The 144,179-nt window shown below is 43.5% G+C and overlaps 1 protein-coding gene across 1 annotated transcript; it reads right to left on the reverse strand.

Annotated features, from left to right (window-relative positions):
- Positions 1–6,284: 6,284 nt before the first annotated feature.
- Positions 6,285–108,912, reverse strand: dnah9 (dynein, axonemal, heavy chain 9). The gene is given in 79 exon segments (XM_078290633.1): positions 6,285–6,512; positions 8,312–8,447; positions 8,547–8,800; positions 11,385–11,567; positions 13,951–14,121; positions 17,036–17,227; positions 17,419–17,610; positions 20,113–20,340; positions 25,129–25,256; positions 26,889–27,037; positions 27,956–28,149; positions 30,117–30,239; positions 30,411–30,581; positions 32,295–32,435; positions 33,023–33,187; positions 41,376–41,580; positions 42,915–43,037; positions 43,677–43,912; positions 44,407–44,595; positions 45,470–45,589; positions 46,820–47,014; positions 47,520–47,750; positions 48,318–48,497; positions 49,328–49,408; positions 53,095–53,328; positions 53,568–53,729; positions 55,257–55,399; positions 56,822–56,945; positions 57,529–57,691; positions 60,000–60,196; positions 61,101–61,262; positions 65,004–65,243; positions 66,128–66,230; positions 66,938–67,103; positions 67,749–67,956; positions 68,240–68,413; positions 69,278–69,452; positions 70,130–70,277; positions 70,442–70,550; positions 70,935–71,062; positions 71,492–71,702; positions 73,215–73,502; positions 74,965–75,103; positions 77,073–77,230; positions 80,159–80,263; positions 81,435–81,591; positions 84,458–84,618; positions 84,907–85,146; positions 86,346–86,471; positions 87,000–87,152; positions 87,695–87,821; positions 87,938–88,068; positions 88,807–89,084; positions 89,841–89,973; positions 90,486–90,641; positions 91,540–91,699; positions 91,889–92,032; positions 92,560–92,726; positions 92,946–93,168; positions 94,169–94,330; positions 95,042–95,304; positions 97,506–97,702; positions 98,724–98,859; positions 99,065–99,306; positions 100,757–100,865; positions 101,619–101,765; positions 102,403–102,529; positions 104,236–104,304; positions 104,441–104,555; positions 105,158–105,308; positions 105,408–105,524; positions 106,000–106,167; positions 106,412–106,645; positions 106,869–107,080; positions 107,268–107,398; positions 107,811–107,969; positions 108,066–108,262; positions 108,491–108,852; positions 108,855–108,912. Coding segments are annotated over 79 exon segments (13,464 nt in total).
- Between the last annotated feature and the right edge of the window lie 35,267 nt (positions 108,913–144,179).

Below are 144,179 nucleotides of genomic sequence, written 5' to 3' on the forward strand. Positions count from 1 at the left end.
ACAGCACTTAACGACAGCACAAGACAATTGGTTGAGTTTAACGTCAGTGGGCGGAGCCAAAGAACCACAGTTTTTCTAAGTAATGCTAAGACTGAAACCCAGTGAAAAGGGCAAGGGGAGATGTAGCTAATATTATGATGCCTAGAGCTCTTACTACTAACTGAAAAAATATACTAAGTTATCTAGGTTAGCTAGTTAGCCTAGCTGACTCTCGAAGTTCAAACTAGCCATGCTAGCCTACAGCTATCTAGGTAAGCTAGTTAGCTAGCCTGCTGACCTTCCAACATCATGAATGCCATGGTCATGAATGAATAAAAAAAACATTGCCATACTTTTTTGTTTCCATTTTGAGTTCCTTCAAGTTTGCCAAAACCTGTGCTTTGAGTAAGTGTTTTTTTGGCTCCACCCATTAAGGTTTAACTCAACCAGTAAGATTATTTCTGCCTCCAGAGCAGCTCTGCCTCAGATAAATATTTGTATAACTACCACTCCAATCTGCAAACTGCAAAGGTCTAATTTAACAGAGCGGGTCATACACCTTATCTCAATATGTCCCAGCCAGACCCACATCTTTACCTGACAGGTTCACCATGATATATGGCACCAGTGTCGGCCAGGGCAGTACTTCAATTTGACATCTGAATTAATAACTGACTCTAATGCTGGTCAGTGCAATTTCAGACCTCCTTTAAATTCATGGAAATCCACGGGTGCGAACGACAATTCTCACAGCAAACAACAGGGCCTGCAATCGCACTCCTCCACAAACACAGAAAGAGACGGGGGGAGGGGAAGCGGAATAAGTTTGGGTTTCCAATTTACACTGATCCTCTAGCCCATCAGCATTTAAATGAAAATATGACTCTGCAATCAAAAAGAATCTATGGATGGGGAAAGCAGCTGAAGCGTGAGAGGTAAGATGGGCGAGATAGCGGCCGGGACAGCCACTGCAGCTCAAGCGGAGGGGAGGAGGAGGAAACCGGCCAAGAACAGGGCTTCCCATAAAATAATCAGCAGCTTTCAAACTGTCTTCCCACATCTCATATGGCACACGTTTGCCCGACAATACATTTCATTACCCATCTCCTCCAGCTTTAACGGGGACATGATCCAGGGGCAGAGGACGTCTTTTGTCGGTTAAAAATTTAGTTTGCACTGTCTGTACTTCTCCATTTGTCCTCTACTTTTCCCCGTCCCTGTTCTGCTGTCAGCGAGCATTGTCAGCCGGATTGTCAGGTTTGGATTTGAACTGGAACGAAATGTCTGAGTTTTAATCCTCAAAAAAACGTTCCCAATGACACTCAGAGGATGTGCTGTACCTAGAGCTTAAGAGATGGGGAATACACTTTAAGAGAGGAAGAGATACAACTAGTTCCATTCTGTATTTTATCTTCCTCATAGGAAACCACTCATTCAGGTGAATTTGTGCAAAAAAAAAGTACTGTCACTGCACAGTATATCCTACAAAATCATAATGCAAAGGTTAGGATTCAATTCCTACATATAACATCTTTATGCAGAAATGCAGATTCAATCTAATCGATGAATGAGGACCAGTTGGGTGCTTCAGAATGACATACTGATCACCTAATACCAAGACAGAATTTATGATTAACTGAACTGTAATATTAGCCTTGATCTGATACCTCAGATCAGAGATTAAAAATTCAAAAACAATGATCATAGTCACAAAAATTTCAGTTTTAAGTGCCTGATTAAAGGTGCATGGGCGTCATTTTCCTCACGACTCCTAGGAAACTCTACACATGCAGAAAGTGAAGACGGCACTATTCCCCTGACTATTTTCTGTCTGATTGCTAAAAAAAAAAAATTCCCCCAAATCACCGTCCATTCCAAGCTTATCTCACTCTCTGCAGGACCCAGCCCCACTTATTTGTGATAATCCACAGATTGTAGGCAGCTAACAGACATTTGTTTCACGACAGATGCCAGATTCAGATAAACATTTAATTAGCAACTCATCAGCTCTGTCACAGCTAATTATCCCAGGCTCCAGCCCCAGCCAAAACCGCTCCTCTCGCAGTCGGTCCGCGACGACAGCTGACTCCGGCTGCCTGCACTGCACCGGGACGCGCCGAGCCACAGGCTGCGTGTCGCCGAGACCCCGATATTGTACACGGATTGTGAGCGGCTAATCCGGCCTTTCTGTCACGGAAAGACTCCTCTGGGTCGGAGCAGCGAGGAGGCCGGGTTAGATGGAATTACAGCCGGAGACGGCATTGTGCTATTTATCAGCACTTTACACGCCTGTTGTGAAAATCAGTGCTAGTGAGGTGTCTGGGAGAGCGGCACTGTCGGCCGTCGGGACGGCACATTTCTCAGCCCGTATGTTCAGGAGGAATGTGGCGGCATTTTGGGGGACGAATGATTGGGTGTGAAGTTGTGCTTTGAAAGCATTCAAGTACAAATCTGCGACATTTTCATGTGAATAAATGTCAGTTTTTCTACTCGATTCAATTCAATTCAGTTCAAATGAGCTTTATTGGCATTAAATACTACAGTATCTGTTGACAAAGCAAAAAAGTGATGATCAATAGTGTTGCTCTCTATTGCCGATTGATACAACACAATAGTGATTTGACCTATAGCCAGTTCATGAAAGCTTTTCCATTTGCTGTTCTAAATGCCTGGTGTCTGGTAGGTCTTTCCTGGAAAAAATCTAGTGCATGTGACGTGCTGTGTTTTACATTTCTGGCAGCAACAACAGCAGTTTGTTTGGAATAAACAGAAGAAGAACTGGGTAGTGAGCATAAGCAGTGATAGCCTCCATGGCTGAACAGACAAAGAAAAGAGCTGTAGCCACCTACAGAAACTCAAACTGCATCAACAGAAAATCCAAGGAAGAAAATGCAAGGAAGAAGATGTCACAGTCCCACCCACACTGTTTGATTGACAGGTGATCTCTGGGATCTCTGGGAAGTGCAGTGCAGAAACACCACAGCAATGAGCGCTGAGCACCAAAGATGGAGACAAAATAAAACTTGAGCATTTTAAATAAAGGCAGAAATCACAATGGGCTAATTGTGTTGCCCTCCCATTGGAATATTATTTGAAGATTTTAATGGGTCTGTAAACTGTGAAGAATGATGTGATGGATGGCTGGATTTTGTCTCCTGTTCTGCATGCTGCATGTATACAGAACACACTGGTTACTGTGCACAACCCCCACAGTTATTACTGTTGTCTTTGAACCTTGCAATTACATTTCATTGAAATTAGTATTCTGCATGCTTACATATTATATACACCAAAGCATCTCTATAGCTTTCACATTAGTAGCTTCTCTGGACTGACCTGTAACCTAGCAACCGCCTGACGTCTCACACAGGAGATGATTAAAGGTACCTTCTTTTCCATTCTGAGCATGAACCCTTTGATAGATCCCCCCCACACACACACACACACAACTCTAGCATTCTCTCCTCAGTAGCATGCCAGGAGCACTCATATTACCTACAAATATGAAATATGAATCGCCACGCTGTTTTTTAGCCTTTCAAGACCGGTGTCCGGAGCCGCCATACGCCGCGGAGCACCCATCATTACGGCTTCGGAGAGCCGTAATGCATCTGGCTTTTCATGTCATGCCGGGACAGGCGGCTTCTGCAGGGGCCTTTCAGTTGGAGGACTCTTTGGTCCAAAGTGAGCCTCGGATTCTGGTTCATCTAAAGGGCCTACAACGCTCCCAGGGCCAGAGTAAATGACGCACGCGCCAGTACTAGCACCACGTCCTCTAATCGGATGAGTCAGTAATATTTCGGCACATCAAAATCATTCCGAAGCACCTCTGCTGCACTAGAAGGCAAATGATTTCTCCTGTGCATAGCCACACTCCGGCTGCATGGACACTGTGCATGTGCACCACATACAGACAAAATCTATTTTCATAATGCCACCTGAAGGTGTAATTTGGGAGTTCTACATAAATTGCCTCACCCTGCATTATTGCTTTCCTCCTACTATTTCCCCTCATCTGCTCCTCCTCCTCACGCCTCTCTGTCTCTGAGCGCATTGTTAAGGCTCTCCAATAACCAGATAAAGGAGACACCAGGGAGCCCGGGCTGAGAGAGCGAGAGCAGGAGAAGAGAGAGGGAGAGAGAGCATCTCACTCAGATGAGCAGCGCTGAAGCATCATAACTCGGACTGGATGGTGAAATGCATCCCTTTGTTTTTTCACTGGGCCATCCTACAATATATAGCCGGTATATAGTGTGTGCATGAGCATCTACATGGTGTTGAGGGATATATCTGCGAGACTCCACAATATGCTTTCTGAATTTGGAGGGTTCTTTTTTTTTTATATCTCAAATGGGGAGGAGGGGAGAAGAAAAGAGTAAAGCGGGAGAAGGAAAGAGAGTCGGAGAGAGGCAGTCCAAACCCTTGGAAGAGAAGAGGCAGCGCCGGGAGACTGGAGAGGCGAGATAGGGGGGGAATGACTGCATATTGGCACAAAATGTTCAAAAACCGGGATATATTGTAGAGTATTTGAAAATAAAACCAAATGTACAATCTGGAATGGCGAGATAAAGCATCTTTACTCTGGAAGTTTTCTGGAGGCAAGTGGCAACAGTATTTTTTCTTTTTTTGTCAGTTTGCTGTAAAAGTAGAAAAATATATATTTGCACAAACATGATTATAGTGATCAATCAAGACATGATTATGTTATTAGAGAACCTGTGTTTTCTACATACGGTAGTATAGGTAGTTTTGTATCTCAAAATGTCTAATCCAATAGCTGAATTTACTCATCCTTACAGCATAAGAAGGCTAATAATATTCACCCACCAACCACTAACACCTCCGCATAAAGTGACTCACAGTTGTACATACATTAATGCATTTTCCCCCCAAACACATAAGGATAATCATCATATTAATAATTCATATAGTTTAAACAAAGTCTACAGAGACTAGCCGTGAAAGATTTTAACAGTCTACAACTACTATAGGCTCAGAAACCAGCATTTAAAGCTGCACTCGGCAATTTTGCACATTGGTGACCTCAATGGCAGCGAGATGTAACAGTTGGAAATTTAGGGAATTCAAAGGACAATTCCGGTTATTTGGGCCTTATTTTCCTAGTTTTTGCTCACACACTTCTTTGTTTACTCTACTGGCTGCTGCGTTCATGTCATATCGGGAAAACAGGATTTTGTTGTTTCAGCTTGAAAAATGTTCTTTATGTTTTATTTGTTGGAACGCCCACATCCAAAATCATTAGAATTTATTAATTTAAAATCAACCGTAAACAAACTACAGCAGATATTTCTCGCTTTTCATAAGTACGGTTGATTGTATTAGTGTGAATATAACTGCTCACTGATTTTTATTTTTAATACCTGCCGCCATTGGTGGAGTCCCTGCTTTATTTAGTGCTTGTGCTGACACACTTCCACAATTTGTGATATCATGTTGGAGATATTGGAGCCTGCAGAAACTCCCACATATCCTATTTGTAATTACTAGGAGGCTGACATGAGTGACATGAGTCAGCAGTTCGTATTTCAGAAAATCCGGTATGCCTTGAATGTAGCATCAGAATACTTGAATGGTCTACTTGGCAACTTTTCTAATTGTAATACCACAATATATGCAAGTTTCAGGCAATGGATAATTGAAAATCAGATGTAGGCAGGTCCCATTGCAGTGTTATTGTAATGAAAAGACGTGTTTTAATTGCTTTTTGGGTTTGACTGTTGGAGACTGTGTTTGGCCTCTGGGTGTGTATTGGACAGCAGCGCTCCCGGCTACCTGGCGGTATGAAAACTGCAGTAAAGTAAGAGATGAAATATTGAACACAATAAATCATCACAGTGGCAAAGACTAGGAAAATAAGGCCCAGGTTGAAAATAACCAGAATTATCCTTTAATACCCAGAAATCATGTAAAGTGATGTCAGTAAACTGCACACAGCTCGCTCATGTTTACCAACCCGGCCGGTCTGTGATGCTTTATACCAAAGACACCAAAGAGATGAGAGAGGAAAATGATCTAACGTTGCTGAGTCCAGCTTTCTCTAGACGGAGCGCTCACTCACTGCTGTATTTTGCTTTCAAGTTTTGATTTGTCACTTTCTGTGAGCGGAGAAGATTTCCCACCAGTGTCCATACCTCACACCAGAATTTCATTTGGCCAGTGTCAATCTTCCTTCCTTTTCATGAATCTTGCCTAGTGCACCTTTAAAAGATCTGGCCCAAATGGGAATCTAACCCTCAACCCTGCTAGCACCATCACCATGTCACAATAAAGCATCTGAACCCCTGCTAGATCTGCAGAAGCAAAGCCACCCCAGCTAAAGTCCACTTGGAAGGGTTTTCTTTGGTCTTCAGGTTGAAGGTCCACACATAGGTGGGACCCCTTTGGCGCGTCTTGTAGACGGGACACTGATAGACGTTCCTTATCTCCTGCTTGTCCACAGGCATGGCCCTGATGAAGATGACAGGCACGGTCGGGGTGAGCTCCTTCAGGCGGGCGTCCACGATCATGCCGGTCTAGAAGAAAGAAAGGAGTAGGGGGAGAGGGAAGGAAGGGGGAGGGGGGGTGTGTGCGGAGGGATGACAAGCCAGTCAACCACAGACAAGAAACATTCCACAAAGCTGAGGGAAATTGTAAATCAGCTCGATGTGGAGCTAGAACACATCGTCCAGAAGTCGTCCAGAAACTGTACTCGCCACTCGAGGCTGTATTTTATATTGTACGTGTGTAAACAGAAGAGATGTTTGACTAATCCTGGCTGGCGCAGGCAATATAAAGACTTTTTGAGGTCCTTTCAGAGAACATAATATTGTGGTACCCTTGAAAAGTGGTGAAAGTCGGCAGAGTTTGAGCCGGAGTCAAGCTGCCCTGCCTTGGAGTACACACTCTATAAACACACTGAAACAGAGCGGTCTGTCTCATTATTAATCCTCCTACACTTAGTGCCTGACAAACAGAAGTTTCACCATGCATGCACAGTGACTTTCAGGAACGAATGTAAATCCTGATGACTTTGGAGAGCTCAGAGGACAAAGCCCTAATTGCATCGGCAATCGCCATAAAACTTTACTGTGCTCTTAAATACCGATCGCTTTGTGCCTATTTGGGTAAATACGAATAATGGGGATCCTAAAGAGGACCATGTGGTCTCATTGAAATGCGTGATAAATGAGTTAGTTGCACTGGGAATGACACCGTATACAAACGGTTACGAACGAAAGCTATTTTTATCGTTTAATCTTGCAACATATTGAGATAATGAAATGTATCAGTGTCGGGCATAGCTGGAGTATTCATCACCGTTAAGTAGTGTCCATCACATAAACACACAAACACTACCTTCCCCTCTGCAACGTCTGCATTTCTATCATAGCCAGTCAGCGCGCAAGGTGTATGATCGTATATCTCGCCGTCTTTGATGTCTGAAACCTCCCTGAATAAGAAGCAAAGCTCATTAATATAGATGAGTAGGTTTATCATAAATCTTTGACTTTTATTGCTGCACAGAGCTGTGTCCAGATGGAGCGCTGCTTACTCTCCTATTCACACTCTGCTACACCCAGCCACTGGCACAGAACTGGCCTTGGGGCTGAGAGGAGGACGTGAAGAGAAGAGAGGAGGAGGGAGGAGGAGGAGAGGGAGGGCAGGAGGAGGAGGAGAAGAGCGGCGAGGAGAGGAGAGTCGGGGAGTTGAGAGGAAGAGCTGCCTCCTCGCTCGCCGGGCCCCGTCTGTCCGCCTGTCTATTTGCCCGCGTCTCCAACTTTAATGAAGAAAAAAGGAACCACTCCTCCGAAGGGTGATTTAAGTGTTCAAGTGCGCACTCTGCACATTCCCTAATTAAGAAGTCTACAGGGATGCTCCTTGAAAGCTGGGTGCATATACAGTAGCGGTATGCATGTGGATAGATAGAGCCCTGGGAAGCGGAGTAATGCGCCGCGCTCCGAGAGGCGAACGCAAGCTGGATGCAAAGCAGAAAACGGAGCCACAAAGGGAACGCGGAATCCCCTTGGGGGCCAAAAACATCGAAGTTACTTTACTTGACTCATTTTGAAGATTAACTTTTGAGGTTATCTCGCTATAGGTCAACCTAATGTTACTGTGAAAGTCTATGATCCATCATAAGGCACTGCAGTGTGTACAGTACATGAATACTATTGGGTAAGAACTTCAATTCGAATGTCACGAATGATTTGCTTGTTTTGTGAGTGCGTCCCCTGCACTTTTCCCTGAGAATAGAGATGAAAAGCAGCCAACCATTGCCCACTGTCCTTGCTAAATAAAGAAATAATAATAATAGACATTCATTCACAGTCACCTGTGTGTCCCAGCGTGCACCTTCCATGTACAGCCCGTGTACGTAGGCCCCTTCGCGCGGCGGCGAAGTGAAGTCTTCTCGATTCTTCTTGGTAACGTCACACTGCAGACACATCCTGTCCAGAGGCCACTCGTTCCTGTCGACCACACACAGGAATATTTTACTGCATCGTACCGAACCGTTTCCTCGAGCTTTCAGTCCGCATTACCCTCACTCAAACCGATGCCAACAGTACCTCCGAGCCATAGCCTGCATGATCGCTGTGAGGAAGGACTGGGGGTTGAAGAAGCCGGCCAGCCACACCGCCGAAGGCAAGACGAAGTCTGTCGCCCAGGCCTCCAGCTCCTTGATCCTGGCCAGCAGGTCGGTGAACCACAGGGCCAGGCCGGACATGGAGGGGTAAGCCCGCTTGGTCCAACTATCCGGCACCAGGTCCAGGAAAATCGAGTTCTGAAGGTTTTCCATGTCGCTGGTCATGGTTAACTCTCCCTGAACGGTGGGGTCACAGAATAGATAACGTGAAACTTTTTCGGTGCTTTAATCACTCTGAATTTTCCAGAGTTTGCCTCACTTTGATGAACAGGCGGCATGTGGATATTAACAAAATCTGTTGTATAATTTGGCTTTCATCCTCTCTCTGATCAGCTGGATAATATCTATTTTAATTAGGAAGACTGGTCCCAATCTCGACAGATGCTCCGTCTTTTGTGTTTGTACATAAAAGTTCCTCGTCGGTTTGTGTGGATTTTCATTACAGGAAGGAGCGAGTTCGACGTGTCATTTCCTGTTTGCTTCGGCTGCTAAACATCGGAGGTGACACCTCCCAGCCGCTTAAGGTGTTGCACAGTAACAAGCCCTCAGAAACTACTGATGCATACATAAACATGAAGACGGGCCATGCCACGCCAGATAAGGAAATATGCTGTAAGATAGCCAAGAGAAGACGATGCTGAAGAGTAATGAGACAGTGGACAAGTGAATAAAGCAATGTGTTGTCCTTCACCCACTGATACTGTAGCTGATGTATTGCTGATGTATAGATACCCATATCTGACAGTCATAACCATTCTTTACGTGGGTGATAAGGTTCCACAGATTTATCTATAGTGTTGCGTTTACCGTGAACCTTTCACCTTCACAGCTCTGCTCAAAATAACACGGATTCCTCAGTTCAGCCAAGGCACAACTGACATACCATGGTGCTACGAGCAGCACCGTCTCACCATGGCTAACATTCTGATAGTTCCTATTTATTCCACTATAAAGAGGAAATATGATTCCATTTGCTGCTACAATAGTCTACATGGCTTTTAAATCACTGAGCCGATTTATTGAGGCTTGTAGTGTCGAGAGATCGAAGCCTCATAACTCCTGACAAACGGTTTTACACATTTTTTTTTTCCTTTTTCTCGTTTCTTTTTTTTTCTTTTTTCTTTTTTTGTTCACACACGACTCAGTCAGGCTCGATACACGGCGCACAGACGTCTCATTCCTTTCTAGCCCCTCTGTAAAGCCAGAACTCTGACTCATTCTTAAGACTGGGCTTCTGACAAACAACAGAAAAAAAAAACAAAAAAAAGGTTAAGTTATGCAGGAATACTAATGCAGCAGCCTGTCAGTGTCAACAGCAGCCAAGCCAACGGAGTGTGAATCATAGGTGTTGATGATAATTGAGGGTTTTGTGAGGGAATTCGAGGGACAGTTCACTCAAAGTTCATTTGTTTTACATTTTAGTCATTTAGCTGATGTTCTTATCCAGAGTGAATCATAATGAGTAAGCAGGTAGGGGTTCAGCGCCTTGCTTAAGGACACGTTGACGGGACACATGACTGCTGCCGGGATCAAACCTCCAGACTTCTGGGTTCCTGCATGGTTAGTCTCTACCTGCTAGGCCACTGGTTGTCAAGGTGGGTTCGGGGACACCCAGGGGTCTTTGAGGGGGGGTTCGAGGGAAAGGAATAGTTTAACCTCACTATAATTGAAAGGTGCTATGTGTAGAATTTTGTGTTTCTCAAAATTAAGACCACATTTCCCATAAACCCTGTTGCTTCCTGTTGCAAGTTGTGTATTACTTGCAAAGTAAAACAGTTTATGTTTTGTGTCATAAAGCAATCTCCCTTTGTGCCGTAAAGCAACCCTGCAAATTTTCTGCCAAATCTGACCCAGTATTACACAATGTAAAATACAGTGTAGAGGCTGCCAGTGTTCTTGGTGATGGTCTCATTTGTTTACAGTACTTGTACTAATGTCTCAAAATGAATGTGCTAATGATTTATTGATGTTATAATGTTACATGTAGCACATTTAATTCACTAGGTGATCCCAATAAAAGAATGTATAAAAATGACTTTTCTAATCATAGGTTTCAGTCTTTCCACTATTATCTCCTCATTTGCAGTGCAGACAGTTTTACAATTCAGTACTACAACAAAATCTGCCCATATGGGATTTGGTCCCCTGGGACAAAATCTTATCAAATGGGGATCCATGGCATGAAAAAGTTTGAGAACACCTGTTCATGATGATAACGATGATGTCAGATACACAGATACAGATACAGATGTGCTTTATCAATCCCCACGGGGAGAAATTGTGGGTGTCACCCTGCAGTCACATAAAAAAACATATAACATTAACAAAATAATGATAAATACAGACAGTTCAACAAAGCAGAAGAGATGAAAAATATATAAAAGCATACATAAAAGTCACTGTCATTATCATCCATTGGATGCAAACAGGCTACTAAGCAAGATTCCTGCCCTTGATATTCTGTACACCCTATCCGATAAATCCATAAATATATATAAAAGGGATTCCTTTCCACTATTCTGTAGTCCCTATCCAGTAAATCCATAAATGTATACAAAAGGGATACAGCCATCCATAAATATATACAAGCGTACATAAAAGTCACTATCATTATCATGCATTGGATGCAGACAGGCTGCTACCTTATCCTCAAAGCAAGAGTCCTGCACTCAGTATTCTGTATTCCCTAACCCTAACGCTACTCCTCGTCGATCAACCCTATACCACCACAACCATCATCATTATCATCATCATCACTCACCTTGAGTCCGAGGCTGAGCTCGCGCAGGGAGCGCCGGACCTCCTGCGTGAGGAGGTTCATGCGCTCGCACTCCTGCAGCGCCACCACCTGGTAGGGAGTCCTCTCCTCCGCCTTCCCCAGCAGCTCGGCCATGTTGAACTCCTCCGGGAGCTTCTCCATGATCTCCTCCAGCACCGCGCGCACCTGCCAGGAGTGTGGGAAGGAGTGCGTGAGTGAATGAGTGAGCGAACAGGGAAAGAGTGAGGTGTTTGTTCGAGTTCATTGAGGTTCATTAGTTAGGACAAGAAACTGGGAGGAAGGGGAGAAAACACTTCTGGAGATGAAAGAATCGCAGGAGATCGGGGGCTATCTGTGTCAGATAAACTCAGTACTGCCAACGCTGACAGCCTGAGAAACTGTTACAGTTCGGAAACAGACAGTTTCATAAATATTCATGAAGACATATTTTGCAACAGCAGCTCTTTGTTTTCAATAACAGTCTAATCCCTCCAGAAAATCAATGCTCACATCATATTTTTGTGGGTAAGTGATGAAAGCTAATGTCTGTGTCAACATTTTCCCAAGGCAACCGGCGTTAGAGATCAATCAAGGGATTAGGCATCGAACAAAGGATATGAGGTCATCATATCTATGGATTTTCAGTTCAAATATCTGATCTGGGTTTGGCAGCTACTAAGCAGGCGGAATACAAAGCGGGCCCTCGCTCGCGAGCTTCTGCGCGGCTGTCATCTGTTAAGACAGGAGTATCCAGGCTCTGGAGCCAGAAAGGTCACACATCATAATACATCCGGGAGCAGACGCACACACACACACACACACACACACACACACACACGCACACACACACACACACACACACACACACACACACACACACACAGACAACACACAGCGGCTGAGCTCTTTGATACCGGGCTTCTTGAAAGCCTGTAAGTGAATGCAACTTAATCTGCTATGATACAAACCGACCGAATTCACATACTGTGGGAATGTTGCCATGAATTTACTGGGCCATATCGCAAGAAACTGACACTGCTTTTTTAAGACAGTGCACTGAACACAATGTCATTAATTGGATTAATGTTGGTTTTATCCATGCTTAAAAGCCACCTCATCCCTTTACAGGCTTAAAACACAATGCATTGAAAGAACACAATGCATTGCAAAAACCATGGACACAAAGAAATGGGCCAAGGTTGATTTGACTTAAATCATTTCAAACATCAAGCCAAGGTGTCAAATCAAAATTAGAGGGAGGAAACACCCTAAAATACAACTATTATATATATCGAATTAACTGTAAAGATAAGTAACTTTCCATCAAAGCTACAACTCAGACAACCAAGACCCTATCTAAGAAAGTGACACTTTCTGCAAGCTGCTCCATTGAGAGCATGTGCAAGGCTGGGCAGGCTTTGCGGGCTGATAGAATATTTGTTTGAGCTTTAACACTCAGATAAGCTTTATTTCATAGCAGTGCCGAACCAGAAAATGCAGCAGAAAATGTCATCCCCGTAAAAATCACCCTGGGTACAGTCAGAGAGTCTAAACAGTTGGTCTGCAATTTATTTTCAATTCAGTGTGCAGTGGCTCCATAAAGTGTCACCTGTTGCCATCGTGCATTAAAGATTTGGCTCTCGGGTGTGTAGCTTTGGGACGGGGGTTGTCTTTGTGCACAGGCCTTTATCTGCTTGGGATATCTCCTATTAATAAATAAATATAATATAATAATAATAAATATTTTTTAATTGAAGCTGCTGATAGCTTTTATTTAATATTAAATATTTTCAATGTTGCATTTACATGCATGTTGAATCCCAGTGCAACCAATTCACAATCTTGGAGGGACACGGATCAAACAAACCTAACAAACCCAATAAATAGCACTGTATGATATGATGTGACTCCGTATATTAGGATTTGTTTGTTTGGTCTGGGCTCTTATTTTGAAATTTGGTCTTGGCGTGCTAGAGGCCACATGGATGCAGAGAAATACTGGACTTGGAGACAGAGTTTTCTGCTTCTATGTTCAAAGTTGATTTTAACAACAAAATCAAACTTTTGAGTGTCTATTTGTCACATCTATCTGTTTTGTATATGCTCCCAGAGGAAGACGTTGCAGCAGAACCAGATGCTTCTTGCCTCACAGTATGTGGGTGAGTGTTTGAATTGTTCATGTTTGTAGTCAAGATGCAAGTAAACACAAATGAATTGCAGAATTCCGATTTTTTTTTGTCAGGGTGGAAAAGCCCAAAATCATCATTTAGACCATAGGACACTATCAAAAAAAAACACAAAACACATTCATGCATATGTAGAATCCAATCAAAATGTCATTATCATTAGAATCAATTCAGGTTAAGGTCTTCCCATAGACAACCAGTGTAGTATTGACCTGTCATACAATAAATATGTAATCAAACAAACCGCATCATTTCCATCATATCAGAGGTGAATGATTTTTAATAAAATACTGGTCCGATATACATCATCCAACCCATATATTGCTCTAACCCTGGTATCTATATTGCATCTCCAGCTTCATCCTGTGAGTCATCCCCTTTACCTTCTCCTCGCGGGTCGTCCCGCCGCCCTCCCCAGCCCCTCCGTCTCGGGGCTGCATCTCCAGCACGGTGCGGAAGAGCTTCTCGGAGGTTTGCGTGAGGAAGCCGATCTCGGCGTTGGGATGAAGGCCGTACAGGTAGGGAGACTCCGCCGGAAGGGTGTCATCAATATACTGGAACAGGGGGGAGTACATACGGTCAGAACTGTTGTCATGTCAAACCTTTTTACTCAAATTTGAGGGAGTTCCATGTTTAAACTGAAGGATTGGATGTTTCTCTATGGGTTGAGGAAATTCTACGACTCTTGGGCTTATGAAACCCTTTCAAAACTTCAGCTGTTTTTCTTATTTCCGGAAACGTTGACATTTTAAATCCAAGGTTTTTGCCCCAAGGTGACAACATGTCAAACATCCATCCTTAGATCTAGATGATCTTAGATTAACAGTAAGAAGACAAGCAGTTATTTCCTGATAAAAGAGCAGAGGACAAGTTGTTTTTTTTTATGTTTTCACCACACTTTTTTTTCTAGTCAGGTGTATTCTTGCTGACAAAGGAGAAGAACGGAAGCATTTAAACGATGAGATAATTTTGGGTGGTATTCAAACACCTCGGGATCAATTGGGAGACCGTTAATGACCATAACAAGCGCGCCATTTTCCATCTGCTGGGCCATAATGAATATCAATATGCTTTTAAGTTGGAGCAGATGAAAGTCGAGGCTCAATTGAAAAAGAGTGCTTTTTGCGGGGCACTTACATTAAATAAAAAAGCTCTTCTAATCATAATGTCCTGATGAAAGTCTCGATGGAAAATATATTGGCTTTTAATACAGGAACACTTTTGTAGTCGGCTTCTTTGATCTCCTCTGTAGTCGCTGGCGAACTTTTGTTGATTGCGCACACCTATGTTGTTCAAAGAAGCATCAAAATGCTGATTCACCAAGTCCTCAGTGCCCATCCCACCCTCTCCTCTCCCTATTTACACTGTATACAGAGCAAGTTCGCTCCAGATGGCTGTGGGGGAGGCGGTGGCCTAACAGACCTCTGGGGACCCACAGGCCTTTACAGTCCCTGTTCTTCGGCCAAAATCTCAACCGCTCGACTCCCAGCTTGTGCTGTGCAGGCGGCGGTGGCCAAATCCGAAAAACGTTCCAGCCCTTCCTACCGGAGCGGCGATGACGGCCGGGACGTGCCCGGTGAGCAGCAGCACCCCCAGAGTGAGGAAAAAATGAAATACAAGTGGTCCTCCCCGCTGCCTCTGGTTCTCCCGGGGGATCCGGTGGGAGAAATCTGGACTGGTCTGCAAGCACCCGGCAGACATTTTTGTGAGCCAGCATTATTGATATAAATGTTGGCAGTTGGTTTTTTGTTTTTTTTTTGTTGTAAAAGGGACACCAGTGATGCCAGTTCCTGCTGTCATAACAAGAAGTGCCAACCCAGACCCCCCCCCCCCGCCCAAAAAAAACACTGTACCACATCCATCCAGATTCTGAACCAAAATGAACACAATATGCTTGGCTTAGCTTATTTATTCATTTTCCCCCCTAAGAGTGATAAATTATATATGAGCATTTACAGTATGCTTCAGCAGTTGACACAACAACCTGCCTCGTTTCTGATTTTGCCCTGTCAATCTCAAGGTTTATCTTAAATGATAGATAACATTACATGACTTGTATGAGGTAGACTGAGGTAAACCAGTAACCCGATAATACCTGGAGCCGTGTCTGAAGCCAAGTCAAACTTGATCATGTCAAGAGTTATTAAAGATGTTCTCACACATGGGAAGTGCAAAAGGCTGCTGTTGTTTGTTGTATGCTTATTGTATTTTAAAATGTGATATTGATAGGCTATACCTGCTTTTACAGAATCTATTCTTTAATACCATGTTGGAGTCCATGAGTCTAAAAATGGTGTGCTGTATGACTCATCCAGTACCCCTTGTTTTCCACTTTCATGACCTTTTATATTTGTACAACTGCATTTTTCTTTGTCTCAGTATGTTCTACGGATGTTATTTTTCATATCCTGCAAACATTCAGTAATTCAGGGGTTTTCAAACGTTTTCATGTCAAAGCCCTCCAAATAGACACATACACGGAAAATGATTTTGTCCCGGTAGTTTGGAGTTTTAGTAATAGAAATATTTCTTGGAAGCAGAGCTGCTTTCATGGCAGAACTAATCTCATTGGTTGAGTTAAACATCAACTGGCAGAGACAAAAAAAACAGTTTTTCTGGCTAAGTAACATTAAGCTGAAGCCCAGTGAAAAGGGCAATGGCTAAAAGAGGAGGTAGCTAATATTATGAATCCTAGCACTGTTGCTACTAAGTGAAAAAATGCAATGTAGCCATATGTTATCTAGGTTAGCCAGTTAGCCTAGCTGACATTCCAAGCTAGCCATATCTATCTAGGTAAGCTAGTTAGCTAGCATGCTGACCTTCCGAACAGTGCCACTCTTTCAGCTGCTCCTGGGCTTTCATTCTTCACCTTGCCCTGTTAACACTGAGTGGGCGAGTCACGGGATTAGGTTGGTGACATGAAAGCAGATGCTAGGAAGTAGTCAACAAGATAGTGTGTGAGCACAAAGTAGGCCAATGAGGGAGCATGGATGTATAGGAGAGGAGGTGAGGAGATAGGAAAGAGGGCTTAAACTTATTGAATGCCAAGATCACAAATGAATGAAAAAATAATTTCCTTTTACATTTTTTATTTGAACTAGAGTTCCTTCTTTGCCATTCAAGTTTGCCTTGAAGTTAGCCAACCTGCTTTGTCCCAGGAACCCATATGGGAAAATTTTTGCTGTTGTTGATTTAACATTGAATTGTATAACTCTGCACTGTATGTGGGAGATAATAGTGGTGAGAGAGGAACCTATTAAAAAGGTAATTCTTTTAGGTTTAAATATTCTCTAAATGGGATCATTTCTAGTAAATTCAATTATAGTTACTCATTTTACTGGGGACATGGAATCCCCTTCAAGGACCCCTGGGGTTATTTGCTGCTGAAATGACCCAGTTCCATTAAAGTTTCATATGATGTGGTGGCTGGGTCGGGCCTGATGCAAGCGGCAGTCTTCTCTGTCTCACCTGGTGGTAGCTGTTGTAGTCCATGTTTCCAGGCAGGGGGAAGCCAGGCGCTAGGTAGACCTCGCCCTCCATCATCTCGGGCCTGATAAACTCCTCCAGGTAGGTCCGACACAGACGGCGGTCCCAGTCGTCTGTGATGTGACCCCCGTACATGATCTCACCAAACAGGTAGCGCAGGTCATCATACGGCACCTGGGAATTAGGGATAGAAGGGACGTGGCATTGCCAGAAGGTGGCCGGTGTTTTTTTTTAAGCTAAGGTCGCACGCATTTAGATTTCCAATTAAGATTAGAAACGGTGGGCTTTGTAATCCTTTTTCAGGGGGGAAAGCAGACAATACGCACACATGTACGCACACACACACCCAAAGCCAAAACACACACCTTAGAATTGGCCTCCAGGTAGTTGAAGAGGACGTTGATCGAAATGGTCAGGTCCCCGGTGTTAAAGGGGTACGATCTGTTCCAGCCCTGAGGACCAAACTTCCTCCTCTCTGCCACCACCGCATGGAAGTAGCACAGGGCGAACAATATACTCTTAAACTCATTCTCCCGCGCGCACATTTCCAGAGTGTCCTGGAAGGGAAAGAACAGCAGAAACACAGACATTTAAGCAAAAAATAAATAAATTAAAAAAAATCACCTCCAATGAGTGTCAGCCAAGCTCTCGTCTCCCGAACTGTACAGCGACATTAAAGGCGCCACATCTGTGTGTTAGAGGTAAAAAGTTGTGGCAGGCCGGCTGTGATCTGTTTTATTTTGTCAAGTCCCCAGCGGTGCGGCGCACTAACAGACAGACAACGGGATGACTAGATGGCAATAAACCCAAAGATGAGATTCCCTTTTAATTGTCACAACTTGTCAGGCGCTTTCAGCCTCCGACCGTCTCGCAGGCTCATTATTCCAGGCAGGGAAATAAAAAAAACTGGACGTAAATGGCATTGTAATCTCTGGGGGGAAAGACGGTTAAATAAGCATGCCAATAACCCCTATGGAAATAGGGAGCCTAAATTCTCTTTATTCCAGCATGTGTCATGGTGAGTGCTGCGGTGAAGGCCCTTTCGCTTCCCCTACTGCAGTGCCCTAGGGAGCTGACTCCTCCAATGCACACACACACACACACACACACACACATAAAAACAGAGCAGTCAGACTTCTACACACACACACACACTCTCTCTCAGAGATTTAGTTAATATTCTGCACAGTACTCCTCTGCTCAACACAGCTGAAAGAGAAGCATAGCCTCCCTATTCACGACCTGTGGACTGGAGAGAAGGGACATGCACACAGATCACAGGCCGAAAGAGAGAGGAAGACACATAAACACACAGACACACACACACAAACACACTTCACTGTCCATGAGCTGCTAGTGGTCCAAGACCAGACCACCAGGGTATGCATGAGTGTGAACTGAAATTCCCTGAAATTCAGCAATAAACTGAAGTTTTGTGGCTTTGTGTGATCTGTAATTGGCATTCCACTACAGTAAACAGTATTGCTTTATTTTGATAGTCCACTGTTGACTCTCAACAATGTATCAATTCATATTCAGTGTATCAGCTGAAGAAAAGAAATAATTGTTTCAACAGACTATCCACTTCAGGTTATAAGACAGTAAGGCTATTGACTCACAAAACAATTCCATATGTAGGAATGTGTTTCTTCCTAGCTGATAGTCAACAGATACTCAGTTGATGAAGCATGCTGGTTAGCACTTGAGATGCCCCTTATAATCTATTAGTGGTTGATTGGAAACATGTTACTTGTCTGTTAAGACAAATCTTGACAGTCTAACATGTTGTAGAGTCAACAGTGGACTGTCAAAATAAAGTCTTACCCGGTAAACATTCATAAAAATGGCCATACATCAGATAAAGTAAATCCACCATAATCGACACATTACTTTTAGACCCTGAAACACACCAACACATATGATAGTAGCAAGTATTTACACTTTTCAGCAGGCAGGATATTCTTAAATCCATAATAGCCTATTTTGCAGTAGTTTTATACAACTGTTATCCCAGTAAAAACCCCACACCATGGTGCTAGTCCTCTGCTTTAGCCAATCCTGACTCATCCACAACCCATCTTATGGGGTCCTGGGGATGGGAATTGACATTGGGTCTGTATGCATCTCCCACTGAAAAGGTCAAGAGGAAAGAAACTGTCATTTCTCTGGCTTAGCGCTGGCTTTAGCCACGCGGGTGGGCTATTACAGAGCGTTAGCCTACCATTGATTAGCTTTCACTGAGTCTACATGACTGGAATACTCCCCACACTTACCTTAGTGGACCTCCCCGGACCCTGCGTACGGCGAGGCTCACAAAGCACGCTGCACTTATCAGGCAGATAGACATCGGCAAACTAAGGATCGTGGAAATGGACTGGGAGGAAGCTGAGCACTCAGGTAATGGTGTGGAGGAAGATGCATTGGCAGCGAAGCACGGAGGTAATGGTAAGGCTTAGATAGAGACGACGAACTGATAAGGTAAAGAACGGCTGGGAGAGGCCACTGCAGCGCACTGATCCATTCTAACTATGGGGGTTATATAACAGCCCTAAAGCTTGATATTGTGTAGCTGTTTCCCGATAGCGCTCACAAAAAAAGTAGTAAATAGACTATGTTGTGATCTTCGTCCTCGGATAATACCGGCTTCTCCCCCACTCCCCCGGCAGAATCAAACAACCCACGCTTTTGACGTTAGTGTGTATTATGTTCACACCTCTGTCCTCCGCGGGTCACAGGCAATTCTGGGGTGAGTGAAAGGTGACTCTCCCCATCTGCTGGCTGCTACAGCGCCGCAAATTGGCAACTCGATGAGACATCTACAGAGAAAATTGGCATGCAATATCTCAACTGCCGCTCATGGCAAACAAGAAAATGAGTCCTTTGAAAGGAATAATAGCATGTTTCAAAGTGAAGCTTCTGATGCCCTCAAATGCTTAAATTGGTGCATACAGGCCCACAAGTGCTTATGTGTGAACTGTATTGTGTGGGTGTACTGCAACAGTTAGATGACCTCCATGACTATCAACAGTTATGTAGTATTCATGTCCTAGGAGGGTTACCTGGTTGAAGTTGTCCAGGGCCTTGTGCAGGTTGGCGTGCATGCCGGTGGGCGGCTCGTTGGTGATCTTGATGGAGTTCTCCAGGATGCCCTGTGGGATGATGTGTCCCTCCGGGGTGGAGGAGGGCTCGGCACTGACGAACACCCGGAAGTTCTCGTGGCTTCCCTCCCCGTGCTGCTCCAGACGTTTCTCCAGGGTGCCCAGCCAGCGAGCCACCAAGTGGATGTTCTACAGGGAGAGGAACATCCCGAAAGAAACACAGGATCAGTAAGGACAGGGTTAAGAAAGACATGAGTTCTTGTTTGGGGACAGATGAGTTGTTGGGCAAAACTAACGGCCCCGCTCCACTACAGCCATCAGGCATCAGGCATTGCTATCGACCGTCAGCCATCAAAGGACTGATTCCTTTAAAAGCACTGAAAGATGCTCCACTGCTTGCGTTGTGTTCGCCAAGGTTCAATTCTCGATGGTGGTGCAAGCATTCTCCCTCATTGAAATAAAGAGAAATAAAGCTGATATTGGTTGTTTTCTGGTGTATCCATTCACAACGTCACACACCCTGTGGAGCAGGGAGAACGTCAGATGGCAACACGACGCAACATTGATAGTGGAGCTCAAGAGTAATACTCCACCCTCAGGTTAGAAAGTCTAATCTAAACCTATAGAGCAACGTTGATTGTTGGATATCTGTGAAAGTCTGGGTTTTAATGGCTTACACATTATAGCCTAATAAGGTACTTCACACTGGCATTGCCGGTATAACTTGCATTTGTAATGACAACGAGCAAAAGGGAGCAATTAAAATGTTGCATATTCTCCTCTCCTCACTGTGACTTTGATGTGGCACCAAATTAAATGGTACATAGCGCTTGAAACACATTTCTAGCTTGCTGACATTGTGAGTAAGCGACCGTTCTCCGGCACGACTTCAGCCCGACTTTTCTGCATATTCATCTCTCAGTACAGCTGGGGCAGCAGAGCTGACTTGTACCGTCGCACAAGCTTGGATGAGCTCAATTTTCCATCTCAACTGTCCTGACACTTACAGGATATCCTGTGAATGATAAGGAGTCAGCCAAGCCCCCCACATCCCACCATGCAGCACTGCCCATTCCCTAAATCTAATTACAGCACTAATAACTCCAGTCATTAATTCATAAGCCTCTTTACTTTCTCATTTCCCTTTGCTCTCCATATTTAATCTTCCTTATGATAGTTGAAGTTAGCTCTCTTTCCAAACGACAGGACACGACAGGGAAAATAACGTCAGCTTTTTGGGAGAGATGACAAAAAAAAAAGTTTGCGTTTGAGTGTTGTGCGAGAGGAGACCGGGAGGAGTTCGAAGCTGCGACGGGGAGAAGTTAGTTTGCCAGTTGACGCCTTAGAGAATAATGAATGGTATACAAATTAAAAGTCTAAATTCAAGCGCTTTTTCATCAGCCCAGAGTACAACCCTTCCTCTTGGCATGTAAATAGTTTGGCAATAAAGGGAGCAAACAGACGAAGTGAGAGACTGCCTCAGAACTTGTCACTGTAATGAAACCATTCATCCTCTGGCTGGGAGAAAGGAGACGGGGGAGGGACGGGGAGAGAGAGAGAGAGAGAGTCGGAGAGAGAGAAAGAGACCATCGGACTGACAAACAAACAAGACAGCAAGAGGAGCAGCTACTATTTTACGGCTTTTTAATTAACTTTCAGGTGCAACATTTTTTGTTCCCTCAACCTCGTCTTGATAAGGGCCTTCCAGCCCCTGCGATGACGACGCTGATACTACATCAAAGAGTCACCTATTTACATAATAATATAAAACTTGAATCTAAAATCCATTAGAAGACACCACTGGCAAGGTCTTTGATGCATTGCTATCAAACACAACCTGAGGGAAAGCACAATGGCACATCCAACTGCCTGTCACACGCACACTCGCACACACACATATATATACAGTACACGCATGCAGGTGCACACACGCGCAATCTTTCCTTCTCCATCACGCACACACAGGAACACACACACACCAGCACATTCATCAAGGAGCGGTCCTGAGGACAGCTGCACAGCTGGGCTCCAGCATTGAGGAGGCGGCCCTGCAGTGTGGAAGCAGCCAGACTCCACTCTGACGTAGGAACACAGCGAACAGGACAGAGGGACAAACAGGACTGCCGACACTCTGCAGGCACTGACAGCATGACAAACTATGCTGATTCTAAATATATAAATGTCAATGATAAATAAACAGATATGCAGTGTGTGTGTGTCTAAGTGTGTGTGTGGGTGTGCGTGTGTGTGTTATAGATTTTCAAGGCCTTTATTTTATATTTCATTTCACAGCGGCTATAAAAAGTAACTGGTGTTTCAAAGAGAAAAATTAACTATCCTCTTTCCATCACTATAAAAGTATAAAAGAAAGTGCACTATGAATTGGACAATAAAAAACTACTGAAAAAACAATATAATGATAGAAGGATGATAGTGTAAAATCGTTAAATATTAAAGTATAAAAATATGTCAGAAATTAATATGATATGCTATGATTCAATGCTCATTAGATCTTATTACTTCAGAAGGGTATAGTGTTCAAAATATTGATATTCTCAATGTAGCCGGAATTCTCTTGCTTTTTCCTTTTCATCATCACACGTTTCCAAGAGTTAGCTCTGCATCAATAGTTAAAATGAATCTTGTCCAACTCGCAATGTAGGACCACAAAAAGAGAGAGGCATACATTAATCATTTAACTTTCAAAAGACTACCGAAGCTATCTTGCTCTTCCTTACAAAGCGAAGTGAGGAGAGAAATTCAAGAAAATCGTCTCGCCTGGTTTCTCTCTCTGTCACGGGGGCTGCAAAATGGGGCGGCTTTAGCAAGTGAATGCACGCAGAGGCCCGGCTGGTTTAGGCCACTCGATTCCCAGAGTCTGGCCGATGTGGGATATTCAACTCCAATCTGCCCGATTGATTGCCTCTCCATCTCCCCCCTTAGCTCCCCCCCGCCCCCCTCCCTCCCGGTGGGCTGCTTTCAGTGTTTCTGCATCTCTGTCTCCCGGGCCCATCAGAACAGGAGCTGCTGTTCTGCAGTATAATTACCCTTCGCTGGAGGGGAACCCGCCATTGACCCAGGCCCCCCTCCGCTGATGGAGCCGGGGGCTCGGCTGTGGTGGGAAGAGGGAAGGTGGACTGTGAGAAAAGGGGGGGAGGGGAGGGGGGCGGCCGAGATGAGGAGAAGGTGCGGGGGGAGAGATAGCGGGCGAGTTGGGGAAGGTGGGATGGGAGGATTGATAAGAGAGTGAGGCGAGAAAATGATGAGACTAGAAACAGGGAGGGGGGGGGGGGGGGGAGTTTTCGAGGCAGGCAGGACGAGAGGGATAGAGGAGGGAAGATGGATACCGTTGGTAAAAAGGAGGAGAAAAAGGAGAATATGATACCCCCCCACCCCCCCCACCCCCCGGCCGGTGCCACGGGGGTGGCTCTCAGTGGGCAGACAAACAGACAGGCGATGATAAAGCGAGTGGGAGGTTGGTTGCCAGGGGGACGAGGCCTTTTTAAGCCTATCGATCGGGACTCTTATGCAAAGGTAATTAAACAACTGCTTGTCTGTGCTATCCAGGGTCTGGGGCAGGGAGCGATGGCGCCCCAATCCTTTTTTTTATTTTTTATTTTTTTACATCTACCAGCTGCGTGAATTAAAAGAAAAGGGTGTCCCTCAGTGCCCCGGTCTGCGGCTCATATCTGTCGATACTTCCCATTAGAATTCTACAAAGGTTTTCACTTAAAATGCAAACGCCAGCCTTGCCCTCCAGATAAGAGGAGAACAGACACCAAGGCTGTAGATATTGTACTGTATAATGCCGAGCTACTTTTTTCAGTTAGGGAATTTTCTGCAGAAAATTAAATTCACTTTTTCCGCGTGGACGAACGCGGGGAGGAAAGCAAACAGCCGATCAAATATGCAGTGGAAAAACAATGTGATCATAAACACCGTTCGCATCGCGCACACACACAAATAAAGGAAATGCCACCTGAAGGCACTCCTGAATAGAAAATCCTTAGCACAAATTAACCCTGTATTTGGTTGAGTCTACATTTGTAGACTCAACCAAATACAAATATTTGTATTTGTGTGTGTTTGTGTGTGCCTGCATCACACAGTAAAATCACAGTATCACAGTAAAGTGTCTGAAAGCCAATAAACTATATACATTTCTTATTACTATCTGAATTGTCCTTATGCAGTAAACCCCACCCATGTGGCAACAATTATGTGTGTGTGTGTGTGTGTGTGTGTGTGTAGGTGGGAGTGGGAGTTTGTATGCGTTGTTCACTGACATTTGAAAAGGCATGGAAGATGCTATGGACACAGGCTGCATGCTAAGGACTGGACAGTATAGTGAGGGATCTATCCTCTTTCCTCTTATCATCCTTGTATAGAAGATTTTTTAAAGCATTTTACTGTAGAAGAGCAGCTTGGCTAATATACAGGGTGAAATAAAAGGAAACTCTTACATGTGCATCTATATGATATGGGTTGTCAAGACATTAAAATGTAAACTAATTAGGGCTCACTGTGCTCTTCTGTGAGACTGTGGACTTGTAGGGATTTACTTCATGAGTGTAAAATACACCACAGTATTCCTTGTGCTCTCTATTAAATACCACAGTTAGATACTACTCCACATCAAGTCCCGCGCCCGCACAATTAGCACTGATCGCAAATTCCTAATTATCGACGAGACAAACGCATGAATAATGTCTTTGGACCACAAAGGCACACAAATGATCTTTGCGAATTGGATGCACCAAAATGCATATGGATTATGCATATGAATTACTGAACTTAAATATGCATGAACAGTGATGGTGCACTATTTCCTTGGCAGCGCAATTAAGTCTGTTTTGTGAATTTTGTGGATTTTTTTTCTGTTTTTTACTATGTTTAATGGCCGTGTCTACTGTGTGTGTACTGTATGTGCTTGTGTGTGTGTGTGTGTGTGTGTGTGTGTGTGTGTATGTAGGCTACCTGTAGTATCACCCAGTGGCCCTCCTTAGCTGCCAAGTCGAGAGCTTGTTCAGCTACGACCTCCTGACCCTGACCTAGAGAAACATTGTGGAAGTTCTTGTTGTCAAATGTGTAACCGAGCTTCCTTCCTGAAAGAAACAGACAAGCAAAATGTCAAACAAAATACTTTCTGGCAAGCTTGAATAGCAAAGAAGCATCTCTGGTCAAAGTATGTATTTTCATTCATGATCTTGAAAGATTAGCAGGCTAGCTTGCTAGCTTACCTACGCAGCTATAGGCTAGTATGGCTAGTTTGAACTTGGAAGGTCAGTTAGGCTAACTAGCCTGGCCTTTTTCACTGGGCTTTAGTCTAGGGTTACCTAGCAAGAAAAACTGTGGTACTTTGGCTCTGCCCATTGAGGTTTAATTCAACCAATGAGATTATTTCTGCCTCCAGAGCAACTCTCTGAAAAATGTTTGTAGAACTAAAACTCCAACCTGCAGCCCGGCAGACAGTGAGGTTTTATCTCAGGGACATTAGCCCCCTGCAAGAGCATACCAAATCCCATAATCATATCTAATGAAAATCTAATTGAGGCCTAATACAAATGATAAACCCGATAGTCACAGCTATAATGGAAAAGCAACTGGTTCAGAGTAATGCGGCTGCTGCTGCTCATCATCACCGCGCTCTCTCAGCGACTGGTTACTTTTTGCTTTGATGTGATTGACTACGCTCACAGCGAGGGTGTTGATAATCAATAATCACCCCCCTTACAGGCAGCTGCAGTGGGAGAGCGCTCACTCCTATTATATGATGAGAGGATGGAGGGTTTCACATAGGACTGAAGGCGTGTCTATGGAGCACAGCTCTAGGGCCTATTTAACGAAACGTTCCAGTCACATCTAAAAATGCTGTATGTAAGTGACAACACTCACACTATATTGTGACACTGAAATGAATCTATGGTATATTGTCATTGCAAATGAGTCATTGTCAGGCAGAAATAAGAAACCGGACGTCAAATAAAACAAAAACAGTAACACTGCATGAATCATCATGATGAATTACTCAAATGCAGAAATACAGCATTCGAGAGCAATGGGCTTTTGAAAATATGTGCGGACTCAGTAGCAGCTGAAACACTGGAAATCTCGGAAAAAAGATTCCTCTTTGTTCCAGAAAACTGATACAATCCCTTCAATCTGAATATTTCATAGAGCCGACATCAAATACCCACTGACTGAAATATTTGGCAACAGATGCAGAAGTGTCAAGCTGTGATGCCGCCCCGTTCCAGGTCAGTACAAAAGCTTTGGCTTTCAGCATAATTTTGGTCAAAAATCAAAACGGCGCATCCTGCTGCGATCCGCATTATTCATACAGGAATGTAAAGTAACTCTAAAACCAATGACATTTACTTTCTGCCGCCCCTAATACACCAGTGGTGCCGTCTCATATATTTGTGACCTTTAGTATAATCCCTTCAATCTCACCACACAGAGCCTGTTGTGCATTGGCAACAGCGGCTGATATCACAGCAGATCATTGCATGGCAGATGTGTTGGGGAGGACTGCTGTTCGGACTGATAATCTTATGGAGTAGGAATCAAACTGGCGTTCATGCATGCAGGTTAACCTGCACTTGACTTTAATGGGCTGTTTCTCTAAGATCCCACATGATCCTGTGATACAAGGAAATGACAGGAGAAAAGTACGCTATATGAAAGAGGCTGGGGTTTTTCTGGCTTATTAAAGATAAAGCATGTGACGGCATTACCATGTTTCTCCACATCCTTCAAAGGGTCAACGCCAGGAGAGAGGATGAAGAACATGGGCGTGGCCGGGCCCGACTCTTCAAAGGAGACGGCGAAGTCCAGCGATCTGCCAATCACGTACTTGCTGCCCAGTTTCTCCTCCACAAAGTCTCTGCGAGGGGAAGATGAGACTATGCTCTCCTCAATACTTTCTTTGTTATCTTTGACCGGCAACCTGGATAACTTTAGGATGTCTGAGGAGTGTCTTGTGTAGTACAGTGCATTAGATGGACAGCCAGCTTTAGAGAAACATTAACTCAAGGCACGGCTGTGTCGTCAGTGGCTCTCTTCAAACTGTCTGGATTAAATCCTTTGGCCTTTAAAACATCAAGATCTGCTGCTGTAGACTCAACCAAACCCTCCATTTTTATTTAAATACAGATATTAAACTTATTGTAAGTATTGGGTCTCAATGTGTTGCTTGTTTATAACTAAACTACTCTGCATTTAACAGCCTTGCTGACGCATACAGTAGCTCACATATGATTGAGGCAAATGTGCTTGTGATGGCTGATACAAAATACCAGTAGCTTAAAGCCTAATTTCAGAAGCTTTTCAACAGCACATGCAGCTGAACCATATCAGTAAATAGCTAATCAGATCTGACCCAGACCACATACAGGTGAATTACACAGGTCTACTTTTAAATTGAGTCAGCCTATTAGAAGCCTAAATATCCTCTCACAACACTCTGAGTCAAACAGCGCTTTTTAGCTTTTTGTCATACCATTTGTTATGATGACGCTCCTGGATAGAGGTTGAGAGCTTATTTGTTTTCCTAATTGAGACTACAGTCTGGTTTGATAAATGAGGCCCATTGATTGCAGCTGCAAAGCCGTGTAATTGCTGCTACTTCTGAGCAACAAAGACAAACATGGCGGCGAGCGCAGACGCCCCCGTCAAGCGAAAGTGGAAGCCAAAGGTTAACATGTATCACCTCTACCCTTTCGGTACAGCACAGGTCATTAAGGTGCTTCACTTGCCGGAAGAGGGCACGGGTCAAAGGGAAAGCTGGGGTTCGACCTCTCACCTGACGGCGTACGTCATGCGGTCAGGCCTCATGGCTCTCATCATGCACAGCCGCTGGAGCGACGTCTTGCTCTTCCACTCCTGCGGGAATTTCTCCTTCTCCGGACACTCGGACTCCACGAACTTCTTCCAGCGCTTGGCCGAGCCCTCAATGTCTCTGTCCAGGTTCCTGAACTCGTCCATGGAGCACAGGGACTGGCGGTTGGGGGGGTAGAAAACATCGATTTTGTACAGTCTCAGCCGGGAAAACTGCCTACCGGAATTGTTGGAATTTGTTATCAGTGAAGTTTTTGACCACTTCAGAAACTTTTCATAATGAACAACAAAAGGCGCTCGGCATTGTTTGCTGCCTAAAAAAAAAAAAAAATGCCACAAAGGGAGAAAAGTTGGGGGGAAAAAAAAGTGACAAATAAAAGGGACAGGAGTGCTTATCTGTCCTCACGCGTATATAAATGATGTTTATTCAAACAGAAAACGCTGAGTAAACACGATCTCTTTAATAATGGGACGGGGGGGTGGTTGGCGGGGGGGGGGTACTGAATATGCATCCGTTGCAGAAGCGGTAGGGGCTTCATTGTGGCGCCCCAACTGACAGACGCCTTATCTCATCTCTGGAGAACAGCGGTGTCACGCAGTGCAGTCTCAGGCAGGCATACACTCACACACACACACACACACACACAAATGTGCTCACTGTTTCTTCTATACAGTATGTACAGTGTCCAGAAAAAGGCCCACAGGAGACACATACAAGGTGTCATGGGAATATGTTGCAAAAACAGAGAAAGAGCTTCCCCCCAAACCCCCCCCAGAACAAATCACTGAAAGGAAATGAAACCGTATATAACCATAAAATCCCTCCTTTTTTTCCGCTATTGTGCGACCGCTCGCCGCCGGGGCGCGAGGCGGGCCGGCACGGCGAAGTAAGATGAAGTGGCGCGGCTCCGAGTCCTTCACTTCGACTCAGTTTGGTTAATTACCGCAGGCTGGTTGGCAGCCTCTCAGCCCCAGCCAGGGGAGAATACGCCGGGCCTCGTGGGATTCCTGCTCCCGCTAATATCATCAAGAGGGCCAGGCAATCAGAGGATCTTATCCTCCTTTAAAGCTCTCCAACTGATTATGCTTCCAGCCGCGATAAGAAATCGAGTGACAGAATTTGATTAGCGGGGGCCTTAAACGTCGAGGTTGAGTGCGGTCGGGGCGGGGGGGGAGAGGCCGACTCCGAACCTTCAGAGGGGGTTCGGGCTAAGTTAATATTCTAGGCGGTACAGATTGAAAAATTCATGAGCGCCGGAGCCTAAAAAACATGCTTGCCATTAGGGCTTCGTTTGCCGCTAAACCGATCTGACAAGAGGGGGAACCTCTGCCGCTTGATGTCCGCGGGTTCGCGCTGCCAGACGTCTGCTCTTTAAGCAGAACCCCGGGCCTGGAGAGTTCGTCCCGCTGCCCTCCGACGGTAAAACACACCGGGGTCACGGGGCGACGCGGGGCCCCCGGAGAACCTAGACGCTGTCGTACTTGGGGGTTGGGTGAAATAGAGAACACAGACTCTGATGACGCCGCTGGCTTTTTAGACATGTTTTCACTTTAATGGCGCGTTGTTGCCGGGAGACTCGGCCCCGCGCGTTACATTGTGCGAAGCCCCCGTCTACGCTGGGCTGGAACCAGCTAAGTGGTAAAATAACTTCGGGGAAATTGCGGATTTCAGTCATGCCTCTCATACATGACAGGCCAGTGGAAGAAAAAAAGAAAGTTTGCTTTGAAAGATGTAGCTGGGAATTTAATGTTTTACTGCTGGAAAATGTTTAGCGAGATTTTCGACACCTAGGGGCCTCCAGGACGGGATTTTAAGGACGGGACTAGTCTACCATTTAAGTCTTTGTGCAGCAAAACAGCAAAGATTTCTCTGTTTAATACATCTCAAGAGTATCAACTATAGCTCTGTCTTTTTGCCGGAGCGTCACATTTTGGGGGCTTTATTGATTTTGTATTGATTATTCATCTTTTGGCGAGGAAATCTGCACAGCGAATGAAAGTGGAGGAGAAATTTGATCTAGTGGAATCCATTTACATGTCAAAACACATCCGCATCTACTCCTCTACCTTGTCACTAAATTCCCTCGGTGGGAAGATGGCAGCTCCCTAACTTCCCATCTCATTACCTTGATCCCACCCCAGGAATGGTTAGACAGGAAATCCACTGGTGATGTCACACCTGGCTGGACCGGGTACCTCAGAAGGAAGTCCAGCTCCACGGGGTCTATCTCTTTATTCATCAGCAGGATCTGGGTACACAACAAACGGGAAGGGACTTTGAAATATATTTCCTGCGTTTCCTTTTCCGCTCGACTACATCCAAACAGGGCCACGGGACCCCGCGAGGATTCGATTCGATCCAAGCGTGTTCTCGAAAAACACAAACGGCGCTGAAGATGAAAGCGGCTCTGCTTTCCCACCTGGAAGACGAGCTGAGCGATGTACGTGAGCTTGTCACACTCGAACAGGCCTCTGGTGGTGTACTGGAAGACCGAGGAGGTGATGCTGTCAATTAGGTTGGACACCCGCTGCTTCAGAGCCTCGTCCGGCTCGGCCTTCAGAACCGCTTTCTGGAAGACCACACTGAACGCCTGGAGAGCCACAGAACCAGGCAGAACACCATCAACACTGACTCGGCATCTGACATCAAAAGGTTAGAACTGCAAGTGGAGATTCTTTTGAAACTGGGGGCACACCGATGAATCAGTTTGATGATTTTGGACTTCATTAAAAATCAGTGTCTTACACCTATGATGTGACAGATATGATGCAGTTTGTTGGATGAGATATTTATTGTAGAATTGTTAAAATTAATTGATTCTAATGCGGCATTATGATTGGAATCCATACAAGTATGCATGAATATGTTATTATCCTGGGTTTCAATGGAAAATGTTAGTGTCACATGATGGTCTATATGATGGTCTGGGGCAACACTGAATACTTGTAATCTTTTGGGATTTTTTGGCATGTGGACAAAAACTGGTCAAATGTAACGATGATGAAAGACTAAAGATTGGTCATTGATTATCAGCTATTAGTAGTTTCAATCCAAAAATATCAGGCTTTCCAAAACCCATATTGGTTGAATCCTAGTTGTAACACTCATCTAATTTAACTAAGTTCTGAATCAGTAACCCTTTTATAGTCCCTACTGTAAGTACTACCTACTATATTTACCAGGTAAATTCATAGGAAGAAAATTAAATCAGCAAGTACTTAAAGCTGTAACTAAGTTGGTAAATACTTACTCATAAACACATCTGTTCATCAGTTTGAGTGATTACAGTATAGCAGTCAGATTTGGGATGGTAAATCCCTAGGTTCAGAAACAGTAAAGTATTGCCTTACTTCCAAAAGAAATACACAATTAGACTTGGGCGATTGCTAATGTAAACCTTCAGTGCCTACAAGCTTGTACCTTGAATTGATGGGTAATAGAGAAAGTGTAGCCTCATTCCCTAGGAATGATTCCATTAAACTGGGTTATTGTGGTCCTAAGCCTGTGACAACTACAATGTAGTTTATTGAACCGATGAGTAATGCCTGAGGTGTGTTTAATAATTCAGGTGTGATTTCTATGTATTTACCTACTAAGCTACAGCCGTAAATACTTTCTAATTTATTACTCTTGACATTCATTTACCCATTAAATAGCTACTACTTAAGTAATTAATTTCATTTCATTAATTCATCTCTGTTTTTCCAACTATTTACTTACTTAATTATAGCTGTAATTACTTGGTAATTTACTTTTCTTACTGTATTTCCTGGTAAACACCTTACACTTAGCATGACTGTACCAGGAAGGACTCTTACAACACAAACTGCCAAGTACAAATAGCATAATTCTCATGATTTTCTAGCCTGAGCGCTCTAATGCCAATTCTATCAATTTAGCAGAGCCACACATAGCTCTCACCTGTGTGGCGCGAGCAACACATATTATAATGTATTTCATTTCATTCAGGAGGTCAAAGGTATATAGACTCTGAATGTGTTTTCATTTGATTATGTTGGGAAATAACGTGGGCTGGGGCAGCTACCTGCGGAGCCCGGTGTGATTGCAAACCATATCTCAGCCTGCCTCCTCTCAGCGCTCGCCGAGTGACAATATGAGAGACATTACGCTCTACATAACCACATTAGGGAGCCACAAACACAATAAAAGCGGGGCAAAGAGCATAAAACACGGTGAGCAAATGGAAGAGAGAGGAGAGGAACAGAGGAGCGGGGCGTAAAGAGGGGTCTCACTGGGGGCCCGTGAGGCGGGGAGAAACATGGCGGGTCAATAGAGAGGCTACCTTGAGAGAGAACTGGTACATGGGGTGGATTTTATTGAGGTCGTTCATTATGAAGTACAATAAGGAAGCCCGTGCCGCCGCTGGTCGGTAGTGCTCCCGAGCCTCATTGATTTTGGCCTCTGTCACCTTGGCTTCTTTTACCTACAGTAAAGACAGTGCAAACACAAATGAAATCACACACACACACACACACACACGTACACATGCACTTAGGATTCATCAATCAACTAATGATGAAATTGTGCACCCTCCAATAAAACACCCTCCACTGAAGAGCAGACGCAATTCCAATTTCACGGTTTAAGCCAAAATGTTCTCACACGGCGCGGAATGTGACAATAACGCGGCGGTTTTCGCCGGCAAGTGCCTGTGCAATTACGCTCGAGAATGAACATCTGCGGCGGCGGCGGCGCTCGTCTCGATCGCTGACAGAAGGCGCACTCACACATCATCGTACGGCACTTCCTCACAAGTGCCCCAAAGTATCAGAAGCATCAGTAATTCTCTTCTGCTCTCTTGGCAGCGAGCTAATATACCGTGAGTGAGCTGATCTGATTTGCTGACCGGAGGGGGAACGAGTCAAAAGAGAAACAAGGCAGGGGACATGGGAATGCGGCGGGGGAATACAGAGGTGAAGGAGGAATTTGATCACACACACACACACACACACACACACACGAGTACACCAAAGTAGCGATGATGGAAGAGAGAGGCGAAAGAGCGGGGACCTTCTCCTCGATCTCGGCGGCGGTGCGCTTGGTCGTCTCCAGGTTTTCCACCAGCTCCGTGTCGCCCAGGAAGTTCCCCGAGGCCGAGGACAAGCGGGACAGCAGGTTGTCCTCCAGCGTCTTCAGGGTGATCTTGAAGCCGTTCTGCTGCTTCGTCAGGTTGGACTGCGGGAACACACAAACACACACAGAGGAGAAGAACAGGTGAACTTCCACTCTAAATGACAGAATCTTTGATACACACAGGACTGTTTTTGGGGGCCTTATCGGGAAACTTTCACCACGAGGCAAATCCGACTGAATTGAAGTGATGGGAGACGTTCAAGGTGCGGGTCAGTGTGAGGACATGAATAGTGAAGGGCACCTCAAAGGCAGAACGAATCAATATGCTCTGCATCGGCTATCTGGACCCATGAAGAGAGCGCTCTGGGCTGGATTAGCCGGCTTCCGTCTGCTTGCCGACATCAAACCTCTGCCAAGCGACCTAACCCCTCAGTGCGATGAGGCCGTCGATTGTAGCAAGAAGGGAAGGAGCTTTGATGGTGAGCTGCACACACACACACACACACACACATACACACACACACACAGGCACAGAGCCACAAAGACTTTACACAAATACACAAGAATCCAAAACGCAAACCTGCATGTTGAGCACAAACACAGGCACTCATGCATGAGCAACCCATAAATATGCACGCATACACACACATGCGTACACACACGCACGCACACACACACATACCCAGCTTAGTCATAATGGGCTTCACTCACACCTCACCATATGGATTAGTGCACCCAATCTTCTAATAAAGCTTGAACTCAAACTGTTTTTTTCCCCTCTTTGTTCTAGTTGAAAAAACAAAAGCGGTTCGGAAAAACTTTTCGCTTTTCAAAGCCCCGCATTGGAGAGGCGCTCGCCGAACAAAGTCGACGGGGCATGCCGTCTTTCTTGTCCTTTATTGCTTCATCCTCTGCTTTGTCCTTCATTAGAGTTTGTTGCCGTTTCTCATTTCTGCCTGATAATGACTTTGCTTTATTGAAGTTTTCCCTTAATAGGAGCCTCTACAACCTTTTAATTGTTGTAATTACGGGAGGGGGAGCCGGTGCGAGATTTGCCTACTCCCAGCGTTGTTGGCGGCTGATGCTGCCGGCTGTGGTTTTTGGGAGAGTGTGATCTTCCCTTAACACACTATATAATCACCTGGGAGCTGTGGGGTAGCTGGGGGCTGACAGCGCTCCTCCTCCTCCCCGCATAATGTTCCCATGACAAAAGACATACTTAGCTTAGATCGCACTAGGGGAGCAGATACTTGAGGAGAGCACACTGTTAAATTGCTCTCTTTATGACAGTATTTCCTATTGGGGTGATGAGCGGTATTTTACACCACTGTTAAACCTAATTGAGCCTCTGCCTTGTTAAATCTTATAGGCTCTAGCTAGGAATCCGAATTTCACGCTATTAACGACTCCGCAGTTGGAAAAAGTTCTTCTTCTTCTTCTTCGCCCTTTTGGATTTTGGCAGCCAAAGATTGCCAGAAAAAAAAAAAAAAAGGAATGGGGGTGATGATTTGTGGCCGTTTTGGGAAGGTACTGACAGGTGTCTTTTAGAGTAGGGGTTCTCAACGTGGGGTCCGGGGACCACTAGGGGTCCTTGAGTGGGTTCCAGGGGTCCCCAGCAAATTGATGAATTGTTAAACTTCACCATTATTTCATTTAAAGGAAGTAAACACAATTAGAGAATGTAGAAGAATGACTATTTTGATCATAGTTTCACTGTTATCTCTCTACCTACAATACAGATAGTCATGGAATTCTGCACAAAATCATATCTGACAATATAAATATTCTCAGATTCGGATCAGAGAGAGAAAATCTCATCAAATGGGGGTCGGTGGCCCTAATGTGGACTAAATTAGCGGTCCTTGACATGAAAAAGGTTGAGAATCACTGTTTTAGAGCATAGAGGAAAAGCACAGGGACTGCTTTGAGTGGTGGACATTTAAGCGGGGGGACATTCGCCATTGTGAGTCAACCTTGACCTTCTACTTTCCCCACTCCTCAGGGCTCTTGGGGAAGGAAACGCTCTCCACGTCAAAACATTCCCAACTGGATCCAATAATGAGTCAGTTATTAACGATTAGCTCTCCTCTGGCATATTGTACATGTAATTACCCTTGCCTGGGAAAAACAAACAATTAACCAGTCAGCAGAAAGCCCTAATTGGGATTAAAATGAGATAATACATCTATCATTTTTAGGCAAATGATTACTGAGTGCCACAGAGCAGCCCTGTTAAGGTAATTTGGGAAGCGGAGCATTTTAGTTCTCATTAACGGCGAAGGCCTGTGTAAGAATTGTGTCGGAGCAGCACTATATACACATATGCACGCAAAGGGGGGGGGGTGCATATGCGTACACACACACTGATACGCGCAGAGGGGGAGCAGAGGAGTTGGTTATTGAGGTAAAAGGTTGCCTGGCGATCCCTCGGCGCCACTCTCCCCAAAAAAAAAGGCGAGTTGACATTTTAAGCTCCTTAGCTCGTCGCGGGCCGAGTTGAACGCGAGCTCTTTCACCCGGTAGTCGTCTTACGGCTCAGTGGCAACGCTAACCTCATTAAAGGTATAATGGCGCCGAGTCATTCAGAGAATATAAACAGGTACAGCCAATTTGCAGCCCCCTATCAGTCTGATGATTGTTATCAGCCCAGGTTGTTTACCGACAACACAAAGCCATTCGGCGCAGCCTTCGATGGAGCCTTGTTTTGATAGCAAGGTGCTTGGAGTGTACACAACGAGTCCCCCCCCCCCCCCGCCCCCCCCGCCCCCCCGCCCCCCACCCTCAACTTTCAGCGTTAATTAAAATGATAAGTGAGTTCCAGATCGTGTGTTTTTTGTTTTTTTTCTCTCTCATCCTCCCATCTCAGTGAAATGCTAATTAAACAAGCTTCATTAAATCACATTTCACTTCTCCCCTCGATTTTGCTGAGGGGACATGCGGCTTAAAATAACTCCAGCATTTTTGTGTGTGTGTGTGTGTGTGTGTGTGTGTGTGTTTTTTTTTTTTCTCCTCTCCAGTTATTAAAAATGCTGATTTGTCCATGGATGAAAGCCTACAAGCACTGCCTACAGAGGCCCAAACGCAAACAAGGGCGCCTGCGGAAAATCATCAAAATGTAAATAGGATGGTGTTGTAGTAAATCCACCTGACCCGCTAACAGAGTTTTCAAATTATCTCCCGTTCTGATCACTCCGGAGCACCGCCGTCAGCCAGACGTGTTCCAAGTGAAGCGGGATTTCAGATTCTTTCCCTCAGCTAACAAGAGCCACAGTTAAGGGACAGTGGAAGTGTGTCAATGTCTTGTCTAATTGCCGTGGTACAGTAGCGCCACCGGCCAATCCGTTTCAAACAGCTGACATAAAAAGCCCGGCTTGACGATGAGACGAGCATGTGGCATCGTTAGGCGCCGAAGCTTTCATCAAGCCAATTTTCACTTAATTACAGACATTTACATGCATATCGTGGACCATACTGTGGGTATGATAACCGCGCTGCTCATTACTCTTCGAAAGTCAGCCGTAAAGCTGCCAGGAACCTGCTGCACTGTACACTATGTACTGAGCCAGCCATTAGCTCTGACCGGCGATGACAGGTAAAGCTGCGGCCGGTGGCAGCTCCGCCGATCAACGGAGCGGAACAATGGCGTTTTCTACCTTCCCCCTCCGCACAGGCAAAGGTTGAAAGGTCTGCACAACAAAGAGCATCATTTACATTCAAAGGGAAAGCACACCTTAACGAAATTCCTATATGCTTTTTCTTTGATTTTGGAGAGTTATACCCGGATTTGGGAACATAAACAAGCCAAAGATAGACAAGAAAGACAGAATTCCCTTGTGGATAGCATCAAGACACAATTGTTGGAGCTGCTCCCTTGATGATAAATGGGAGAGCAATATAGTGACAGTACCAACGGTGATTATGTTGTAAATTGTTAGCACTTTTGAAAGAGCAAGAGGAATTCTGATTTAGGATTATTGGATTACCACTGTTATTACTGTAACTCTTATTTAGGGAAATTGAAATATGTTCAAGCAATAACCTGTGATCCTCTTTGCTTTACTGAAGAGGATAAACATGTTGGAATTGATTTTTCCATCGACTTTTCACTCGTTCCAGCATCTGCCGTTGCTAGAAACTCTGAAAGCTGTAACTCCGTTTGAGCTGGAAGAACAGCGCCCTCTTCCTGCTTTGTGCCATAAAGCAATCTATCTTTGTGCCGTAAAGCGATCCTGCATGTTTCCAGCCAAATCCGACCCGGTGGCGCACAATGTAAAATGCAGTGTAGAGTCCGGTAAGGGTGGTAGAGGGTCGAACCCCAAATGAGTCGATTCCTCGTCTCAAACAAAGAGTTGGGGTTCGCTCTCAGCTGCTGACTCTGGGAATCAAAACTGACAACTCTTGGTATCTGTCCGCTTTTTCATCCAATGATGGTTTTGTCTGCACATAAAATAACTAATTGGTCAAGAGGCATGCCAGCTGCTTTAACATGAAGGCAGGACATCTCCTTTAATTCAAAAGGCAGCGTGCATTGTGTGCTTAGTCTAGTGCTCACCCACTGGTCTGTCAGATAAAGTGCCTGTGTACACGATGGCTCCCTCCACAGTGAAAAATGACTTGTGATATTTGCAAGAGAAACCTTAAGTACAAAAAAAGTGCTTCTACAATATTTGGAGTCACTTGGAAACATAGTATCTAAACATTGCAGACTTTGAGTTACAAGCACATCTGTAAGTAACTTAAAGGCACTTCATTTTGGGAATTTTTTGGGTTGAGTGTTTTCATGGTTGACTCCCTTTCTGTTTTTCATGGCACATCCACAGAGAAGAGCCAGGCATACATGCTGCCAGGGATACTGAGCTGAGCACGGATTAGAACGCTATGGAGGAGACGGAGTGTGAAAAAGATCCATTCATGCATGTAGGTAAATTGGTGACATTATTCAGATTTCTTCATTTGCGTGAATTAGCTTTAGGCTATTCCCCCACGAAAGAGTTGCCATGGCTTAGCCTTTTTAAGTGCTGCGCAGCGGCCTCCAATGTAGCTTCCTATGGTTTAATCCAGCGGAGTCGAGGAGTCAATTACAGCAGCTTCCACAATGAGAATCGGGAATCGGGGGAATCAGGAGTCGGAAATTACTCCCGAAATTTGGGAGTCATGCATCGCTACTCAGCGATGGTCTCATTTGTTTACAGTAATAATACGAACGCCTCGAAATTCATGGGGAAATAATTTATTCATGTTAAAATGCTATACTTTGCACACTGAAAAGTAATCTAATTTTACGATACTTGCACACACAGGCACATGCACATACAGACACAGACACTGACAAACAGGCACACACACACACACACATACGTGCACACACACACGCAGACACTGGCACACACAGACGCGCAGAGTCTCCCTGTCTCCCTAAGTGAGGGACCCAAAGCCCCATAATTGTCATACATCCACTTAGTTTGCCGTTAATCAAAGCCGCCAGCTGATTGTTTTGGAATCAAAGAGCCTGGAGCTGCAGCCTCTTGTGATGTTAAAAGACAGACAATGTTTTCATGTCAGAGTGTATCGTTAAAAGACGGATAATGACGACAGAGAGCGCCGAGCGCAACTTCAGGAGGCCCCTGACTCCTTTGACTGCTTCTCTTAATTACACGTGGAGAGGAGAGATGTTAAGAGAGAAACACTTGAACGCCGAAGAGTTGTTTGTTCTCTGAAAGCACCTGATGAGTGTGACAGATACTCCTTTCATTTCTACACAGGTTCCGTGTTACATTCCTGTGAATATCAGATGAAAAGAGATCCGTCAAAAAGTCCACCTCGTTGTGAAATAGGAAAAGATTGATCCTCAAATTCCACCGGTCGCAGCATGGCCAGCAGTATACAAATAGGAGTCTTAATGTCTGTTAATCTACTGTATTGCATTGCATTGCATATTGTATTGTATCATATTGTATCTTAGCATATTGTATTGTATTGTATCATATTGTATTGTATCATATCATATTGTATCTTAGCATATTGTATTGTATTGTATCATATTGTATTGTATCATATCATATTGTATCTTAGCATATTGTATTGTATTGTATCATATTGTATTGTATTGTATCATATTGTATCGTATTGTATCGTATTGTATCGTATCATATCATATTGTGTTGTATCGTATTGTATCGTATCATATCATATTGTGTTGTATCGTATTGTATCGTATCATATATTGTGTTGTATCGTATTGTATCGCATCATATTGTATCGTATCGTATCATATTGTATCGTATCATATTGTATCGTATCGTATTGTATCGTATCATATTGTATCGTATTGTATCATATTGTATTGTATCATATTGTATCGTATCATATTGTATCGTATTGTATCGTATCATATCATATTGTATTGTATCGTATTGTATCGTATCATATTGTATCGTATTGTAACGTATCATATCATATTGTATCGTAGCGTATCATATTGCATCGTATTGTATCATATTGTATCGTAATGTATTGTATCATCTTGTATCGTATCATATTGTATTGTATTGTATCGTATCATATATTGTATTGTATCGTATCATATTGTATCGTAATGTATTGTATCAGATTGTATCGTAATGTATTGTATCATATTGTATCATATCATATTGTATCGTATCGTATTGTATCGTATCATATCATATTGTATCATATCATATTGTATCGTATTGTATCGTATCATATTGTATCGTATTGTATCGTATCATATTGTATCATCTTGTATCGTATCATATTGTATCGTATTGTATCGTATCATATCATATTGTATCGTATCATATTGTATCGTATTGTATCATATTGTATCGTAATGTATTGTATCATATTGTATCGTAATGTATTGCATCATATTGTATCGTATCGTATTGTATCGTATCATATCATATTGTATCATATCATATTGTATCGTATTGTATCGTATTGTATCGTATTGTATCGTATCATATTGTATCGTATCATAGTGTATCGTATTGTATCGTATCGTATCATATTGTATTGTATCATATTGTATCGTATCATATTGTATCGTATTGTATCGTATCGTATCATATTGTACCGTATCATATCATATTGTATCGTATCATATTGTATCGCATCGTATCATATTGTATCGTATTGTATCGTATCATATCATATTGTATCGTATTGTATCATATTGTATCGTAATGTATTGTATCATATTGTATCGTAATGTATTGTATCATATTGTATCGTATTGTATCGTATCATATCATATTGTATCATATCATATTGTATCGTATTGTATCGTATCATATTGTATCGTATTGTATCGTATCATATTGTATCATCTTGTATCGTATCATATTGTATCGTATTGTATCGTATCATATCATATTGTATCGTATCGTATCATATTGTATCGTATTGTATCATATTGTATCGTAATGTATTGTATCATATTGTATCGTAATGTATTGCATCATATTGTATCGTATCGTATTGTATCGTATCATATCATATTGTATCATATCATATTGTATCATATCATATTGTATCGTATTGTATCGTATTGTATCGTATCATATTGTATCGTATCATATTGTATCGTATTGTATCGTATCGTATCATATTGTATTGTATCATATTGTATCGTATCATATTGTATCGTATTGTATCGTATCGTATCATATTGTACTGTATCATATCATATTGTATCGTATCATATTGTATCGCATCGTATCATATTGTATCGTATTGTATCGTATCATATCATATTGTATTGTATTGTATCATATTGTATCGTAATGTATTGTATCATATTGTATCGTAATGTATTGTATCATATTGTATCGTATTGTATCGTATCATATCATATTGTATCATATCATATTGTATCGTATTGTATCGTATCATATTGTATCGTATTGTATCGTATCATATCATATTGTATCATATCATATTGTATCGTATTGTATCGTATCATATTGTATCATATTGTATCGTATCATATCATATTGTATCGTATCGCATCATATTGCATCATGTTGTATTGTATTGTATTGTATTGTATTATATTGCATTGTATTGAATTGTATTGAATTGTATTCTGTTCTGTTCTACTTTATGCTACAGTATTCCACTTTATGCTACTGTATTCCACTCTATTCTATTCTATTCTATTCTATCCGAACCGCGGCAGTAGCTGATCCTCCAGGCCTGTTGTATCTGATAACGCTCCCCTCCACCTCTACTGATACTCTATCTGTTCCGCTCTCTGTCTCCTGCTCACCTTCAGCTGTTCCAGGTCAGGTCTCTCCATGCTGACCACGGCAGCCAGCAGCTGGTCCTCCAGGCCATCTCTGGTCACCGTGAAGTTCATCAAGGTGCACTGGGCCTGCAGCTCCGGCTGGTAATGGGGGCTGGCCAGCTTAGTGTGCAGGATGAGGCGGAAACTGGGGTTGTACTCGCACTCCTTGTCTCCGATCTTTATGTACCTGTTTGCGTAAATGTTGTTATGTGAACAGGAATAGTCTGATCCTTGAGTACAGACTCCGAAATGGAGATGAAGGACGCGACCGCAAAGAAGGGGAAGGCAGAAAATGTTACAATTCACATTTTCTGTCTCTGCCTATGGAAGCTGTCAGTACTTTTCCTGTATTCCAACAACAAATACATCAACTACTACTTTGTCTGGTATTTTGATGTTGTTTTTGAGCGCCAAATACATGACCATTAAAATCCACTTATCTTAAGCCAGGGGTTCTAAAAAATTTTCATGTCACGGACCCCAAAGTAGACACACATTAGCCCACAGACCCCAATTTGATACAATTTTGTCCCAGGGACATTTATTATTGATTTAGTACTGAACTGTATAAATGTCAACACTGAACATGGGGAGATAATGGTGGCGAGAGTGAAACCTGTGATTACAATAATCATTCGTATTCATTCTCTAAATAGGATTATCTCTAGTGAATTAAATAATAGTGAAATTAAATTATTTCTCATTTTGCTGGGGACACCCTGGAACCCCCTCAAGGACCCCAAGTTGCCCCAGGACCCCACTTTGAGAACCACTGTCCCAAACCATTAAAATGCTCCTTCCCTTCCCCTCGCTTCCAGGTTGTAACTGCACTCCATTCCTATGTGGCGATGACATATAGTGAAACTGTATCGTTAATGTTCAATTTGACTTGGCTTCAACCTTGACTTCATTTTATTAGATTAGATGAATTAGATACTGCCCAATAAAGAACACAGATGATTTGAAGAAAATTATTTTCTCAAGTGAATGATGATGAAGTTTTATAGCGTCCAGGTAGAGAGGAATGAGGGCCTTAACTAGGGCTGCAACAACAATTATTTTCAATATTGATTAATTGATCAATCATTTAGTCTATAAAATGTCAAAAATAATGACAAATGCCCATCACAAGCTAGCAGAAGCCAAAGTGATTAAATTGATTACTAAGTCTGACCAGCAGCCAAAAAACCCTACAGATTTAATTTTATAATGATATGAAATGGAGAAAATCAAGCAAATCTTAGCATTTGTGAGGCTGCAACCAGCAAATGTTTGGTCTTTTTACTTGATAAATGACTAAAACGATGAATCGCTTATCACAACAATAATCGATTAATTACCCATCGATCGTCTTATGGATTAATCGACTAAACGTTTCAGTGCTAGTCTCAACCCTCACCTGAATTTGCCTCTTGGTAACCACATTGCAACGGTGATATCGCTGTGGCAAAAACATTTAAAGGAAATAAGATAGCAGGGTGTGTGTTGTGTGTGTGTGTGTCATCTTGAAGAGTTTCTCACCTGCCCTTTTTGATGGTTTCTCGGCCCAGTAGGGGTCCGAGAACAGGATCCACGCTCTCCTCCAGGTTCTCTATCAGAACCACCTCACCTTCCGCCAGTGCTCTCTCTATGGCGTCCAGGTACCTTCCAGGGCAAAACAAACAGCAATCTCACTGTCCGAAGCTCATGAGATCATAACGTCATCCATGCTTTCATCTCTTGCCTCCTGCCTCAGTCAAAAGTCTCATCTGCCAAAATATAGCAGCTACGATTTTAGCATCTTTTCACTGGTCACCTGTTAGTTTCAGAATAGATTTTAAGATTTTACTAATTGTTTTAAGGCAGTAATGGGTCTGGTTGTACTGTATATATAAGCTATATCACAGACCTTTTAACCCCATATGAGCTGGATTGCAGCCTGACATCCTTGAACAGGTTCTTATTGGCTGTTCAAAAGTCTTGATTAAAAGCAAGAGGTTTCTATTGACTGTTAGTCTAGAATAGTCTATAAGAACAAGAGGTGATTGCTTGTTTGCCCTCATGGCTTCTAGACTTTGGATTGACCTGTCTGAGGAGCTTATGCTGCTAAATCAGTATAATCTTTTAAATCGCTTCTTGAACCTCATATTTATAAACTTGCTTTCATGTAATGGTCTTTACTTAATTATTTTTGACCTTCCTTTTTTGGTCTTTGCCTTGCTTGTGTATTTCTTACCCTACTTTTGCTGTTAATTATAGTTAAGATTATTGCATTATAAATATGTCCAATATGAAGTCTCTCACCCTCTCTGTCCGATGCGAATGACACGCAGGTTGTCTCCATATTTGTTTTTGATCCACTTGATGCCCTGCAGCTGGGGGTCCACCATGAGGGGCCAGCGCTGGCAGGAGGTGAGGATAGTGGCGTTCTCGGTGGACATCCGGTCAGCGGGCAGGCCCTCGTTCTGCCACGCCGCAATGTCGGCGTCGTCCATCAGCATGGTCAGGGGGTCCAGGTCAGGGGTCACCGGGATGGGAACCTGGCAGACGAAAGAGGAGGAGGAGGAATAGGAAAAGAAAATACAGAAATGGTTTGTGGAGATCGGTGTGGAAGAACTTGACTCGCCCTGACCTCAACCTCATCCAACACCTCTGGGATGAACTAGAACGCAGACTGCGAGCCGGGCCTAATCGCCCAACATCATGTGGCTGAGGGAAGCAAATCCCCACAGCAATGTTCCAACGTCTAGTGGAAAGCCTTCCCAGAAGAGTGGAGGCTGTTATAGCAGCAAAAGGATGACCAACTCCACATTAATGCCCATGGTTTTGGAATGAGGTGTTCGAAGAGCAGGTGTCCACATACTTTAGTGTAGTGTACATTTACATGAGGCCACACAATGGGAGATCATACCTCTGGGTTTCTCATCTATATTGTCATCTAAATGTGCTTACTTAAGCATGCTACTTGTGTACATATAATAGCGATATTCAAATATTTATTAACAGAAAATGGACATTCCCCCAGTTACCATACCTTCAGCTGACTGAGATACGGCCTCCAGGTATTGTCCATGAGCTGGAGCCTGTAGCGCTTGGTGAAGTACCCCAGGTAGGAGACGAAGGCGGTGATGAGGAGGACGTCGCCGCACAGCGTCCGCTCCTGTTTCCTGAAGTTTTCCACGGCCTCCGCCCAGCGCACATTCTCCGACGCCAGACCTCCCACCTGTCAGATCATACAGCAACCATTATCCACTGATTTCCCACTGAAAGCTACATCAGTGCATCATAGTCCTGCGGCTGGAACTGTAAAAACACAGCTAAATCCCTCTGAGGATGGACATACACATTCACCGGGAAATCTCCAGGACAGCAACAATGACTTGCCATTTTTGCGATTTTTTAAATTATATTTTCATATCCTTTATTGCCTTTCTGCTCATCTCCTTGGCACTCTGTTCAACGACCTACACCTCTATTCTCTGCTGCAGCGATGTCCCAATTTCCCCTCGGGGATCAATAAAGTTCATCTTAATATCTTATCTTTTCCAACTCCAGGTGCTGCGCAGACTATTGTAACTTCCCGGGAAATAGAATGGATGTACAGTTCGGCAAGATGATTGCATTTGCATTGATGTTTTTGATTAACCAGCAGACGAGCAGGAGCTCTTGTCCTTTTGTTGCTCCTGTCAGGCCTTTTTGAATCTTCCTGTGAATAATTTAGATTATCATACTAACAGTGTCAACACTCATCTCTTCATTTTGCTAGTGTCAGCAGGGGATTTACACACCAGCAGATGAGGGTGTGACGGGGGTGCGTGTGTGTGCGTGTGTCTGCGTGTGTGTGCGTGTGTACATGTGTGGGTGTGTGTGTGTGTGTGTGTGTGTGTGTCAATATGTGTCTGCACATGTGTATCTGTATCTGGGAAAGAGACAGCCAGACAAACAGGCAAAGACAGAGATAAAAATAGTGTTTGTGAGTATATACGTGTAAATGTGTATCTGAGAGAGCATGGATCGATGTGTGTGTGTGTGTGTGTGTGTGTGTGTGTGAGTGGTGAGTAGAAGCACTGCGTTGACCCCGGCGTTGCCCTCCTCACCAGGCGGTTGGCCAGGGAAATGGTGCGCGCAGTCGATTCTGCCTCCTGTTGGCACTTCAGTTTGTCTGCAGTGGCTTTCTCAAACTTGGCTGTCAGCTTGGCCAGGTTCTCATTAAGGTGCTGACAGGCCGCGGACACAAACACACACACACACACACACACACACACACACACACACGCAGAAATAGAGAAAAATTGGCACTTGTTAAAATACAGCGTGGTCAAAAAAACATCTTCAAAGGAGCCTACATGACGGAGAACAAGAATCGCTAAGCCCTCCAGATGAAACAAACTTATGTCTGAAAAGTTGGCTAAAAGTTATCAATCCCCCCCCCACTATGGATTTATTTGGCATATGGAAGCAATTAGCACAAGGACAAACAGGATTAATCGGTGGAGAGGCACACAGGTTCAGTAGATTAGTTTGAGGATTGCTAATTCCCCTTGGCTCCGAACCCGCTCTCCGCTCAACCGATCCGACCGAGGGCTGAAAAATGACAGAGAGAAGTCACGCTGGATCTTATTAGCAGTCGTCACTCCGCACTCTGCAGGGTCTGATGTAAGCGAGGCACGCCGGAGCTTTCTTTTTTCCCCGCCGTGACGGGCTGAATGTCAACCCGCCGCCGAGCAACAATTATTTACAGCTCGTTTTATCAATATGGTTTTTAGGTTGATGGATGTGGTTTTAGATTAATGAACAGTAAAAGCCTTTAATAGCCCTTATGCCGGCTTTATATTGATAGCATGCTGGTGGTATATCATTATTGGCGGAGCTCATAATGTGTCTCCTGTCACTCAAGCCTTGATAAAAGAATTCATATCCTTGCTGACGATGTGGCTTTAGGTTTAGACTTTATTTCCAAACAGCAGTCCTTATGAAAAAACCTGCTGGCAACAAATGCTTCTTTTAGTTCTTTGAATTAAAATTATGGGGAAATTAGCTCTTTTAATACAAATTTCTTATTAAGTAAACAAATTAGAAATGACACATTAACTATCATACAACATATCATAGTATTACTGAATTAGTTGTGTACTGTGCTATTTCAAGTTATTGTATTTTAAGTGTTTTGGTCCAAAATGACATTTGGAAAAAAATTTGGCACTAAAGCAAAACAAATTATGCGACTTTTGTACAGGTGCTACATGTAGTATTTTAAACATGAATATATCATTGTCAAATAAATTAAATAAACAAATGAGACCAAGACAATTGGTAGCCTCCATCTCACACTAGTGGTATTGTTGGTGCTAATGTCTCTTTTGTTACTGTCCCGAGCCACAAAAGTATACTAAAGTGTAGTAAATGAACTCGATTCCCTGTATGCAGAGTACAATGAGACGCCTTACATTGATCTTGGTCTTGATGGTAGTGAGCTTCTCCTGTGCGGCGGCCAGCTCGGCGTTGGCCTTGCTCAGCGCCTGGCGCTTGGGCTCCACCTCGCAGTAAACCTCGTAGAACTTGACGATGTTTAGGACCCAGGAGCACAGGCCCGCCGCCGCATACGACTTGGAGGCCACCAGGTCCGGCTGGAAATCTGGGTCCTGGAGAGGAGAAACGACACGAGTGTTTTCTTACTCATAAACGTGATTTACCGGGTCACTTTTACCAGTTGCGTTGCACCACCACCCCTTTTTCATCACTTGGACATATCCATAATCGGCCAAAATACCACATGCTACCAGACGGTACATCTTAGAAATAAATGTGACAGGTAGAAATGAGTTAAAATAGTAAAACATCGTTGTCTTTGGAAACCTGAAAGCAGTGAATTTGCACAGAATTTGTCTTTCTCTGCTGTTCTGACATATCTAGTGTGCGCTCCATTGAGCTCGATAATCAGGATGGCTGTTAAATTTGTAACGCTTAATTAACATGTTGATTTTCATTGGCTGTCACCTGGACTATCGCTAAGAATAAGGCAGTGGGAATATGGCTCTGTCACTGTAATCGTCCCCCCGTTAAATTTATGAGTCCAGCTTACCGAGCGGCATTTTGCACTGATCTGTTACTATTGGCTTTTATGAATAAGGGCCAGTGTGTCCGTACCTGCAGGTAGGGCTGAATAGCTTTCAGACAAGCCTCTGGGATCTTCTCCTTGTTGAAGGTGATCAGAGCGTCCAGGAAGGCGTCCACTTTGGCCATCATCACCTTCGCCGCCTTCCAGCTGCGGTCCTTAGGCACCCGGCCGCCGGGCGCCATCAGCACCATGACCGCCGCCGTCACGTTGGTCACCGCCACCACCGGCGAACCGAACGACTTCAGCTCCGTCAAGTTGTTCTGACGGAGGGAGGGAGGAGAGGACAGAGGAGACAATGGATGAGAAATGAAAGGAGGACGATTTAATTGAGTTTGAAACAACTGCGTATCTGTCTGGTCTGCTGGGGGGGGGGGGGAAGAGAGAAAAAAGAAAGGGTTAGAAAAAAAAGAAGAGGAACCTGTGCTGACTTTGAAAGACAACAGAGAATTCTAATTAGGGCATCTTTAGAGAGCTCTAAGCAGTGATTGAACCGTCTGTTCTGCTTGTTTGAACAGGGAGCACCTCTTAAACACCGAGGGTGTTTTGAAAATCCCCCAGGTTGCTCATAAACCTACATGGGATGCTGGGATGAAGTAAAATGCCTGCAGAACATAGAGAAGCCATTATTTTAGACCGGGGCAAATCCTGTGATTCAATAGTCTTTTATATAGAACAGGGCCTTTGTGGACACTACTTATTCCACTGAAGCTGGGAAAACTAAATCAAATAAAGAAAAAAGTACATTACAAGCCCTCTTAAAACTACTGGACCTGAGAAAGACCACTATGATATGGCAGGTGAATAAGATGCAGTGAGGGATAACAGACCTTATTGAGCGTATTGAGAGCCTCCTGTGCTGCGATGAGAGCCGGCTCGGCCTTGGCTAAGTCCTCCTCACAGTCTCTCTGTTTGCCGCTGACCACAACAGCGATGGCGGCCACCTTTTGCTCTTCCTCATCGGCCACCGCCTTCTCCTTGGACACCTTCTCCGTTTCCACCCCGACCACCTGGAGGCCGCAGACATGAGTTATCATTAGTGGCATAGTTGCAATGGCATGGCGTTATTTTCAAATATCACTGCAAAAAAGTCATTTAAACTAGAATTAAGTCTTTAAAATGCCACTGGGGAGAGATTATTTCAATTAACTAATTAATAATCTAATTCAAATCAACTATTTTCTTGTATCAAGGGTCATTTTCTTGATATTAGTTCAGTGATCTGCCTTATTCTGCTGTTTCAAGATATTGACAGTTGTTTCTAGAAAAATCCTATGAAACTGCATTGGAAACAAGTGGAATTATCAAGTCATACCACTGGCAGAATTTTTCATTTTTCAATTGTTTTGAGAACAAGGAACAGTGTCATAGATGCAAAGCACTGTGTACAATTCAGCAGTGTTGTAGAGAAGAGGCGAGTGAATGATCCTGGTTGTCGTCTGAAGACATTGCAATGCCTGCAATGAATGAATGAATGAATGAATGAATGAATGACTTACTTTCCGGATCCATGAGGTGCATCGCATCCAAAAGTACGATTTTACAACTGAATATCCAACTTAAAGTGACTTAAAGCTGCGCTAGGCAACTTCGCACGTTGGCGGGCCCTAATGGCAGCGAGAGGGAACTGCTTGAAACTGAAATTGAAACTGAAAAGTGCTGGCCTGTGATGCCTCATATCAAAAGATATCAAAGGGACGAGAGAGGAAAAAGATCTAACGTTTGGATTTCGCTCTTAAGTTTTGATTCGTCACAGGTGTATTTTTACGTGAAAATCTTGCCTAGTGCAGCTTTAAGATGGACTTTTTTTTGCAGTGTAAACAGGAGCGAATGTTCTTGCCTGGATCAGCCTGTCTGCATCCTCATTCTTCTGCTTCAGCTCCACCTCCTGGGCAGCCAGCTTGGCCTTGAGGTCGTCCACCTATCAGAGGGACGAACAGGGAGGTGAGGAAGTACTACAGCCAAGACTGGAGTGTCTGGATGAACTGATCAGACAAACATGTGCATCATATCCCCCAGATCAGAATCAAAGTGTATCCCCCAATCCAAACTATGTTCACCAGTCCATCCGCAATTCTAATTGAAGTTACACGCGATTACACACAAATTGCAAAGCATCCCTAAGGTTCACAAGTTAGGAGGATGAAAAGAGCATTAATATGAGGGGAACAGTCAACAGACCAAAGGGGTGGGATATTGACAATAATTTATTTTTGTCCCATTAAATGTTATAAGTAGCAATCAGCGTGTATGTTATGGGCACTAATGAATCTATCGCTATCATCTAATTGAATCTCTCGAGCGGTTTTGAAAGACAGATCATTTGTTTTTGTTGTTTGTCTCATTGCTAGATCTTATTAGTGATATAATCACTGATTGAGCTGGATGGCAATTTAATTGAAAACCAAACATCTCGCCATTCTTCAAAGCGCCAAAGAGGATTCTGGGGCTTAGGAAAGTTGGATGAATACACTTTAAAAAAATTGTAAAAAAGGGCCTAAACCTTTGTGGAAAAAGCCTCTGTGCCCCGCCGGATTGCACCATGTACCGAGCCGATGACCTTTTAATCCATAGCATAGAAAACTCTTATTCTGTCCAAGTAGATAAAGGGGGCAAGAATGGATGAATGGCAATGCATATCTGTAGAAAAATAACTGTTATCAGAAGCGAATGCACGCACACACACAAACACTAGGAAGGAACACCGTAAAGACAAATTAAAGCTGTTGCCAACTCCTCATAACTCCCCGCAAACAGGGCTCTGCATTACCGTCCGACTCCATCAAAACGTTGCACAGGGGAAATAAAAACAGACTGTTTTTCATGCTTGTCTTTCAGCTAATTAACAAACAGGAAATCAGGCCGGAGGGTGCCGGGTAGACAACCCTTTTGGGCTGAGACGGTGCTGTGCAAAGAATCCAGTCGAAACATTAGACGAGCACCAAGTGAGCCATCAACATGATGAATAGACGCGAGAAAAGACAGAGAGAGAGAGAGAGAGAGAGAGGGAGGGAGGTGAGAGAGGAAGAGAGAGCAACTAATTGCTGAGAGACACGGTGAGATTCAATACATCTGGGCTGCCTCTGTGCTTTGGTTTCTTCTGCGTCTCCCACAGATAGACGTTTCGCGCGGGCACAGCGTGACGACAGCCCACTCTCCCTCCCCGCTAATGTAAATGTAGATTCTAATCAACACACTGCGTGGCGGATGGGAATTTACGGTGTGGGATGGCATTGTCTCTTTAAGACGAGATAAGATTTGACGCGAAAGCGCGGAACGATACGGATTCCAAACCACACACTCGAATTCAAAAGAGTTTTGGGGATTTCGGCGTTTGGCGCGGTGACTCGTCGGCTTCATTCACAGAACAAAGAGACATCTGGCTGTGTGTGTGTGTGTGTGTGTGTGTGCGTCGGGCGAAAGAAAAGTCAAACGTTTCCAGTTATTATCCTTTTAAGGGGAAACCCCGTGATTTTGTTATTTTTTTCAAAATGTAAAGAGCTGTCAGGAGTCAACAGATTCGGTTGGAGATTCGGTTGGAGATTAGGCTGGAGCGCTCGCATTGAACACCTCCCCGAAGCATTTACACTGTCAAAAAGTCCAGTGTGTGAGTGTGTGTGTGCGTGTGCATGGATTCCGTGCAGCAGTGTCCGCCCACTCATCTTCTGATAAGGGCTTGTTGTGGTACATGTGCATGCACGCGCACACACACACACACACGCACGCACACACACACACACACACGCACACACACACACTACTGAACCAGCCAACAAGTATGGCAAGACAGTTCCTCCACAAAAGCTGAAGAGGAAAACAACATGCAGGAACCCCCTCTAATGTGTTCTCAGGGGAGCCAATGACTCATACTGCATCTCCTAGCATGCACACACACACACACACACACACATACTGTATATACATACACACACACCCTCCCTTAGCTTTAACCCTGCTGGTCCTTGTTTATCATGATGATCGCAGCCCCTGGTGAGCCACGAATCATCTTGCATGCTATGTAAAATAACACCACTATCGTTAATGCAACAAACACAGGTGCATTAATGGTAGCTTGCTGCTGTAAAGGGCCAAAGGGTGCGCTCTCTAATTAGGAGGCGCCTCAATTACCATACAGCACCTACGTATATGTGTGTGTGTGTGTGTGTCGGCTCCTACAGTACACATCCTGGCAAACGAATACATAAACACAGGACACTTTGTGGCTTATCAACACATTGACGTCACCGTTATATGGGCGATTATACGTGTGGGGTGTTTATGCATGTGTGTGTGCGTGTGTGTGTGTGCATGAGATTTGGTGATGATACGGAATGCGTGGGCATGTTTATGCAAAACAGCGGCAATGTCTTGTATGCGAGAGAGAAAGCGCTTGTGTGTGTGTGTTCTTACACTCTCCAGCACAGTGGACCCACTATAATTACGGCGGCTTCAGATACAGGCCTTCTGTTGCGTTATTCATATGCTTCTCCGCTTATAAAGGTGTTGAGATATTAACATTTGAACATATGGATCCAGGTGTAGATATGAAAGATTTAGACATCAAATGAGGAACAGGAAAAAACAGGAAAAAAAAAAAAAAATAAATAAATAAATAAAAGCGGGTCAGGTATTGCTGTGCTCCACGTGTACCTCCAGATGGATAATTGGTGTGTGTATGTGAAAAGCTGGTGGACGTATTGGCAAGTGTATGTGTATAATTTGAGGAGATCAATAGACGAAGGCGTAGAAAGACAAAATGTACTGTATAATAGAAATGTTTCACTCCAAAACAAGATATTGATAAAAAAAAACGGACACCTACTTTGATAAAATGACTACCGACTTAAAAGCAAGCAATTATGCAGAATGTTGAAGTCATTACTGCAGCTAATAAAAGAACGATGTTTACAAAGCGGTAACATTTTTGAGGGTGCGTTCAAAATATTGAGCAACAAACCTGTTAAGAATTTAATTCCAGTATGGACAGCATTTAGGAAATAAAATGACTCAATTAGACTTATCTTGAGTCATTTTGTGTCCTGTTCTGTGTAATTTAAAGTCTTGTCCTGTGTAATATGTGTCCTGTACAAAAGTCTTGTCATGCCATATCACTGTATATATTTAGCACAGGCAAACTTATTGGATTGGTCCACTAAAGAGAAACTAAACCCCAAATCCAAATCTGTGTAAACCATGATATATAATGGTAAAAAGCATGCTACTGCAATTGCCATCTGTTATTGGCTGATCTTTGGTGCCAGGTGATATCACATACAGGTGGTGACATCACTAAAGATCAGCCAATAGCGGATGGCAGTTTCAGTAGCATGCTTTTTACCATTAGATATAAGGCTTTACACAGATTTGGGTTTTTAGTTCTCCTTAATTTTAACATTTGGAAAAAAAATCAGCTTTGTAAAATTTTTCCAAGAATGTAAATGTAGCCCAGTCTGTAGCCAAGGCCGCCTACAGCTATCTTGACTACTATGGGTAAAGATACTGTGGGCAGGAATATTATTTTGGAGAGTGGAAACTGACAAAAGGGCACAGTATCTATGAAAACATGTAAACACAAATATGACATATTCTAAATCCTATGGCCGGGACCTGAGCGGAGGTGCTGTTGAGCTTCTGCAGGCCGTTCTCCAGCCGCTCCATCCTGGTGGTGAGGTCCTTGCTCTTCTGGCCCAGCAGGCACCGGTACAGCTTGATCTGCTCCAGGAAGGACTTGGGCGTGGTGTAGTTGTAGCGCCGCTCGTTGGCCAGGTACTCCTTGGACGTCTGGTTGACGCTCACGTGGACGTACGCCATGAATTTGCTGACCGACTCCTTCACGTCGGGCTGGAGGAGTGACACACAAAGAACTGGTTACTTCACATGAAAAGGGAGATGACTGTGCAGAATGAGCGGAAATGCAAAAAAAACCTGTGAATTGAGTTTTAGGTGCCTGATCTTGAAATTGATATCACGGTCGCTGTGTCACGGCGCCTGACATTTGAAATTATATTTTCGGAGTGTGAACATAATTATGGTGGGCGGCTTCATCCATGTGTGCATATGACAGTATGTGCTCTTCTCACTTCAATATTCTCCACCTCCTGGAGGAACCTCAGGCTGACGGACTCCAGCGCCTCCTGTGGCCACTCGTGGAACCAGTCGATCGCAGTACAGTTGACCACCGCCGGGAACTTCCTACTGCGAACCCTCAGCTTACTGCCGACCGGAGAGAAACACAGAGCCACCTGCGATACATTCACAAGCACACACACACACAAACACACAAAAAGGTCAAAAGGAATCAAGTGGAAAGCCTGATACAGCTCGCAATATAATAGCCGCTAGAACATAGTCATTTTCTTTGAAAGCTCTCTCTCTCTCTCTCTCTCTCTGCACTGGAAGGAAAAGTACAGCAACTGCGGGCTGAGAATTAGAAAGGAGAGGAAGGGAATTCATATTCTGATCAGCACTTCTGAATGGTCAAGAGGGGGAAAGAAAAACTGTGAATTAATTATTTTCAGCTACATCATTAAGCAAATAAACCCTCCAGCAAAGCATGTAAATTAAAATACTGTGGTGAGCTGTGGGCTGAGGCAGAGTTATTTTCATTGTCGTGGACTGACAGCTGGCTTGCTGGCAAGCTCAGCCGAATGCTTGATACATTAGACTATCCAAAAAAAAACAAAAAAACTGCAGACTATTGGCAGTGATAAACTCTGGGAAAATAAACAGTTGTGTACTCATCCTTACATTTGCTGTGACATTTGAGCTGAACACTGAAAGCGTAAATATATGGCCAAAAGTTGAGACGACATGCGTACTCGTTTTGTGAAATTGGACCTAAAAATCTTTCTGATATCAGTTCAAAACACTTTCCAAAGCTGCTTTAATATGTTTTTTTTACCCTGCCATAATATCATATAATGAATATTTTGAACCTCCTTGCACGTCGTCATCCAGAAAACCCTTGCTGAGCTGTTACTATTATTATACAACATTGCATCTTCTGGCTGTGACAGCTGAACACTGTAGCCATATTAGGTATATAAGGGAGATTACCATCATTTTATTGAGGAAGAGCCCTTTCTATCCTGATGGAGAATTAGAGTGTGAGAGAGAGAGAGAGAGAGGGAAATAGATAGATAGGAATCCAGTCTTTCCAAGTCCCTTCCCATGGGATTACCTCCCTCATTTATTCACTCTCCAAACCCGGGGAAAGCTTGAGCCGGGAGAGAGGCGGCGGGGATGTGAGGGTGGTGGGTGGGTGGGGGGTAGTGGGTGGTGGGGAGTACACTGTAATAATGACAGTATAAGCAACCCCCTGGCATCCCTCTGTCCCCCGGGAGAACAAACCAGCTACATGTGGGCGACATTATCTCCAGCTAAACAGTGACTTTTCTGCTCAAGCCAGTGATTTATAGCGGCGTCCACGGATAGCGGATATAAGCGTTTAAGTTCATCTGAGAATGTCATGAAAGGGAAATTGTCTGGGGAGAGGCATCGTCATAAAGGCAGTTGTTTAGCCAAGTCTTGAGTTTTTTTTCTTATTTGAATCGTAAATTAGAACGTGAGGCGGCATGCTATTTCTATATTAAGAGAGGCCGGAGATCAAATGCGGCCGCGACTGCATGAGAGAGATTAATGGGAAACTTTTCTCCTGAGGAGTTCCGCTGAAAGTTACTTTTTTTTGTATCATTAGCAGGGAAATTCAAAGTGAAAAAAAAAGAAGAACACAGCTCTTTGTGCTTGTCGGCCTATCTGGCTCGGTTCACCTTGAGCTGTCTGCGAACCCGGTCGATGAAGAACTTCCAGCAGTTTTCCCTCGTATCCATCAGTCCCGAGCCGCGGACCTCTGGCCTCACGCTGCCGATGATGTTCTCCACCTCGTCGTCCGGGAACAGGTCAGGAATCTCTCCTGGAATAAATAGCAGCGTCCACATTACCGCTGGGAAGAACACCGAGCTTATAGGAGGCAATCACTTGTGGTCATCTACCGAAGGGACTAGAATTGAAGGGTAAGGGAGTATCTTCAGCTGACATTTGCCAGCAGTACTTCTCCAGAACTTTCCGATCTTGTTCGGAGTCTCACCTGAGACCGAAAGACATTGAGAGACTCTCATATGAAGTCTAGGTGTGTAAAAAGAGGTGTTGACAGCACCGGGTCATACTGAGGATTCATACTAATGTAGAGATTTGCTTACAGTCACAACCTCACAGGAACAAGGATAAGCAGATATTTTTTAAAGGTGCTATGTCTGGCATCTTAACGTCATCATGAACTGAACTCCCTTTACTTTTACTTCCTGGAAAACAGTATATTTAATGGTGACCTCATGCTGCACCAGTAGGCGTAAATAAAACCAGTAAACCAATAAAACCATCACATGTATTTCCGCCACTGGCTTCTGTCCAAAGACATGCAGGTCAGGTGGACTGAAGACTCTAAATTGCCCATAGGCATGAGTGTGCTTTTGTAGTATGGTATATGCTGTATGTATGTAATCTAGTAAAATGATGTATATGACAAAGTATATGATGTATAGTATGTATATTATGTATATGAAGTATGTAACCTATATGACATAGTATAGGATGTATATGATGTGTATATGATGTAGTATGTATATGACATGTACTGTATATGATACTATGTAAAGCCCTTTGAGACATGCTTGTGATAAAGGGCTATATAAATAAACAAGACTAGACTATATTTCCAAATAGACTATTCCACAGTTTTTGATGCCTCACTGTGTTATGTCCCGCCCCAACATATTGTTTCAACAGGAAATACATCAAAACAAGGAAGTAAAGATGCGGTTTCATGGGGTTTTTAAAATCGTAAATGGTGGAGGAGTGAAAGGCAGATGGAAAAATCACTTCCAACCAGTTTATCCTCTTCAGTAAAGCAAAATAGAAAACCTTAAACTGAAAAAGCAGCATCCTCTCTGAGACAACAAGCAACTGGGTTTATGGGAAATGTAGTCTTCATTTTGAGAGGCACTAACAATACCACTAGTGTGAGATAGAGGCTACCAATCATCTCAACCACAGTCTCATTTGTTTACTCTAATTCTACCAAATTAACACAATTAATTTGACAATGATAGATTCATGTTTAAAAATGCTACATATAGCACCTTTAAAGGTAGAATAAAGACGTAGATGTGCTCTGCGAGTGTTAGATTTGCATGCATTTCATCACAGTGACGTCCTGCGGGGGATGAGTAATACCACGCTGCGAAAATGACACCGTAGTGATTTGTTATTGTGGAACAGCGAGAGCATTTTCTCTCCTGCGACATGACATGCGGTAATTAGCGAAGGCCGCCGTTACCCGATGCCAACAGATCGTTGACCAGAACGAGGAACTTCTCGTCTGCCACTTGGGCATCAGTCATTAGGAGGACGGTGCCAATATTTTTCATGCCAGCTTTGATGTAGAGGGAAGCCAGGTCACTCTGGGTGAGAGAGAGAGAGAGAGAGAGAGAGAGATGGAGAGGCAGAGTGAGAGGCAGGCCGTGTGGATTACCACTACTGTGTTTACATGAGGATTACGTCTAGCTTTGATTTCCCTTAGATACATAACATGACTCAATCCAACCTCTAATACTAAAAATGACACTCTTTTTCTCTTCACAATAGACACACTATAATTCTATTCATTTATGCCTGCCTGGATAACCTAAGCACTGAGTACGTGTGCAGAATATTGCAAAAATACCCATCTGAACAAGTCATTTAATCTGGTATTGAGTCTTAAAATTGTATTTTTTCTTAAAACAATTAAAAGATCTGCCAATGGGGGAAAATATTTCATTCGTTTCCAAAGCAAATTGACTTGTTTTAAGGATTTTTTTTAATCATTTAATCAAAAATGTCATTTTCGTAACATTAGTGGAGCACTGCCTTATTCTTTAAGCTGCTGACAAAATGGAATTATCCCACCCAACTGGCAGAACTGTTCACTTATTTGAAGGAAATTAAAGTTTTAAGACTGAATATGAGACTAAATGACTTGTGTGTGTGTGTTCATCCTTGAACCTTGAGGTCCGGGATGCCGTAGCCTTTTTTCAAGGTGATCTGGAAAACCTCCAGATTGGAGATGAAGGCGGCCAGCCGGGTCAGACTTTGCTTGCCGCTCCCGCCCACTCCGACCAGCAGGGCGTTCCCCCGCGGAGACTCCAGGATCCGGTTTATACGGCAGCTAGATGGAGGATGTGCAGACAGGGAGGGGGAGGAGGGAGGAAGAAGGGGAGGGGAGGGAGGGAGGGAGGGAGGGAGGGAGAGAGAAATCGGTGGAAGGATATGAGATAGATAGAAGGTAGAGGGAGGCATGCCAGAGAGCCAGAAGTAGGAAGATAAAGAGAGACTGTCTGACTCACAAAACAAATAGCAAAACTCAGATTCTCTCTCTCTCTCTCTCTAGTTTGATATTGCCCATCATCACCATCCTCATCATCTCCACTATATTTGATTCAGATCTACTTGCATGAAATGTATTAAAAATGCATCTTCTTTATAGATGGAAATTGATGGAAATTAGCTATTAGTTAAATCTGGTGCAAAACATCTCTTCTCATTAACTGAGATTCATGTTTTTGTACATGGTCCCTGACAAAATAAACAAATAAAATAAAAATAAATAGTTGATTAAATAAAAGGAATACACCAAGTTTTGAGGAGATTGGTCAACTTACCTAAGTAATGAGAACATAGACCCCAAAATCATCCATGTGTCCCCAGTATATGCTTCATGCTAATACTTTAACATACACTATGTTGAGTGATAGTAGGCCACTAGCATTATCCAAAGTAAGAAGATAGAAGACTGACCCTTTTAGTGATACAATATTGTTAGTGGTTTTTACTATATGGTCTGAAATAAATAAAATAAATAAAAAATGAAATATCATTAGCTCAATATAGCTGATTTAGCCAGGTTTATTTTTGGAACTATTTCAGGTGAGCAAGCACGTATTCATCCGCTGCTCAGTGATTTTTAGCTGTACACAGTCTCTCATTGCCAACCACCTTCACTTCCCATAGACACAGGCAGTGTTGCCAACTTAGCAATTTTGTTGCTAGATTTAGCAACTTTTCAGACTACCCTGGCAACTTTTTTTTCAAAAAGCACCTAGCAACAAATTTAGCTATTTTTAAAATTTATTTGGAACTTTTAGCAACTTTTGAAAAGTGACTCAAACGCTAAAATGCACGCGTTTTCCCTCTAAATGACACAAAAACGATTTTCTCTGTCACACACTCAGTCACAACACACGGTCTGTCTGCCTGGCTGCAAGTGCATTGTGAGTGACGTCAGCAGTAGTGACGGCTCAGCTCAATAGCCAGGCACAGGCAGCAGCAGCAATCATTGTTGGCTGACTGCAGCAGCAGTAGCATGCGTTCGATGAGACAAACTTAATTTTTTTGGTCAAATCATTTAAACACATTCAGTTCAGAGTACAATTGTTTGGTTAGGAAGTCACAATTAAAAAAAAAAGACAAATTTAGAATTTCCTCCACAAAGTAGCATTAACAATCTGAAAAGGGCTAAGCCTTCAGTAACGTTACTACATGCTAGCGCACTCACTGCAGACGAAAATTAAGCTAGTCTTGAAAAAGGTAAAAAATAAAAATATCTGATCATAAAAAATGTGTTGTGTTTATATTACTTTTACAAATAAAAATATGTGATAATAAACAAACAAATCTAAACTAACAAATTTCAAATCATGTTTTTCGCCGAGATAGACAGTCAATTTGAGTAACGTCATTGTGTATTCTACGTAATGACGCAGTTTTACGTCATTACGTAATGACGTCATCACGCAATGACATCACAACGTCATTTAGCAACTTTTAGCAACAAATCGACCTGCCTGTAGCAACTTCCCCTAAAAATTAGTTGGCAACACTGGAAACAGGGAAAGTAGTTCTTGCTAGTTCAAAATGCTACGTTACTGTATCATATTTTGTACATTTTACCAATCTCCTACCGATTTCCTACACAAAACTGACAGACTTGACTGCATATCATTTAACAGTACTCACCATTTTGCTTTAGAGTTGCTACAAGTCTCATTTTCCCACTTTTGAGATAATGCTAGTGCCCTCCTATTGCTAACATAGTGTATGCTAAAGTGTTAGCATGGAACATCGGAGCTAATGATCTACTGGGGACACAAATGGGATTTGCTGTTTATGTACTCATCACTTAATGGGTAAGTCCCAAAAATGTGGTCTATTCCTTTTACTTCCAAAGATTCCCACCCAAACCACACATTTAGATGTAACCAAAATGTAACCTCTAGTCTGCATTTTCGTTAGCCTGTCATGATGTACTGTAGACTGAGTGAATGTTTGCAGCTTTGCCTGTCTCCATTTTTGACAGACTGTAAAATGGAACTGTTAATCCTCAAATACCTCGAGAGCTTCTGGATTTCCACGACAGACAACAAAGCGAATGACAAAAGCACTTTTTTTCCTTCACTCTTTCTTCACTTTCAGCTTACATGTGAGCCATGGCGTCCTCGAACAGCACCAGGTTTAGGGCGGCATTGACCTCGTTGTAGCCGTCCAGGACCTCCAGCAGGGTTTTATTGAGGCTGCCCCAGGACTCCACAGCCATGTACCTGGCCTCCCCCGACCCACGGGCGAAGTGGCAGTACAGGTTCATCTCCCTGGTCTGCTCCAGAGTCTCCTCCACGTCCTCAGGGGGACGCACGCACACACACACACACACACACACACACCGCAGCGGTAAACATACAAACGCACACACTTTCCCTGTCAGTAGAACACTAGTGTTTAGCTTAAACAGTCTGGACAGGGACACAGCTGAATATCACAGCTGCGCGGAGGGTGACCTAGTTCATTTTCACCCCGGCGACTGCTGGGGCCCCAAACGTTCCAGCGGAGAGCAGTTGTTGTTCCTCTTAGGAACTGTCTGTTTTCTTTGTTAACTTCCCCTGCTGCGGTAGGTGTGAGCAATGCTGAATTTTTACCATTTCTTCGCTCTTATTATGTTACACTGCATTCTTTATTTTCCTAGCGTCAGCGCGGCGCGGCTGTCTCTCAAGGCTTGCTTGTTTACATGTAAAAATAGCAGGGAAACATGGTGCATATTGCTCTGTGGCATAGGGGGCAAATTGTCATAAGTTTACTGAAGGTGCCGGCTCTGAATAATGTATGGCGGAGCTCTGGGTAGAGTTGTTCTCTGTCTCTCTCTCTCTCTCTTTCTGCATGTGTGCGTGTACACGTATAGTTGTCAGGTTCTTCAATGTGGCATGACTAGTGTGTATGCAACACACCCGGGGAGGGTAGTGAGGGAACAGTGGACAGAAAACCATTAAAATGTTTTCCAATTTGCTGGGCTGATGGCGCAGACCCTGACAGCCAGACCCCACACCACTGATTAGTATTCTCTCCAACCCTCCTCTGGCCCCTCCGCCCTCCCCTCCTCCAACTCTCCTTTTCTCCTCTCCTCTTTCTCCTCGCTGCGTTGGCCACTGATGTCCAGGTCCAGACACAAGAGCGGGCAGCCTAATGATTTTCTCCTCCCTCCATTCCTCTCCTTGCTTGTCTTCCCCGGCTGAACTTTGTAAAACTCTCACCTCGTAGAACTTTTTCACTGTGTCCGCCTGCAGCTTATCAAAGGCCTGGAAGTCCCGCTCCTCCACCAGCTTGTCTCGGTAGACCCGCTTGGACTCGTGCAGGTAGATTTTCAGCAGGTCCGGAGGGCTTCTCAGGCACTCGCTGGTACAGAACAGAATGCCCTGGGCGGAGAGGGGAGGGAAAGCAAAAGAGTTTCAATCCAGAGGCTGATTTGGCCCATTTACACTGTAACAAGGAAGAAAATACAGTATAGTCGCTGTGGGTGAATCAATGGATATTGAGTGGGAAACCTGTTTGCAGGTGTGTCAGAGGAACTCAAGAAAATAATGGTAGCGCTTGCTTTCTTCTCAGTGTCTGGGAAATATTTCTGCATACCAGGATAAAAGCGCGCAACTTCTATTGGCACGTGAAAAATCAGAGTCTGCACACTACTGTAATGCTTCCAAAGGGTGTTTAATTTCACAACAAAGATCAATGTTTCACTCTCTAATCGTCTTTGTCTATCCTTTATTCACATATCTCTGCATCGTACAAGCAGAATCACTATTCGAATAAAGGGCTAAAAGCTGAAATTAAAAGAGAAAATCAGGACAATGAGCAGACGAGTGTTTAGTGGATGATTGATGATTAATGCGTCTCTAGAGGAGGCCAGTGTAACGTGACGCTTTTCCCACGGGGGTGCTAACAACGCAGCCAGCCATGACTCAGTGGAATCTAGGCGCCTCACCCAACGGGTGCCGTATAGGATGAGTAAGGGGACCGGGGCCGCACCCAGACACTCTCGGTTCCCTTCTGCACACACACACCGTCACACAAGAGGCAAGAGGCGCAGGCAGGCAGATGTTGTGTGTTTCCAAACCCCAGAACTTATTCTAATCAACAGCGTCATCTCCGGGGGTACAGCCGGCGGAATCCGATCCGTCTCTCTATCTGAGCCCGATGAATGTGACAATTGGTTGCTAAATCCGCTGTGTAATGATACAGATGGGAGGTGTGTTTGCGTGTGTGCGCGTGTGTGTGTGTTCTTGTATTTATATCCTTATGAGGACCCAATGTCCTCAGGATTAAGCTTAAAAGAATGGTACCCTGGTAACCCTGGTTTAGGGTAAAGGTTAAGGTTAGACATGTAGTGGAAAGTGTTAAAGTCAGAGTTAGAGGTTATGAATGTCGTCAATGAAGGTCCTCACAAGTATAGTAATACAAACGTGTGTGTGTGTGTGTGTGTACTCAAGATTCAAACTGAGCCAGGGTTATTGCCACTATTCATCTTCAAAAGTCAAATTTTTCACTCGTCTGTGTAAGTTACCTAACGCTCTGATTGCATGACTTTTAATGTATGTGTCTTTTTCTACCCCATTTCGTTGCTTAACGGCGTCAGTCACCGTGCCGCACATCTACTGTGCAAAAGAGCGCCAGGGCAAAACAAAACACCATATGGCGAGTCCATACAACAACCGCACTGTTCATCATACCAGCTGAACAAAACGACATCGCGCTAACAAACTGAGAAGGAGAGAGAACTTTGTTTTCCCTCTCTGCGGTCGACTTTGGCAGACTATCTCATCCGCTCTGTCCCTGATCTCTCGTTGCTTTGTTCGACTCAGAGGAGAGGGATTAGAAAGTTCTGGGTGTCGGCGTGTATCTGTCTGTCTGTCTGTCTGGCTGTCTGCAGTGGGCTTGCTTTCCTCATAGCCTGACAGCTGCTCTGAGCCCCCAAACGATGCCTCCCTCCCTCGCTAACAAATGCACCCAGCTGACTATCCACAGCACATCATACAGACATATTGTGCAGTCAGTACAGTTCGGCTTCGCAAGTACTCTCTCTCTCTCTCTCTCTCTCCTTCACTTGTCTCTGTCCTCCTCCTCCGCTCTGTCCATCTCCCCCCCCCCCACACTTTTCCTCTTGTGTTTCGAGGAGCTCATTTAGGGTGACGCCGAGAAGACAGGCCTCGGATATGCCCGCTGGTCATGGCAGAGAGCGAACATTGGCTAACTATCCGAAGGGAGAGCGGACGGGGATGGAGCTAACAGCGCTCTTTGACAACACTCCCAGTCGGATGCCAAACTGTTTGTCTTGTCCTATTAGTTGGATTTGGCTACTGGAGTTCGCTTAAGTGTAATGGAACATCTACGGGGTTTAATGATTGCCCGGGAAAAGTGAGTGCGAGTGATTCAGGGAGACAAGGAGAGAGACAGAGCGACAGACAGACAGAGGTGGGGGGAAAAAGTGGGAAAGAATGAGAGTGGGGGGGGATTTGCTGGCACAAGCTCCTGCTCATTATTCTACAAAGACCCGCTTCACCTGAGGATTTTGACTGCGAACAACAGTAATGATGCTCTCATAAAGATGCAACCTTGAGTGTTGTCTGGACCCGGTTCTTTTGTCCCCTTTAAAAACACCTTTGCAAAGAGCGTCACGGGCTCACACTGAGCCTCCCGAGTTTGGCTCATTAGAGATGATCATAATGAGATGGTCGCCTTTGGCTAAATCCCCGTGTTCCGAGGTTTTGAAAAAACGGGGTGAATCGCGGAAAGTGAGCCAATTATTTCGGCTGAGGTAAACATCTGAAATGACAAAATAGAAAACTCTGAGTGACAAGCATTTAGGCCTTGCACTCGAAATTACAGAAAGCGTTTGTACTGTCATATCAGATATTTTCCCCACTTCTGAAGGTGCAAAAGCAGAGAGGTACAGTGGAGGAATCGCGGGGCGAGGCGGGGCTGCGAGCTGTGGCGCTGCTCATTTCTCCCCGGCTGTCCTAAGGTGTTAGAGCCAGGAGCTGAATAAGTTAGGCGGAAAACTTCAAACGAGCTCCAGGCTATGTCTGAGGCCCTATCTCTCTTTCTCCTTATTACCCAGGCAGCTGGGTGGAGAGAGGAGCAGCGAGGAGGCTTTTGACACAGCTCCCTTCTCTGTAGTCGCTTGACATCCAGTCACGCTGCGCGGACCCTTCAAAAAACACACAAAGATCTCCAACAAAACACGCAGAATGGGCTCTTCAAACGGCCGGCTTCAAAGAGCGGTGGTGCGGATGAACTTGAAGGCGGTGTTGTGTGTGATCAAGGGTGTGAAAGGTAACTTTGCGGGGTCATCAGGGCTCGAGCTTTGGGTCGGTAATTATGCTTAATCTCAAAGCGCAGAAGCCCCAGTCCTTCACTATTAAAGGTTAGATGTGAAATCTACTCATTATAATTGCTAAGAGCCATTAGTCATACGCAAAATAAGCCAAAACAAGAATATGCTTAAAGAGCCGCTTGGAGGTCGATATAACACTATATTGTAATATAGTCCACCTATGCTTTCCCTACATAATATAATAATAAATTCCCGGAGTTCCCTTTATGGACTCCGAGATGGAATTATGAAAAATGAAGTTCCTACGGCTGAGTGGCTTAAAGCATTAATTATACATTGGAGTGTGTTAAATGAGAGAGCCTTGCCCTCCATGAAACCGTGGAGGATTTTGACAGAAATATCGCCCCAAAAGCTTCTCCCTTGACAGCTCGCGCGCTCTGATATTATATTCATTTAAATACATTAAATCATCGCTAACACCCGTGGAAGTGCAAATCCATTCTATTTTCTGTTACACTTATTTCAGACTTATTTCGGCACTTTCAGACCAATCTTTTAAATCAATAATCATTTAGATGAGAAATTAGTGACAGAACCCTGACTCTTTCCGCGCGGGAAGCCGAGCGGCGTCAAAACACTCAGAGCAAATCAAATCAAAACAGCTAACTCATCTTTGGAAATGGAAAAGGGGAATGATGTGAGAGAGTATACTAACTTTTTCCAGGTGACTTGATAGTGAAAAGATGAGCTTGAGGATGAGCTCAAGAACTCCAGGAATATATATGTGCATTATTCCCCCAGTGTATATTTTCTATCTACTTGTCACCTGGAATATGTTGGAGAGGTCTCGGAGGTTGAAGATGTAGTGGAACTTCACTGCAGTGGGGAGGAAGGTGGAGGAGAGGCGCTGGTGCAGGGCCAGGGCCAGCTGGACCAGGGCGGGGCAGCTCTTCTGCAGGGCCGCGCTGAAGCCCTCTCCCCTCAGGTGCTGGGAGAGGATGGAGGTGTAGATGGTGCTCAGGGCCTCCGCTCCGGGAAAGGACAGGGCGAAGACCGAGAAGTGCCGCTGTAAAGGGAGATATAAACAAAAGGCAACAGTAAACATGATGCAGCCAGTCGCCTTCTGGGCCAATAGCAAATGTCACCTTGTGGTTGTGTACTGTGTAGGACAGGGTTAAGTCACTCAGTTGACTGTACCTTTTGAAATGTAAATATGACTATTAGTTATTAATTTTTGATTTTTTGACCTATAGTTGTAGCGGCCCCCTTGCACAAATCAGTGTAATTTTGAAAATATCGGAATGTAGTAGTGAATGTCAAAATGTTTAGTCAAAATTGGATCAGTGATATTTGAAAATGCTGGAACATAGTTGAGATGCATCATTTCCTCAAATTGGTCAAAATTGGATCAGTGGTGCCTGAGATACAGCATTTGACACACAAACAAACAAATGTACAAACAAACGAACAAGTAAACAAACAAATGATGTAGGACCCCCCCTTGGGCCAATCAGTGTAATTTTTAAAATGCCGGAACGCAGTGTTGAGATGCATCATTTCCCCACATTTTGTCAAAATCCAATCAATGGGATCCAAGATATCCCATGGATGGATGAACGAGCGAACGAATGAATAAACAAACAAACAAACAAACAAACAGTAGTAGCAACCCCTTAGGCTAATTAGTGTCATTTTGACAATGCCAAAATGCAGTGCGAGATGCATAATTCCCCCCACGTTTTGCCAAAATGTGACAAATGAACAAACAAATGGACGGAGACCGGTCCAAATTCATAATGAGACAAATATAGAGTGAAGACTTGGACAGGGATGGATGTGTCCGGGATAATGTGTGTAGGGGGGACTGTACATGTCGCCTCGGGGACGCGTTGCGTAATCAGCGGGACGAGATGTGATGTGACTGAGGCCGTGCTGCATGTGTGTGTGTACCTGCAATCGTGGGTTGATGGTGAAGCTGCCAGCCGTGGGGTTCATGCAGGACACGTACTGAACACTGTGGACTTCCTTCAAAAGCAGCTTACTCCGGTCATACCTGCGAGTACACACACACACACACACACACATAAACATGCACAAAAATCATTATTCAACAGCCTGTACTCACACACGCAGGCTCACACACACACACACACACACACACACACACACACACACACACACGTTCCCCCCACACTTTTGCTGATATGCACGCCTCAGCTCTCACTTAAGCTGGCATGGCTCACTAACATCCTCCTTCCTCTCAATTTCATACCTGAAATCCTCCCAGCATATCTCTAATGGGCTGACCGTGTCTAAACCAGTCAGCCTGTGTCTGAGGAAGTGGAACCATGTCCAGAATGCCCTCACTGTGTCAGAGAGACGAGCAACAAAATCCTTTTAAGGAAAATCATACAACCTTGCTCTCGCATTTGACGTTTGACACTCATAAAAGTTGTATCATATTGATACCGAGGCGGGGATCCCTCTGAATACTAAAAGACATTTTCAGCCTGTTCATCTAAATTATGGGGGTATTACACCGATCAACTACTGGTACTCCATTATCTGAATTATCCTTTTATATGCAAATGCCTGGAAAAAAATTTCTGAAACTGTCTATCACTTCAGCAATTAAAGTAAAGCACAAATCCACCACTTATGTGTTATTTTCAGAGAATTGTGTAAGAAGTCACGAACTAAACATAAATGTTATGCGATAAAACAAGTGTGGAAAAACGCATGGGTGTGTAAGAGCCTGACCAGTGGTTGTAGTCCATGTGCTGGCGTATGAGTGTGTGCGGTTGGACCGTGCCGTACGCATCCACCTCCGGCATGTTCATGTCGTCGATAAAGTAGACCAGTCTCCTGCTGCCTGGGGGTCCGTAGTTGCGTCCTGCTTTCTTCTCTAGGGGCTTTTCCAGCACCGCTAGGGAAGGGGGCGAATGGAGGAGCAGAAATGGTAGAATAGAAAGGATGAGCAGTGACAAAGGTGTGACAGAACTTGAATGGACAGAACGTTCCAGGATGGTTGAAGCGGCGGCCATTTTTATGTGTACTGTTGAGCTAGCTTCCGTATAAACCGACTTATGGTAAGTCGCTGAGGTGAGGCATTTTGCAGCAAGGACCAATGGAGCTTCTTCATTGTCTTGCTGCCATGGTCTGCTAATAATATGCTAATGTTGACTAGAAGAGCTAGAGAGAGAAGTACAGTCTTTGATAAAGCTACGTTAACCTTGTTGCTAACGTTAGCTTTCAGTTGAGTTTTGACAGTTTGCTAACAGACTCATCTGCACAGTTCTAAAGCCAGTGTGACAGACTTTACAGCCTTAATGCTCAGACTTGCGTTGTCACCATAGCAATTAACCCTTAAAATTCCATTATCGCCATTTTATGCTGTATTAGCCGAATTACCATGGCAAACAGTGGAAGGACCGTTCTGTCCATTCAAGTTCTGTGGGTGTGACTGTCAGCTGGAGTGAATTGGCAGTATTTATTATGGAGTAGTGTGGAATAACAGTTGGGGTTCTATATGGAGGAGATACGGCCCCATATACAAACATATAGCACCTACCCTGGAGCATAGCAGAGGTGGTGTAATAGTTAAAGGGGACATTTTTGATCATGTATTTCTCTGCATCCAGCGATCCCAGTTTGTCCCCGACCAGGACAGACTTCCCGGTCCCGGCGTTCCCGACCAACATGACGGGCCGGCGGCGCTCGAGCAGCCGGTCCATGAAGTAACGGACCCGAATCGTCTCAGTGGTGTGGACCAGACATGCCTGCACATGGAACACACACACACACACACACACACACACACACACACACACACACACACACACACATACATTGATTCATGTTTTAATCCTTAATTAATTGGGCTTTATTTTCTGAAAACCTCTTAAGACTACAAAAGGACGAGATATTATTGACATTTCTATCAGCATCACACTAGCTTTTGAGAATAGAGTAAATTAACTGGTAAAATAATTTAAGAATACGTAGATGGAGCCTATGTAATCCCATCAAACAGTTGCATGAATAATCCACAAAATATTGTACCTGAAGTGGTGTATCTGCATCCATCACAAACTTGGGCACCATTTTGGACCAGGGTTCAAACTTCTTGCTTTCGGGGTCGATGTAGTAATCAAACACGGTGCCCTGGGACGGGAACTTGATGCTTTTGAACTCCGTCACCCACCACTTACTGAACTCCACTCTGTAGTCGACCAGCTGCGCTCACACAGAGTACACACACAGAGAAGCACGGGGGGGCAGGCGGCACGTCAATACTCAAAAATGACTTCCTCTCTACTTTTCTCCTCAGATACAGTGGCTATGGATCCGGGCGGTTGATTTACACTGGTGTGAATACGAGCCACGGAGACAAATAAATCGCACAACATGGAGATACACCCATAACAGTTGAAGGGGAGAAAATGGGAGATGGCAGGCCTATCTATCCATCTGTCTCATTCAGACAGTGAAGTAGCCTCATCACCTGCTGGCTGGCATTTCCTCGCCTTCCTCTCTGCCTCCCCACCCCTCCGTATCTGTCTCCTCTATTCACTACCAGCTCTCCAGTCAATAAAACCACTTAGCATTTAAATGCACCTGTGATGGGAAAATAAAGTGGAGTACATTTGTACCGAGGGGAGAGGAGTTTTATCCCATAACTTAGATGGACGCGCTTTACTGTACAGCGCTAACTGGATTGCTTAGCAACTGCTCGCCACGGCTCTCCTGCTGATTTAAATTCAGCCAGTCTGCGTTGTTTAGGGCTGAGCGGAATGGAGTCCACTTCATTTTCAGATGGAGATCTCTCTCCGTTCAAAAAAAACTGCAATTTCTCTGACTGAAAATAACTTTCAAATGACTTTTCATAAATAGAGAGACAGAGTTGAGTTACGTAAGAACCATCAGGGCTTGAATAATACCGTGGAATACCCATAACGCAAGTGCAAAATATCTCTCTGAATGGAGGGATGAAGGGGGAGAAAAAAAAAACGTTCGGCTGTTTTAGTTATGTCTCATTCTTTTCCCTCTTTATGCAAGCACTTAGTAAGCGTCTCGCACGCCCAGAGGCCCACACAGTACCTGGTCCTGGAACATGGCTCCCCCAAAGGCCCAGATAGCAGCGAAGACAAAATAGAGCTCGTAGAGTTCCTTGGCGCAGTCTGGCGGAGTGTTTTCCGGAGTCAGCAGACACTCCAGCAAGTAGCACAGCATCTGGACCATACTCTGCTCTGGGATGGGGATGATCTTCTTAAATCTGAGCAAAGACAGACACAATGTAACTATATCACTGTGTGTTTTGTTGAGTCTCTTTCAGCATGGAAAAGAACTGCTGTGCTCCAAGTCACAATGAAATGAAAAATGACTTTTCATATCACAACAATAAATAGCATAAAATGTACACTTTTTTTTCTCATTCTATATATTTATATCAAAATCCCATCACTTTTACTTCCTATAAAACTGTAATATTAGTGGTTACTTCATGCTTTACCAGTAGGTGTACATAAAAATTCCTACCAATAAAACTGTCACCGATTTTTTTTAACACCCCCCCCCCCCTCTCGAATTATATAAACCCTGCAACTGCCCAACTTTATAAATGATACCGGTGGCAACATAGTACGCTGGTGCATTTTTCTGGATTTTTGGCCTCACACCGGGAACAAAATATTCCTCCTCTCCCTCTTCCTCCTCCGCTTCCTGTTCATGTCGAGGTGTCGGAGGAGGCGAGCGGTCCTCTACAATAGAATGCAGGCGAGCATCCAGTTCTTCTGAGTCACTTTCCATGGTTGTTACGGTCCAACCTGCCCCCCCTCCCCAAGTTACGTCCTGCCCCAACATCCTATTTCAACCAGAAGACACCATCGAAATGCCATTTTCCTTGCGACTTTAAAAATCTGAAATGAAGTTATTGGACATGACAATAACAACCTTGATCGGAGGGTATCCAGGCAAGAGGGGAGGTACTTGTCGAACAGTATGGTCAGGTTGGCCTTCTCCGATTGGACCTCCCGCCTGTCAATCCAGCTGGACACCGGCGGGTTCCAGCCGAGGTCAGCTGGGTTTATGTACAGGATGCCTGGGAGGACAAAACAGCATCGTTGCATTTTAGCGATTACAGCACCCGCAAAAAAGGACATTTGAATATAAATCCAATGTAAACGCAATATTGTCAGAGTGCAGACAGGCAGAAAGCAAGAGAGAGGAAGGAAAGACAGACAGCGGAGGAGGAGAGGAGACTACCTGCTCTGGATACGGTAGCGGGGGTAGCCGTGCGGAGGTGACTGATCTCAAACACCAGCCTCATGGTGGGGTTCAGAGGGATGCGTTCGTTGCTGGCGAGGGTCAGCACCTAACAGAGACAGATAGGACGTTTACATGCTATACAGTGGGGAAATATTGACTTGAAGGGATTAGAAATTCAGCATGTTTTTTTATTCTTTTGTGTCCCTCACAAAGCCTTAGTCAGGATTAGGTCACTCACTGTCCTCAGCTATTTTTATTGTACTGTATGCACATGCTGTACTGATACATCATAAGGGTACTACTATTTTACTACTCCCTCGTGTCAATAGATGAGTAAATCACACTTCCATTCCCATCTGTATCCTGATTTAGTGAACAAAAGACAGCTTAGTCATTACGACCTTAGATAGCGACTATAAGCAGAGCGAGACGCCTCCTGCTTCAGTCAAGCGCAATTACGCACATGCACGCCCACTCAAATCGTTCGCACCTTGTTGTCATCCATGACAGTGTTGAGTGACTCAATCCACATCGGGTCGATGTCCCCGTCCAGCACGATCCACTTGGGCCCGTTGTGGCTGAGGTTGGCCAGCTCACGCATTATATTAGAGAACAAGCCTAGGAAAAAAAGAGTTTCAATTAGTTAATACTAGGGATGGGACGATATGCTTATCTCAAAATACGTTAAATAAAGTATGACTGTGCAGAATTCTGTTAATTTCTGAGGCACAAATCTTGCTAGTAATGGCATTGGCTTGCTAGAATGTAAACAACAATTTAAAAATGTCATTACAAAGTGCAAATAATATAATTTGGATGGAGAGATTGTGAAATTGTGATGGGCAAGCGTCTCATTTGTGATTACAGCAGAATAAAATGTAGCTAATATCGCGATTCATTTTTCTGCCCAACGATACGTATTGTCACATTTTTGTATCGCGATATATTGAATTTCAATATATCGAATTTCGATATATCGTCCCATCCTGAGTTAATACACACATTTTAATACACAGGTTAAACAGGTTTTAAGGACTCATTAATCACCGTCTTTCCACTCTCTAGTTGCTGGGTTGATGATGCCGAAAAGCTCGTCATTGGTCACAGCCTTGGGGTTGAGGTCCGCCCACACGGGCCGACGCTTCATGTTCTGATAGGTCCGCTGGAGTGACCTCATCACCTGACTCTTCCCGGTGCCCGCGTTACCCACCACAAACACCGAGTGGCGCACCGCCAGCAGCTCCTCCAGCTGCACCACCTGGCAGAGAGCGAGACAGTGGGCGGGGGATTAAAAAAATGGTCTTCTGGATTAGGCTTTGTTTACATCATGTAGAGGACACTGATAATGCGGCATGCCAATAAACACCTTTTACAGGGTAGCGTACCCTTTTATTGGGTGCTACACTCTATTGTATTAAAACTCATCCTGAATATTCAGTATTGTGGGTCATAATGTGTATAATTTTATGCAGAATGGCAGGGGTAGTGTGACGCACTGCAATGCAGCACAGCAGCTTAGTACACCGTTCACAGGCTACAGCCGAGGACAGGAGCCGTCTTCGCTGCTTGCACAAGCCAAACAGGGAGGACAGGCACCTTCCGTCTGCACCCTCATTATATTCAAGTCAAATTAACACACTCGTGCTCGCAGGACATTTGGAGCATCTGATTGACTCGGGGTGTAAAACCTTCCCATTCAAAGATGTGAGGTGACACCGTTTGTGTGTGTAACAGAGAGAGGGAGACGGAGAGGGAGAGAGAGATTTCCTCCCCACTTTCAGTCAAACATACAATTGGCATGCTCAATCAATGCCATCGACTGGGCTCCTCGCCGCTCCTACTCCCGATCCATTCAGCCTGAGCGCGGGCGGCTTTGGACTCTCAAAGGCCCCCGGGCTGATTACAGGCTTTGATGTGCCGAGGACCGACGCTACCACTAGGTAGCTAAAGGTATGCGGTCTCCCTCACCTCGCCGCCTCCCCTCGTTGTCTGAAATCAAAAGGGCGGCCGCGCAAACAAAGACAGTAAAAGTTCAGGCTCTGGGGGTGGATGCTTGTTATTGACCGGCCCTGCCATTCTCTCTCTCTCTGTCTCTCTCTCTGTTCCTCCTCCTCTTTGTTTATTTCCGTGGCTGTCTCACACAATGTCAGGGTTAAGTGGCATGGTGCAGCGCCAGCCTCCATTGATGGAGTGTTATTATGTGGTTCCTGTGTCTATTTGACCTGAGGCAGATTGCACTTATTTCCCCTGGTCCTGCGTTCATCTGTCTCTGACATATAATGCTTTCTATTGTGTGTGTGTGTGTGTGTGCATGCGTGTGTGTATCTGTATGTAATATAATGACTAGAATTAGGTCAGCAGCTCGGGCACCCGGACTCTCGCTGTAGCGAACCGTCGGGTTCCTGCAATATTTGCCCGATTCATCCAGATCCTGCAGACTTGCGTGACACTAATGTCTATTTCCCACTGAAACACTATGACACAAGGTAAATAGCTTTTGGAAAGAAGTAAGATAAATCTAAATGAAAGCGCTACAACTGTAATATCTGTCGAAATTGTTAAAGATGAAGCCCCATTTGGGGGCTTTGCTGGCAGTTCACAGACAAGTCGTGAGTGTATTTGCCTTCATCCTTGGCTTGCTGATCAGCGCGCGCTCTTGTGGGACGAACGTTTAGATTCTTGAGTGGTAATCAAAAGAGAATTCAATAAAGCGCGGCGGACAAGTATGAGATGAGGACTGCCAGGAGGGCGGTCGGTAAATCGAGATCACCTTGAGCACAAAGTTGTCCTCGGCTTGCAGTTTCAAGTCCAGAACGGACTCCTTGACGTACTTCTCGAAGTCCAGGTCTCTCTTCCTGGGGACGTCCAGCGCAGGGAACAGGTCTCCGATCAGCCCCATGAACACAGGCATGTCGTCAGTCACGATCTTGGGGATGTTGAAGTCCCTCAGGGCCCTCATGAGCACCTGGTCCTCCGCGCGGCCAGGGTCGCCTCTCTTCAGGGAGCCGGCCACCACCAGGACTGACTTGATGGCTCGGAGGCCCCAGTCATAGTGGTCCTGCAGTGAGAAACATATACAGGAGAGAGAGAGGGAGGAAAAGACACAATGCATCATCTCAGCTCCCCCAAAGAACATAAGAAGAAGTAGTTCAAAAATTTTAGTTGTTTGAAATTCATTTAAATGTCCTCTATTAGTAGGCACTGATGCCTACTCAGTGGCGGGAACAAGAACATTGACAATCTGCATAAGACCAGTCAACAGAATTTATGTAATGTTAAATCTGCAACGATGAACCAGTTGTTCAACGGAGGAAAGTCGTTTTTTGAATCTCCTTCCATGGATTTGCAGTTTCAGCCCTTGAGAATACAGCTTAGAGAAGCAGTCTGTTCATTATCATTTGATTTCATTACCACTAAATTGCTAATGTTGGCAAACTTGCTCTGAAACTCTGGCAAACAACTTTGCAGAAAGCTAAACAACATAATTGAGGTGATATTTAAAATGTCTGTTTCATTACAAAAAGAACTCGAGCTTCATAAAACCGCTATAAAATGGGAAGCACTGTGCTATGACAGTTAAACAGGCCTGCGATCACAGGATATTCATCCATAATTGAAGGGTCATAAAATCCCTAACCTCCGTCGATGGGCTCCACTGTTACAATCAGTCAGCACTGCAAGTGACTTTATGACTTTATTAATAATTAAAATATTGGTGCAACATCCACAATAGGATTTCAAAAGAGGAAAGAAGAAGAGTTTAAACGGAATAGCGTCCAAACACCCCGCAGCCTCCTTTTCATATGCATGGAACACTGGGTCCATTCACTTGGACTAGATAATTCCAGTTGTTGCGTGGCGGCTCTGAGTCACTCCTTTATCAAAAGCCTCTGCAAAGCTCAAATATGAACAGAACAATGATGTCTGTTGTTGTTTGCCTTTAAAGTGGAAATGGATCTGGCCTTTTCTGGCCGTATCAGAGGCGAAACATCTAACCAAGCCTACACAGGCTTCCCTCACCTGTTTTACAATTAAATTCCAAAACTTTTCCATAATTTTTCATGACTGTACTACTGTGGTGTAATTTATAAAGCAACCTTTACAAAAGCTATAACAGTGAAAATGTGTTTTACTGTGGGCTATAACTTGAACAATGACGAATATGACATGCAACCTTTGATGTGTAAAAACTAAAAAGAAAATTAAAATGTGAACAAAAAAAGGCCTTCTGTAATTTTTACCCTGCCTAAAAAACATATTTCCTGTGCCAAAGATTGATTACAATATTTTGCACTACAGGGCATGAAAACATAATATTGCCTGGTGGTAACATTAGCAATTTGCCTTGGTCCCTTAATCCCATCTTGAACCATCAGTCAGTGTTTAAAAAGTCATGGCTTTTCCAAAAATATAATGATATTTTACAGTTTTCCAAAACATTTCCAGGCCTGGAAAACAAATTTTCAAATTCCATAACCTTTCCAGGATTGTCATGACCGTGGGAAACCTGCTTATAGTACCTGTTTGGACAGCAGCTCTTTACAGAGCGTATAGAGGGTGATGAACTTCCTAGCGAGGACTCGAGCCTCAAGGAAGCCCTCAGCCACCAACATGATTTCACAGATCAACTCAAAGTCTGGCACCACCATGGCACATGGTCTGTAGGAAAAACACACAGAGAACGCATGAAAACGAGCTCAGTGATAGTGCAGGATCGTATTACCAGATAGATACAGATACCAGATAGTCGGTGTTTCACCAGCAGCATAGCATTGAGTGTGTATATTTGCTCGTTTGTAAGGGTGCTCTGATCAGGATTTTTGGGGCCGATCACCGATCGCTGAAAGCAGTATCGGCCGATACCGATCACCGATCACCGATCACGGGGTCTTTTTGAAGCCTTCTATTCATCGTATAGCATTATTTATTTATTTAACTATTCTTAACAACATTGTATATTAAGTATTAAAATTAAGAGATGAGAAAGTATCATGAATTGACAACCTTTTATTGGCAGGCAACATGTGCAACATATTCCACTCTCTCTCTTAGAGACACAACTTAAACCATAGCAGCCTACTCTTGGTTATTGGGAGCAGCTTAGAGCTTAACAAATATAGCTTTCCTGTGGAATAAAATAAATACAATTTTATAAAATAAAAATTAGAATAAAAGCTAAATGTGCACAACACACCAAGTTAGAACAATAAATTATATATAGGCCTACTGAGGCAACAAAAATCAATTCCAATAGACGGAAAACCCAGGGCCTTTATCAATTTACTCCAACTCCAACGAGACTATAAAAACTGCAACATAAAATATTTTTCAATATTAATCTGGATTGAGGGAGCAAACATTCAGGGTCAGAGTTAAAAAGTAAATATTAACGTTTTCAGTCCACTCAGTGGATACTGACTAGCACCTACAGTAGCCTATATACAGCTAATCTGCTAGTCTCGGAAACCCAGCTGTATTCCGAATAACGTTAATAACCCTTAGTTCTTCTTTTTGGGAATTCAGCCGGTCGTCTTCTTGGCATGGAAAAAAAAATATCCCTCACGCCCGCGTGTGCAATAGAGAGCCTAAGTCCCTCCCCTTCCGGTGGACCACCATGGGACCTTATTTCGGAAAAAATATGTACGGTAGTCAACGGCGAGAGACAAATAATTGTTTGATCCCGTTTGAATTGTGCCATGAATTACACATATGATGTTTTGTCAATTTAAAAGATAATTTTGCAAGTCAAGAAAGTCGCAGTTTGTCGTAAAACTGTTGAAGTTATAGACTGTGAAAATACGTAATTAGAAAGACTACACACCCAAAAGTCGTGTAAGTGACGTCATAACTTTCTCTCTCCACAAGCTACCCAGAGCCGCTGAAGCTAAGTCCCTCTCAGATAGCAGGAGTATTATACACAACCTGGAAGGTAGACAGTAAGAATGGATTTAAACTGGTTTAGGATAGTTTTAGTACAGTGGGGGCTAACGTTAACGCGATGCCTGTGTGTTTCGTATGTTTTGTTCCATGTTGGTGTTGGTGACGTATATTGTGCGAGACGAGAGATGTAGTTCACTGAGCTGTTTCACACAAAACTAAACGTTACTTTACTGTTTTACGACAAACTGCGACTTTCTTGACTTGCAAAATTATCTTTTAAATTGACAAAACATCATATGTGTAATTCATGGCACAATTCAAACGGGATCAAACAATTATTTGTCTCTTGCCGTTGACTACCGTACATTTTTTTCTCCAAAATAAGGTCCCATGGGGGACAGCGGAAGGGGAGGGACTTAGGCTCTCAATGGGAGGCGAACAGACGAGTCCTGGGCAAGAGACAGACGCACAAAGAGACTACTTCTGTTTGGATCTCTTCCCAACTCGTCTCTCCCTAACATTTTTGCAAATTTATTGTCTTTTTCAGACACCTGGTAGAACTTCCAGACCAGTGAAGCCATTTTAGCGGCGTAGAGAAATTGTCTTGCGTGTTTTGCGTCATCTGTTTGACGCTTCTGATCGGCATTTATAGAGACAACCGATCAAACTATTTAGAACGAATATCGGCCGATAACGATCGGTGGCCGATCGATTGGAGCACCCTTACTGGTTTGGTCATTTCACCGACCTGAAGAGAGCCTTGAGGTTCTCGGGGAGCTCGGTCCGGCCAGCATAGCCCGGGTTCATCGTGATGAAGATGCCGACGGAGGGGCAAAGGTTCACCTCCTCTCCCATGAAGTTGAACCTCTGTTTCTTATCCCGGATGGCGTCCTGGATGCTTTTCACCTGTAGGGATGGGATGATATATCGAAATTCAATATATCGCATTTTATTCTGCTGTAGTAATCACAAATGAGACTCTTGGCCATCACAATTTCATAAACTCTCTATCCAAATTATATTATTTTCACTTGGTAATGACAATTTTAAATTGTTGTTTACATTCTAGCAAGCCAATGCCATCGCTAGAAAGGTTTGTGGCTCAGAAATAAACATAATTCTGTACAGTCAACTTTTTATTTATCACATCGTATCATGGTTGTATCGAATCTTGAAGCCCATATCGCATATAGAACCGCATTGTGAGATACGCATATCGTCCCATCCATAATGCACAGGTGACACAAACCCAACAGAAGACACACAAAGGAGTTATAGGAGAGGAATTAATCGTCACGCCCCCCTCCCAAAATCTTTCAAACTAATTATGGTTCGACACTCGCATGGAATGTAGCCTGAGCAAGTTCGGTATCGCTTATTAGCATATCATTAATATAACATAGCACATACCCGAGTCAATTTGTAACAGTCTGTCAAATTGTTATGCAGCGTGCACTTTTTTTTTCAGGGACACAATTTCATCAATAATAAGAGAATGCTATCAGCCAGGGTTTACTGGATGGATGAACTGCCAACTTTACACACACTTCATTCCCTGACACAAGGCTCTGCTTGTCTAGGTTATGATTGAATGAGATATCATAAAATTAACTTTTCGGCGTCCTGGCCCGAACTCCGAACACCAGCCTGTAAAAAAGCCGGCTTTATGAATTTAACATGCATGCGGTAAGGCAGCGTAGCCAGTCGACAGCAGAAGAGAGGAGGGACGCGTCTTCACAGACGAGTACTCAGCTACAGATCAGTCAGTCATACTGACACAACGGGGAAAGCAGACCAAAAAAAAGAAAAACGGTAAAAACAAACTGAACGGCTGCAAAAATGTTTAGCGGGATCCATCAGAAGGGCTTTTTTTTTTATGAGATGTGAAAATGGCGTTGCACCACCGCTGCCGTCCTACAGGGACAGACAGAAGCAGAATAAAACACCAAAAAAAAAACTTCAAAAACAGAAGCTGCTGCGAAAGTGTAAGGCGCGATCCTGTGGGGTCCAATTTGAATCTTTGCTGTCTCTTTGAATGTGCAGATATGAGGTAGCACAATGCACACACTGCCTTACTATGGCTTGAATTTATTCACAATCCAGGCCTATGTGGGCTGGAGGCTGGGTTGGTGTGTGTGTAGGGGGGTGAGGGTGTGTGTAGGGGGGTGAGGGGGGGTTGGGGGGGCAGAACTTAACCAATTTATCTCCATACAGTTGCGTCTGGCGGCCTTCTGTTTGCCTCTGGTTTATCTAATGTAGAATTGCTCCCACCACCTGTGTTAGCAGACAAGACCGGCAGCCGAAGATGTCGCCACGCAATGGCGCCTGTTCCCACTTTAAGAGGATGGATTAGGCGTGCGCGCCGTCAACTGCCTCGTTGAGAGATGGCTCGCCGTCGCCGCCTCCGAAGCGGGCCCGAAACGGCGTTCCCCCGTTTCCAAGGTCTGCCTCTCCACGCGTAAAGCTGCGGTGATTTATTATTCATTATGCCACGCAAACGCCCATCCATTCTTCTGGCACTTTAAAATTCTCTAAGTACTGTAGACTTCCATAGCTTACGGAGAGCACTGCTTGACTTTCATTGCCGCTAAAGAGGGAAGGAAGGGCAGGGAACTGACTGCGCTGCTAAGTCTGGCAATGAATAATGATCCAGCATCTCCACGAGGAGCCTTTGAGGAGCTCTATCTCCATTATCATCATGATCATAATCAGCATCCATATCAACTGTATACCTTTCGCTATGCTACTATTGCATGGAACCCCCCTCCGTCTGGGGCAGCAGCATGTGGGATGTGAATACATGAGAGGGACTCATGAAGCTGCAAAGAGAGGATCCATTTGATCCAAGATAATAGAATGCAAGATAACAGAAGAGCAAGCATCAGCTGAAGCACACAGAATATGCCTGATTTCTCCAAAGAGCCCCGTAATCAAAGGGCTAGCAAGGTCCCCCAGAGTACACATGGTTCGGTGTGTATACATGCACACACAGAGAATAAGCAACTAAGGATAAGTCTTTCTTAACTTTACTTGTCACTAAGCAGGAAGAGGAGATGTGAGGGTAGAACCAAACCAGTGACACTACCAAGCCACTGAAGATGTCAAAATGATCCATTCTATCCATACTGAGAGCTTGGCAACTCTTTGGAGCTGTAAAAAAAAAATGGGCTATCTGAGGTGATACCTGGGTAGCGGGTGAATGTACAGTATATCATACAGTATATTCCTAAATTTCCCCAAGGGGATTAATAAAGTGCTATCTTATCTTATCTTATCTTATTAAGGCACAAATTCACTAAAGGTTTGCTCAGGGAAGAGTGCATGCTATGTCACCAACATGACCAAATCAGAAAGCCATGCTATTCACTAACGCTGCACAATGAGTGGAAAGCTGGTCAAAAAATAAAGCCTCTTTGCACCTGCAATGGTCCTGCATATGTAAATTATATGCAAATCTCTGTACACCAACACCAACTCCCAATTGGGAGTAGACAGACTCAAAGAGTCATGTGTTGTGAGGTTTGTGAGCAAGCCAGGAAGCAAAGGAGAGGGTTTTTCCATCCTAGAATCTCAAATCAGATCAGAAAACGCTCCAATTATAAAGGAGCTTTAGGGCGCAAAGGTGCCAGCCTTGGAGGATTAGTCTTACAGCTGAAGCAATTTGTGCTTGCAATCGGTGATGAAGGGGCTATTTGCTTCTTTCAAGGGCTTGTTTGCGCCACAACTTGACTTGTATAAATATCTTAGTGCCTAAGATTAAAACTCGCAACACAGTCTTAATGAATCTGGGCCTAAGTGGGATTCGAGAGGTAGTGGAGCTGGACTTGTTCTCACCTGTACGGCCACCACAGACAGCACCTCCACCGAGATCCTGTTGAATTCGTCGAAGCAGCCCCATGCCCCCGTCTGAGCCAGGCCTTTGTAGATGTTCCCACAGGACTGGCGGACAGACCGAGACAGACGTTCAGATTAACAATGTAGGACAGACAGACAATCAGTCAGTCAGTCAGTCAGGCAGGCAGGCAGGCAGGCAGGCAGGCAGGCAGACCGGCGGCGACTCAGTCTGACTGAGAAGGCGAGCGCCGAGACAGATTGAGAGACGTTTCGCCAATTAGACAGAGATATATACGGGAGGACGTGCAACTTCGCCGCGGCCGCCGCAGGATCTGCATTAAGCGCACGGCAGGCTGCGAGCAGGTGAATAATAATGGTATGCAAACAAGGGCCCGCGCTGCTCGAACAAGGGGATCTGGTGAAGGGTGTTGACGGCAACAGAAAGAAGAAGAGAAAGAGAAGATGGTTCAAATGCCGACCACCCACATTTTAGCTTTCTCCAAACACAAAACACCGGCTTCAGAGCGGGTGAACAGCCCTCCGGAGAGCCGCCGGGCCCGGGATGAAGGAGGGAGCTGACTTTTCTTCCCAATTACAGGGCCGAGGAAACCTTCTCTGACGCAAACCAGAGCTGACGGGAGGATTGATTCAATGTGGGTGTGCGTGTGTGTGTGTGCATACCTGAATATGAGTGTGTGTAACAGCGTGCGCGATGAAGACAGAGTTTCTAGTGCCTCCGTTCCTACAGGAGTATATTAGCGCCTCTTTCTGACACCTTGCTGCAGTGTGTATAGCCGGGGGCGCTGTATGCCTGTATACTGTAATGATGCCTCTGTCTGGGGAAGCGGGAACAAGCTGTATCAGAAGATTATGTTTACGTCTCCCTTGACCGCTCTATATGCAGGGAGTGTGTGTGTGTGTGTGTGTACAAGTATGTGCGCGGATATGTGAGTGTGCATAATAGCAGGGTGCGGGATGAATGCCGAGAGGCCGTTTATGACGCGGTTTAGTCGAAGAATAAGCGTAACCATCAGGGTTTAACTAATCGGCTCATCCTGCAAGGGGAGGAGGGGTGGCGGTGGGGGGTTGGTGGGGCGAACAAGAGATGAAAAGAGGAAAGATGAAAAGAGAAGGATGTAGAGATGGGGTGACTACTTTAATGAAAACTACTATATAGCGTACCGGTGACAAAGGCAGAAATTAAAAGAAACATGCATAATATGGACCGCTAGTACACGCATAGGGACAGACACACGTGCGCACACACGTTCAGTACCTTGTAGTCCATTTGCTCCGAGCAGTTGAATACGTAGACCATGATGCCGAGGGCCCGTCCCAGGTCTTTGGTCGTCTCCGTCTTCCCCGTGCCCGCAGGCCCCGCCGGAGCGCCGCTCATAGTCAGGTGGAGGGACTGGGTCAGAGTGATGTAGCATCTAAATATAGTGGAAACACACGCATATATACATCAAGTTCCAGACAGCAGAAAAGCTGACTGACTTCCATTTATGAAGATCAAGACAAGGCTGCTGCCTTCCACCTCACTACAATGAAGGGCTTTGGCTATACTCACACAGGCGCATTTAAAGGTTAAATGTGTAATATTTCTGCTTTACTGAAGTATAATATGACTAGTAAATATCAGCACAGGTTTCCGAATGGTACTGAGTGAGACAAAGTGAACAGCCACGGCAGCAGGTTTCTGCATTCAAAAACACAGCAGTGAACTGAGGCTGATGTCTTTCTTGTTGTATAAAGGCCCTCCTGCCACGCCAAGGTCCATTCAAAGATCTGGCAATTTGTTTTTGCCTTGCTTATCGGCAAAAACACACATCGCAAAATATAATTTGAGACTTTATTACTAATCGGTGGGATGTTCTGGTAAATTCGGCATGTATATGATCCTCCAAACAGCTTGAATTTTAACAGACCGGCGCCGGGGAAGTGGTGTTACTTCACACACAAAATAACTCCTTACCTTCGATATGTTCCAAAAATCCACCAACAACAGGAATCGTGATAATGTCAGTATCCTTATCACAGCAAGTGACTCTAAATTGCCCATAGGTACGAACATGAGTGTGTGTGTAGGAATAAATGGGTAAAGAATTTGGGGAAATTAGCTGCCACATTTCATCGTCCAGACTGACTTACAGTGAGTGCAACAGTAGAAAAAGCTGTAATTAAATTGAAAGGGTCAGACACACTCACACCTTGTTAAATGATACAAATAACACATAAACACCGCAATCTTACAACCTGCTCTGGCAAACTCTTGATGTCTGCTCTACCATCATTGTACATAACCTCATTATATGATAATATAATCTTCTCCTGTGCTTTGATCATCACACAGGCTGATTACCAACACCAGTGATTGCTTCTCCCGCAGAACCTGTCAGGACTAACAAACAGCCTGCCAATCTCGTATCAATAAAACCCCGCACCATCATGGACGTGAACTGATGGAGACAATCAAGACTTTATTGATCAAAGGGATAAACACAATGTTTTGCCTTGAATATCAATACGGCGATGATTTTAATGAGCAGCTGGTTAATAGATGATGTATGGAAGGGGGGAAAATATTGGAAAGCGTAACGAGAGGCGGAAGCTCGGAGAAGACAAACGATCCCATCTGTATACAGTGCATCATTCGGATACCGTTGCCAACCGGCTTTATGGCTCCCCCCTGAAATATGGCCAAAAATCTCATAATCAATCGTCTGGGTGGTTGGATAAGGATGTCCTGCGCGGAATATCTAAAAGCACCTAGAAGAAGAGGGTGTGAAGGCAGCCTGGGTGGCTGTCGCGAAGGTGGCTTGTTTTATTACACTGTTTTCAAGAGAAACAGCTATGTATCAGTCTCTCTCTCTCTCTCCCCCTCTCTCTCCCTCTCTGTGTGTGTGCTGGCTGGCTAAAATATTCTTGACATTTTGCATAATGGCGCAGGCTTTAGAGATCCTGCAGTAAGTATTGAGCGAATGCTAACCTTGTGCCAATAACATTCCTGCTGCTGTTATAGATTAGAGTGCATGATTCATTTAGCCTAATTATAGTGCCGCGGATGGTGAACACACCGGGGTAACCAGCCATAGACAACTCGCGGAGGAACAAGGAAGATAAAAGCCTATCTTCATGACAAATGCTTTCCTCGCAACTGTCTATGTACGGCTTTATAAGTTATATATTGCTGCTGTCATGTGAAAACCTCATACTGGAACTCCCATTTTGGTGATTTTCATGTTTTAACTTCAGTTGAAGGATTACATGGTTTTCTGTGGGTTCAGACAAACTCTACAACCCTTTCAAAGCCTACTGGATAAACTCAGAAATGCATGGTGTCAAGCTAAAAACAAGGCTGTTTTTCTTTTTCACCTGACAGCAGCAATATGTATTCTACCTTACTGATGCCTACCCCGGTGTATAAATAAGAATACCGTGGAGCGAACATGCTTTTCGCTGTGTTCCCAACTCAGCTCGTGTGGATAAAAATCTCCGACATCCAACCCCCCGGCCCACAGAACATTGTTGGAATGAAAGTCTGCGGTCACTGTTTGAATCGCGGCGAGCCACACGAGGGCACGCGCCATATGGTGAAGCCTCGCTCCGCGGCCGCTGATCCAGCCATCAAAGCCCATTGTTCCTGCTTTGTTCAGGCTTCAAAGGGAATACTGGTCAGTCTCAAAAAACCACACAGTCAAACGCCGCAGTTTGCCAAAGGGCTTCGGAGGCAGGTATTCATCTCTGTGTAGTTAGAACTTTATCGGGAATCCTGCAGAACATGTGCATATGGACAAACAAGTTTTTGGCAAAGTGCCCGCGCTGAGTTGCTCTAAAAGGTTTCGCTTGCGGTGGGTGTACATAATGATGACGGAGGAATGGAATTAAAAGTCTTATAATGCTTTGGACCGCCACTATTGGAGGAGAAAGCTTGTGTCTTCTAGTCAGTTTTTCAATTACAAAGGAAAAAGCCCAATTTTCAGATTAGATTTTGGAAAATGTACTCATAATGGGTTTTGAATGGGCCTTATATAAACTGACAAACTTGATCAACCTGTAAAAGATAATACAAAAAACCTATTAGGGAATTATTAGCTTTTTATGTGGCATCAGGACACTACTACATATTAGATGCTCTTTTCATCTAGAGGTTTTTACGTCATCTTTTGCAAGAGCGAGGGGGTTGATAGCCTTTAGCCAACGGAAATAGCTGTACCTCTCAGTTGACAAGCAATCATAGTGTTTTGTTGCCACTCAGTCCGAGCAAAGTCCGAGACACCGACGGTGACATCTCCGTACCTGTCGGTGAGAGGAGTGATGACTAATCGCGGGGTGTTGCCCAGGTATTCGTAGGAGTAGAGGAACTGGGCGTCACAGATGTTCGCAAAGCAATGCCTGTCCTTTTCATCCCAGCGGTGCCTCAGCTGCGAAAGCCACACAAACGCCTGGGAGTTCTCCACCTTAAGAAGATGGAGGGAGGATGGAGAGGAGAGGGTTCAGAAAGAGAGAGAGAGAGAGAGTCAAAAAAGAGACAGTGCCAGGGCTGGAGAGAAAGCCTGGAATAATCTTTGCTTTTCCACCTTCTAATTATGGTAATGACATACCTTGCCTGAATATCTTAAGTGCATTACCCGCTGGTACCTTGGGTAATAGCCTCTCAAAAGAGCGCTGCTCCAGTCAGCTCGCCTGCAGAGGAACTTTACATACGTGGTCCTGACCAGGTTTTAAGCATTCTGCCCCCCGCTCACCTTTTGAGCAATTATCTTGGCAACCACGTCCCTGGCGTGCACGTCAATGGTGCAGATGGTCATGACCTTCTGGCGATCGCCCGGCGAAAGCTGGCCGATCAGCATGGAGATGAGGGTGTTGAGCTGGGACACCTGCTTCTTGTAGTACTCCTTCATGGCGTTCTCGTAGCCCTCCTCCAGACGGGCGAAAGCCATGCCGACATCGGACGTCCACCAGATCTGAGTGCAGGTCAGCACCACCTGAATGGAGAGTCAGAGACAATGAGAGCGGTCGTAGGCAGCAATCAATGCCGCCGCCACAGGGCCATAATGGCTAAGAAAGGCCACATAATGGAATTATTATTGTTAATGGTGGGGGTAATTTGGTGGTTATAGTTGGAGCCAGTGTTTCCTCTGTGTGTTCTACAGCAAGGAATTTACCACCGCTGCTAGAGAAAATGTGAAATTAAAATTAGCATTGTAATTATAATCTAAAAGTAAAATTAAGTGTAGTCCAAATGTTTTAGAAGTAATGATTTCATTCTGATTAAAAAAACAGCACTTTTAGCACTACAGCATCAACTTGAAACATAACTTAGACTCAAACAGTGACAGATATGGGACAAAACTAGAATGATGCCCCCAAGCACTACAGCTGCATAAAATTAATTACAGAGGAAACACTGTGGAGCGGTTTGGGGCCACAAACACAATCTTGTTTAAGGCATTCCTCTTGTTAACTTTAGTTTTTAGGGAAAATAAATGGACCTATTCACCCTCCTGCTTGTTAAAAGACGACTCTGACTTTTCAGGAGTTTGCCCCATTGATCACCTTGCCGAATATCTGACAAGAGTTTTGGCACCAAAACCATCTCCGGTAAATAGTTAGCAGTCAGGTGCGCATGCTAACGCTTTAGCATACAGCATCTTAAGTAACGGTAGGCAATTGGCACTATCCTAAAAATGAGAAAATGAGAACTGGCTAGAAGATTTTAATGACACACGTCTAAGCCTTCCAGACTTGTTTGGAGGATTGGTAAAATAGACCTAAAATGCAACAAAATAATTCTGCCTGTGAGACTTCAAGTGTAGCTTGTTTGTTTACACAGGAATTGAACAAATTTAGCCAGACAGCTAAAGTTTTTGTGCTGTTGGAATGGACTTCACTAATGATTTTGTTTTCAGAAGTTATGAATACAGTTCCATAGAATCAAAAACAATACTAACTTTGGATTATTAAAGGGTTTACCTTCATATTTTGGATAATGCTAATCGCCTACGATTGCTTAAACATACTGTATGCTAAAGCGTTAGCATGCGCACTGGACAGAGCTATCTACCAGAGACACAGAGAGGATTTTGGTACCAATCCTCTCATCAGATATTGGGTAAGGTGACCAATCGGACAAACTCCCATAAAATCGGTGTAGTCCTTTAAATCTGATCATATGGCCCACTACCTGAGCCGGATAGTCGAACAGCCACTGCTCTCTGGGTTTGTCTTCATAGGCCATCACTGCCTCGGTCATCTCATGGCGAACCGTGGAGCGCATGGTGTCCAGAACGCGGTTCAACCAAACCTCCACCTTACACCCAAACACAAAGCACCAAAAGACAGAGCTGTGAATATAAACGGTGAAACACTGCCATGTCCGTCACGCGAGCACCGAGGGGCTCTCTTATCAGTGGACCCTAATGAGGTCATTACTAAGCATTAGAGTGGAAGTGGAATTAGGGATATACTATGGGATGTAATGGAAAATTAATGGATTTATGGGTTTTGATATGCATAACCCCTGGGGCAATGACTCGATTCCATTTGTCTCTTTTATTGTGGGTTATGATATCTATATTTGATATATGTTTCCTCTGTGTCCATCCATAACGGATAACGACAGGTGAGTGAATCTTCCATCTTGGGATGAAATGACTGACAGGCATTTTCACACCTATTACATTCATCAATAGAGCAGGCTTTGTGCCACTGTCAGCTATAATTATGATGAAGACAAACACAATAAATGTCTTACATGGGGCATGCAGAGCCCAAGCCACAGAGATGATGGTACTGAAATTTTAGAGATGCAGATCACTATTATGTATGTATATTTTACCTGTCCAGTGCAGTCACAGGGCTGATTAAAGGGGACATACTCCTCCTCTTTGCTGTACATGCCCAGGCCAGTCTTAGTGGGATTCCCCCCTCCATCTGCTTCAAACTGCATCTTTGCCATGTTGTCAAACAGCTTCGACAGATGCTTCTGGACCTGAGCAAACGCAGCGTGAGAGAGACACATTCGGCTCGGACTCAATTGACAGGCAGTTCACAATCCGACTGCTATTTTCTTTGCCGCTGTGCAAATAAACAACGTTTTGTTATTGGGTTTGCAGCATGGTTAATATAAGGGCGAGACCCATGTTCTGCAGCATGCCTGCTAACTTCCTCTCAGAGTGATTTATTGGCAAGTTGTGCTCAAGAGTGATTTATTTCTGCAAGGTGGAAATGCAAAAGACAATGTCCTGATGATGGAGGGAGCAGCAGCCTGCAAAACTATGACCCACATTGCCCCTGTGTGGACACTCGGAGTACTGCACACATCAACAGCACTCAGATTACTGTTCCCCAGAAGAGGAGCTGAATGGTGAAATCTGGTTTTAGAGCATGGCTTTAGAAAACTGATTTAAAGCAACTGCCAAGCATACTGCCATGGTGGGGAAAGCCACAAGCGTTGTTTTTTCTGACTCTCTGGCACTCTATGAACTGACTGAACAACATAACATTCACCTCTATCCTTAGCAGAGCACCTACCTGGTGTGGGTTGGTCCCATTGGAGAGGATGTCCAGCAGATCAGCTGAGGAAATGAAGTAAAACCTGGGGAAGGCCAGACGCTTGGTGTCCAGGTACTCAGCCAGAGCCTTCTCACATAGAGACAGCCTGTAGAGAAATATAGTGTTCATAGTGCCGAGGGGGGTGTAGGAGAGCAAGAAATATATACAATCTGAGTGCATTCTGTATCAGACAAAAAGGAGGAAAAACACAGCAACTCTCACCTGCTCTGAATGTCCTCCAGTTTGCCGAACAGGCCTGGTTTATTGGTGGCCTCCACCACGTTAGGCGTTTTATGGGCCGCGCTCGCCAGCTCTTTGAAATCGGCATCAATCCCCTCAAAGCGCTTGGAGTCCTGCAGAGGGATTTCGCGAGGGAGCCCGGCCAGGGGATTTAGGTTCCCACAGGAGAGAGGGAGAATCACAGAGATTTAATAGCAAACATCTGGATTTAAGCACAGCCGAACATCACGGGGGCAATTAAGGAGTCGTGTAATTCTCATTTCCTGAAGTGGGACTGCGAGGCAATTAATGGATTCTTAATTAACAACGATGACGGTCACGCTAGTCTAGGTTCATATGGCGATGACAAGGGAGCAGGTTAATGCCTGCATGCATGTGAGTCTGAGAGTGATGTATGAAGGTTGTACCTGTGATTAATCTTTGTGTGTGTGCATGTGTTGGTGAGTTTGTGTGTTATGTTATGCATGCATGTCATACCTGATTATTTGCACATGTGCATGTTTTTCACATTTTAGAATAATAGTAAAGACATCAAAAACTATGAAACAACACAAATGGAATTATGCAGTGACCAAGAAAGTGTTAAACAAATCAAAACTATCTTATATTTTAGATTCTTTGCCTTGATGGAAAGGCAAAGGCTTTGGAAAGAAATTCATACATAGGATCAACTCCACTATTTATATTTGTCTAAGAAACAAATTTCAAGCATTTAAGCATAAGCCTTTAGATCAAAAGCATAAGCCTTAAGATAATGAAAAACATAGTACATTCAATCAGATGTGTCCAAACTTTTGACTGGTGGTGTATATCCGCGCCTGTGTGTGTGTTTGTGAGTGTGTGTGTGCAACCTCGGGCAGCTGTGAGCGGATGTCCTCTGAGCCAATGAAGATGCTTTCCAGGTGGGTCCAGGTCCGCTGCACTTCAAACCAGATGGAGATGACTGAGTCAGCCACGGAGAGCCTGCGCTGCCACGATGACACTTCATCCAGGAAGTGGGCGATGTACTTGGACGACATGAGATTCTGCAGCTGCACCTGGTTGTCCTCCAGGGTCTCAATCAGGTCCTCGTCCGAGCGCAGCAAAGGCACCTGGGTCCTGTGGTGAGGCTCGTACTGGAACTGCATTCCTGGAGAGGATCGATACGCTGCGTCAATAGGTCACAGACTATAGGCAGCTGGCTTTGTTTTGTTGAAACAAACGAGACAATGGTCAAAACGATTTGTAGCCTCTATCTCACACCAGTGGTATTGTTAGTGTGAGTTTTTTTCTAAATTAAGACCACATTTCCCATAAACCCCCCTGGTTCCTGTCGTAAAGAGGATGTCAAAGTTTTTCTCTTTGAATTTACTGAAGAGGATCAACTTGTTGGAAGTGATTTTTCCATCGGCCTTTCACTCCTTCCACCATCTGCCGTTGCCAGAAACTCTGAAGGCTTTAGGTCTGTTTGCTCTGGAAGAACAGTGCCCTCTTGCTGTTTTGTGCCGTAAAGCAATCCAGCAGATTTCCCGCCAAATCCAATTTGGTGGCACACAATGTAAAATGCAGTGTAGAGGCTGCCAATCTCCTCAGCGATGGTCTCATTAGTTTACTGTAATTATACTGATGTCTCAAAATGAATGTGGTGATGATTTGGTAATGGTAAAATAGTACATGTAGCACCTTTAAAGATAGAGAGGAACTGTTCAAAAGTGGGTTGGGTTGGACCAGAACAAACCTGGAAAGTGACTCAGTGCTTTACACATAATCTTGAGTAGTCTCAAATTCGGGATTCTTCAAAAACTAATAAAGCAGAGGGGGGAATTGCTCAAAAATGGTATTATTGGTTGAAGTAACCACTAAAAATAAACCATTTCCATTTTGATCCCATTGAACACTACTGTACCGGTCCATGTGGAGTTGAGTTCAGACAGGACTTTCTCCATGCCCATCTCTTTAACCGCCTTGTCCACGATGCCTCTCACCTCCTCTTCAAAGCAGTGCAGGTTCAGCTGCAGCAGGTCAGCCAGAGTGGTCTCCTGCTCATACAAAATCACATCAGTACTTTACCTACAATTCATTATAAGCCACGTTATATAATACGATAGCATTAGTAACATTAGCATTAGTTACTGGTGAGCACCGGCTGAAAAAGCTGATTTCGGTTTAAAAATAGATATCAAAGCGGACCAATTTAGCCTTCATAACACTTTTTTGTAAAAACAAAACAGCTGAGAACTACAAATAATTCTCCTCTGAGCCTCTTTCCGCAGTACAAACAGGCCTACTGAGCACTCAGATAGGCCTGGGGAGGAAAATAAGAAAATAACTGGAGAAAAAATGCCTTGTGTGTATCACCATTATTGGCACATTATTAGCACTGCAGTTTGCTTCAGATATGAAAAAAGAACAAAGCTAAACACATTTGCTGTGAGTGTATAGTTCATAAATACAACCCATAATGTGAAAATATTCACCCACAGTCATGAACAGAACTATATCTATAAAATCCCAAGCTCTTATTGTTCATCTCTGAGAATAAACTGAGAACCTGGTCCATGGTGAAGCGGACTCCGGTAGCAGTCATCAGCTGGTGCCAGTGTCGGGCTCGTATGGCCGGGTTTTGGAGCTCGGCCACAGCCCGGAGGGAGGTGAGGAGGTTCTTCACCCTGCTGTCCAGACCTGTGAAGGCCTCCCACGCTCTCACCTGGCAGACACAGCAGCAAGGGGAATCAGTACAAGGGCTTTTGACAGGGACCAGGGAGCTGGGAGCTGGGAGCTGGGCTATGTGTTCTTTAAGAAGTAGTTTCCTGTCTGGGAATAAAAACTGTGCTATCTGTCCAATAGTAAAAAAATATTTTTTGAAACCTTTATTTATCCAGGGAAAGTTGCCTAAGCTTCCAGCAGCGCCATATTTCACATTCATACAGTTAAAACATTCACACCTAATAGCTTTCCAGTACAACCAGTCCTCTACTGTCAGCCACTGAGCAAGCCTTGCTCAAAGGCAAATCGATAGTAGTTTTTGAGGCTGCGGAGTAGGCTTGGGCCGATATTCGATAATATTGAATATTGCAATATCTTGCAAATATCGCAATATTTTCCACAATATCGAATATTGCAAACTTTTAAACTTAGAAACCTATAATCTACTAGCGGTAGGATAGTAAAAAAACAAAATAATCATAGTCATTGTATTTCAAGTGGGCTCCCTTTTCCACAAACAGCCAATTTTCCTAGAAATGTAAGGAATTAGCAAATTACACCAAAGGGCAATTGTTTTTGCTTGAATAGTAAGATAAAATGTTTAATAATTTATTTATTTAATTTAGAAGAAATTAAATAAAATACAAAAAAAAACAAAAAACAACAACAAACAAAACACTGCCCCTGCTCCCACAGTAATATTGTATATCGCGATATTTTGGTAGGGACAGCATCGCGATATTCAAGTTTGGATATCGCCCAAGCCTACAGGGAAGAGCATTACTCATTCACTTCCCCCACCCACATTTTCCCACCCAGTCTGCGAATTTGAACTTATCACCTATCTACAGCCTCCTCTTTCTCACCCCAGCCTCATCCTCCCCTCTCCCGCCCCTCACCTCTTTATCCAGCGCTCGTATATCTTTAGAGAACCGTTTACACTCCAGCTCCATGTCCTCCACGTGGATGTCCCTCCAGGGAGTCGTCCTCCAGGCGGCCATGCTGGACTCCACCACGGTGATCATGTCCCACAGCTCCTTCAGCAGGCCCACCTCGCGCCTCGGTAAACGAGAGGAGAGGGGGGGGGGGGGGGACACAAAACGAATTAAACTGCGTGAAAGCAGCGAGGCTCCAGATACCGACTGTGAATGTAAAAGAGCATCTCTATTACAATGGCTCATTAGTTTCGAAATTTGGCACGGGCTTGTTCTGGCGCCGTCTCGTTCCGGGCGCCGTCTCCAGGCTTACCTGCATTGTCGGAGCTGTCTGTAGTCGGAGACGGTGACCTCGAACAGGCTGGCAGACTCCACCAGGGAGGCCATCACCGCCTCCCGCTCCTGGATCCGCCGGTGGGACGCGTCCAACATCTGGTAGGGGTTCTCGCTGTCAAACCTGGACCGATGCACGAACGTTCGCGCACGTACACACACACACACACACACACACCCAATATAACTCAGGCTGTGTTTAGGTAATGAAGGGCTGCAGTTTTGCCAAGCCTGATTTGGCTGCAGCCTAACCGGGCCAGAGTCCCCGGTGCTAACTGCACACTGTGACAATTAACAATGACTTCCATGACATTAATGGGGAAATAATCACCAGGTTATTAAGAGACCAATTACGCACATAACTAATATGACAATTAGACATTATGAGGAAGCATCTCTACCTATGAATTAATTATCATTATGTTAAGATTCAATTAGCCTTGTCTGATGTTAGAGTTGATAACGGCTCTTTATTAACGAGTGATAGTAAAGGAAGGGTGATTATCTTTTCAAAGGTACTCAATGACCTCGGTCACCAAGAGGAACGCTAAAGAGTAAATCATGCTGTCTTCACTGACTGGCACTGAAATACCGAAACTAGATCCAAAAAAATCAAGGCTGTGATTTGATGGAAATCTGTATTTATTGCACCTGAAGGGCCCGTGTTTGCGAAAGTGCTCTCTGAAGGCGTGCTGCTCCACGTCGAACGAAGCGCACTTTCTGCGCAGGCTAGCCACCTCGATGGCCTGCAGCGGCGCCACCTGCTGTTTGACCAGCACCGCCTGCTTTTTCACATTGGTCCACTTCTCCGGCAGCTCCTGGAGACAGATAAATAGATGGACAGATAGAGAGAGAGAGAGAGAGTGAGAGGAAAGCAAGAGAGTGTAAGAGCAAAAGATAGATGATAAATTGCCAGGAGGAAGAGCATGAAACAGAGATGAGCGATCGAGGGAAGGAGGGAGACGCAAACAAAAAAGTAAGAGAAATGGTTGTGTCTCAGATGGAATAAGCAGAAAATAGAACAGAAAGTACCTTACCTCTAACTGTTTGTAGACCACGTCAGGCAGCTCCTGTTCGTAGACCTTCAGCAGAGCAATGGTCTGCTGCAGGGGCTCAAACATGGCGTCCGTGCTGTTTTGTCTCTCCTTGACGGCCAGCAGGTGACCCATGACCCCCACCAGGCCGCCGTAGTCACCCTCCTCCACCCGCCGGCCCAGACCGGCCTCAGCCACGCTGATGAACTTCTCCAGGTCTGACAGACTGGGGATAGATGACTGTGACTGTTAATGTATGCACAGTACAAAAAGTAATGTACTGCAACTAATGTGCCCCTTATCATTTAGTCAAATATTCACTCTTAAAGGCATACTGAGTAGGATTTTGCCTGTTGTGGCTTGTAAACACACAAAGTTGACCCCTCCTCCATAGCTCAACAAGATGTGAAGAGCACGCCCCCTGAACGCGGTTGCCAGAACAGCACAAAACAGTAAATAAGTACAAAAAAAAGTACAGCAATGCGAAACACCAAGCAGACAAGACTTGTTCCAAACTGAGAGTGGGGGTTGGAGAGTATTGAAGGAGAGGGTGGGGATGAAGAGTGACGCAAAGTTGACCTGTTTTCTGTCGCACAGGTAGGAGCCAGTTAGCTTAGCTAGCTGTATCAGCAACGAAGCTACGCTAACAGCAGTAGCTAGCTGCCAGCTCACGACACACACTAGCTCTGACCAGAACTCCAGTTACTCTGTAGAGTTCGAGAGCCAGTGTGGCTTTTAAAAGGATTCAGCAGTGGTTTTGTTTGCAGGTGTGCCCCCCCCACTGCCAAAAGATTGACGCCCAGAAACGTCTTGAACATTTAGAAATAAGAAAATCCAGGCAGAAGGCAGAGTCTCTGCAAACACATACACTGTCACACACTACCAATGGGCCATAAGTAATGATTGAGAAAAATCATTTTTGGATGAGTTTATGCTATTTCAAGGGGAAAATCCTGCTCAGTATGCCTTAAAATCTCAATTTTCTTAAAACAAATGAAAAATTGTGCCAGTGGGGTAAGATAATTCCAATTTCTAGAAATAAGTGCCGATATCTTGAAACAAAGCAGAAGTTTTTTTTAACTTTCTTTGAGAAAAATAAGATTTAAAAAGTCAACAGTAGGTTAAATGACTTGAGATGGATATTTTTGCAGTGTGGTTAACTGATGTAACTTTTTTTTGTAACTTAAATCTGTCTGCATAAACGAGAACAACAAACTCTACCACACCTGTTGGTTACGTGGTCGATGAGGTGCTGTTTGAACATGAAGCTCCACCTCTTGATGATGTTGAGCAAGGCGCTCTTCAAGGCGCGGCCGTCCACCCTCATCCACCCCTGGAACACACACACCGGCTCCAGACCTTGCACCTCCTCATAGATTTGCTCATACCTGTGATAAAAACATAACGGATTTCACTAGGGACACAGGACAGACAGGAATACATGCATTTGGACATAAGCATGCACTTCTGTGCAAAAAACATCCATCTTAACAAGTCATTTAGTCTCAAATTCAGCTGTAAAATGGCATTTTGTCTAAGTGTAAAATTCTGCCAATGGGGTGAGAAAATTACACTCATTTGAGGAATTTTCTATTAAGTGTTGATACCTTGAAGCAAGGCAGGATAAGACAGATCACTTAACCGCTATCGCAAAAATGACAATGACAATGATTCATAAAAAGTTCTTGAAAGAAGTTGATTTGCATTGGAAACGAGTGAAATTATCTCCCCACTGGCAGATTTCTTAACTTGTTTTAAGAAAACTAAGATGTTAAGACTCAATACTACATAAAATGACTCTATCTCTCTTCTCTCTGTAGCTCTATTTCTTTTCCTAGCACTCGCTCTTACGTGATGGTTGTGTGGTTACAGTAATATTATAAGGCCACTAAGGCACTTTGCATTCTTTATTTCTGGTTGCTTGTAATGTTGGTGATCTAGGAATTGAAGCTTATTCTACTGACACACTCATTATAAAGTATAAATCAGCTAAATCCCTAAAATGTAAATGTAATGTAAAATGTTAAGATGGATATTTCACATGCATCTCCCCACTCTCCACCCCCACACACACACACACACACACACACAACACCTACCCATCCACCTGCTCCCTGAAGCTGTCCAGGGTCGGGGGGTTTTCCGGGACGCCGTCCTCAGCGAAAGCCTCGATCTCCTGGCTGGTGAGAACGTGGCCGTACAGCAGGAACTGGCGCATGAACTCCTTCCTGTCGTCCACGTACAGGTAGGCGTAGCGCTCCAGGGAGTTGCGATGCTCGCAGCACGTCGCCATGACGCCCTGCACGCGCTCCATCAGGAGCTGACGCATGTCCGCCAGGTCGGCCATGTCCTCCATGTCAGCCTGAGGGTAAGCAGGAGAAAACAGTAGAATAGAACAGAATAGAATAGAATAGAATAGATTAGATTCGAGTAGAATGTAATACAATAGATAATAGTAGAGTAGAATAGAATAGAGTAGAATACAATAGAATAGAGTAGAATATAATACAGTAGTGTAGAATATAATATAATACAATACAATACAGTAGAGTAGAATAGAATAGAGTAGAATAGAGTAAAGTAGAATACAATACTATACAGTATAGAGTGGAATACAATACACTAGAGTAGAATAGAATGCAACAGAGTAGAGTAGAATAAAGTAGAATAGAATACAATAGAGTAGAGTAGCATAGAATAGAGTAGAATATAGAGCAGAATAGAATAGGGTAGAGTAGAATATAATACAATACAGTAGAGTAGAATAGAATACAATAGAGTAGAGCAGAATATAAGACAATACAGTAGAGTAGAATAGAATACAGTAGAGTAGAATAGAATACAATAGAGTAGAGTAAAATAGAATACAGTAGAGTAGAATAGAATAGAATACAATAGAGTAGAGTAGAATAGAATAGAATAGAGTAGAATAGAATACAGTAGAGTAGAATTGAGTAGAATAAAATAGAGTAGAGTAGAACACAATACAATACAGTAGAGTATAATAAAATACCATGGAGTAGAATAGAGTAGAGTAGAATAGAATAGAGTAGAATAGAGTAGAGTAGAATAGAGTAGAATAGAGTAGAGTAGAATAGAATACAGTAGAGTAGAATAGAATAGAGTAGAATGGAGTAGAGTAGAAAAGAATACAATACAGTAGAGTAGAATAGAATAGAGTAGAGCAGAATATAATACAATAGAATAGAGTAAAGTAGAGTAGAACAGAATGCAAAAGAGTAGAGTACAGTAGAATACAATACAGTAGAGTAGCACAGAACAGAGTAGAGTAGAATAGAGTAAAGTAGGGTAGAATAGAATACAATAGAATAGAGCAGAGTAGAATAGAATACAATAGAATAGAGCAGAGTAGAATAGAATACACTAGAGTAGAGTAGAATAGAATACAGTAGAGTAGAATTGAGTAGAATAGAATACAATATAGTAGAGTAGAATAGAGTACAGTAAAATATAATACCGTAGAGTAGGGTAGAATAGAATAGAGTAGAGTAGAATAGAATACAGTAGAGTAGAATAGAATACACAAGAGTAGACTAGAATAGAACACAATATAGTAGCGTAGAATAGAATCAAGTGAAGTGGAGTAGAATAGAATACAAAAGCGTAGACTAGAATAGAATAGAGTAGAATGGAATAGAGTAGAGTAGAAAAGAATACAATAGAGTAGAATAGAGTAGAACAGAATACAATAGATTAGAGTAGAATAGAATACTATACAGTAGAGTAGAATAGAATAGAATAGAAGAGTAGAGTAGAATAGAATACAATACAGTAGAGTAGAACAGAACCGAGAAGAGTAGAATAGAGTAGAATAGAATAGAGTAAATAGAATACAGTAGAGTAGAATAGAAAAGAGTAGAGTAGAATCAAGTAGAGTACAGTATAATAGAATGCAATAGAGTAGAATAGAGTACAGTAGAGTAGAATACAATACAGCAGAGTAGAGTAGAATAGAGTACAGTAGAATACAATACAATACAATAGAGTAGAGTAGAATAGAGCAGAGTAGAGTAGAATAGAATACAGTAGAGTAGAATGGAATACAATATAGTAGAATTGAATAGAAAAGAGTAGAGTAGAATAGAATAGAATAGAATAGAATAGAGTATAATAGAATATAATAGAATAGAGCAGAATAGAATAGGGTAGAGTAGAATAGAGTAGAGTAGAGTAGAATAGAATAGAGTAGAATAGAATGCAAAAGAGTAGAGTAGAGAATAGAGTAGAATAGAATACAATACAATAGAGTAGAGTAGAATAGAATAGAATACAATAGAGTAGAGTAGAGTAGAATAGAATAGAATAGAATACAAAAGAGTAGAGTAGAATAGAGTAGAATAGAATACAATACATGCACGTTTCTGGCAAATTCCTTAACAAGTGGAATTGTATCACCACAATATTACAAATATATACACAATATATACAAAAATATTTTGAGACTGAAATAGAGACTAGATGACTTGTTAAGATGTCCTTTTTTTGCATAATAGAGTTACAAGGTATACACTTTCCTCCAGGGCTGCACCAGAGTTTCAGTACCTGGTAGTGAGGGAAGGGGCAGTGCTGGGCGAGGCGCGGCATCAGGGAGGAGATGCGGTACACGTCATTGATGAGGCTCTCCACCAGGTCATAGAAGCCGTCTCCGGCCCCAAACTCCAGAGACGGACTGAACACCATGTCAGGAACCCTCAGGTCCAGCTGGGCCTCGAACAGCGGGGCTACACCCGCTCTCTGGTCTGCACCGAAAGGGAAGGGAAGGGTTGAGATAGCATGGGAGACCACCGCTGTACTGTAAACCATACAGTGTCGATAAATTGGAGGATTGAATTCAATACTGAATTTTCTAAACGTTCAATACTTTCACCGAACGTGTTCTGCAAGCTGAAATTCCATCTCAATGTCACCTCCAGAGGACATTTACATGCGGATTGGCATAGTTAATAGAAGAAGAAGAAGGATTGGAAAAGACAAAGCTGCAGTCTGGCAACAGTCCACCATGTCTTGAACTGGATCCCAGTCCACCTTAACTGGTTGACAACACTGGTGCCAGGAGCCAAATCTCGAACTATTTAACTTCCAGAGAACAATAAGGACAGACCCAACAACACATCGAAACCCCCTGTGTAAAGGTTGATACAAAGCTGTCCAGGTCAATTGATTGTCTTGAATTTTCAGATAAACTCAGTATTGGCATCAACATTCTGGTATCGTGACAACACTGGTAAACTACTATACATGTATATCATCACTCAAATGACGTGATGTGGTTACACTTCCTTTTCCCACATCTACAGTATAGTGCGTTATAAAGGATGCACTGTATGCAGATATGGGTGTCAATTGGAAGTGTTAACAGTTTCTATCTGGGTAACATATAATTGGAAATGAGTAAGAGTGATAGATATTTGTGGAAAATCTTTATGGTTGCTAGCAAAAAGACAATAACTAGGCATTGTCTATACCGATGAACCTCCTACTCTTGGCCAGTGGATGAATATAGTTGATAGTTGTATATACAGTATGAAATGGCTGTCTTTCACTCTAAAGACTACAAAAAGACAAAGGTGAGGCTTATTGGGACAAATGGATAGTATGTTGCAGGCAAACTGAGAGGGTGACAAATTAGTCCTTCTTTTTTTTTTCCCAAGTGTGAACTGTCACCGAATGAAACAAAGAAAATGTAATTTCTCTCTGCCTCTCTGACTCTTCTGAGTATCATGCTCTTCTTCCTCCTCCTGCATGAACCTCCTCCAGTACCTGTGTTGTCCAGGAAGAACTTGAGGGAGCGCTCCACGCTGGTAAAGAAGCCGTCGATGACCATGTCGTCCACGTACTCCACGTAGGCCTTCCACTCCTCCGAGTTCGGCTCAGCCCGGAACAGCTCCAGATTGCTCTGAGACACCAGCGAGCGTGAGACTCATACTGAAACATCATCTATATATACCATATTCAAAATCATCCTTAAAAAATTTCAAAGCAACTCATGAACTGTAAGCTTTATAACCTCGGCGTGGAGCAACAGAATGATGAAATGGGAGTGAAACTTCTAGCGAATTTAGGTTTGCCGTTTCGACCACTAAGAACTCTTTTTTTTATACCTTGAGAAGGAAGTGGATCTTTTCTCCGGAGGAGCGTATCAGACCGTAAAACCTGTCCAGCCTCTCGGCCCGGTCCTCCAGACTGAGCAGTGTGTCCTTTTTGCCCTCCTTCCTATCGAAGATGGGGCTGGCCCAGGACCTCATGCAGCTCTGGACCTCCTCCACATTGTCCTTAGTCCTTTGGAGTCGGCTGTCCAGGTCGCAAACAGAGTCGCGCACCTCCTGGATATACTGCCAAATACCTGAAATCGGATGCATAATAGAGACGTGTGATGAAGAACTGAAAAGGGCAGGAAAATGGTAATCGCCCATTAGGAATGAATGGGAGTTATGTGATCAAAATACTGGAAATCCTGAAAAAAGTCCCTCTGCAAAATCACATCCCTTATAAGTTAATCTTGTATCTGGCTAAACTGAACAGAGAGGTATGTACTCTTCTAAGCATTTAATTCACATCGCACAGGAATGCAATGATAACATTCATGCAAACGTGATGCTATCAATCCTAAAATGGAATGAGCGCAATGTTTTCTTACATGTGGGAAATCTACTTCGAATATATCTTTCACTGCATAATCCTGCGCTTGTCAAGGGTCAGAAGACGTAAAGGGAGAACGGCTGACCTTTGCTCTCGCCCCGAATAAATCTACTGCAGACGTGTTCCAGAAAAAAACGCAAGCGTTCCATAAGTAGCTAGAGGGCGCACACACACACACACACACACACACACACACACACCGCAACATAAAGCAGCCAAGTCTGCAGAGGAGCTGTGTGCTGCTGGGCGCAGGCAGCCCATTCCGTCTGGAACCGTCCCCAAAGACAGCGGAGTGCATTGGCTTGTACCGTAAACACTCTTCTCATTTCAACCCCGCTCTTTGGGGAATGGCGGATTCGAAGAAAACCCACCGCATCCCCTGACAACGCCGCGTCAATCAAACCGTATCAATGATTGAACGCCTCTCCTATTCCTATTACGGATCTTTTCCGAAAACGCGAGAGCCTCTGCGAGGTGAACGGTTGGTGTCACCTCTCACGGCAGCCTGCTCTAGTTTACTTTAGTTTAGTTTTATTGGACAGTTTTAAAACATGAGTCATAGAACTTGGATGGAAATTTGTAAAGGAGAGCACGATAAAGTCTTAGTCTTATTTCCATCGTGGTCCTTGATGTTCCTCAGCCCTACAAACAACAAGGATCGGAGGAAACATCAGAGAAAAGGAATAAAGTAGTGGAAACAATTGACGTTAAAGTGATAATGTAGAATTTTCATATAAATAAATGTCCATTTTGATAATCCTCATCACCAACACAACACATAGTGATTCAACCTGTACCCAGTTCATCTGTTCTAAACACCCAGTGTCAGGTAGGTCTTTCCTCTGGCACACAGGTATTGATGTGTTTTACCTTTCTGGCAGCAGCAACAGCAGTTTGCTTGGAATACATAGAAGAAGAACTGGGTAGTGAGCATGAGCAGCGATAGCCACCATGGCTGAACAGACTAAGAAAAGAGCTGTAGCCACCTACAGAAACTCAAACTGCATCAACAGAAAATCCAAGGAGAAAGACATCACAGTACTGGACACACTGTTTGATTAACCACTCTAACAGAAATTGATATATGTAATTGTTTCATTCCCCGAGAACTGTCTCTGCCAATTATCCAATTAGTGAAATAAGTGAGTCCTGACCTTGGCTGTTCCAGTTCAGGCTCTCCTCGGCCTCTTTGAGCTGAGTGTCAATGGCCCTGAGCTGGCAGCGAACCAGAGGATACTCCACATCTAACACCGAGCACATCACCTGGAGCCAGACAGCGGGGGACAGGCAGAGAGATAAAGACAGAGAGAAAGACGTGATTTGATTTTCAGCTTCCATTAAGTGTGTACAGAAATATCACTTTAATATAGCTGCCATCCAAAAGCCACGCAAAGGCTCACAGCGGATCACAGCGGGCCGTCACCCTCATTAAAAAGTCACTATTTCTGGATTGTGTCGCATTTAATTGGACTTGCACTTTTTGGTACTTGAGGCGCTGTATTGCCGTATTTGTTCAAATGTAATTATCTTATTGAGGGACCTGCGATGTGTCTACCTGGACATTGTGGGAACCGTCCTCTATGTGGCTGAATTAATTACATCAGTGATTGCTGCTGTATTGTCCTACGCTAAATTATTGAACCTGCCATTCTGCCCTCATGTCCAATTCCCATTAAGAACCACAATAGAAGTAAGCTTATTAAGTAATCTTTACTCTGTTATTCTCGATAAAGAATAATGTGTGTGATATGGCCTCTGGCAAAGAGTAGCATATTTAATATACTATTTTTCTTTCAATTAAACCAAATAAAGTCAATCATTCTATCAATACCTACACATACTGCATATCCTTATATCTATGCATGCTTAATACCTAACCAGTGCATATATCCATACAGGATCAAAGTCATATATTTTTGTTTATTTGCTCTCCACAGACACAGCGATCACAGCAGCTGCACAAAGTTACAGTACTAGTTAATGCATTGATAGATTTTAATGAGAGCTTTTAGCAACCTTGTTGTATCGGCCTGCGGTGAGCTCCAGGTTGGCCACGTACTGCCACAGCTGCCCCCTGGTGGTGTAGAGCTGCGCTGCAGTGTCAGGCACCACCTCGGTCTGTCTGGCCTCCAGGTACCTCACCTCCCTCAGCACCGACACCAGCTGAGGGACGGACAGACAGGTTAAGAGACATTATTGGAATACTGAGATTTTTAGTTTGCGATTTTTTTTTTGCCAATATTCAATATTGCTATGGCCATTTTCATGGCAAAAAAAAAAGTATTCAGTGTTTCCCCCAGAGTGTTATTCTTAGCAGGGTAGAAAAGCCTGTGAAAAAGCAATTAGACCATCATGGGACACTAAACCTCTCAATTAAAACCCAGACTAATGAAATTCCTTTAGGTGGGTTAGCAGCTCATTAAGGCACGGTGACCCACCACACACTTATTTAATGGTAGGGGAAAACTCCGGGATACATTGTTGCCTTTAAAATGAATAATTAATTTACAACAACTAATTTAACAATTTAATCAATGAATAACGTGCAGAGAAAATAAAACTTCACTGCAGGTTTTACAGACCGTTTTATGGAGCTGTGGTCAGGAATGAACCTCCGTCATATCAGAGGCTTACAGCATGAATTGGCTGATATTCAATATTTAATAAAAGCCCAATATCAACCCGCTATCAAATATTGGTCTAGCCCTATTATCCACAGGTATTCAGAACAAAAGGTTCGTTTAAACAGAGTGAGAGTCTTGGATCAGTCATTCTATCATTGCAGCCCTAAAGTAAAGACCTGAGGGTTGAAGTTGACTGAGATCAGGCGTGTCGTCGGGTCTCTGCTGAGTAACGGCAAGCTGAGGTTGAACTGGGACCTCTCAGCCACCGTCTCTGTCCACGTCTCATACAGGTCGCTGGAGTATCTGGAATACAAAACACAAGGAAGCACCGATCTAATCTGAGATCGCCATCACTGGCGAGTTAATATCAAAGAGAACCACTCTCCTTCTCTGCTTTTCGCTTTGTCCAATATATACATTTTACCGCTGGGGAATAACGTTGTCTCATATTCCCATGAAAGGGTCCGGGGGCTTTTATTTTCACAAGGCCGCGAGCTGCGAAAATGGCTCACATCATGAAAATTAACATAAGGAACAAAATAAGCGGCTAAAAGGCATATGATTGAGCCATTATTCCGATCCTCGGAGGTTGTAAACAAAACGGGCAGAGTGATTCGCCTGCCATATCAAGCTGGCGATACGGGGGGGATATGGGACGGGGGGGGGGGGAGGGGGCATACGAGGACAAAAGCTGATTCATCGGCGAACGGCTGGGAACAGACAATATGTCAGGGCTCTGTACAGCTATATCAATCTGTAAATAGCCACGATTATGATGAGGACTTTAGTGCGTGCTGTGTGCTCCTTATTGGATTTCTGCTGTGAGCTTCATTTCCTGATAGTGGCACCGCAGACGCAGAGGCAATCAAATGCCTTGGTCATGGCCATAAATCACGCAGCGTTTTGTCTGTGGGGGTAATGAGTGAGGATGCCCGTCCCGTCCCTGACTGGAATATGTATAACGACGGCGGCGTTCGGCGGCGGTGGCGCTGATTATTACGACATAACAAGAGGCTCTAATTTCTGATGGGAGTAAATTGAGGGCAGAGAACCGGTGTTGTTCATCATTCCATTAGACCGGGAGCGGGGACATGAAGTGAAGGAGTGATATTAAGCATGTGAAGTGTAAGGAATGAGTGTTTGTGTGTGTACGTGTGTGTGTGTGTGTGTATAGGTCTGTGTGATGCACTCAACCACACACATACACACTTTTGTATTGCTATACTTGTGAGGACCTTCATTGACTACATTAATTTGCCAATCCTTAACCTTATCTTTAATCCTTTCTCTAACCTAAACCTAAACCTAAACCTAATCCTAAAGTTGTGAAGTTTTAACCCTAAACTAGCCTTGAAGAAGTGAGGAGTGGCAAAATGTCCTCACTTTGTAGGATTATACTTGTCCTCCTATCCCTGTGAGGACATTTGGTCTCTCACACACACACACAAACACACACACACACACACACACAATTCAGTCCGGCACAAACCCTGCCATATAAACGCACGCTTGTCCGCCAAAAACTGCATTTCCCCCCCCCAATAGGATGCTTTATCTTGCAGGTTTTGATGTTGGATGTGGTCTAAAAGGCCATTTCTCACTTGGCATCAGCGAGCAGAGACAGAGCGTGTGGGATTATGGGAGTGCTGTGAAATAATCTACAGAGCAGCGCCGCAGTAATGAGAGCATAAATCATGCCTGGAGCTGCATGTCTTCATGCTATTCCACGGGGGCTGCTTCATAAATGTTATACACTCAACTAACAAAATCACAAATGTTCAGTTTAAACACAGCGCTGCCGCAAAGTTGTGGGGGAAGCGTTTCAAAGTGAGACCGAGTCGACGTCTGATCCGTGTTATTAGTTTTCATGATGCATGTACAACAAAGTGAAGTCCTATTCTATCACAGTCTATTCTGTTTAATCTTTCCTCTGTTCTTTTATTCAGCGATACATATGTCTAAACATGACGACATACAGTGTAACGCACCGAGATAAAACGCAAACACACCTGTCCAATAGTTGCATCATCTCCTCGTACTTCTGGACAACCCTGCCTCCTTCTGCAGACTCCAGGCACCTAAGGAGAAGATGAAACGTCACTGCCCATGCAAAAGTCATAGCGTAGTAGTGTGTTTTTTCAGTATATTCCAAAACATTACATTATACGGTCCTGTCAATCTGCTGTTATGTTGGAGATAAGAGAGAGGACTCACGGGTAGGAGATGTGTCTGAATTTGGAGAAGGGGACCTGGATGCGCTCCTGTAGCTCCTGGGCCCATCTCAGCCCCCCAGCTACTGCTGGCATATTCCTATTCACTGGGGTATAGCCTGAGGAGGTAAAGTGTCATTGGAATTACTGTAATTTACCATAAAGTCAGTGAAGGAAACAGCTAAGAACTACAGGTATCTGCACTATGCAATATTCCATTGTTTTATGTAAGAATACACCCATTTTATCAGAATTTAAATCACAAAGTGGGGCTGCAACAAAGAAGAGCGTCCTAAGAAAAGAGCAGCTCAAACACAATTCTGGTGTTGGGTATGAACACTGGTGGGAAATCAAAATACAAACTGTCTCCTAGACAGCAGCGAGTGCTCCAGAGTCGAGAGAAAGCTGCACTCTCTTTGATATGCTTTGGTATAAAGCTTCACAGACCGGCTGGGTTGATAAACATCAGTGTGCTGTTTACTAAAGGATTTCTGGGTTTTAAGTCCGCAAAATTGAAACAGATACCTCTTGCTGCCATTTGGGGCCGCCAACGTGTGAAATTGCACGTTGAATTATGTCGCTTAAATCGATCAACTGTTCCTTTTTTGATTTTGTTTTATGAAGCTATAAAATTGAAGTCAGTGTGGCCAACTGGTTAGAGAGATGATCCCAGGTCCAATCCCCCATAAATATAAAACATAGGCAGTATTCCGAATCTCACCCAGCTCTTCTGCACTTTGAATGTGTTTGTTGAAGAGGAGTTTACAGCAGTCCAGCTCCTTGCTGAACACGGACACAAGCAGAGGGTATCTCTCCTGAGCATCTGCAGCCACTAAGGGGCGCTCCAACAGGCTGCCAAACATATCCAGGACCTGTAGGCGTCAGAGGAGTAAAGGAGAATTCAAATGAATGTGTGTGTGTGTGTGTGTGTCGGTGTGTATGTGTGCGTGCATGAGATTATGTCCCCAGACCTTGAAGGCATGCTCCAGTCCTGAGGCGTCATCAAAGGCCTGACAGAAGACAGCTCCTAGTCGGCGGTCTGTGTCATCCACCTTCAGTCTGAACTCTCTCACATCTTCTTCAAACTCCTAGAGGGCAGATATAGCTCAGCTAGTCCGACAGCCAAAACACCACACAGCGGTACGAGCGAACGCAGAGCCAGCACAGCATATTCCTTTTCACATCTGACTGACTCAAAGTGATCCAGCGGGGAGAACTGACTGGGTCTTACAAGCAAAGTAAATTGCTTTTCTTGCTATAACTCAGGATCGTCTTGGTTAAGCAACTAGATGGCAGTGGGGGAAAAAAGTCCATTTTGGCAGAAAAACAATTTGCTTCACAAAAGCCGGAACGACCAGGCCGTGGTGGTCATTGCTAGCTTGAGAGAAAAGAGCATGTATTGAGGAGTATTCAGGGGTAGAAATTACACTGAGCTTGTAGCCTGTGTCTAGAATTTCATAAAGCGCTTGTGAAAATGGATTGACCTTAAAAGTAGCTCAAAAAAATGACAGCCCTATTTGTCCCACCGGGCAAGTGAACAAAACCCCTATAACCCCTACGTACCTTATTGCTGACATCCAAGCAGTCGTAGGATTTCTCTGTGAAGAACTTGTAAGTGTCCAGGAACTCTTGGTGGAGCAACTGGACCTGCTGGCTCAGGCCTCGCCCTCTGATGCCTCCAAACTCCACTTTCTCAAGCTTCAGCAGGTCCACGGCTGTCAACAGGACGTCCTGTAGGGAGACAGAAAAGGAGGAAAAGAAGGTGTGCCACCAAGCAAAACCGTATTATCACTGCCAAGAGGTCTGTGGTTTGCGTTAAGTCAAGTTAGCAATTTGGTGTTTATTACAGAAAGAATATTTATCCAAAATATAAGTAATAGATACCTCTCCTTCTGCATACCTAAAATCATTTCTCATCAGGCTTTGGCTCACATGACCTTTGGAGTGCTGTAGTGTATGATGTCTCTGTGCTCACCTCAATGGCCTTGACTCTGTGAATAAAGCAGTCGAGTCCAGAGAAGACCATGAGCGGGGAGAAGTCCCAAGGCCTCACCAGCCTCCTGTTCCTCTGGTATTGGTCCAGGTTGGCCCTGCGTTCCTCGTAGGTGCTCCTGAAGAGCTGGAGGATCTCCAGGCTTGTCTGCACCTTCAGCAGACTCTCTGAAACCTCCCCCTTCAGAACCTCTTCTGGATTTAGATACACCCGGGCCTGGAGTTGGACAGCAGTTAAATGTAAATAGAAGAACTGGGTAGTGAGCATGAGCAGCGATAGCCATCACGGCTGAACAGACAAAGAAAAGAGAAACTCAAACTGCATCAACAGAAAATCCAAGGAAAAAGACGTCACAGTACTGGACACACTTTTATTTACCACAATAAAAAAAGACAGATCTCACGGACTACCACTGGAACAGAAAAGGACTGCTGTTGACCTGCTGTATGAGGAGATTGCAGGTCTCCTGCAGCAGAACGATGAGGCGGGCTGGGGTGTTGTAGTATCTGGAGTTGGCCCACACCAGACACACTGTGTGCATCAGAGGGCCGATCTGACCCTTAACATCTGGAAACTCTGCATTCTCCATGTCTTCAAACAGACGCTGCAGAGGCCTCAAGTAGGTGCAGATGTCCTTTGCCTCCTCCAACGCTGGCAAGTGAAGATGTGATCAAAGTCAATACAACCAACAATGCCCTATGTGCGATAGTAGATGACAAGTTTAGATGATAAATCTTCATAAATTATTCTTTACCCCTTCAAACTAGCACCTGCTATACCACAGAAAGCAGGCCTCATTGAGTTTTGCTCTATTGTAGTATAAGCTTTGTGTCATTACCTGCAAGGACGTCCTGCAGCATGTTTCTAAAGGCAGGGTAATAGCTGCTCTCCACGGCCTCCAACAGCACTGCCATCTTTGTCACCTTGGAGGACTTGAACTGGGAATGGATGCACTCCAAGTCTGCATATCTTTGAGGAAGAAAAAACAAAACCAAAGAAAGAAATGGAAAACAAACAAGTTTCTGTCACATTACCGCATTTCCAAGAGGAAAGTAAATGGAAAGTAGAGGGTGTCCTATTACGATTTGGCAGCATAAGACATAATTCTGCTTTGTTATCTACAAAAGCACCACAAAAGCACAAAAAAAGCAACAGAGGACAGGTCTCTAAATTACCTTTTTTACTTGATAGCACAGGTGTTTCCAACCTCAAAATAAATTAGTAGCACCAGCAAAAAGTCACAAAAGAAATCAACACAGAGGACCTCAGGGATATATTTTGTTTTTTTCACGAGCGCTACACTAAGCAGACGAAGCACAGGACTTGCCAGAGGATCTATGGCGTATGTCTGTAATCAGAGCTACAGTATAGTGCTGCTGACCTGTTCCTCCAGAAGAGCAGCTCTGTGTATGGCGTTGGATCGTTGCCTTCCAGCAGAGCCTCAGAGGAGTCCTTCTTCAGGACTGCACGGATCTGGTGGCTCCACTCAATCACTACTGACTCGATGGAGTGGATGATGCTCTTATCCACTATGTCCCCCCTGTAGCGTTTCAGAAGGAACATCATCTTTGAATGTAGAAGTGGGCAAATGATGCATCCACACATGAACGACAGAGTATGTTATTACCAGATCTACCTTTTGTCTCGTTCCAGGGCCGCTTGCTCCACTCTCTCTGAGCCTGCAGGCAGAGGCAGCAGAGTCTTGCCTTTGACTTGGCCTGACACCACAAACACATTGGTCTTGAGGGAGTGGACATGGCGCCGGATGTCCTGAGAAACCACCTGTGGCCATTCAGTGTGGTTCCTGCCGTTGGACAGCAGCGGCACCACCACCTGGAGGAGTGTAAGTAAATGGGAAGGATGGAAAATGATTGCTTTAAAGAATACTTTTTCAGTGTTAAATATGTGATTTAAAGTCAATTCTTTCTCTAGTTTATAATTTAATTTGCCTGCTTTGAGTGTTCACAGACAATCACAATTGAGGACAATGGCCCTTTCATCATCTTGAGCCTGCCCTATGTGTATATGTAATAATTAACAAGTGTATTCTGCTCTGCTTACCTCCTCAACTAGAGCAGAAAACTGATCAAGTGGAGCATAAGACAAGTCCCCGTAGACCAAATTACTTTTCATTAAGTCAGGAGTCAGCGCAGTTCTGCTCTGCTTGACAAAGTAGACCGCTTTATTTTTGGAGTTTGCCGTGAAGCGGGCGGCGGGCTGCAGGAGTCCGGCCGCGCTCAGCGACACCACCAAAGTCATCTGGTCCGGTTTCTCCAAAAAGTCTTGAATGAGCTGCTTGTTGTCCTCGACGGAGATGCATTTTTGCCATCGGTCCTGTTTCAGCTTCAGAGTCCTCAACACATAATCCTCGATGAATTCAAATCGTTTGTCCTTAGCGGGTGAGTCGTCCATGTCTGCGGGGCTCTCCGCTGTCCCGGGCCAGTCCGGGTTTGTGTATGAACTGATTGTGTCTCGGCCTCCATAGTAACGCAGTGTTTGCATTAATGAGGCCGTTGCTTAGGGGACTTTCAGCGACCCGGAGCTGACCCAGGACCAGGACAATCCCCCCTGTCGGTTAACCTGCTGACTTGGCACCTATTGTTCACTTGCTCACTAATTGTTTAAGTGTGAGTCGAAACAGTGAAGTCAAAGTGCGGCTGTTAGTAATAACAACATTAAGGAAATAACTGACTACCTCAAATAAGAAAGTTTGAAAAGCGCCATTGTTGGGCTAGACCGTCTGTTTCCATTTTCTTTTTCCTTCTCGCAGTTAAGCACCATGGACGAAAAGGAAGAAAAAAAAAAGTTATTTTTAGAAATCAACCCTCTCCTCTCTCTGCAAGTGAGAAATCAACAACAATGATAATCCAAATACTACTACTAGGCCTACTACTCGGGATGCTATTATTTTATTTATTTAATTAAAAAATATTTTGTATTTTTTATATTTATTATTATTTTGATTAGCCTATTATAGTAGAAGTAGTAGTAATAATAATAATAGTAGGATTTATATTATTACTACTATTATTTTTTTATCGTTGTTGTTGTTATAATCACTATTTCTATTATTATTAGTGCTGTTATTATTGTTGTTGTTGGTGGTGGCATTTCAGAAAGCTGCAATTACCATACTCTGCCACAGGGTGGCATCACTGCAGTGAAAACAACACCTCATGTCTGTTCTTAACCTGGTTTGTCCAGCTGCCAGGCATCAGGCTTTTGTGGCCTGAACGACAGACAAATGAACTGTGAAGCTCAAAGCTGAAAGGTACAGTAGGGCAGACCCTTTATTATACGAAGCCCATTCAAATGCCACAAAAAAATACACCAAGCAAAGTCTAAGACCATACTGCGGTATCTTGGAGTTTTCTGTTTTCTCCCAGTGAGAAATGATCAAACCACACATGGACAGTCTGTATTGTCCCTTCAATAACCCTAATACAGCTGCTTCTGCGTCACAAAGACTTCTGTAGAATTTGGCTGGAGAAAATAGAATGTGTTTGTGTATTCAACACTCAGATGTGGGATGCAAAAGAGGATTATCAGCAACTTGACATCAAATATTTGTCTTTGTCTTCTTTTGTTCCGAGTTCATAAGGAGGCATGAACCCTGGCAAAGCATGACAGACCTCCAAGGAAGTGTGTGTCTGTCTATGAATGCATGTACAGTATGTGTGTGTGTGTGTGTGTGTGTGTGTGTGTGTGTGTGTGTGTGTGCATGCAAGCAGGCCTGCAGGCATGAGTCATTCTGAGTGTCCAGAAGCAGCAACTAAGGAGGTTCAGTTCCTCTGCTTGACTTTGAAGATTAACATGAGAGACCAAAGAGAAGCATCACAGTCAGACTTTCCATTTGAGAATCAAAAGAGCGCCTGGTCACTGATATGAGGGAGCTGTTGGGTGGCTAGCCACTGAAATACATAAACCATGATGCTTGAGCGTCTGGGTCACCAGGATGTTTAGAGCAGCCACAAGAATTAAAGGATGCAATATGTAAGATTTTTACTGTCCCATAGCACAAACAAAAAATTACCTCTTTACTAGATGTTTCTGCTGGATTTCTGAAAATGTGAATGTGAAAAATGTGAAAATGTGACTTTATTGTTTATGTCAATTACAGGCCACCGTAGCTCAAGGGGATGCTGTGTCAGAGACTTATGTAAAACTTGAAACTTTTTTTTTGTAATGAACATTTTACAATGTTCATTACAAGTTCATTACGTGAACTTAAATGTTAAAATGAAAACAAAACAAACAAAAAAAAAGAAACACAACATAGAAGAAAAAATTATGCAATAAAACCATACAGTAACACCACATCAAAATGACAACACTCATAGTTACTGTAATGCCCATTTAAGGCAGAAAGTAACATTACTCTGCACACTTGTAGGCTAATTGCAAAAGCATTATCAGTATAATGTCGATAAGCATAAACAGCAGTGTTTTTATATTCCAAAGCGTAGAGACTGATTTTCCTATTTTAGGCCCTTTATGAAAGCGGTATTGTTTGTAGAGGACAAAGAGATCCAAGGAACCATCTAACCACAACCGTCAAACACAACTATTTTAATAAGACAGATGCAGTCCTCTTGTCCTCGGGTCCTCTGGCATGTTGTCATAACATCTGTGTCTATGTTAGCTAAGACTCGCCGCATAAATATGGATTCAAATAGACTAGAACATAAGAATAGCAAATGCACAGTGTATGAATGACGCTGGGCAAAGGGATGGAAATGAATTTTGCTCTTTACATCGGTGCGACTCTGTGAACTATTTGTCCATTACACATCGCCTCACTGTGTAAAGATTACCCGGTCTTTGCTTCACATAAAATGCTGTAAACAGGTATAAAAAGGTATTTATTAACTCGTTAACATTCTTCGTTCACCATCTGAAATGTGGTGGCCCTAAAATAAACCGAAACATGTCGACAAACTGGAACACAGCCAAGATGGGACAGAAGTGCAGAATACTGAATCAGGCATCTATTACCATGCATGATAGCTTACTCATACTATATCTACAATCTCAGACTGTGCAGACATTCCACCTTGTCTAACTGTAGTTTGTAAATTACTTGTTCTTGATCCGCTTCCAGCATGTCTGCTTTTGGACTCCATGCAGGCACACCTGTTGAGCAAAACCCCTTCTCCCTCTCTCTTCATGTTCTTTCGTTCAGGTACGAATCCACAGCCTGTTTGTACAATGTTGTAAGTGTTCGTTTCTAGATCAATCACCAAAGCGAAGGCATGTCTGCTTTACATGAGTGGGGCAATTATATCCTCAGCTTCATTAGGAGCTTCTGTCATGTATACATATTCATCAGAGCAGGGTTTCATACTGGAGCCAGATGCGTTCCCGGTATGATCCTTCATCCAAGAACACTGTGCAGTTTTACATCCCTATCCCCTACAACAATCCCTATCTAGCATGCACACGCACACACACGCATGCACACTTGCGCTCAAGTGTTCACATGCAGCACCAGTACATGAGCTTGTGGCTGTGTAAACTGCACTAATAACGCTGCCAATTACCACAGGAGGGGGCTACAGTATAACACACCAACTACCCCCCTCGACTCTCATCTTACACACACACACACAGGACTTCACACACACCGCTGAGGAATAAACAGAAGTCTCATGCCTGTGTGGCTGAGAATGACTTCATACATGTGGCTGTGAAATGCCAAGCAAAACCCAACTCCCTCAATGATGATAGTTAAACACACAACTAACTGGGAATATTATATTTCAAAGAAAGCAATTTCAGTGACCAGCAGTGGAACACTCAAAACACCAAAACCATGCAGAGACCACAGATGGATGGAGAAAATTCGATTCATTTTGTATCCGGTTTGCCTCAATCCACTTGAATCTGCAATTCAGACGCACACATGCATTGGACATTTGCATGAGTTCTTTAGCAGCACAGCATTTGCTTTTCCACGCCGGTTCCAAGTCATTCCTGGCAGAGCTGGGTAACCGAGCAGTGTGACGCAAAGTCTAGTACTGAGGATATGCCGCAATTCATCATGGCAAGCATCTGTTTCTGTAAAGGCCCGGTTCCTGCTGTGTTGCCAGTCACCCAAAACCCTACAAAGCAAGGAAAACTCAAGCCAAATGTCCTCAACATTCCTAACGCTGACACTGGAAGGTAGCATCGGACACCTGACGCTGTTTTGGCGCAAATGTGTCCGCGGAATCTGACGAATATTCTTGGGAATCCCAGTAACGTCAGTCGCCACCCGGACGCTTTTGAATGCGGCTTTTTTAAGTTCTTGGTTTGGATGCAGCTGGATTCCTTTGTTCTCTTTATGTCAATAGCAATAACATTCATCATCCTTCCTCATCTGGGTGAGGATGTACCTTCTCGTTTTGGAAAATCACGAAGAAGCGTCCATACCTTGGGCCGTACTTCTCCTCTTACCTCTGGCAATGTTTGGTCGTATTTGTCAGTCGTGAGGCAACACTGATTCGCTCCAATGCCTCATCATACTCTCATATTATTACAGTACAGGGGGTCTTCCCATGACCGTCTGGGTTTACACACTTGGAAGCCACCACCTTGATAGAGATGCATACTAATGGCCTTTGTGCTCACATCCACACACACGAGCAGAGAGAGAGCGAGAGAGAGCGCACTCTTGCACCCACAGACAACATGTCGAGCTATTTCTGGGGCCCGACACTCCAGAGGGATATGGCACATTGAGCGACCCGGGGGGTGAAGCGCGGGGCAGCGAGTGTATGAGAAAGCTGATAACGAGCGGCGGAGGAAGTCCACACTGTTTATCTAGGCTTTCTGCGCGGCAATAATCGACTGCCTTACAAATAGCTGTAAATGACCCGGGTTCCTTGTTTCCCCCTGGGGGGGGGAAAGGAGGTGAGGGGTTTTGCGGTTTGCGATGGCGGTGGGCAAAAGTTGCGCTGTGCCAGTCAGCCATGTGGAGGTTTGTCAAAGGAACACTGATGGCTTTTAAAGAGCTCCAGGCCATGACTGGATGGGTAATTTTCATACTTTCGCGATTTGGTGAGGGGCCAAGAGCAACATGCTGGAGGCTCTCTCTCTCTGAAACAGGATATTGGGTTAGTAATGGCCGTCAGGGGACCTGCAGAATGACATAAATGTAAGGCTTTTTTCACACATACTACAGAAACCTCATAGAAGTCTAAACCCAGGTCTGAACATGTTTAAAAACCCATTGTAAATGAGATAGGCGAACATCTTGGCTTCACTCTGTGCCCCTACTGTTTGAAGGGATGTGCAGCTGCATGACTCAAACTTTTGGGGCACACACATGAAATCGCACTCACCACAGGATTGTTTTTTTTTTTTCAATATGGAGGGAAAGCAAAGGGCTTAGACTACTGTTCTACAGCACAAACTAGAATTCATTAACCACAATGTGACCTTTTAAGAGCATTATTTACAAAGCGATTACGTTGCTTTTGTCCATTTTACGTTGCGTATAATTGTATCGAAGAGCTCTGTAATAGCCGTAATCGCCGCTGTAACTGAGGGCCCAGTGGGTTTTGCCCCTGTGGTGACACCTTACCTGGGCTTCGTAAATGGATTTGGCAGGACTCGGCCCGGCTGGGCTCGGAGAACGCTCCCTAATAGCCGTGTAATCAAGCCCAATTAGGAGTCAATCAGAGGCAGGATTTCACCTATGAGGTCAGCGTCGAGAACGTTCCTGGACACTCACCAGCTTATGCTTTTATAAGTCATTTCTGGACTTGTAACAAACGTACACTTGAGCAAAATGATTTTCTCCTTTTTTTCCCGCACTAGTTGAAGTGAAACACAGGTACGGCCGGCAAAACAGTTACGCTGGAAAATGTTGTTCTTTGATGCAACAGTGTTTGAGGCACAGATGCACCATAAATCCTCATGTAGGCTGTGGCGAAGCATTTGAAGCAGTTCGGGTCTCTTGTTATGTCACGCAACACCCACAAATCTTCCCCGCAGAAGCCACCACGCCATACAGTAGTAGGTTTTTCTAACACGCTAACACAAAAGGTCCCCCGACGATGGAAAGACATGACATGACATTAAACGATACTGTCTCTCCCATGGCTGGCGAGTGTCCTTTACCTCACAGATTCCTGTGATACGGCTAAAGTAAATTTGGGCCTTGTTGTATATGCTTTACAGAAGTATACTGTTTATTTAACATCTCCAGTGTGCTGAGTTATGACTAGTAATGATTACTCAAATGCCCAGTGTTTGGGCTATTGTACCAGGAGTGCCTCCAAACAGGCCCGCTGGTGTTTATTTGAATTTTCCATTTTATATTGCCACGTGTCATTAGGCTGTTTAGAGTTTACTCTGAGTGATGGATCATTTCCTTCACCCCTCTCCACTCACTAAAAAACATGCTGGACGGTGGCATGCTGCTCCTAAAGGTGGAGTGTATGTGCGTGTGTGTGTGTGTGTGTGTGTATAGATAATGGCACTCAGAGAACGTGACAGATGTCTTATTTCATGTCACAACAGACAACGCCTCCAAAATCAGTGCTGCATCTGGTCCTAAAGGAGCAAAATGTCACAATGGTACTGCTTGTGTAGCTATCTCTTGGTTCAAACATCAGTGGCTTTGCAATGTTACTGCTTTTACTGTGTTCCGCCGCTTTGAGACATCCAAATCACACTAGAGAGGAATCATAAATTTGATTCCTCTGTAAGCGCTGCGCCCCGGCTGGCTGTCCCAAGATGTCCTCCTAGATTTAAAAGTAACAGCGTAATGTTTATGTTGGCCCAAAAGGAATATACATCAAACTCCTCTGACGTATTAAAGACACTGCTAGATTCTGTTTAGACACCCAGGTGAAGGCTCAAAGAAAAAAATCTTTTTTGTCACTGTTTGGTGTCGGTCCTTTGAAGGCAAAACCAATCCAAAAAATCGAGGTAAGACTTGTTTTGTTAGTTTGTGTTTTGTTGAATCGTTGAAGATCAATTGATGCTTTAAAATGTTTTAGCAGTTTCAACAGGAATTGGTGTTAAATGTAAAAAAAAATATTGGATTGAATGGAAGCAGGCCAAAGTGAATGTTAGGAAATTGAAGGATTTAACTCTGTCTTCTGTATTCTCAAGAAAAAGTGGGAACAAAAATTGAATTCGTTGCCAATTAGATCATTTTCTTCAACTTTGCCATATTCTTATCAGTGAAATTCAAATGAGTCATCTTTTGGCAGCCACTGTCACTGATAGAGAATTCAGTAGAAATACTGTCACTGCACTGCCTGAACCCTGTTTCATGGGAAACGGGAGCATGCTTATTTTGAAAGTCACGCCCGGTGTAAATAGCACAGTATTCCACTGCTTTTCCATGAGTGACTTCACGTCATGAAGTGTAATGAAATCTGTTTTGAATGCTCGTTACGCATTCGCGAATATGTCATGAGACATTCATGTCACTCATCGGGAAACTTGCAAACAAAGTGTTTCCCATTGTTCTTAGAGTCAAAGTAGTTTAAGGAGATTTGACTCTAGCATTGCCCAAATAATCCCCTAACTCTATGTTCTCTGAATTGAATTATAAAGCTTGAAATGTGCACATTACACAGGTTGTAGAAAGAAATACTCTGAAAATAAACATGGTGTCACTGTATATGTTAACATTGAATTCTTCCATGCTATTTCCAGTGTGAAATGCAGTAATCGCCACGGAGATGAACCGTGAAAAAACAACAATAGTGATGTTTGGCAGAACAAGGCCTCATATGTTGAACATCATGGATGTTGAAAACGCATTGATTACCAAATTCATAAATCTAATTTCATGCCCCGGCGTATAACACTTTCCATAACCTCAAAACGCGCTTTTGATTTATTGAAGAAACCTCCTGTGCAACAAAGCCATGAGTCCAAGGTGGATGAAAGGCCTTTTCTGTTGAACTGTTTAAACATATTAAGCACTGACATAAGACAGTTGTTATGCACCTTCATTATGAACACACTGTGAGAAAGTCAGGTGGGTTCTGAAGTGGAAATCCAATGCAGCATAATGTAATTTCAATAAAGACAGCATTTGGAATCCATTGGTTGTTCCTTGAGTGGGGAACAAGTCCAACTGAGGCCTACAAACAACAGAGAAATGCCGAAAACAACAGATAATTTAGCCCATCTTTTTTTTTTCACAGTCTTTGATGTATAGCGTATTGTTTCGATATGGAGAGAGTCGGGTTTCTTCAGGAATCTCCTTGCTTCTTGTGCCAGTGTTGTCCTGTTGCAGTCCTCAGTGCAGGGACTGGTTACAGTCTTCGCTAAAGGTATTAACGCACGGTGGACTGAGATTCTGCCATCTGTGTTTGGTTACGGGGTTTGGGTCGAGTTTGTGGGAGGCAGCGAGGTTCAGTCACTGCAAGTTATCGCAACAGGGGTCCTAACAGCCTGATACCTATGAGTATGTTTTTCAAAAAGACTTTTTCTGAAGCTGAGTGTCTGGATGTAAAACAATCTTTAAGTGGAAGTTCATACTTATTCCTATGGGACAATCCAGTCAATATTTTGTAAACCTGAATAACTGTTCAAGACACTTTGGATCAGAAAGTGAGTTTTGAAAGCCAGAAATCTCAGCACCTGATGAAGTAATCAGTGAGTCATTGGTATTGATCAAGAACCTTGGCTAAGAGTTAACTATACGCACATCGACAGTGGGGGCTGGGTTATGTACCGAACATCAGTTAAAAAGTAGAACCCGCACACCGAAGTATGATTTAACTCTTTATTGCATGACAATGTTTTGATCCATGATGGATCTTTGTCAGGTCAAATTAAAGTGAAACTCAACTTTTTCATTGTAGTGAATAGGCATACCGTATATAGGTATATATATGGTATACAGGATACTCAAATAATACATAGAATATATAGAAATTACATAGACAAAATACACGGAAAAAAATATATATACACTATCGAGAACACTTTCATATGTGATGTCATATCGCCATCAATACTCATCTATCCCATATCTATCCTATTGATCAACAACCTTATCAACCACCCACAGATATATTTTAGTCATTTTGTTCTATATGGGACGGTAAACATATTACTTTAAAGTACAAATTCATACATGCTATCATTTCATGTTCATATGATGTCATTCCGAGTTTAACCGGAACAACTGCTCTAGACCTCAAATATATGAATTCTTAATATGAGTGAGATTTGCCTTTAATCCCCCCATGAAGCTAGAATAATGCATCGGACCCAATGAAGTAGCCGTTGGTGCATGTCATCATCTCTTATTTCTTTCGTCTCTTAAATCAACCTGCAGCACGTAACATGGACCTCGGTACACCGGGCTTTGTTCGCAGTAATAGGAGTGTTTGTCAAATTGCAAATAAAGATATAGCAGTGAAAGAGAGGCTGTGAGGAAACCCAGACCCTCTTTACCTCCCTGCATGAGCGGGCCGGCACTAACGCGCGCATGTTTTCAGTTTGCAGTGGGTATAATATATCTGGATGTGAACAATTGCGGTTGTTTTGCCGTTGCACTCCAGGCTGGGCTCGCTCGAACATACCAATAGTTGCTGTTACGACTGGATGACATCGAGTTCTCTGCCCAGTCCTCAAGCACACCGCATTCACTCAAAACAGCAGAACTGAGGTAATGCCTGGGTCCCGGGCCAGAAATGCGCGCTCAAGAACCGGGATACGAAATCAGACCTAAATTTAGATGATTGTTAAGTAGACCCTGTTACAATTCCATCAATCAAACGGGGCTGACTTCTCCCTCTCATGTTTTGCAAAAAAAAAAAGTGGATTTTCTACATTTCATTGCTATGCTTCATGGGTTACGTCACGGCTGTGGTTCTAATAGGAACGGAGCGCTGCGGTGTCACGCTCTGCCCGAATATCCACCGAACCCTCCGAGTTAGGAATCCGAGTTTCGCTCCCACTTCTGGAGACCCGAGTTTGTCTCGTACTCTGTTACTGCTCGGTACACCGCATCGCACAGCAAACACAGAAGCCATTGTTGATAAGTCCAGCAGCTCTGGTCTGGAGGAAAGTGAGAGGCAGGCTGCATCGCTGCTCATCCTCAGAATGTTTTGATACTTTAGTCTTGATCTGAGGTGAACCGTACGAGCTCCTTGTAAATACCGAGCTGACTGTAAAATATTAGCCCTTCTCTTACAGGGTATCAAATGAGCTTGCCTGGGGGCGTTGCTGAAAGCTCCTAATGCCTTCTACCCCGCTGCAACGCCACTGTTCCCATGAGCTGGCCTGTCTGTCAAACCTGTATCCTTGAAGACAATATTCGTAAAATTACATAAGATGAAAGTCATGAGAATGAAGAAATGGGCTTATATATCTGTAATTACACATTTAGCATATATTTAATGGTAGTTTATATAAATTATTGTTGTCAGTTTCATCACGTTTGTCAGTAAATGTCAGTCTGTGGGAAATCAGTGGCACCAATATTTCAGTGTATCTATTGACATTTGTCAACTTTATGGTATAGATTGGAGAAAATCTATTATAGATTAGAGAAATCTATAATCTGTCCCCTGCTTATCTCACAGACCTGCTTCAGACTTACACTCCCTCTCGCTCCCTGCGGTCTTCATCAGCAGGTCTACTGGCTCTACCAACCATCAACCTCAGCACAATGGGTACCAGGGCCTTCTCCTATGCTGCACCCAAACTTTGGAACTCCCTTCCCCCTCACATCCGCATACTGGACTCCATTACAGAATTCAAAACTGCTCTTAAAACCCATCTTTTTAAACTAGCTTACTCACTTTAACTGCATCAACTGCATCCTATTTTATACTACAATATCGATTTTTAACTCATTGCTGAGCTATGCTCTGTTTGCTTATTGCATGTCTTACTGTTGATTGTATTGATGTCTTATTACTGGTGCTTTGTTGTTTATTGTATGTTCTATTACTGATCTTATATGATGTAAGGTGACCTTGAGTGCCATGAAAGGCGCCATTAAATAAAATGTATTATTATTATCATTATTATTAAAACTGTTTTCAAAATGCAGATGTTAGCTTAAAGCTGCACTAGACAACTTTGCATGTTGACAGATAACTGTTTGAAAAATGTGAACTTCAATACTCAGAAATCCTGTAAGGTAATGTCAGTAAACTGCACACAGCACACTCTTGTTTACCAACCTGGCCAGTCTGTGTTGCTTTAAACCAAAGGAAACCAAAGAGACAAAAGGGGCAAAAGATATTTCACTCTTAAGTTTTGACTTGTCAAATAGGGAGAATCTACAGCGTTTCAATCAGTTGGGATGGAACTCTCTTCTCTGTTGCAGCCCCACTTTGTGATTTAGGCTGATACGACAAGTATATTTTGACATAAAAAATCTTGCCTAGCGCCGCTTTAAAGTGCTTCAAATAGCCAATATGTACAATACTATTGAAATAGTAACTGTGGATGGATGAATCAAATCAAAAACAAAACAAGGGAGTGGTTTGGCTTGCCTGAACGATTACACCAAGCCTCTGAGCCACTGGAACTCATCAATACCAGCCGCTGCATGCTCATTTAGTAGAAATCAGTCTTATCCGATGACCTCACTCTCTCAAATAACTTAGTGAGATAAGCAAGTGTAGGTAACAACCCAGTCTGCAAACAAAAACCCTTGATTATAAATAGACTTTGCAACAGTGCTCCAGACCGCTGGGAGGGGAGATCACATCGCTTTACACACACACATACACACACACACACACACACACGCACACACACAGTTATAGCTGTGTGGAGCAGGCAGGAAGGCCGGGTGAGGACAGCCCCCTTGCTGGATCAGGATTACCCCTATTGCTGTATCAAGCCTCTACCGACGAGTCAATGTGAGTTATGCAATGTATCTTCTCTCATCTTCCCTGTCAAGACTGGGACTGAGGCTAATTTGTAACAGTATTAGAATCTGTATTTGGCATCAGTGAAATGGATTTGCTCCTTTCTATTCAGAACTTCAATTTTAGAAACCGAAACAATCTGGAATAACACAGCTGAAACATAAATAACAGTGAAATAATATTGTGCTGTGTCATTCATAAAAGATTGCGAGCCTCGCCTGTCCTCTGCTTGACTTGTCCAATATCGAGTTCTTGTAACCAGTTTTTTTTCGCTTCACTCCTACTTAGTGATCAAAGTGTGGTAGGAAAGGATGAAGATATTTCACTAAAGTATGCATTTGTGATGCTGGCTTCAAAGGCACGCTGTATTAAGATTCATAACTGTGGGCTTTGGATGGGTAACTTAAGAAGATGATAATAGCCCGAGCAGACACTGGGGTGATAATGCAAAGGTGAACTTGTTTTTCTAACTCAAGGGGAGAGGTGGTGATTACTCCCTGCGCAGAGAGCCAGAGAGGAGAAGAAGGAGGGATACCACTGAAGTGGTAGTTTTGGAAATGCTTTGACATGGGGGAATAAGGGAGAAAATGGGCAGGAGAGAGAGAGAGAGAGAGAGAGAGAGAGAGAAATGGTGGTTCAGGAGAGAAGTGAGTGAAAGAGAACCGAGAAAAGACAGGAGGAAGAGAAATGAGAGAGAGAGAGACTAGAGACTTCTGGCATGTTGAGCAAATATCGAAAATGGAAGCACTTGTCATCTCTCACAGAAGTCCGATTGCCCGTTTATGATGGAGTGTTTCGGCATTCCAGTTATGACATGCAGTGTTTAGATCTGCTCAGGGGGAAAAAAACATGGGGAGTTTTGCTGTGTGTCATCAACAAATATTCAAAATATCATTATTATTAGTCAAAAGTGCAGCAACGGGAACCGTGTAGACATCTTGGCGTAGGCGAGCGGCGGGCCCCGGGTCTGAGGCCCCAGTCAGCTCAAGAACCAGAGGAGGGTTGTTTATAGAAGCAGAGACGTTCGGGGGGAGAACGTATCTCCTGGGCTGATCCCAGGAGCCGGACCTAATTAGAAACAACTGGTAGAAATTCACTTCAATGGCTGCGGAGATCTCGCTTTTTATGTTGCTTGGCCGGTCCCGCGCGTTCATCAGCCGCACCTCGGGGCTCATCTCCCCCGCCTTAAGACTCCCCAGGCCGCCTGGTGTTTGTGGATTTCATGGATGGTAACGAGAAATTCGAGGCCCGCCACCTGAACTCCCAGCGTTATCGCACACTCACACACACACACACACACACACACACACACACACACACACATACGCAAGGTCTTGTCCCGAAACAACAGGCTACAATCACACTTGTCAGGTCAAATCTGTTTCGAATTGGCCCGGCCTTTCATGTGTTTAGACCTCGCCCTGTTGCCTTTGAGAAACATTACATCATGGGCCTGGTTTACTGTAGCTGCGCTGTAGGTGCCTCGTAGCATTTTAATCTCTCACCCCGCTCGTGTTTGGAGTTGGAGTCGCTTATCATTAGCAGTGATATCACCGAAGGATCAGGCTGCAGAACAAGAATTGCCACTGCAGCGGTGTCCAAGCTAGGGAACTGGTTTGAATCCAAGCCGTGGGCAGCGATGACCTGGTGCGCAGCGCGGATCCCACCTCCACCCCCCCATGCGACCGTGATACAGTGATTGCACGTCTGGCAAAGTATCACATCTTGGCACACAAACCCAGACATGAACCCCTCCAAGCTCAATCTAACCCTGTCATCGGACCATCTCATGAGGGAGTTCCTCACTCAATTGGCATCCAAATGCTCCCTTTCAGACATCCATTGGCAGAGGCAACCTCTCATATTTGAACCAGGTGATGGGGTTTCATGTCAATATTTCTCATGATATAGACTAAATAATCACGGGACGGACTTATCGTTGCTTTTGGGGGCAGGGATGCCGCAGTATACCACGCGGCGTGGATGGTGTTACGGTGAAAAATAAGCTTTATATTCCAATCACGAGGCTGTTATCGCACCTGCCGTCTTTATTAGTGGAAAGACGTCTGCAGAAATGTATGTACAGCGTGAAAGAAAAGGGTAGGGAGGGGACTGAAAATGACGTGATGTGATAGATGTTGAGAGCGTGAGGGATGAGATTGCATAAGATACATATACATAATACAGAAGGCCTCGAGCCAGACACTTGCTGCTTATTTGACTCATAAAAGAAAACAAATCAAGCTTCGGCTGAAAATAAACGGTTCGCCACGGACTACTGCACTGACTCAACATCACTGTAATCATAATCCCCGGAATTTACAGTGGATCCACATATAATGGGTGAAAATTGGGTGGAATGGTTAAGAACGGCAACTCAACTTTGCCACGGCGCATGAGGCCGTGTTGTTGTACTCCCCTACACACACATCACTGTCAGGCGGTGTCGTGGGGTAATATCCTGCATGGTGAATTTAGTCTGTTTGTGTATAATACATGCATTCCTCCGTCTGTGTTTGGGTCAGAAATAGGCACTGGGAAGCTGTTATAGCTGCGAGGCTTTTAAAGGCAAGTCAACCTAAACAGGGGTCTCTTTAAGTACGGTACCATCAGCTGAGAGAGAGAGAGCGGGTGGGGGGGTGGGGGGGTGGGGTGGGGGTGGAGTGGGGGAAAGTGGGAGGAGGTGGGGGGGGTGAAGAGACTAGACCGGTCGCTTTGAGCAGAATGAGTAATATATTCACATCGCCGATGATTCATAGCCCCCCTGCCTCCAACTGGACGGCGCGAAAAAAGGATCACAATGAAAAATGATATAATTCTTGACCTTCATCGTAATCACGTAGCACATAGGGGGCTTAGCTGTAAGCTTAGACCCAGTGTTCCAGACGGAGGGGAGCTTTTCCGCGGAGACAAATGGTATCAATTTGCTTCCAGTCATTAGAGTGCACGTTTGACTGGGATGACATAGAGCCAAGCGAGGACCCGAGTCCTAAATCAAATGACCAGTCCCCCCCCCCCCCCCCCCCGCCCCAAAAGAATGTACTTGCTCTCTTAGCACTGGAAGAGACGACTCATGGCAGACCGCGAGTTTAACGGTTTAGACAACTGCGGGTAGTTTGCAGGGATGATTGAGAACGGTTCCGGCCGCTCTCTTTTCTGATTTCCCCTCCTTCTTTTTAAGGGGGGGGGGGGGGGGGGATGAAAAACAAAACAACAGCGCATTCCCCTCCCCTTTCCCTCCCCTGCTCGCTCCCTCGCTAGCATGCACACCCCCGGAGAGAGTGCACCAGAGGCGTCCAACAGAAACACCACACAGAAATAGAGCTGCTATTTCAGTCCGAACTGGCTGATATTTTTAGCAAAAAAAAAAAAAGTGACATGCTCTACGTTAAATTACAACATCATAAGGTCACTCCATACTCTTTTTTTCCGCCTTCTAGCCTCCAGCCGATGACTCACCAGCAAGTATGCGGTGACGTTACCCATACTATCCACCCCCATGTTCTGATCAGGCATTTGATATTCAGCTCATTGACCTGATTCAATCAAGGGGGGGTAACTCACTTACCAGCCACGCAAATCTGCTTCTTGTTTAAACAGATGGTTTGATATTACCGTCCTGCTGGTAAAACAGGACGGTTAATATGTTTAAGTTCAGATTGGCTTGTTTTATGTTTGCCCATCTCACTCGGGGTATCAGGGGCTGATGGACCGGCTCCATTGGGTTTTCACTGCCTTCGACAGCAGATCATAACGTTTGTTTGCGTTATGTGAATGAACCGCAATGCAAACATGTAACAGGATAATGCGGTTGTTTACACGCCGGGCCGAGACAAAATGAAACATGCGAAACACATGCTTCCAATTTCTTACTCGCTTAAATGTTTCGTCCAACCAGTGATGTAGTGCAAAATGAAAAGGTGGGCAATCTGTGAACTTCGGTCGGTGAGCACCACAAGGCAAACAACCGTCACTAATAAACAACAGGACAACCATAGTGTCATAGGGGTATTAATTTAATAAAAAAAACGTTATTTAAATAGCACTCATGTAAAAGCCAAATTTACAAAGTGGTTTCAGAGGAAATCATAAAAACAAGAATTAAAGGAATAAAACAACAATAAAAAGAGGAGATCAAAAATGAAACAGAACAGGTTAAAAGGAAAAAAAACACGTAAAATGAAATGAGATAAAAGACATTTGAATCAACACAAGTTTAAAACTGGGGAAAGTTGGAAACAATTACATAAAGGCAAGTCTATAAAAATGTGTTTGAAGAGGTGATTTAAAAGATGATGCTGAATTATAGCTTTCCTCTTAGAGGGCGTTCCATAGAGCCTTGAGTCTTGAGTCTAGACTGAAGGACAGTCAGGAGGGCCCTGCTTCATAGGGAACTAAGAGATCTGCAATGTATCTACGGGCCAGCTGTGCTTTAAGTGTGATCAATAAAATTTTAAAATGAGTTCTAGATCTAACTGGTAACCAGTGGAGAGATGCTAAAACTGGGGATCATCCCCTCACCTCGTTTGGCACATCCTAGCTGCTGCATTCTGAACCAGATGAAGATCTAAGACTTCTTCTGAACCAGATGAAGATCTAAGACTTCTTCTGAACCAGAAGAAGATGTGTGACTTTTGACTTTGACTTGCAGGAATAGAGGGAGTTGCAGTATGTAAGTATATGTGATGTGTTACTCAATTGTAGGAAGCAAGCTGTCTTTGCTTGTTCTTGAGAAGTCAGGTCAAATTACTCCTCAGTTCCTGGCCAGTGGCTTTGTGCTGGAGGATAGACTACCAAAATCCTTTCTGGAGCAAGGAGGGCCACATAAGACAAAAATTTGCTATCGTTGAGGTGTAAAAAGTTTTGAGACGTCTAACATTTGTTGTGTATGAGGCAGTTCTTAAGAGTCAACTCAGTTTGGGTTGCCAGGTTTTTATGGTGTAGCAATGAAAAGAGATGTTATGTTCACGAATGATGGGGGAAAAGGATAGGGCCTAGAATTGAGCCCTGAGGGACCCCACAGGTGATATCTCTTTAAAATAATATTATTTTCAAGCAACTTACATCAGTCTGATACAGCTTTCTATAATATATACTACAAATGTATATGGTAAACATTTATATGACAAAGACTGGTAAACTCTATTTCTATTTCTGTGTTTACCCTTCACTACATCTATGCATCTCACCAGCCCAAACACTCCTGAATGCTCAGTCACTTGAAGCAATTTAAAGGGGGGTGAAGAAGATGGCATTCAATGATGTTATGAGAAATTATCAAATATATCGCTTTTGTTAACTACAAATCTTGTGGAAAAAAGTGAGGGAAATTTTCCTCACCTTACCATACCTGTTATTAAAGGGAATGACACCTATTTTCAGAAGTAAAATATGTCTTTCTCTACACTCTGGTGTGATCATTGTTTTTCCAATTCTTTTTTTTTTTTTCAATTTTCAATTTTCCTCCAATTCTCTGCTAATTCAATTAATTTCAATGTATCCACCAAACCTTTAGGCTATTGTAATCTATAAAAAAAAAGGAACTAGAGTCATATTCCCTTACTACCTTATTACCTTTTTTTTCCCGCAAAAAAACAAAAACAAAAACAGGGCAGAGAACATTTCACCTCTTGCCAATGCACTTTCACTTTAAGAATTTTTCTAGAAACAAATGACAGCATCTTTAAATAAGGCAAGGTTCAACATAATGTTACTTCCTCGTTTTAAGAAGAGTACGATTTTAACACTCAATACTAAATTACATAACTTGTTGAGATGGTCATCTTTTGCAGCGTGAGCCCAGACAAACGTCTCTATCCGGTCGGCATTGTAATCTTTCTGCACATTCATTCATCACTGGCCGTTGCCCTGCTCGTCAGCGCTCGGCTGCGTTCGGGTGTTTCCGTGAAAGAGCGCAACCGTCGCAGGAAAGTCAGAGAAACTTCACATATGGAGCCGAGAAGGTGCGATGTGACAGTGTTTCTTCAGGCACGACAGCAGTAACACCACAGAGAGATGCCCCACGTCCAGTCACAACACTCTCACACAGGTATATTTTCCACCAATCGATTGAAATAGAAAGTTAGTTAAGTTGTGTATATGTGCTGCTTCACAGGAACGCACCCGCGCCATAATCAATGTACCTATCTCTATGTTTTTGATGTTATTAGTGCTGCCTACAAGTGCTCCTCCTAAGCTCCTATTTTCACACTTTAACAGTCATTAAGTGTCAATTGATGTTTTAGTTAATTTATTAGAAACAGAATTGTGTGAACAGTAAACAACAGAGTAAAAACAAACTAATTATGTACATAAAATGCCAAACAGTAGCCTAACTAATAATAATAAATTGCATCATTTCTACTATCAGTTACTGGCAAGGCTTCTATGCTCTCCACCCACTAAACGTCACAACTTGACATCTTGGGTATCACAGAAAACTCCCACTTTTGTAATTATATCTCCAACAACACTTGAAGGCAGCATATTTATGTAGCACTATGTGTTTTCCAATGAAACAATTGGTCTCTTGGGGCAACAATAGACATGATGACTATTTATAGTAAGCTTACACACATAATAAGCCACCAAGGCTACTGGACATGTACAGGGAGTTGCAACAGTTTTACATTCATTGTTTGACATTAAATTTAGTGGTTAGCACTGTCGCCTCACAGCAAGAAGGTCCTGGGTTTGAATCTTGGCTCTGGTCCTTTCTGTGTGTGCGTGTTCATGGGGGTTTCCTCCTACTGTCCAAAGACATGCAAGTCAGGTGGATTGGAGGCTCTAAATTGCTCATAGGTATGAATGAATGAGTGAGTGAGTGTGTTTGTCTGTTTATTAACCCTGTGATGGACTAGCAACCTGTCCAGGGTGATTCCCTGCCTTGCGCCCAATGCATGCTGGGATATGCTCCAGTGACCCTGGTATGGAAAATGAATGAATAAATCATAATCTAATCATAGGCCATAGGTCATCATAGGTTTTTACACTTTTTTCAGAGGTATGGTGGTATAAGTTGTAAGGTTAAATACTGAAACTAGGAAATAATAATTTAAAAAAAATACTTTGCAGCATTTTTTCTCATCTGGCCTCCTTGTCACCATTTGACTAACTAAAATGTTTAGTGACAAGGTATCTGTTGTTCAGTCTGACTAAACTATTTTCATCAGTAGCTGGGTTTACATGGAGACTAATATTCCATTAATTAACCAGAATAATAATCCAATCATAATTTTAAAAAAAAGCCCTCATGTAACCATCTGTAATGGAACAGACTAGACAATTGTGTATTGTATTTTGTTTGGTATGAAAAAGATGGTATAAACCTTTGATAATCCGTTGCCATGTAAATGCATAAACCCACTACTCTCTTAATGGAATATATGATATTCTTTCTGCACGTTTGTGTACTTACAGTAATTTCTAGCAAAGTCTAAATCGTTCTTCTCAAAAAAAAATTATCAGATCAATATATTTAATGCCCATGTAAAATGTTCATTTGTGAATCTGAATTCAGAATGACAGAATATTCTGCATGTAACTGTAGCCAAGTGTTTCAGTCTTCACCTTGCCCAGCAGGTGTTTTATCATGAACGGCAGGCCATACATATCCAACTCTGTCCAGCTCAGGTATAGATAGGTAGGTATTTTATAGATAGTGACGTAATGCTTGATAGCAAGTCACTTGTAAGATCTGCATAATGCAAAACGAGTGTGGCGGCAGGCTGAGCGCTTTGCATGCTTTACAGTTGTTGGATATGGCAGTAGGCAGAAGTGGGTGTGAGGACTTTCACTTCTCTCCTCTGGGTAATTACTGCAGAGGAAATTGGACATAAAACCTTTGGATAATCACATATCTGAAGTGAGTTATGGATCGAGTCTACAGTAGTGAACTAAATTAAAACAAGTGAATCCAATTAGGGATTATCAAAAGCAGCTGTGTGAGCGGCATATGTTGGTGAGTGAAACTGCAACGCTGACACTTCTTTCTTCTGCCTGTCTATATAACAGAATGGCCTTTTGAGACTGTTTCATTTCTACATGCACAGAGCCGTTTGAATCTGAACTCTGACTGACAACCCCGGGGACTTGCGGCAACCGACACGCCACAAGTCGTTTCTGGTGGAAACGGTGATATTATACATCTGCAGAGAGAGAGAACATGTTGTCGATTTCCATTCTTGTTTTCCGGTTAACTCGCGACCCACGAGTGTAGTCTGATGTCAGAACAACACGATAACTCGCCTCTATGGATTTACAGAAAAACAAGGTTGGTGTTTGCTTTCGGTCGCGCACAAACCCTCTTATCCTCGTGTTTATTTACGTACACTGAATCAATTCATCTGCGATACAGCCAACAGTCATGTACTGGATAAGCTTTCGTTTCAAAACATTTGGATTTAATTATCATGGGGATATGATATCCAAACAATCTGGTTTCTTCCATTAATAACATGATTGCACCATGGCAGTGTGAGCTAAGGCCGCAGCGTTTTTCATATATTTTCATAGATTTGGAAATTGTTTACTTACTATTATGGGCATTGGGCAAAACCCAATTTAGAGTAATGACACAGTTTATGTTTAGGAGTTTTAAAAGATCTGTGCGAGGAAGTGTCCCGGGCTCCACAGCCTAGAGTATCCCAGCTGAAAAACAAACACTTACCCGTGTGACTTTCCAGAATAAAAGCTGTGGCCTTCTCACTTGGTTCGGCCTTTTTTTTTTTTTTTTGCGGGTCAGCCTGGTCGACATGCTGGGAGGAAAAGGAAACCGGCCAGAGCGTTTGCCAGACTGATAGCTAAAGTAGCGTACATTGAGGAAACAAAAGGCCATGGACAGTGTGTTGCTCTACAGATAAAGCACTAGAGACCATGATGTTCTATTTATAAGCATTAGCCATGGTGCAAAGTCTGAGGAACAAGCCCTTGGCAAAGTAATTCTCTCCTCTTTCCAGATTACAGCTTTGAACAGCAGCACTGCGATGTACAGAAGGGAGGATATATGGACAGTGGCGGTTTGTTTGGGAGCATGTTTGCATGTTTGCTCGTCCGTGATTCCAATAGGACTCCAGTGGCTGAACCGTTCTCCAGGGGTTTTTTGCCTTTTTGATTTAGTGCCCGCGAATTCCTCCGAGTTGAAGTATTGTTGTGTTTCATGTTTCTCTTCACAAATCCAGAGGAGGCCTGGGAGACACTTGATTTAGGAAGAGTATCTCTCTGAGGTAATCCATTACGGCCCAGAGAAGTTTTTATATTGGAGATATATTTGGGAGCGGGTCACTGACTGTGTAAGCTTCTACTTTCCTCTCATGTTGTGACCCACGGTAGATAAAAGCATGCAGCAGTCACAGTGTAGAGTTTTACTAGGAGACAGATCATTCAAATGGCTGGAGACAAATCATTTAAACAGACTGAGTATATTCTCAGTTGTTAGGGCTTAGGCTGAGTGCTGTGCTAGTATTTCATAGGGCTCTCTTCTCACAATTGGTCTTGATAATCAGTATCTATTGGATGACCGTGATGGACTACACCGAGTTTGGCCCATTGGTCACCTTACCCAATATCTTATGAGAGGATTGGCACCAAAATCATCTCTGTGTCTCTGGTAGATAGCTGTCTGGTGCACATGCTTACACTTTAGCATGTTAAGCAGTTGTAGGGGATTAGCATTATCCAAAGTATGAAGATAAACCTAGTATCCAGAGTGGGTTTTTATTCTATGGCCTGTAGATTCATAACTTCTGAAAACAAAATCTCAATATTCATCAATAGTGAAGTCCATTACGAATCAATAGTGCAAAAAACTTTAGCTGTTTGGCTAACTTTACTTAGCCTACTCCCATACAAGTACCAAATACCATACAAGTTACACTCAAAGTCTCATAGGAAGAGAGATCTTCTGCCATTGAAAGTGCATCATTTTTGTTGAATTTTATGTCTATTTTACCACTCTCCTAAACAAGCCTGGCAGGGTTAGACACGCGTCATTAAAATGAACTAACCATCCAGCCTTACAGCTGCTACACGTTCTCATTTTCTCACTTTTAGAATAATGCTAACATACTGTATGCTAAAGCGTTAGCATGCGCACCGGACAGAGCTATCTACCAGAGACACAGAGATGATTTTGGTGCCAATCCTCTCATCACATACTGGGTAAGGTGACCAATGGGCCAAAAAGTCAGAGTAGTCCTTTAAGCTATCATTGCACACACAGCTCCCAAAGTTGTCATTTTGCTATATGTTTTTATGTGAAGAATCCACAAAAGACATTTCAGCGAGGTTTGTAGAATAAAACATCCTGAATGAACTTGTTAACCCTGTTAATTTGGCCTCCTTTTTATTTCACTGTCAGTATTTTCATAGTCCCCTTACATTGAGAGCTTTATTGTTTTCTTGTGATGTAGTATTTTGGCCTACTGGTGCAGTGTCTAAGCCACTCGGTGCCAAAAAGCCCTACACTGCGTCCTCTTATCTCTCTCTGATAATGCCCTCTCTTTGGTTTCCCTCAAGACACACTCAGATTCACTTAACACTCACACGTGTTGATGTTTCCTCTCTTTCCCCCCTCTATCCTACGCATTAGACTGGCAGTGAGAGGCTGGCAGTAGGCTGTATATTAAAGTATAGATAAGCATAACCTGTCTGCTGTTTTAGTGTGGTTAGGGACATGCAAAAAACGTGGTATTGATATATTGGGTATAGTAAGTAGAGTCAGTATAGTGTTGATACTTTTTGTGTGCAAAATTATTACACTTCATGACAAATTTAACTCATTTTAACTAAAGAAATGTATGTAAATTTGAGATGTTTCGAAGTATTCTGACAGAAAAATGTCATAAAGATGAAAAAAAAGTCTGTTTTCCATAGTACAATCCCATGATAAAGTGCCAAAGATCATTTAGAATTGCAATTATTGCTAAAATGCTGTACTACTGCATTATCATGGCCTGCTGTATGTATTGTGACACTTAGGCTCCCGAGAAAATCTATCTTAACTACAGGGAAAATGTTGCTATTCTCCACTGGAGCAGCTTAAAATAAAAGATAGGTAAACTTCAAGATGCAAACAGCTAGTGTTATTTAATAAATGTTAAATACCATACTGTATGCTGTTGATTTGTATCTTAAAGGTTTATAATAATTCAAGGGTGAGCTTCACTCTGCATCTGTGACTGAGAGTTCATCCAGTTGAACGCCACACAGGCTGGCTGCATGTTAGCTGTTGGTTTCCATATGCATTAGCATGTGTACATGTTTTACCACATGTGTCCAATTAGGATTCCAGTAAACTGAATTGGCAAACACGTTTGAGATCATTTGCGATGCTGAAATGCAGCCTATGGCTTTCTTATGATGTCTAATTACAATGTAAGAACCGAGTAATTGCAATAATAAGTAATGTGTTTAGATTATGTAGAAGTCGCTCCAGATGTAAAACATCTGTTTTGATCCTGCGGCCCTGTTTTCCTTGCTTTACATGGTATTGTGTCAGCTGCTGTCAAGTTCGTTCATATCTGTTATGTAAATTTCAGACTGTGAGACCGTATGCATGTACTATTAACCACATCTCGCTTCTGCCTTCAAATACATATCGTAAATTCAAAGTGAAATGAATTGTATTGTCACATGTAAAGCAGGGAGTGCTTTTGGCGTGTCGGCAGGACGGAGTCACACAGTAGCGTTATTGTACTGCATAATGGCCTCAAAGGCTATTAGATGAGATGAGGCCTTCAGATCCAAAATGCTGCGAGAAAGTACATTTGAATTATCTCTCCTCTTACTGAGCAAGAGTCAGCGCTCTAGTGGATTGTGGTGTACGGTCAACTACTTCTTATGAACGCATGGAGCATATAGGCGAGAGAATGCCACCTCTCCAGTCAAGTAAAAACATCAGAGGAAAACAGAGCGTATCCCATGAGCAAAGCTGGAACCACTAAAGCAAGGAGACTAGGAGACTACAGTCTGGACCGACGTTTGGGGATTCAACCCCTGGAAGAAGCAATGATATCAAACCAGACTATGAGAGGAAGAGATAATCCAAATAGACCTGCCTCTGACCAGAGCTGAGCTTCTGCAACCATACAGGTATCTCTTGATTATGAAAGGTTTATTTCAGCTAATAATATTCACTAAATGCGTTGTTTTTTGGTTCTAATCCATGCTGTTTCAGTGCCTGTAATCAATGCTTTTTATGTCAAAATTATTCAGAGGATCAGTGGTTGCAGTCTGGTGCCTAATATGGGCATTGACTTTCAATTGATGTAGCAAATAAAAAAATTTGGAATGAAGCATCAAAAGCCCCCGAGGAGAAGGTATAGACAAATCTGGCAAGTTCAGCAACACCTCCGCAAACTTTAATGAGTTTATTCTGCTGCGGTGCACAAAATGGTTTAAGTTGTCATTATGAATCCTTGCAGCCGAATCCGTTTAATACTTTGGTGGGTTTGTGACATGGCTTAAAAGGATTGAGTTCATGAGACGTAATCCACGTTCAAACTGCGATGCGCACTAGTCTTTTTAACCTTTCGTTGCATGTTCCGGCGTTCCCCCTGACCTTCGCATTCATACCTGCGCGAGGCATTTCGCCGCTGGGTTCACTTAGACTTCAAAGGCTCAGGCGTGGAGTATTTTTCCCTCGGACATGCACAGTAGATGACAGAGTCCAGTTCAGTTCTGGAAAGGGATTGGGTGAGCCTGCCGAGTTTATGTGCAAAGATCAATACAGTAAGCTACAATTATAATCAATCAGGTTGACAAAGTGCAGACGCTGCTTGATAAGGTCTTTGGAGTGAGACTCATGTTTTGGGGGAAATCAAACTTTATTTTCGGTATCAAGATGTAGCCACTGATCATCACAACCCAAAAAAAATAAAAAAGACAGAAAAGGGAGAGTTCCCATAAAATCAGACACATTGAAATGTAACCCATGCAGCTGTCGAACTGGGACATTAATATGATTTTCAATGATGAAAGTTTTTCACATTCGTTTGGGAAATGATCTCAACTATTTGGAATATTTTTTATAATGTAACTCTACAAAATCAAATAGGGTACACTATATATCCTTTAAACTGACAGGATTTTTTCTTCATCCTGCCTTGCCTTGTTTGAAAATGCAAAGGCTGCTGAAATGGCCTCACGCAAGTTCACTCATTTTCAGAGAAAAAAAAAAAGGTAATGCAAACACCAAGATGCTATTAAGTTGTGAAATGTTTACACTGCCTTCTTAGGTATAATCTCTTAGAATGGATTTATCTTTTTAATCTAACAATATTTCCTTCTTTAAAACGTGTCTGTTATCCCTTGCAATGACTTTGAATTAAACAGACAGTGGGGCCGGTTTAACAGTGACTAAAAGCATATTTGGCATAATGATTAAATGGCTTTGTCTTAGCTTTTTTTTTTTTTTTCTTAACATAAGAGTAGATCAATGTGATGATATTGGCTTTCCACTCTAATGCACTTGTACTTGTGATTGTAAGTGTATAAAAATTCACCGTCATAGGAATGTACTCAACCATCTGGCCACAGTTAAATGGACTGCATTGCAAGCTACAGTATCAGATACACTGCAGATACATAGAGGCGTGTTGTAAAAGTAGCACTACACAATGTTTATGGTGTGGTTGTTAATGTGATGGCGAGTTTACCTAAGGTTAGACATTCATCTCATGTAAGGACAGAACATTAATCTGACACATCTGCTGCAGTGACCAGCTACAGCATTGGCCATCTAGTCTTTTCTATAACTTTATTTTGTTTTTTGGCAGCCCAGTGCTTATTGTGACTGATTGGATGGTGTTGTAACGCAACCTTCTCCTGAAGAATGTAATGATCTCACACATCAAGCAGATGTTCTCAATCAATATTTGTTGCTGTGAAAGACCATTAGTTTACTAATTACATTTGCATAAACATTTCACGATTTCATATTTACAGTGCGTGTTTACTAAATTGGTTTTCATAGAGAGTTTACATACAGTGGCCCTGAAGTGCTTACACATGTGTGGTGTAAATACTGTTCGGCCTAAGTAACAATGTATACACACATGTATACAGGCAGGCACATACTGTACGTGTGTGGACACATAACCACACACACACACGCACGATATCAGCAGCATCCCGCCCTAAACAGCTTGCATTCCGCACCAATGACTTACACTGAGTAAACAAACATTTCCTTTGGCAAACTAACAGTGTGGCGGTGCTGTTTGTTTGGTGGACACCCCGCCCTGATGTAAACAAGCTATTGAACTGTGTGTATGGAAAGGTATGGTTTGGACATGTTAAGAGGATAGAAGATATTTTCTCCTCATAGCTTGGCTTCCCAACAGTTTATAGCAAACAGATACCTGTGGCTTGGCTGGTTGTCTCAGGGGAGATCCGGATAATTAACTCAGCTCGACAGGTTGAGCATGTTTCCTCCAATAGAAGTCTTTCTGGTGATGAAACGCTCCCTCTGGCGGCCATATTGGAGGTCCTCAGCTATTGGGTGAGTGGCTGTGAACAGCTGACTGTCTGTCTGAACATACAACTTGGCCATTTCAACAGAATTGAACAGACATGGTTAATTTCTGTGCTGTTTTTGACTGGGAACTGATCATTTCACCACATTTTGTGTTTAGATAATCTTACCTTGTTAACTAGCTAACTATCTGGTCAGCTAACCATCACTGTCCTGTTGTAAACACATCTGATTTGGACAATAGCTAGCTAGTAACTAGCATTAGCAGTGGCTACTAGTCGTATGTTAACATAACATTGGCTGCTTTGCTAATTATTAGCCTGCTGGCTCGTCAGCTAGCTAACAAAGCCAAAACCAGTTGTTTGTTCAGGTTAACTGAGCTAACACTTTTCAAACTACAACTCTGGAGTAGACTTGGACTAAAGACAAGACAGTTTACTGTGTCACAGTAAGCTAAATTTGGAAAGAACTCCACTTTTACTTAAAACATACTGAATTGACCAACATATTTTTCAGGTATCTCTCTTTTTTTTTTTTAGCCCGGTCGTTAAATATTTAGGCATTATTTGTACACAGGCAATTCTCCAATGGTCCTCCATGATGGCGCCCGACGCGGCTGCAAGGAGACTTGTGATGCAGCCGAAGTTTCCACCTTTATTCCAGCGCTGTGTGCATTCAAGTGTGGCTGACTTTTGCGGGTCTCCTGGGAGTCTGCCGAGTCTCCCTTGTTTCACTTGTGTATACTGTTCATTTTTTATACATGAGGCTTTAGCATCCATCATCTTACACATACCATTACAGATGTTTGCAAGGAGTGGGTCATGTGAGATGTCATGCTCTCTTCTCGTAACTGCTTTGTATTATTTGGATCTTAATGTGACAAGAGTTCAGGGACAGAGAGGGGAGGGGGTGTTGTAGAAAGTCTGTAGAAAATGAATTTGATCATTTCCAGGTCTTGAAAAGTAAAAAAAAAGTTTGGAAAAGTATGAAAAGGCTGTTGCTCAGTCCAAATACACACATAACTACACATTTTGTGTAGTTTTAGGCACCTTGTCTTTTCACAATTGTGGTATTTGTTGTTGTAAGGATTAATTTTCAGCTATAGAGTGATGTGGCCTAGTTGAGAAATCCAGTCATGAAAATCCACATTTTCATAAAAAAAAATCTATTTTGCTACTCTCTATCGCTGATTGATACAACGTAATAGTGATTCAACCTTTACCCAGTTCATCAAATCTTTGACATTTACTGTTCTAAACACCAGGTGTCAATAACGGTTGGTTTGGAATAAACCTGCAGTGGTCACACACAGTATAATTGGCACTCTGCCTGTCAAATCAGATTGATACAAAGGAAAAAACGAATTCCCTAATGTAAAGGGCGAATATTTACCATGAAGTCTCATATTTTATGAGTGAGACTCCGGCAAAACTATGTGAAATCCTTCATATATTCCCATGCTATTTAATGGTAATTTCTCCTTTGAGACGAATAGCCCATAAACAAATCATTTCATAGCCTCAAAGAAAGTCTCAGAAACGGCTGAATCCTCGTTCACGGTCTGTCCAGACAGGGGATTGAATTAGCGTCCCGGCAAAACATTACGAACGCTCTGGAACAAAGATCGATTTAATTGTCCGCCATATCAAATACCTTGTTTCCTCCGCTTTCTTTCACCCTGTGAGACATCTCACCCTTGGCAGAGGCCTTGGGAGCCGGACTCGCCCTCTGTGTGCTCACCACTCGGATTAATGGCTGTTTTGGCAACATATGAGCTCATGGGTAATTGGCCGAGGTGATGTTTCCCGTTGAATGCTACCTGGTTCTTTTGTGGCCGTCGTCGTGGCTGGTCGCTTCCGCTGCCACTAACGCTGGTAATTTGTGACACTGGTGGTGAACCGTGGTGAGGAAGTTATACGTTTCCTCACGGTGTCACTGGACAGAATGACAGTGAAGGATCTCATGTTGTTTTTGCACAGAGGCGTGCTGTATCTCTTTTCACTGTCGGGGTCAGGTACCGTGATCGTTTTCTTTTAACGGCTGAGAAAATCCTTTACAAACCAACACAAGTTTCTGCCTTGTTTACTTTAATTTTAACGTTTTTTTCTTTTTGTTATAAATAATAAAGTACTTGGATGGACATACTGTTAGCAGTATTGGATATGAGTGATAGTGTTGGCTGTGCATTAGTTACACACAGGGGCCTGTGAGCCTTCATTTCAAATTTTAAAGGTTCAATCCAAAGCACTAAAGCACAAACTGAATCTGCAACTATTGTACGGACCTAAAAATTCAGTGAAGACTAGATGCAATGGGGGCTTGCACTCATAGATAGATGGAAGATAAAACTCAAACTGAGATGTAACTTCACACATTTGCAGCTCCAAATGGCAGCCAGAAGTAACTGAAAAATGTCAATACCCAGAAATCAGTTAATGTGACATCAGTAAACTGCACACAGCACGCTCATGTTTACCAACCTGGCCGGTCTGTGATGCTTTATACCAAAGGAAACCAAAGAGACAAGAGAGGAAAATATCTAACATTGGTGAGTCCAGCTTTCTATGGACACAGTGCTGCTCACTGCTGTTTAGGAGACAGTTTAGATTTCGTCACTTCCTATGAAAATGTATTTGGCAAATATGGTGAATCTATGGAGTCTCAATTAGATGGGGATAGGACGTTTGTCTGTGTTGCAGCCCCACTTTGTGATTTTAGGCTTATAAGACAAGTGCATTTTAACATAAAATCTTGCTTAGTGTAGCTTAAAATGCAAAGCTCCCATTTTTACTCTCCATCTGACCAAAAGATATATTAAAAAGACTACAGGTGTATCACATGCGCCACAACAACTGTAGACAATCCCCATAGGGAATAGAAGAGGAGGAATAATCAAAGGACTATGCATGGTATGGTACACTCCATCCATAACACATATAGCACTATAAAAAAATGAAAGGTCCATTAGAACTCTCCCAGGTGCCAAGAACCAGAATGAGATTGTTGCTTTGTAATGGGAGCGTTGTGGTATTTGGGTACATGGTGTGCCAGCAGGGACCATCTAAAAGGACCATCTAAAAGGTCCTGGCTTGAATCCCCTAGGGGTAACAAAGTCTCTGCCCTAACCAGCGCGCTTAGATAGATCAAAATAACAAGGCTGAAAAAGACCAAAGTACAGCTGTCAAGAATGGGCACTGGTCTGGATGAGTGGACGTGGACAACTTTGTGAATTCTTTCGCTGGGTTTTTGCCTTGTAGCTTGTGTCCTGAAGCAGATGTTACGCTGAATCCATCAGTCAGGGGGAACAAGATGCATCTGATGCTTGAAAAAAAAGAACAAAAAAGTCCTTTTAAAGAAGGTGTAGCTAGTTTCTAAGTCTCACACATATTTTATCTTGGGAGTATTAATGCTATTAAAGTGGAAGAATATTGCCTGAAGGTTGGACACGATGCTCGTTCCTTGTTCAAGGAATGACACTTGTAGAGTGTGAAGAGATAATGACAATTAGAGGTTATCCCTGTTGTTGGCACTTTCTTCTATCCAAATAGATGCTGTCATCAGAGTAGTTGAGAAAAGTGGCATGGCTCTGCTTCACCGTCATTTCCCACTAAGAGGTTTTATAGAGCTCTTATCACATGGGAAAGAATTACGCTCACTAGATCGTATCGAGCCACGCAGACTCGCATTGTTTCTTTCCATGATTCAGCAACGTAATGAGATACAGATTGTGACGGCAAGCTTTACCTATCCAATGGAATATCAAGATTTTACACTTTTATCACGTTGTTTAGCACTTGCACTGTATTCTGAAATCAGAATACAGCAGATGAGACTTTCCGTAACAAGCTTGAGATCTGAATTCCTCTTATGTCTCTTGGCTCGTCCCGAGAATTATCTCTGCTGACCTCGTCACTTCATTCTCCCAAGATACATAAAAGAAGATGCATGCTGACAGTGGGTGTGTGTGTGTGTCTTCTGTCTGTGTGTATTTTTGTATTTGCTTGCGCAAGATAGTAAAATCAGATGGCTAGCAAAGCTCAGAAGCAATTAAGTTCACCCCTTTCCAAACAAGCTCGGCCATAACCAGCAGGATCCTCCTCTGTTTTCTCTCTTTAATTCTCTGATATCGCTTTGCGCCAGCTTCAACCTTTGGATCGAAGTGGTTGCATAATCATCTGAGGCTTTTGGCTCGAAGGTACCGAAAATCAAGTCTTCTTCAGTTAACTGGAACATGGCCATTTCCCCCCTCGTGCCCTTTCCCCAAATCCCTCTGGGATTGGCAGTGTTGTTGGCACACTGTGGGATCGACGTTAACTGTGTGAACATTCTTGTCGTGCTATTCTGGTGTGTTTATTGGCTGCCTGATTACATGCATGTTTACTTGGCAGTTTGTTGCCCCGGCGGAGAGAAAGAAAATGCTTCCAACCATCGTGATCCACGGGGATAGTGGGAGCTTTCATGGGTTGTGCTTCATCGCTTTGATGCGCTGTCAATCATACAGGCAGAGCCAAAACAGATGTAGGCTGTTTTCAAATCCCGGTATACCAGTTCTGATGGCCGACGATGATGTTAATGGTGATGATGAAGATGGTTTGGAAGATGGTGTTGATGCTGATGATGATGACAGTGGTGGTGAGTTATATTCGACTTGATACAATGTACATCATGAATGTTTCTCTCTGCAACAGGTGGAGGAAACCAGGCTGTGGCTTGAGTGTAAAAGGAAAAGAGATGTCAGGTGACAACCTGTGAAGAGGTAAGGTCTCTATTCTTTCAGCACCACCTTTGTCAATCTGTTTGTTAGTCTTAGTTGAGGTTTATTTTAGTGAAGTAGTCGTTCATTAGTTATTTTCTGGAGAAATAGAAGCATCTTTGGCATCACAACAGTATTAATACAGTGCATTTGTATTGTTCTTGGATGAATAGTAGATCTAAAGAAGTTATGTTTTGCCTTTGCTTTAATTTGCAGTCTTGTATTGACAATTGACAGTTGACATTTATCTGACAACAAAATCTTATGACTGCTGAAATTCTTTCATTGGGTATAATGCTTTATGATTTCAACTTCAGACCTGAAAATAGACATCTTTTGTCTACTCTGATCCACATTCAGGCTAAAACATGAAAGGCACATTCTTGAATCAGGGATTAACACAATTTGTAGCCTTACTGCTGGCTTTGTCTAAGTTCATTGTAAACTGAAATTTACTTGCAAGTGAAGTTGTGTTTTTATTAGAGCCGTTGACAGCTTGTTGTTCCATGTTGGGCCTTTACCATGCCACTCCTAATTTAGACTTCAACCTAAACCCTCTTCTTTAAAATGGAAACATCTTTATTACTTAGAGGTTGGTTTGCATTCCCATAGTGAGGTATCACAGTTACGATGCTCCTACAGTCCCAATTGTCTGTGACATGGTGTCCCATGTGAAAGTCAGGGGAAGGAATATGAATAGCTCTGTCACTCGTATTGTGTCTCAAATTCGTTATTTTACAGCTAGTCTACAGGGACTGGATACATTTCTGGTCCTCATGAAAAGTGAATACATATTTTTTTTTCCACCCCCATAAAGTTCCCTCCAAAAATACAACGGTACAGCAGAGAGTATTTTGTTTAGTTTCCATCTCAGTAGTCATTTTGCAGGGCCTACTGTGCGAGTTACCTGCTTGATGGTGTGCCTTTTGTCTGGCCGAGAGAGAGTTCATCGTTGTGACATTTATTACGGGCTGTCACAGGCCTTTTTACTGTCATGCCTCAACTGCGTCGGGCCTGTTTCCAAACGGCCTCTTGTCAGGAGACCTGCAACATCAAACTAGCTTCACTCAAACATCCCTCTGGTTTTTGTACGTGTATTTTTGTTTGCATTTTTCCAGTTCGTTTTCCAGGAAAGATGCTTTGCAGAAAGCAAAGCACCCCCCCCCCCCCCCCCATCTCTCACACACACAAACACACACACACACACACATACTGTACAGACCACCCCATCTTACCTCATCTCATACCACCTTAACAACGTTGTCAGTTTAGAGGCACTTTACCGGACAGCATTGACGGATCTCGTGCCGATGTCGTTCCGTGACCTCGCGAAGGGTTAATGCCTTTTAACTGACAGCAGATTAGGCCGTTTACAACTTCCTCCGGGTCAAAGTTCAACGCAGAGGTCAAACAGTGGTCACGCATCTTGCTGCCGTTCCCAGAGCTGCGCCAAGCCGAACCCACAGCTACAATAAGAGAGATTCCTTCAGATAAGGAGTATAACACGTTGATAAAGTGCCAGTGCAGGTTATTAGATATCTAAGAATCTTGGAAGGGGAGTACTATCTGACATTATCTCTGCTTCTGTAATACCTTTGCTCTGGATGAATTATTTGGCTTATCAGGGAAGTTCTTGGGGAGGACCTCGCTGTCAATCAGGCCCACGTTTCATGTCGGCATGGCTGGGGGGAACGGCTATAGATTGATGGGATGAAGGGATCAGGGAAGAGAAGGAGAGGCAGGGTGTGTGTTTTATGAATCTTAACTGATTTCTCTCCTTGTTAAAACTTGCCTATGTAGCTCCATATATGGAAGCCTCAGCCGGTTCCTTCTTACACGTGAAAAGAGTAAAATTATGTTCATGCATTTGGATCGTCCTCTTGCTGTATCACTCTCATTAATACTGCAAAGCAAAAGCCTCCCTTTTCTTAGCCTTCAAGACAAGTTTGCACACCCTCCGCTTTGCTGCTGGCTAAGGAGAAATGTTTTTTTCTGGTTCTTTGACTCGTATCGGAGATTTTGGATCGAGAGACTTGTTTACAGTCGCAGGAGTAATGTAGGTGCTTATAAATAAGATTGATCGGTGCCCCATGGGGATTTAACGCGCTAGTCGGCTCTTTATTTTGAAGTAACAGTGGGGGCCTATGCTCAACCCATTCCAAAATAAATTTCTGGAACAGTCATATTCAAAGGAAATGCAATCTGTATGATGAGTCATAGAGAGATGAAAAGTGTTTTACACGTGTACGCGAGGTACAGAACAAGCTTCAGTGCTAGTAAAGATCTAAAAAGAAGTCGTTTTCCCTGCCGGGGTGATTTGCAGGTTTGAGTCTGATCTATGGACTCTGTCAAAAAACAAAACCCAAAACAAGATACAAGACGTGCCGAGTCATAAACGTGTTTGGGCCAAGTAATGAAGTTCAGGTGGTAGGAGAACGCTCCGCTGCTTGTACCACCTCTAAGCTGTGGGAAGAAAACAGAGACGGGAGGCTGAGTGTGCGGAACAAAGTGTTTGAGCGCGATGCCCGTAAATCCTCTGTGGAAAGGAAAAGTCATGCAGGAGTTCAGACTGGGCGAGGCTGCGAGGTAGGGAGGGCAGAGCAAGCCTGGAGAGGAGAGGCTGCACTGACAGGTGATGCTGCAGGGTCTGGATTCCACTTAGGGTTGTGATCACACCTGAAGTTTGTTTACTTTGGTATAAGCCATAGTTAGATTCACGCTGTCCAATTACAGGCGAGCCAGGGCTTGTAAACAAAAGGCACATGGAGTTTTGGTAACCTGTCATCCTGCCAGGTTAGACATTTTGGTGGCAGGGAGTCAAAGCAACCCGGATTCCAATTCCTGTAACTTTAGCTAAGGATAATGGACCTATCTGTACTCCTTCCCATAATTGACCTTCTCTGGTGTTCATACCAGTTAAGAACACATGAAGAAATAGCTGAATATGAGCATCAGTCCAGACCTCAGTTCATTTTGTTATGCTCGGCTTTCCAAGCATGAGGAGCTGCATCTGTCTCCTTATACCCATAAAACCTTGTGTTTTGGGTTGTTTCGTGTTGTTGGTTTGGATTACATTCTCACTCCTAACAAACTGCACCACAGTTCTCTTTATAAATTTCCAAGTGTCTTGGTATTTGGTGCTATCACATTTTGAATGGCTTTGTTCTCACCTGGCCAAAAAAACGGAACTAAAGGAGTAAACACTCTAGAATTCAAATAAACCGCCCTAAGAACAGGACATAATTGGAAATTGTAGGCTCGTGATTTGTTCCTAGGTGCATCACACCAAGGGCCAATATGCGAACTGCTGCTGAGTTCCTACTGAGGTTTCTGTATCTGCCTGTCAAGGCTTTTCCAATTGTATTATCTTGTCTTTTCACTCTAGGAATACACTCTGGGAATCGCTCCGGCTTGTGTTTTTGATTATCTCAGATACTTGAGAGCAGTACAGGACCTGAAGTCCCGTGTGACCTTCCAATTGCGTCTAATGCCTCTAACCCTAACACCTCTAACCTCTGCCCTCTAGGTCTCGACCTGCGCCCTAAAATCCCCCCGAAACTGCACAGATATTAAACAGAGATTAAAGGGGATTCCCTCCGTCAGCGACCTTCTGTTTCTATTTTGTTGCCATTTCGAGCGTAATCTCTGTTCGCTTTTCAACTTTCCCCTTTAAAGTGACAGGCTCTAAAGTCCAGATAATGCAGCCGAGAGGAGGGTCCGTGTCATAAAATGGACTATTTGGCACAAAATCTGTCAATTTCTCCAAGGCTTGTATTCATCTTGTGTGTCTCTGGATGATCTTTGGTGCGTCGGCGGGTGAAACGCTGCCCACCCACGGAGGCCCGTCTGGCGGGGAGAAGCCGGGAGCGTTGTCTCCCCTCTGGATCTCTGAGCTGTCCCCATGTAAACAGCCTCCCTACAGTGGGAGGAGGGAGACGCTAGAAAACGGTATTACTCCAGCTGACAAAGCCATTCACTTCTGAAGAACGCAAATTTAGATTGTGAATGCTCCCTCGCTCGCTCACGCTGGACAAACAGTGCTGAGTTATTGGGAGGATTATGAATAACTTTTCTACAGTGGAAAAAGGGAGATGGGGCCAAGACAGAGTCATCAGAGGTCCCTGAAATAGAGTGCAGTCTGAGAATGAAGCAGAGAAAGGTGAACAGCACTGGTTTGGTGTGCTTCGGTTAAGCCGATTCTGCTGCAGCATCCCAAAAACCTGATTAATTTCAGTGGAATCTTCAGGTTTTTTTTTTTCTTTTCTTTTCATGGATATAGCCTGTTTGGGTTTACAGAGATGCTTCAGCTTTGTAAGTTTTGAAGCGCTGTTGTTTTCTTTTAATAAATGGTCTTTTGTGTTGTGTTTAATGTAAATGTTATTGTTGAGGCGTGCTGTGCGTATGTGTTTACTTTGGGGATTATGGGTAGCATGCCGCTGTTTGTTTGCAGGCCTTATTGGCTCTCACCCTCCCACACTTCGAATATGATTTGCTTATTCCTCTTCTCACTCATTATGACTAAGACGGTCCGCAGTGCATTCCCATTGCAGAGCACGTGTTAAAACCGCAGTGCAAGGACTGAGAGACACACACACACACACACACACACACAGATGCACACACACACACACACACACAAGCACACACAGACAAATGCACACACTAGAAGTAGCCTCC

The sequence above is a fragment of the Centroberyx gerrardi genome, chromosome 20, assembly GCF_048128805.1.
Source record: "Centroberyx gerrardi isolate f3 chromosome 20, fCenGer3.hap1.cur.20231027, whole genome shotgun sequence".
NCBI lineage: Eukaryota > Metazoa > Chordata > Actinopteri > Beryciformes > Berycidae > Centroberyx > Centroberyx gerrardi.